The sequence below is a fragment of the Cygnus olor genome, chromosome 11 (assembly GCF_009769625.2).
Source record: "Cygnus olor isolate bCygOlo1 chromosome 11, bCygOlo1.pri.v2, whole genome shotgun sequence".
Lineage (NCBI taxonomy): Eukaryota > Metazoa > Chordata > Aves > Anseriformes > Anatidae > Cygnus > Cygnus olor.
The window spans coordinates 1,753,179-1,897,357 of NC_049179.1; the positions used below are offsets into that span (position 1 = coordinate 1,753,179).

At 40.7% G+C, this 144,179-nt stretch overlaps 4 protein-coding genes across 12 annotated transcripts; 2 read left to right on the forward strand and 2 right to left on the reverse strand.

Moving 5' to 3' along the window:
- The first annotated feature begins 1,115 nt into the window (after positions 1-1,115).
- On the forward strand, positions 1,116-47,319 carry TNFAIP8L3 (TNF alpha induced protein 8 like 3). Of its 2 annotated transcripts, XM_040570074.1 has the most exons (3): positions 1,473-1,555; positions 37,451-37,506; positions 44,242-47,319. In XM_040570074.1, the coding sequence occupies exon 3, from the start codon at positions 44,304-44,306 to the stop codon at positions 44,802-44,804; it is 501 nt and encodes a 166-aa protein (XP_040426008.1). In that variant the 5' UTR covers positions 1,473-1,555; positions 37,451-37,506; positions 44,242-44,303; the 3' UTR covers positions 44,805-47,319. The 2 variants fall into 2 exon arrangements, with proteins under 2 accessions (XP_040426007.1, XP_040426008.1); XM_040570073.1 differs by lacking the exon at positions 37,451-37,506 and having other exon boundaries at positions 1,116-1,555.
- Positions 47,320-53,290: 5,971 nt separating this feature from the next.
- On the reverse strand, positions 53,291-76,641 carry AP4E1 (adaptor related protein complex 4 subunit epsilon 1). 6 transcript variants are annotated; one of them, XM_040570015.1, is made up of 22 exons: positions 76,049-76,066; positions 75,086-75,209; positions 74,053-74,306; positions 73,613-73,645; positions 72,815-72,891; positions 71,379-71,500; positions 70,674-70,833; positions 69,986-70,152; positions 69,295-69,368; positions 66,513-66,635; positions 66,318-66,427; positions 65,886-66,025; positions 64,657-64,769; positions 64,400-64,518; positions 63,012-63,314; positions 62,174-62,288; positions 60,933-61,068; positions 59,558-59,813; positions 58,220-58,795; positions 56,635-56,819; positions 55,750-55,907; positions 53,291-55,307 (listed from the first exon to the last, which is right to left on the reverse strand). In XM_040570015.1, the coding sequence occupies exons 6-22, from the start codon at positions 71,465-71,467 to the stop codon at positions 55,147-55,149; spliced, it is 2,985 nt and encodes a 994-aa protein (XP_040425949.1). In that variant the 5' UTR covers positions 71,468-71,500; positions 72,815-72,891; positions 73,613-73,645; positions 74,053-74,306; positions 75,086-75,209; positions 76,049-76,066; the 3' UTR covers positions 53,291-55,146. The 6 variants fall into 6 exon arrangements, with proteins under 6 accessions (XP_040425949.1, XP_040425948.1, XP_040425945.1 ...); XM_040570014.1 differs by having other exon boundaries at positions 74,018-74,306; XM_040570011.1 differs by lacking the exons at positions 73,613-73,645; positions 74,053-74,306 and adding an exon at positions 76,447-76,641 and having other exon boundaries at positions 72,815-72,888; positions 76,049-76,119.
- Positions 76,642-81,642: 5,001 nt separating this feature from the next.
- SCG3 (secretogranin III) lies at positions 81,643-110,891 on the forward strand. Of its 3 annotated transcripts, none has more exons than XM_040569575.1 (12): positions 81,643-81,877; positions 82,576-82,628; positions 83,250-83,295; positions 83,407-83,622; positions 84,682-84,824; positions 85,965-86,126; positions 86,444-86,621; positions 88,497-88,613; positions 103,173-103,256; positions 103,908-104,036; positions 105,997-106,077; positions 110,337-110,891. In XM_040569575.1, the coding sequence occupies exons 1-12, from the start codon at positions 81,793-81,795 to the stop codon at positions 110,453-110,455; spliced, it is 1,413 nt and encodes a 470-aa protein (XP_040425509.1). In that variant the 5' UTR covers positions 81,643-81,792; the 3' UTR covers positions 110,456-110,891. The 3 variants fall into 3 exon arrangements, with proteins under 3 accessions (XP_040425509.1, XP_040425510.1, XP_040425513.1); XM_040569576.1 differs by having other exon boundaries at positions 81,648-81,877; positions 105,997-106,065; XM_040569579.1 differs by lacking the exon at positions 110,337-110,891 and adding an exon at positions 106,772-109,557 and having other exon boundaries at positions 81,648-81,877.
- Positions 110,892-116,156: 5,265 nt separating this feature from the next.
- On the reverse strand, positions 116,157-125,908 carry LYSMD2 (LysM domain containing 2). Its single transcript, XM_040569580.1, has 3 exons — positions 125,650-125,908; positions 121,563-121,900; positions 116,157-116,933 (listed from the first exon to the last, which is right to left on the reverse strand). Exons 1-3 carry the CDS (start codon positions 125,845-125,847, stop codon positions 116,882-116,884), a joined length of 588 nt encoding a protein of 195 aa, XP_040425514.1. The 5' UTR covers positions 125,848-125,908; the 3' UTR covers positions 116,157-116,881.
- Positions 125,909-144,179: the final 18,271 nt, after the last annotated feature.

Sequence of the window (144,179 nt, forward strand, 5' to 3'; positions counted from 1 at the left end):
TGAAGATTTTTGTCAAAATTTGCTAAATAAAAAAATAAGCAAATGGAAACTAAGCCTTTTATACCAAGTTAAATCTTGCAAACTGTCTAAATTCAAGATACCAGGGTGTATGCTAGAGCCATTCTAACCGTTTTAGAGTTATTCTAGAACTTTCGACGTCCCAGTGTCGACAGTTGCGGGTGTGTTTTGTTGTTGCTTTTTTGTTTGTTTGTTTTTGTCACAGTACACACTAACAGAGAAAGTCTTTACATTTATTAAGAATGTTAGGCATAGTCTGATGACAATAGATAACTTCATATATGCAGCTTCAAAGCAATGTTCGGGTATTACTGCCTCCAGCAACACGAAGATCTGCATGTTTTCTGGTGAGAGGAGTTACAGAGTAAAGAAAGAAAGCAGGATCTGTGGTCTACAACTACAGGAATAAGCCTCTGGTCTGGAGACTGGGGTAGTCTACAGACAGGTCACTGACTAGCTCTCATGACATGACATACCTGAGGCTCAGATAAATCTATGAAGGCCTGTTTTAGGGTGACATTTAGTTCCCAGATAGAAAAGTTGTCTTGCTACTTTCCTGGGACTTTTGCATTAGAATTAAGGTAGAAAACAAAGAAGTAGAAAGAAAAGTAAGAAGTAGAAAGAAGAGCAGCCAGGGACAGAGACCTACCCAAGTTTGTCAGAACTGACCAAGCGGCCTTAACCACCTGAATTAGGAGATGGCTCAGGGCTGTAGTAGCCTGTGGGACATGTGCAAAGTGTGTCAGGTCTAAACTATAAAGTTTTCAGACTCAGAGTTCAAAACAATCTTCCAACATAGCCTTTATTTACCAAACATTGCCAGCAAGCAACAGCATACTGGCAGCTCCAAAATTCACTTCAATATTCCCCTGGGCACATGCCGAGTGCTATGTATCTGCTGGTCTCCACCGCTCTAATGACAGATTGTAAAGAAAACAGAGAGATTAAGGGGAGGGAGCCGTGAAGAGAGAAAGCAATGACTGAAGGTCAGGGCTATGCCCACAGGGAAAGACAGCCCATGTGAAGGACTGTCACTTCAGTCTTTCTCACACCCCTTAGCTCTGCCTCTGGAGCCGACCCCGAGCCCACAAAGGGAGGCCACAGCCGCCGGGGTGCCTCCGGGCAGCCCCACTCCATGTCCCTGAGGCGGCAGCGGGCCCGAGGCCGCGGCCACAGCGTCGAGGCCAGGGAACCACGGGCGGCTCCAAACTTGTGTAACAGGCTGTGAGAGGAACCCGGCTCTCCGCCGCGCCCCCGCTGCCTCCTCCCCTCGCCGGAGCCCGCCCGTCTCCGCTCCCCCTTGGCAGCCAATGGCACTGAGCGAGGTGGCTGCATGTGGTGGCGCCGACCCAGCGCCCGGGCTGGGAGGAGAGGAGGAGGCAGCAGGCGCTGCTGGTCGCTCGCTCCCGTTCCCCCGCTCTGGGCTCTCCTGACAGCGGCGGCCAGCCGCCCCCTCGGTCCCTCCGCCCCGCCGGTATCCGCAGCATGGACTCGGACTCCGGGGAGCTCAGCGAAGGCGAGCTGGTCTCACCAGCAGGTAAGTGGGGAGATGCTGCCTGCGGGACCGCTGCCGGCCAGCCCCCGGTGAGGCTGGGGCTGACTGAAGGAAGGGGTCTCCCGCCCCGCCGCCGCCGCCTCGGAGCACTTCGCACGGCAGCTGCCGCGCCGGGCTGAGGGGCTGCGCGCGGGGGAGACTACGCCGCCGTCCCGCTGTGGTGAGCGGGCGGCTGCCGCCGGCACCAGCCCCGCCAGCCGCCCGGCCTCTCGGGAAGGCAGGGACCGGGTAGAGGCGAGCAGCCTCCCGCTGCCCCTCAGCCCCACTTAGGAGGGGTCCGGCCCGGCTCCTCTTTGCCCCCGGCAGCTTCCTGCCCCGGGTAGGGGAGAGAGCTGCCCTGCAGTTCATGCAGTTCAGGCATGTCGTGCCAGGCGGTTGAATTAACAGCGTTGGCATCAATCTGATCCATTGTGCCTTATGTCCAGAGGCTGCAAATTTCTCTGGGTTTGGCTAGTTTCTTGCTGCCGCTGCGGGACTCCAGCAGTTAGCCTGTTTGCAGGAGGGGGGACTGCTCCTCAGAGACCAGGCATGCCGGGCCCCCAGGCCGCTCAGCTTCTGGTTTCAAGAGTCCTAACTTGTCACCAAAAAACCATAAAAATGCTACTGTTCAGCTGCAGCCTGCATAGTTCTTAGATGAGACAGAAGGAGAAAATAAAAAACAAACATCTCTCTGCCATTTCCAAATCTCCACATTCCTAAGTCCTACGCAAAACAGCAGCAAACCGTTGCTGATGTGCTGTAATCAAAGGGTGTCCTGCGTAAGCAGTAAATGGGGCCAAACTTGCCTCAAGCCCTGTATGTATAGAAGTAAATTTGTGCTACCAGCACAGCTGGCCCACTGGCAACCAGCTCAGGGCCACCCTCTACCCCTTCACGCATACCTTCAGTCGGCGGCGTTACCACCGTCGGGATGCGGGCTGCGGCGGTGTCACACGCAGCTGGTACACGACAGGCATTGGGCGAGGATGGGAGCAAGGTGCGGGAGGGACATGCGTGACCCCAGCTTCCCACAGGGGAAGTCACAGGTACCTTCTCTGAAGGCGTTTAACTGGTAGGAGACAAGCAAGCGCAACTGGAATAATGTCAGGAGCTGTCCTAGAGATCATTGTAAACACAGATAGAAAGTTACTGTGCTACACCATGAGATCATCTTTGAGAAAAATCTAAGCTAGACAGATCATGGTGAAAATGTCATTTTATCCCAGCTGTCATCTCCTCCTCCTCTTCCTCATCCCCTTCCAAAAAAAGGTTTCTACACCAAACATTCAAACATTTTAACCAGTAAAAAAAAAAAAAGTGCCAAATATTCTGTGAAATCTTTTAACTGTCCTATTAACACAGGAGTGGTAAACAATTGAAGGAAATCGTGTAGGGAACCTGCTTTTAGCAAGGGGGGTGGACTCGATCTCCAGAGGGCCCTTCCAACCCCTACGATTCTGTGATAAAATAAATAGGTGTCATCTCGTCTAGCCTAACATAGGCTTCAGACCAATTCAGTTTTAACTACTAAAGGTGTTTATTCTTGACATTATTTTTTTTCTTACTCAAAATCTAAAGAAATAAGACTTTTAAGAGGTTGTACAACTCCTTATGTTCGTAGGGCTCAGTTATGCTGAAGGTACTAACAAAGACCACCAACAGTTGCACTTTTCGTCCAAATATACAAAGCAGTGCACGGAGTGTAAATTACAAGCATTACATTTATAGAGAAATTAATGTGATATAGCTCTTGCCAACAACTTGCTCCTGTTGCAAATAGATTTTTCTTTTAAATAAATTAAAAATAACTATAGATTGCCATGCTTTTTATGTCATCCCTTGCTAGCTGCCAAGAGCTGATGTTCATCGTTCTTCTCTACACCTTTTCCTTCCTTGTACTAAGAGAAGAAAAATTTGGTATTTTGACCATACATGGCACGTGCCAAAGCAGTAGAATAAAACTGGAACGGAGTGAGAACTTAGTGGTTTTGTCTTAATGGGTTGCCATCAGTCTTTCCTACACTAAAGAATTATTACATGCTGTTTGTATCCCCCATCATCCTCTTCTGATTTTTTTTTGGGGGGGGTTTCATTTGGTCCCTTTTCTGTACTCTGCCATATGTGCAGTGCTGTATCTCTCTGGCCGTGGGTGTTCAGGCCTCCTGCTGTCAGTCACTGCTGCAGTCACAGAAACAGAGGGGCTGCAGCGTGGGTTTCAGTCACCACCTTGCTCAGGGAACTGTCATACCCCACAGACCCAGTGACCGGAGGCATTCTGCCTGCAGATTAATAGGGCAAGCAGAGAGCTTTGGATAAATATTCAGGATGAAGTCCTAGTAATGGTCCGATTGTGGCCAGTGATTTTAGAACAGCTAGGGTTTTGTACTGAAAGTGACACATCAACTTGAACGTCTAGCTTATTCTCCTTTACCAGCCTCCACACTTAAAGTACATAAAGCAATGACTTCACCTTGCACAGCTATAAGCCTCTTATGGCCACTGCCCACTTTTCAAGTTGTCCAACTGTTCAAACCCAGCACGATAATTTCTCTCTAGGGCTTCACGATGCTAATGCAATACAGACATTTAAAAGCACATCCCACTTAAGGGCTTGTGTTCCTCCTACAGTACGTATTGAGCCTTCTGCTCTGTCCTGCTGGAACAGCCCCTCTACCATTGCTGGGACTCGGGCAGTGTGAACAGGACAGGACAGCAAGGTTCCTTGCACACCCCCACCATCTGCCACACGTGCTTAGCTTCCAAGAGCCAGCTGGAGTCTTGCTCTGAGATCCCAGCAGCCTCATTTCCTTTAATAGCCCACTTAAAGCTGAGTCTCCAAGGAAGCAGAAGTATTTTTTCCTGTCTTCTGAATCTGTTGTCATGATAGCATCTTTATATTTCTTTGGTGCAAGCAAAAAGCTCCTTATATGTGAGTATCTTAAGATACTAGCTGTACTTAAAAACAACACAAAACCAAAAACCCCACACCTCAGCACACAAGAGCATCCAGCTCCACAACCTTGGCGTCCATCAGACCAGACTCCTCACACCCATCCATTACTGCTTTGTATTGAGTTGGCTGCATAGTCAAAGATTACATTTTTTGCCCCCTCAAAAAATTATTCATGAGATAGACCCCTACTAAAAAAAAAAAAAAGAGCAAAATAAGAAAAAAAGTATATGCTTACTAGCACTACCTTTGGTGAAGTTTCTCAAATTTTATTCTGTGACAGTAGTGTTTCTTGTCCTAAAGATAAGCTTTCAGAATATGAATGAGTAATCCTAGAACAGAACATTGTTCACATTTTATGTCCACCTATTCAGAGGTGTGGGATTTCTTTTTTTCTTTTTTTTTTTTTTTTAAAAAAAAAAGTTCTTCAAAAGAGCAATGGATTTTTTTTCTAGTTCTTTCACAGGCACCCTACCACATGAAAGTATGATTCTCTGTGCCATCTTTTAGACTAGCATTTCACAAAAATCCAGGTCATCTCCAGCAGCAATCATTTAGCAGTGGCTTTGAGGATTCTGCATGCAAGAGAAAGGCAACAAACCTTCATTTGATGTGCATTGTCCTAGGTTCCTCAGCTAAAACAGGCAGGAATTCTGCCATATAGTTCTAATGCAATATTGCTTTAAGCATTTCTACAAGCTACTAGGTCAGAACATAGGTTTCCATGCTTATTTAATGAACTATTATGCTACACTAGGATATGATATCTAGATGCTTAAGTGCCTGTATTGTCTCTGAAACAATATTGTTTATTTTTAATAAGTTTACCATATCCCAGAGAATAAACTGTTGCCGGGGCCTTCCTTCCCACTGAAGTCAAGAGAAATTTGGCCTAGGAAAGAGAGCAACTTGTGCTCCAAGTAGAACTCTAAATTGGTGATAGGATTTTTTTTGGAACATTAACACTGTGGAGCCTACAGGTTTGTGTGATGCCAGGGAGAACAAGATGAAAACAGCCTTATCACCAGCCTGGCATCCATGAAGACAGTGGGAGTTTTATATTCTTCAGCAGGGCCAAGATCTTCCCCTGTGACTCCCGGCACAAAAAGATTAACACATTTTAAATTTGATAAATTATCTGAACTCTACCCTGAGGAATAAATATGCTCGTAGTAAAAACAACAACAGATTTAAATATTATTTAATGCTGTAAAACAGCCACGACAGATGTGAATAATGTTTTTGGACCTGTAATATTATTTGATTCACAATGCTTAGCAAATAATGCTTTCTGGAAATTATTTATCATGCTATATAAACTGTCTGTACATTTGTGATACTAATCTTTTGAGCCTTTTGCATATTTTAACAGCATTTTACACAGCTAAATGCCATTGAAGTGCTAACATATTCTTGTAAATAGAAGATAAATTAGAAAGATATAAGGTATCCATAAGGTATGTGGCACTATGCAAAAACTGTTGAAGACATTGCGTAAGTGCAAGTAGGCATTTTGTAATTCTCTTCACAGTATCTTGCTGGTCTTTTTTTTTTTTTTAAATCATGACAAAGTATACTTTGCCCGAGGGAATGCCTGTGTCTTTGAATAGGGAGAACTTTAAGAAAATGTTTCACTTTTTATGTAAAAGGTCCAAGTCACATATGCAAAAAAAATTAACTGGACTTTAGACAAGCAGGCAGAAGTGGTAGATAACAGCATGTTGTAAGTTTTGAAGCTAGAAAAAAAAAAAACAATACTATTTTTAGTAGAAGCTACAGACTCTACTGAATGTTTCTGAATTAAGTGCTTTCTACCAGCTAACAAAGGATTCTCCCTTCCCTTCTGCTGAAAAAGAAAAAAAGCTAGTTGAAAAGAGATGGACGGACTAGAACTAGCATGTCTGAGGGTCCCATATCCTAAACCCTCTTAAAGAGCTTGGATCAAACTGCCAACTAAGGCAAGCGTAGCAGAGACACTCAGATACAAGACAGAGCAGGCAAGAGACACCTCAGGATCATAAGGCAATTCCTGCGAAAGAGCAGCGGCCAGGGCAGGCGCGTGGCCTGAGAGACTGACTGGGTAAGTTTTCTCGGACCATTCTACTCTTCCCTCCAGGAAAGACATGGGCTTTCTGGGATTTACATACAGACCCCTCCTTAGCAAAATGACTGTCAGACTGGGAGCCTTATCCAAATGAAAAAAAAACAAAAAAACAAAAACAAAAAAAACCTTCAAAAGGCAAGACTCCACTCGTGCTGTGTTGGTAGTACAGACCATAAATAATCCTATTTTTGTTAAGCTGAACAGACAATTTGGTTGAGTAGGTCAACCTCTTCAGGCTTCTGTTTTTTAAAATCAAGTGGAAATACGATCTTCATGAAGCACTTCACTGAAACCAAAGGTCACCTGCTTGAGCATCTGTGGACCAGACTGCTAAGCAGCAGCAGACAGCATATGAAATAATACCCTTTTTCAGTAGCTTTGATGTGCTCCAGTAGGGAATTTGTACCTTAAGAAAAACTCAACCTTCCTGCACTTATCAAAAATGAAAAACAAAGATCAAGATTTTCCTCCTACATTTGACAGGATGGCATATCGAACCATGTGGTCTCAGAAGGACCAGTCATCATGAAGGAGACTGACTCTCGGGCAGTGAGAACAGGCACATGAAGGATCTCATGTTATCTTACTGAATAAATATTTGAGATTCTTAATCAGATTTACTCACTTTCAGGGCAGAGCATGCTAGTGCCAAACACAAACAAATGGCAGACAAAAGCCAGCCACGACTTCACCAAATCAGAGAGCTCCTGTTTCTCAGGCACAGAGATAGACTTTACACTTAGATGAATATATGAAGGGCCCTAAACTGAGGTGTTCACACCTAAACATATGTTTCTAGCAGTCTGAACAGGAAGTCTCTACTTTGAAAAATAAAATAAGATTAGTGGATATGGACAAACCTTGGAGCAAATATTTGACGCTAGTTCATAGATGGGAATATGAAGCTTTACCCTGTCACAGCAGTCAGTGATTATTCCTGTCTGCCCTGCCAAAAGCCTGGAATGACAGTGAGTTCCATTTCATAGGACATTTTGGCAATAGCATATGTGCTGTATAATGCTATATATATGTCTCCTCAAAAATAACTCATACTTTGAAGAGATGTGTCTTTCATCTTTCTTTGCATCTACACCAAAGACTAAAAAGTCATGGCAGGAAGAGTAGGTCACTTTTTTTTTTTTTTTGTAAAGAAAGAAAAAAGAACAAAGCTATAAGCCCTAGGTAAAAAGGAAGATGGTAGGCCAGGTGGATTCACAAGTACATCAGCCTAGGTGGGAGGGAGTTCTAAAGACCTGGCCTTCCTGAGAAGCCATTTTGCTGTTTGCATTTTACTCGGTATCACTTGGGGTGACAGGCCCTGCCAGGTCCCAGGAAAGCAGGTGAACCCTCTAACTTCCTAAAAGCACTTATTGTCTTCTCTAATAAGCTAAGCGAGGCCTGGCTGTGGGCCCAAGCAGCGGTACACTAAACTGTTCATCTATTAATATATATTTTGTCACTGTTCCAGCCCATGCCAGATAGACTCCCACAAAATGTCCTGGCATGAGATGGAAGATAACAGTGGCCAGTATGAATTAAACAACATTTGCAGTGTGGGAAAGAACTCAGCTTGCATCCAGATGGCAGTACTCTGGTGTGTACAACAGGTTCTGTCCCAGTTTTCTTACAGATGTAGACCCAGTGGTCAGAGCAGGCTGCAGCCTTTGCCATGACAGTGACTTCTGGTGCACCACTCGCAGGTGTCCAGGCTGGCGGGTTGCTTGTGGGTCTCTCTCAGAGCAACTGCCTTGGGTTAAGACCAGGGTTTGGAGCCTTGCCAAGTCAGAGTTGAGTTATTTGCCATTTCCCTGCAGAAATCTCTTTGCCAGTTAGCTTTTGGGAAGGCATCTTATAAGCTGACAGAGGTTTAGTTCAAGGAGACCTGTGGAAAGCTGGGACAAAATTGCTGCGGTAATTATGATTTGGGTCTCTGGTATAAAACTTCCTCTTGAGAAGCCAAACTGAGTTCAGGCCCTGCCTGGTAGCCAATGATTTTCTACTCTAGATTTTCTACTCTGTTTCCCTACCCTAGGTTTGATTAACATCTATCAACATAATAACAGATGGAAGATTATTTCAACCAATGATATGAAATAATCATTTTGCCATGAAGACATTCCTTTGGTCTTCTTACTGGTGCTGTTTAATATGAAATGTAATCTTCTGAAACACAAATAGTATAAATTAGCAGAACACCTCATTACCACCAAAAAACATTTTATTTCTGGCATTAATTTTGTTTATCCAAGCAGCTTGTGTTACAAGGAAAAAAAAAAAAAACCACACAAGTTTTCCTCTCTTTGAAGACATATATTAACACTATTACTTCGTCACTGTTTCCTCTCCAAATAGTTTTCCGTTTGTTTCTACAGCATTTAATTTATGTGGTGAAATCACCGACAGATGCAGGTCAAAGAATTGCACATTTCTTGGACTTTTGAAAGTGAGGTTCTTGGGGAGGTTATTTATTTTAAAGACAACCATCTTTCAGATGATGTTTCCAATAAAAACTTTGTACCACAGTGTTATGTCAGACAAATGTCAATGCTTTTTGTTTGCTTGTGTTTAATTTTAAACTGTGTGTATTTGTGCACTATTTCTCCCTCACTCTTAAAACAGAGGGAAGTAGGCAAGAGGTATCAGGAATGACCTTTGTGGTCACTTCAAAGCAAGTTATAGGTGGTGTCGCACTATTTTGATACTCATTACTATTTTGATGCATCTTTTCTTTAAAAGCTTCTCCTAACAGTGGAGACTATTAACCATAGATGCAAAAATAACCAGTACAGTCATGACGTGCAGCTACTGGATTTCTTAGAAAATAAAGAATCAGTGAGGGGAAAATATTAGCTTGCATTACAGATTTAGGAATGGAATAAAAAGTTCACAAGCCTAAATATATGTGAAGACTACTTCCATGAACTCTGTGGAGTGCCAGTATGCCCTTTCTTACCAACTTGGACTAATTGGTGCCCTTTAAATATACCAGGCACTATAACAGTAAAGAAGGAAGTGTTTGTTCACCGATTGTATCCGGTCTCTATCAGAAGCCAGCTTCTACGGTGTAAATCTAGCCAGAGAGAACTCCTAGCCAGGCTCAGGCTTTTTCCTCATCTGTATTTGTTTGTGAAAGTGTATTTCCATGTCAGTTCTTAAAGGTTGATGTCAGGTATCACCCTGCATAAGAAGGAATGACATAGCACTTTGTATCCTCGGAGCAGATACATCTGAGATTTCACTCTTACCAGCCCCCTGCTTTCCCCAAGAAGAGACCAATATGTTCATCCAAAACAGTCACCGCTGGTATGTCTCCACAGAGTACTTCCTTTACAGAAATCATACAGAATTGAAGGAAAGCCAAGAACAAATCATCTTTTTTAAGGACATGAATACCAGTGTTCACCATAATTCCATGATTCAAACGTTAAATTTTGGACTGAATCAGATTCCTAAGGGCTTAGAGCAGTCCCAGCACTCAGTTTTTAATCAGCCAGTACCCTCCAGACCAGGGTACCTCTTGCAGCCCAGAGGGCTATTTCCAAATTGTGAACTAGGTTTCTTTTTAATGGGTTTTTATCTAGCCCAACAAGCTTAAAAGAAAGTTTTGCTGATTTTTGTCAGTGCTAAGTGTTTAAAAAAGTATTAAAGAAAAGCTAGAAAGTAGCTACTTTCAATGTTAAAGTTGCTACTTGCAATAGCTTGTACCAGTAAAAGGGGATGTTTTGACTACACTAACTACAGTGAATGGAACTGCTCCCTGGGAGGATATACAGGGCTTGAAATAAAGCTCAGTGCATGCAGCCTGCTGTGGCACACAGAAGGGAAGGAAGGTCAAAAGCCCCCTTACACCCTCCCTTTCACTGCCACATGCTACTGAAGAGGTTAAGTCCTTTGTACAAATGGAAAAACAACCTTTTGGATATTTTCTCCAACTTCTAACCTCTGGAATCTTTTTTGCTTTTCTTTTTGCACATCCTTGCCTCTTGAGCTAAGATTGTGTTCCTTCTCCAAATACCCACAACTTTCTAGCCTTACTGATCTCATTTCCCCTGTGCATCAGCCAATACACTACTTTCACAAACCTCAATTCCTCCAATCTCAATCCGATTCCTCATGCTTAACTCATTTCTTTTCAAACATTCTTGGATTTATGAGTTCTGCCACTATGAAATAGGACAAACACTGTTCCCTCCATGAAAGGGAAAACTGATGGGAGTAGGATATCGTCTTGTCTTAATTACAGGTATTAGAAACAGATCTGCCGTGCCAGAACTAACCTGCCTCCTCTGGAAAACAAACAACCCAGACAGTGGGCTTGCAAATGACATAGGCATCATCCTGATTAACAAGGCACGTCAAGTAAAGGAAAGTTTGATCTTGAAATATTGGAGCAGATAAATAAGATATTTGCTAGAAAATGAGAATACAATAATACCTCCACAGGAAACAGCAGCTTCTCTCTTACTTCCAGAATGCATTCCTGAACACCTACTTGGAGAAACAGCACACTCCTACCGCATAAGATCAGATCACTGGGCTTGAACAGCAGGTCCAGGGGCAGAATTACATTTTTCTGCAGACAGCAGCCTGTGGCTGTCACTGATCAAATGAGGTCAAAGGAGGACACTGCTTTCTAGTGACATAGCTTAATTACAAGGAATAAAGGAAAGCAGAGCAAAACCCCTCCCATGTTTACCAACATATTCTTAAGTGTTTTAATGAAAAAGTTTGAATAAATAGATACTGTGAGAGGATTCAGAAGTTGCCTCCAGGAAGCAAGCAGAAACTTTCAGCAGCTGCTAAGAAGCAGTGAAGGTGAGAGATGCTTGTGGAAGCAAAATTATTCTGCCATCGAGATGAGGAGAGTAAAGACAGACACAAGGGATGTATTAAGGAAAGGTGGTGTAGCGGGGAAGTTGCCAAGGCGGAGCAGGTTCACCAGAACACCAGAATAGTAGCTGCATCCACTTTTCCTCTCTACCACTGACCTGGCTGAGCTGAACCAAACTAGCATCAGCTGAATCTGCCCCTTGAAGGGCCAGCAGCCACCCTGACACCTAGTCTTTGCCTCCAGCAGAGAGGAGTCCCTCACTCTTACTTTGGAGACTGCCTTATCTTTGTGGTTTTCCTTTGCCTGAGACTGAGTTTGGAGTAGACGTGACTCCTGACAGGTTAGCAAAGTTTAGCACGCATGTACAGCACTGTCAAGCACAGAGACCAAGGAAGCTACTCTCTGTCTCCCACTCTTCCAACACAAGGGTGATTGGAAACAGGGTCCTTATCTTGCACCGGGGTATCTCTCTGGATCACATACCTCAAATGCCAGACCCACCCTCATTTTTCCTCAGTCAGGAGCATCTTGCAAGTGACCTGCCAGCACAGAGGAGGATACCTGGTCCCACCCAGCAGGCAGGGAGAGCACAGCTCTGCCCTGGGGCAGCCCCACACAGCATCTCTTCCCTGTTTACATGTCCCAGCACAACAGAAAGGTTGCGAAATCATATCATGTATTCATATCTTCAGATCTGTGCAGCTTCGAAACTCCCTCAAGAACCATGTCCACACTTTCCCATCCATACACAGAAGACAAGTAACAGTTGCTCTGCCTTGCTTAGAGCTCTGTGTAATCACCTTTTGGATCTTCTCTCGGAAAATATTGCCTTAGCAACAGCTGAGCAGTACTAAGAGAGCGATGTGCAGGAAGGGAGTTTAGGGTGATTGGGAAACCACTGTTCTATGAAAATGTGAAAAATATTGAATAGACTAATTTCCTTGAAGTTACTGTAGTCAGTGACAAGGAAGTAAAAAGCTACACATGAAATACCTCTGGCTGTGCACCATGAAGTTTGACTAGACATACCAAATAACCAATGCAGGCAGCCATGACTGTAGGAGGGTTTTTTGATTATATACTCATCACTGAAACAGCTTTTCTACATTTATAGAGTTCCTTTTTCCTCATAGCCACATTTGAAGGAAATTCTGATAGCATATGTGCTGTTATACTAAACACTAGTTGTGGAATGTTTCATTTCTTCCCTCACTTCTACAGAAGCTAAAGCAGTAGTTATGTTTCCTAATAGGGTTTATAATTTAGGGACAGCTGACACCTCTTAGTTTATCAGTGACCAAAAGACAATTCTGTTTGCTCATGTGTTATTAAAGAGGTTGAAAATGAATCCTTAAATAAGTACTTAGCTTGCTTTTAAAGCAATACCACTTCTTTACCATGAAAGTCATAAAAATACACATGACATCACAGAACTTAAAGATTCACAACTTCGGTTGTTGAAAGCTTTACAGCTATCTGCTTCGATTCATTTGGTTTGAAACTTGGCTTGGTCTAAAATTTTTTGAGGCTAAAAACATTTTTTTATGGACAGCATGCGACACAGTATAGCTAGGCCTTTTTTTTTTTTGCCTCCCTTAGAGTAAGCAAAAGTGATTTTCTTCAACTACTGAAATGCTATATGTAGAAGAAAAACTAAATAATTCCAAGTCACGGGCTTCAATAGTTCTTTATTTTGCTTTTTACAATAAAGTCTAGAGAGGAACGCAGTAAACAATATAAAAGCAATCTCCTTCATAAAAATGCATACAGCATCAGAAGCAGCTTAGTAGTTAAAGAGAACAGTGATCTGCAAAATGGAAGCCATTCTTCTGTTGGTTCACATTTTTTCACTCTAATAATGATCATACCCTGGGAGATGCACATCAGTAAATCAGATGTTTAAGACAAGGTTTAAGTACTTTTTAACAAGTCATTAGACCTAAATAAGGGGTAGGTTCTTCATCTCTCAAGAGGTACAGTTGGAATAACAGCTCTGGGGAAGAAGAGAATGTTACAGACCATTTTTGTGCCATCAAAATTGTACCCTGCTGGTGGGGATTAATCTCTGCCTCCCCACTCTTGCCTCTGAGGAGCCTTATGGCTGGGAAGCTGCCTTCCTGGGCAGCTTCCAGGAACACACAACTCTGCTGCTATGCCACAGAAGTCCTGCACCTTGACACTTTGCAACTATTTCTCAGGCCTTGAGAGACTGAATTCTGCCAGGAGTTAAAGTAGATTCTCATGGTGAGTTGGGTGTTTTGTTTTGTTTTCTTTTTTGGTGGCATTGTTTTGTTTTTAGCAGATAAGTATTTATACACATGCAAACATATAATATAGGTATTTGAAATACCAAAGAAGTGGCCAGTTCCGCAATACCACAGTCAGCCACATACAGAGACATCACAGATGAAGCATTAGATGGCTATAGGTAAAGGGTGTAGGTGAGATACTCTCAGGATACACACAGATGTCAGATCTCAACAGTTGGGATGCTGATTTGCAGTTTGCATAATTTAGAGTTGTTCTAGCAGAGTACACATTGATACACATGTGCAGAGTAACAGGAAAAAAAGACAATATTTAAGAAACTCCACTGTCTTTCATATGGAAAGAGAAGAAAATATTTATGGCCAAGATTTCCTTTTTTGTTTTTTCATCATTAGAATTGTGGCAGGATTCCTTTCTTCATGTAACATCCCAGTAGGAGTGTGTACTAATGATACTATACTCACATTAAGCCTGGACTTTAAAAATATATTAACTGTTTGGCTACCAATTTTATGCATTGGTGGAGATAACTGTCATCTGTATAACTTCTAAAACAAGATTTGCTGCTTTAGTTTTCTAAGTAACACTTTCCTGAATTTCAAAGTGAAAGGGATTTGAAATTTAAAGACATGTATTAACATACTGTAAAGATATCAGTATACTTTCCCTTTGAAAGGATATCATATGGGAGGTTGTGCATACGGATGATAAATTACTGGACTGACAGCAGGGTCTTAATCACACCCTTAGGGAAGTATTTCAGTTGCATCTTTCTCCTCCTATTTCTGGTCTGCTTCATCCATTTACCTTTATCCTTTTTAGGTCATAAATATTTTTTGTTATGAGTCTGTGCAGTAAGGATCCCAATGGTTTATTAAGAGCTAGTAAAAACTAATACCAATGCAGTTCATGGTCACTGCAAGTACATTTACAGGTATCTAATGAGAAAGCTTCAGTCCCTAAGAACACCTCTGAAGTTGACAACTTGAATATGAAAAATACATATGCATTCGACACTGTCTTCTAGAAGTGTTTTATAAGAGGCTGCAGTTTGAGAATTAATTTCTTAACCACACTTGACTTTGTTATGTTAAGCAGATGACTGCAATTTTACTTTTTTTTTTTTTCCAAACTAATGCTATGGCATGTCATGAGACAGTAAAGGAATGTTACAAACCAAAGTAGAAAAATCTTACTACATTTTTAGCAATTTAGCTAGAGAGAAAACACTCATGTTCTTCCTCAGCTTTCCATTGCTTCCTATTTAGACCATCTAGCTCTCTGGCAGTGAAAGCATGTGTAGAATAAAAATAGCTCCAAATTGTGGGTTCCGTTGAGGAGTAGTGTTTCTCCTCCCCCTCCTAATACACGAGCCTCTTACTGAAATGAAGAAAGCCTTTCACCCAAAGAGAATTTACCAGAACAAAAGAAATCTGCCAAAATTAATGTGCTCATGACTGCTGGCATAATTTCCAGTATAGTTCTTTCAAAATACAGGGTGGGATCAAGCACAAAAAAGAGATCACAATCAGCAGTGGTAGGATGTAGGCTTTCTTCCATGACTGCGATGCACACACCATGGTCTAAGTCCGTAGTTCCCCCGAGAAACCCACTCTAAGTCAGAGCAAGAACTGTTTCCCAGAGCACCTAGATTCATTCTATTTTCATAACCTGAGCTCCTCACAAACAGTGTTCTACCACAGTTTGAGTGGACTTCTCATATTAAACCCAAAGTCCACCTACAGCATAATAAAAGATGAAAGAAACTTCTCTGGCCTGCTGGTCTTGTCTCAGAGAAAGGAATGCATTATATGATTGATAACTTCTTTCAAGCTCACATTTCTCTGTAAAATAGATACTGAAAAAATGCACAGTGATTCAAAGCCTAGTTCAGCAAGGGAAACAAAGATTTTCTACACCAAACCAAATTGTTATCCTCACTTTACTTTTTATATGAGCAGACAATAACTTTTACCAAAGATGTCCTAAACACCTCATTTTCAAAACTAGCAGCCTGTTAGAGACAAGCTCCAATCTTTCTGAAAAAAGCTCACTACTCCAGTTAGTATCTATGCAGATAGCCCACCAGTCCTGACAATGGCCAAGCAACCCTTGCTGGCTTTAACTTCAGAGCTTCTGAACCTTGTTGATTGATCAGTTGCCTGAATCACCAAATTGCAGGTGATTTTAACACAAACATTGATTTCCAAAACATAAATACAGACAGGTTATGTGCATAGGCTCATCAAGACACAGCTGAAAAGAGATTGAGGAAAACCACTTGATTCTTCTTTTCCCCTAAACCAACCCAGAGATTTCTCTCCTCCTCTGCAGCTAGCTTGAAAACTATAGACTGTGTTAAACTATGAAATCAAGTGTGCATCCCTTGTATCTTATGCTATCAGGCCACATTCATATGAGTTTTTAAATACATAATCCATTCTGACCTCACTAGATTCAATTGAGATTGTTCCCCCTTCTCACTCCGAACACCACCTCAGGTATTACTGGTTCTTAGCTGATACAGAAGGCATCGCCCTATAGACTGCCTTCACCTGTCCAGAAGCTAATGTTCCTTCAGAAAGCCAGGTGCAGCCACCTTCTGTGCCAGCTGGCTTTGTAAGCAGAAAAAGAGCTCATCTAAGTCATCAGCAAACTATACCTGGAGGTCTGTCGATAATATCTTCTATTTGCATATTATGTAGCCTTGAGCATAAGAGCCATTATTGACAGCTAGATGAACACGCACACAGTTTTAAATGAGAGAAGCCTATCTTTCTATAGGTAGTTGTAAATGAAAGTTGCCCAGTGCCTAGAGGCACTTTGTGGGTGTAAATTACACCTTTAAAAAGAGGAATGTGTTTTTCTGCTCAATTAGAAGTACACCATCTATTCCAAGCCTAGAGACTGATTACATGTTGTTTTACAGCATAACACTACAGTGAGGCCAACAGGCAAATTAATACTGAGTGCAGTTGCTGAGGAGCAGATACACTTTCTGGCAAACCTGAGTGTGTCATTTTATACATTAAACATCTGTTTTGTCTTTTTTTTATGATTATTATTTTCATCTTGTTACAACAAAACCATATATGGTAGGAAAAAGTCTTACAAAACAGAGCTGTTCCTGAAGTGACTCAAGCTGGATGGTCTGTTTAGTCTATCTCAGAAATCTGATTTTCAACAAAAAAAAGGAATGTTAGAACTTATGAATTATACGTAGTCTTACTCTTTTGTGACAGTGCTAGAAGTCTCCCCTAGAAAGGAGTCCTGTTGTGAATGCCAGCCTCATCCTGACCCATATGGGAAACACTTGGAACTCTTCAGCCCTCCTACCACAGACTTTAGTTTCCATGCAAGTAAGGGAGGTGAGGTCTTGCAGGTGGTTGCTCAGCTGAACACTCCAGGGATCAGGCCTTGAGGTGTTCTGCTGAGTCTGTAACCAGGAATACCAAACCTTTAATTCAGTTTTTATGAAGTCAAAATTTGGCAAGGCCAAGAAGGCAGCCTCTCGTAAACTCTAGACTACAGAAGGAGAAAGACACAGGCTGTCCTAGGGAGAGAGGACGCCAAACCAAGTAGTCTTGCCTTCCTTTTACCTGCAAGCCACTCAATAGGTGCAAAAGATTTGGAACTTCTGAACACAAAGATTCTTAACCTTTATCATATGAGGGGACAAGGAGGAACATATTTATCCTCTCAAAGTCAGCAGGCTACAAAGTCAACGTGGCTACATAAGAAGAGTACCGTAATTGAAATACAATGCATGAACAAGACTACTACAGAAGGCAATTGGCATGATGTTCAGCTATTCAGCTGCCAGAAATAAACTAATCAAGCCTTGATGATACTCATTTGAATACTAGGGGGGTTAGACATTCATCTGCCTCTTAAATCAAAATAAAATACCTCAACAGAAAGCAATTAAGATATTACATGACAGTACTTCAGGGAGCATTTTAGCTTACAGTACCAGGGAACATTCTTTCAGTGAACACCACTCAAGCATGAAGCATGTACTTGTTTCTACTGGTTAGCAGAGCAGCTTCCTCTCTCTTATCTCTGCTTCCCCCACCACTGCTAAAGAGAACCTTCAGTTGAAAAAAAAATTAAAGTTAAAAAAAAAAAAATCCTTCAAATACGTAATCAAAAAGTTTAGTGGATGTGTTACCACACATAATGTCTCCAGAGGTCACTCCTTGGTTCACGCAGGACTTTGCAGAATGCCCTTCTGGATGCTGCTATCAGTTTGTAACTAAAGAATTACAGCTTGAGGTTTTTGTATGTTTAGGTTGGCTTCTTTCAGCAAAAGCAACAGCTTACATAGTCAATCGGAGCCATTTGCAGTTCCATGAGATAATGAAACAGAGCTATACTGGCCACCCAAACACTAGCTCCACCTGTACCACTTGGCTTCTTCTTTTGACCCAAAAGCCAGAACAACATAGCCAGACCACAGAAATCCTATACACACGCACTGCTTCCCATAGTGCTGCAAAGTCACTCTGTCACAAACATTTTCAGGGCAGGCCCCAGTAGCCATTCTGGGCTGCACAGAACACACACCAAGTCAGATCAGGGCCCCCTCCGGCCCAGCACCAAACACGAGGACAGAAACAGCCCCAAGAACATCATGCTTCCTGCACAGAAACACTCACACAGCCTCCAACAACTAAGAGACCCAAAACCTCCCAGCTTAGACACCACACCAGTAGCACTGAGGACTAAGCACTAAGCACACACCCACCTCACAAGTTGTGTATCCCAAGTGCAAGTCTTCCACAGCCACCTTCTCCTCCCCACTCCCACCCATCTCTTCTATTTCAAGCACCAAGTGCAGCTGTTCAGTGATGCCCTTGTTGTGCTGATGGGCAGCACCTTGTACTATGGTCGGCAGCAATCCCCTTTGGCCCAGACATCAACCTTGGATGGCCCCACTGCAGAAAGAAAGCCCTATGGAAGATAAATGCCCACACTGCATACTGGCCTCACTGTTCTTCCCTCTTTCTGTGGCAGAAACTCTGTGAAATTGGAGTGCCAGCTGTCAGACTGTTTTTTGAATTCTGTTAATGTTTTTGAAAACTAGTCACACCATCGTTTGTCTTGCAGTGTAAAATTACTTAATATATAAAATAAGTATCTTCAGAATACAGTAAAACAATTTAAGTGCTCAAAATACTTTATTAACATCATGAGGAAAGACATAGTTACTAATTTTGCTATTAATAATTATTTTTTTCTTGTGTGGTACTGGAACAGGGCCTGACCTTGCAGTTTTACTTTGGTAAAACTCACATCAAGTGAGCAGTTAGTGATAGACAAGTCATTATCTGAGAAGAAAGCAGAAAAATATTTTTCTAATGAAATTTTACAAGTTTTCTGGAGTGACAAGTAGCTAGCAGATATTATCATCTCAGTGGAAATTAAATTCTTAAGTGCTATCTCGGACCGTACAAATCACACTGTTGGAGCCTGCAAGGGACATAGCAGTGGAGCAGGAAAATGGAAGTCTTAAATTAATTGACTACCACATTAGCAGGTAATCTAGGTGGAAGTTTTCAATGTGGAAATGATGCTGTTTGGGTCTCTCTTGCACATCTTTCACCATATCTTTGCTGGTTGCTAAGAAACAGCAGCGTGCCGGCACAGCAATCAGTCCTCCTCCATTCTCAGTGGTGGTTAATTGGCCTCTGTGCAAAGCTGGCTTCTGAGCATGAGAGAAAAACTTTGTGTTTACATACAGAAAACAACTGAAGAACAGAAGGTTTGTGCTAAGTAAAATGTTCAAATGGCGTAAAGCTTTGGAAAGTTCACGTTTACCGGAATATTTTATAATACTTGTGTCTAACAAAGGAATCGTGATTAGCTGTGTCCCAAAACCTGTCCTTTTGCAAACCTTAATGAAAATTCTCAGCTTGAGTGTGAAATCCAGTGGCTACAAAGACAAAGATTATGTGACTGGTTAAATTAAAAAATAATGGGGGGTGTTCTCTGAGATGGATAGCAGATATAGCATAAAGAGGTTTACAGCTTAAGAGAAGTAAAAGATGTTGCTGGTATTTTTTAAAGAAAATTTGAAGGTATAGTTTTTGTATGGAAATAAATAAAGAATCTGGTACAAATTATGTGGGGATACAAATGTTTAGGTTACATAAATATACCTGTTTATCCTTGTCATCTGCATTTCTGATTTGTTTGAATAAATGTAAACATCATGGTATTGAACAGGTCTTAGCTTTTTCATTTGCTAGGAAATTTTCCGCTAGTGCTTTTGTTGTACATAGTTGTAATCAAAGGATTTTATCATTTGATTTCCAAGCATGAGGGATAACTTTGTATTTCGTTATGAAAGAAGAATGAACAAGTGCCTGCTATTTTAAAGCTCAGGACAGATTTCTCATCTTTCTAAAAAACTTGTGGCAGCAGCAGTACTACTTTTATACTAAGTCAAGTAAGGGAATTTTAAATACCTCAGAAACCAGTTGCCTTTAAAGATAACCATTAAGAAGACATATACAGTGAATCAGACTTTAGGGTCTATAACTGTAATACTGCAAAAAAATACTGAAACTTGTCTAATGAGATCCTGCTAGATCCTGCGAAGTGAATAGCTGCTTGTGGGCCAGATGGATTTCTGCCTGCAGCACCCACAATGGACTTCCTCGGTGTCTCTAATGGCATCTAAAAAGAGGGATAAAGAGTGTCAGACTGCTACTGTCCAGGGAGATTACAAAATGAGAAAAGTTAGGTGTTGTACATGAATGCTTGTAAAGATAGATAACTTACTTTCTAAAGTGACTGTGGGGGAAGTCCAAAATACAGGTCGGAATCACTTCATCTTGGATGTTATCTAAGGACAATCCTATAGGAAATGTTTTAATTAGGACATCACCTTTCCAATGTTTGAAAAATTGGAATGTAGAAGAGGCAGGTAGCTCTGATTCCAGCTATGATATCAAACAAGAAATCCTGCTGTGCACGATTTTGTATGATTTTCATAACTTCTGCTTGGGGGAGGAGGGAGGTCACTTGTTTATGTTTCATTTTTCTTTTCCTAATGGGGCTATTATGGAATGACATTTCTAACACAAATGCAGTGGACTTCTCAGTTCTCACTGAGCAGAGATTCAGATTATCTAGGTGCTAAGTGTTAACATTAATAGCTGGCTAGGTCTCCACTCTGTTAGATAGCCTTCATTTTAGTGGCTATCTACTAAAGCTAACATGCTGTGTGGTGACAGCTTTTTAAGCAGGATGCATTCTGGAACCAGAAATAAAAGCTATCTGTGGTCAGTATGCTTTGAGAGCTTTCAAATTATAAAAATGTAGAAAATGTTTTAAATCCTTATTCAAAAGTTATCATTCGTTGTCAGTCAAGCCTCTGTTTTCTTTCCTCTCCATAAAGGTACAAAGATTGATACATCTTGTAAGAAATCAATGATTATTTCATTTTACTACTGATCGGGATGTCAAAGGGCTTTTCGGATGTATTGTAAATAAACAGTTTGACAGAGGCCGCATTGGCAGTGACCCAAAAAGAAGCCATGATAATTTTTGGAGCTGCTGAGTGCTATTTTGGAAGTGAGCTGAAAAACTAGCTGTTGTCAAAGCAGCAGAGGAAGGTAAAACCATACAATCAGTGGGATGGCTGCAGCCCTGATGTAGCAGAGAAAGATATGTTGCACAGGCCCAGCACGTAATGAAATGAGTGAATTGAGCAGAACTGGGGTGAGAGGGGGATAAGGCTTTCCCTTCTCCCACTCCATCCTCTATCTTGTCCCAGCTGTGACCACGAAATTCATAGGGGTAAAAAAGGTTCTCTGTTAGACATGCTTCAGTAAGGACCTAAGGTCCATATGCTAGTAAGGGCTTAAGTTGGCCTTAAGCAATTTGAAGTTTTGCAGGGATTCTCTACATGTTACTGCCATTACTGCCAGATAATACAGTATTAAAAATAAAAATTGAAAAAAAAAAAAAAAACAACAACCTTCAATTCTATCTATAAATGACTATTTGTGGTTGATCTTGGTTGGTAAGAGTGTTATGGAAACTTGCTGGCTTGTGAGACCGCAGTTTGAAAAAGTACAGTGGATGTTCCACAAAAATCCTTTTAAGGGCATGTGTTTAAAGTACATAGAGATGTATTTTAATTTCATTGCCCTGTGAATGTCATTGTGGAGATGTAGTGAGGTGTGGTGCAATTCAATGGAATGGTGAGTTTTGCTGCTGATCCTCAAACCTGTGCATCACTTGATTGTAAGGAATGTTATCTGAGGGACTGACAGCCCTAACCGAGCCTAATGTAGTGGCTTTAATGTATCTTTTGTGAGATTGATCTGTGAGCAAAACTAACTATGAGTCAGAGTAGCTCAGCTGCAATAATTACAGTCTCATCCACTGACTTAGTGCTAATTGGTGATACCTGACAGACCGCCTGTCTTCTGGCTTGCTCCTAAGCTCTTTTAGAGTAAGAACTACATTTGTGGGGAACAGCCACAGTTCTTGCTATCCACATGCAATATAACGGAAAAGTAGAGATGCTCTGCACATGATCAGGATCTATGCCCTTGCTCAGGGTGCGTCCTTCACGACCATAATTCCATCAGTCTCTGCAAGGCCTACCAACTTACAATCTCCACACAGAAACAGTTGCATTTTTATGAAAGCGTCAGTTCAGGTGGTAGTTCTGTGCCCAGAAAACTTGAGGTTCTGAAACCAACCTAAAAAGCACATGCTGAAAACAGTAGATTGTTCAGTGAGTGCCAACCCCGTAATATATGGTCCCACAGAACAGCATGAGGGGATAATTCCAGTCAGTAGGAACTGCAGTTTGGGTAAACCTGTGCGCTGCCTGCACATCCAAGTACTGTTGAACATTGTTTCAGGGAAGTTCTCATAAAGGCTGGTGGAGATGTGGATGCATGACAAATGGATTTGGCTTCCTGAATCCACTGGCTAAAACTCCTACGTATGGTGCAAGCAACGATAGCCGCTGTTACAGCACATGAATTGTCGTAGCAGAAAGGGAGGAGCTGGCAGGACATACATACACTAGGCAAGGACTGCATTCCTGCATTCCCAGTGGCATTTTTTGGCAGGTCTCTGTGGTCCAGTGTTTCAGCTTTCAAAAGGAGCTTTTGGAAAAAAGGCTATGGAATAGCCACTCGGTTTCCAGACAGAAAGCAGCAGTTCAGACCCACCAACTGCAGATTCTTTTTAGAGAACAACCCCAGAAATGAGTCAGTGAAAAGCAAAGCACAAAATAAGCTGCTGTTTCAATATGGACAACTGAGAAATACACTTGTGGTGGGTTATTTCTGTCATTCTTGTACAAGAATTGTTTCCATCATTTTAAATCATTTTTCCAAGTAACACAATCTGGTTTCATTTTCCAGCTAAATGGAGGAGAAACCTTTAAGTCTTGAAAACAGTTGTCAGTAAATAGATGCAGCTAAGTAAACGTGCCAGGTACCCACGTAAGCCTGCTATCTACTCCAAAGTGCTGGAAAAGGGAAATAGTTATTTGAGGGGCAAACTTAAAATAGGCAAACCCAGCAATAAAGACAGGCCTTATGTACTCCAGAGGAGACAAACTCCTTCAGCTAGAACAAAGATCCCTGTAGCAGCAATGACTATAGCCAGCTATGGGAAGACTGATCTGCCAAGGAGTAAACACTCACATCCCAGTTCTCTACTGCAGTGATTTTCAATGTTTTGTTTCATTTTTGCAGATTACTTAACCCTTCTTCAGCTGAGAGCATTTACATAGTAAAATTAAGCCAATAATTGGCTACGATTTCTTAGTTACCTTTTTCACTGAGACCTTGGAAAAGGTTCATGAGCTGCTCTGGTCTGGGTCTACTCAGGTCTACAGTCTAGGATTACCTAGATAAGTAACTTTCTATAATAGTCTTTACTGAGAAAATAAACCTAAACCTCTGTGGAGGGTTATGATTTTTTTATTTTTATTTTTTTACTCTGTAGAGAGCTGGTACAAGTGCTATATAGCACATGAGCTGTGGTGCATAGGTGATGTAAAACCTCTCTGTAAGCATCTGAACTTCATCCAATACAAGTGGGAATGGAAGTGCTTTGTGGTTTAATGGATTTCTTTTTTTAATGTTTAGCACTTTTGTTTTTAATTAATTTGTCTTTATTCCCCTGCCAATAAATTAGGTCATGGAGTTACACCTATTTCCTTCCATAACTTAAGCAGCGTAGGTGCTACCACAGAGGTCAGTGTTTTCTGCACTGCTCTGTTTTCTGCAGTTTTTTGAACACAGTCATTATCAAGGGCTGAACAATGCAGATATAAATGAGCCATCAGAAGTTATAAGCTTTGAAGCTCTGTATAACTGGTCCTAACTAAAAGCAAGAACTTAAGCATTACCAGCAGCAGTTACATGGACAAGAAAGAAACCTTTTATGTAGAGAGCACCTACAGAGAGACTCCTACTGATCACCACTGCATGAAAGAATACCAAAGAGGAGATGTGTGAGACTTCTGTTGTACAAGGTTAATACATTGTCTACTTGAATCATGAACAACAGAAGAACGAACACAGAACACTGAGAAGTTAATAAGGAAAAGTCAGTCCGATTTAATTGGAAAGCATCATTTGGCTAGTTTCTTTAGTAATTGTTGGAAGCCATCCCAACTCTTTATATATTTAGAAGTGATGTAATTCAACTCATAAATAATTTCTTAATAAGCAACAGTTCTTCCAAAGTATGTGATTTAATCCTGCAGTACTTGAGAAATAGGACTTATATTTAGTGCTTCTGCCATTTAGAACATTTTATGACAACAATAATTTATCCATTGTTTATTTTAGAAGTAGGGTAACCCAATAAATGCATTTGGTATCCTATGAGGTGACAAAGGCTTTGGACAGTGGATAATAAATGCCGAAGCAATTACTACTGTCAGTCCTGTGATGGCACAGAGATGAAGTTATAATATGATTATGGAAATCTACAGAAGTGTTTGCAAGATTAGACACAGTTAAAAAGCGAAGTCTTTACACTGCTGAAAAACTAGCAAAATCTAATAGTACTATGTTCTGATTAAGAATGAAAAGTTTCCTGAGAAAATTTAAAATACACATGTGTATGTATATGTATGTACACATGCACAGCTTTGTGTGTGTGCCAAAAGGGCACTGAGTCCTCAAACCAAGGTCAATATCAGCTCTGTTAGTCTGAAGAGGAGCAAAGAGCTGGATTCCCAATTGCACGACATGAACTCACTTTTTCAGCCAAAATCTATGCAGCAAAGCTAATGCAAACAATAGGCACAGGAAGAAAGGGCTGTCTGACAGCCTGGGAGAATGACAAGAAATCCTATGGAATTCTGTCCAAAAGACATACATTTCCAACAATATGTCAACCCTTCCACATTTTCAAAGTAGTTTAATAAGAAAGTTCCCTGCTTATATTAAAGCTAGAGATAGCCTGTAATTTATGAATTTCCCTCTGCTCAATTGAATAAGTAGTTACAGCCATAATGTATGTCCGGTTTCAAGTCCTTTTAGGTCCGGAGTAATTACCATTCTTCAGTGAATCTATTAAAAGTCTGATGAGGGCAGCGCTCCCTCCCTTGCTATACAACTGTAGTGGTTTATCAGCAGAGATGCAAGCATGCCAGTTTACACCAGAGGACTTGGCTTCATATTTTAGGAAGAGCAAACAACAGTTTCAGAGGCTGGAACTGCACCTTGGGGCAGGAGAAAAAGGAAAAACTGCAAACGCATTTTGATTCAGGAGTTATGTTTTCCTACAACTTCAGTGCAAATTTCAGCAATGCTCTGACTCATCTTTGGGATATTAGTCAATATGACAATTAAACATTAGCTTGCATGAACAGAGTTACCTTTGTGCAGGCAAAAATTTAAGATGCATTTGGAAGATACGGGGGAAAAAAAAAACTTTTTTTTTAATTCTATTTTACACTAAATTCTACTCATTTCACTCGGAGTAACCTATAAATGACAAAGCTATTTACATGAGTAAGTTTAAGCAGGGCTTGGCTGTGAAGTCTCTTGCTGTTAAAGCAGTATGTTTTGATTAGTTTCAACTTTCGGTTTAAAAAAGAAAACAAATAGTACTGAAAATCAGCGAGGTCAACCCGGAGTCCCCTGAGCCGCCAGTCTTTCCAGTCAGGGCACCGCTGCAGAGCAGGGTTTTAAGAGCTGTTCCCTGGCGCTGGATAAAGAAATGGCTTTTCATTCATTTTCTTCCCACTTCGGGGGGGTTAGTCAGGACTAATGGAGTACAGTACGTTCATTATTGTACCTGTTTGGAGGAGAAGGATTTTATATTTCCACATGCAGGTAGCTTTGCTGGTGTTACTAACCTCTTGCAGTTAGTCAGGGCTGCAAAAACATCGCTCCTTGGTTTGCCCCGCTCACGCTCAGCTCATTCCATTCAGTTCTGCACATCTCAGTTAGGGAAAGCACACCAAACTGCTTTACTCTGCAGAACTTGGTCATTAACAGCATGCTGCTGCCGCCGAATGTTGCAAACTCTGCAATGAATCAGAGGATTTTTTTTCCACTGAGCGTTTTAAAGGCTCCACGCAGACATATCTTGACATAAGATTGAGTTGAGCATTGTCACTTCCCCAAGTAAACATCAAGTCTGAAACATTCAGGCAGCGGTGGCCATCTTAAGCTGTAACTCCAAAAATACAGCAAAAGTCAGCGACTAGAGGTAATAGACACTTTGGGAATTGTTATAATTACAAACGCTTTTGAGGGGAAAACCACACACTCTGTGTTGCATGAGAAAGAAAGATGAAGCTGTTAGAGGAAAGTGATGACCCTTCTGAATTCAGAGCTGTACTTCCTTGTTAACCCGAGGATGGAAGTTGCATCTATAAATCTGCTGTTTCCCATGCCAACATTTCCGTACAGGTTCCTTACCAGTAAAACAAAGCATTTCCCTACTGTGTCAGTGATCAAGGTACAAAAGTGTACCGAGAGCCCCATTTGTTAAATTCTGTGCAGTCTTCCTATCTTATCTGAAGCAGCCAATGTATTAGTGCTTAAATGGCATAAGGAGGTCCTCATGAAAGATACCTTATTGACAAACCTCAAACTGCCCTGTATTTAGCTGCCAATTACCGAAAGGAGTCCCTGGCCACTTGAATTGACCTTGGCCCCTGGAGCAGTAGCACAGCCCACTCCTGTGGCCAGAAGAGCAGCAGCTGTGGTGTCAGAGTTGTAAGTCCACCTTGGAACTGTGTCCACCTCTGCACTACTGCTGCTCAGGTATCGAGTATCGCGGGATGAATCAAAGCTGAAGCAGGGGATTATGTGTATACTGAATAATTAATATTAAACAAGCAATCCAAAAGAACATTATTTTGTAGAAAGCCTGTGGGAAGAAGAAATCAATTTAGCTTGCATCTTTGCAGCTAAAGAAAATAAAGCAGGTATGTTTTGCAAAGGGGATGAGTAAAACAAGAAATGCTTCTATTAATGCAATACAAAACATCTATTCAACAAAGAGCAAGCTAATGCACTATGTGTTGTTCAGTACAGTCTAATCTTTCCTCATCCAAATAGGGATGGTTTTCGGTTTGTTTGCTTTTATGATTTTCCTGGTCAAACAAATATCTGTGTGGTCCTACAATCAAGTAGGAAAATAAAAAAAATCACATTGAACTCCCTACAAGATACTGAATTTCATAGAAATACACCCTTATTATTTGGATCATGCAAGACATTGTAAGAGGTCTCAACTAGCTTTGGCACTTTTTTTTTGGTAAAAAAGTCCATTTTTTTCTACAACAAAGAAAGAGGGGAGAAGATTACACAAGTAGGACTTTTAGAACAGTGTGATTACAGTCACTCATATTTAACCAAGACACATTAACTAGCATATGGGATAAGAATGACAGCCAAGAAATTACATAGAACTAAGAGTTCCAGAGATCTTATAAATCACGAGAGCTTGGTGGAATTACCTTATATTATTTCAAAACGTTGTTATTATGGTGTTGGGGTTGTTTTTTGGTTTGGTTTGGTTTGGTTTTAAATCATCCACTGCAGACATTTCATCATTCCTATCTCTCAGGCAGTTTTCTCATTTGCTGCTGTTTTGGTGACCCGTGCCTTCTGTCCCTTCGCCTTTAAAACTAAAGGAAGGACAACAACATTGAAAGTCACTCTTAATCCAGCTACTGATACAAGTAATTTATAGTCCTGTATTCCAGATTAATTGCATTATAATCTTATGAAAACAAGAAGGAAGAATGAGGCAAGAACAAGCACAGTAAAATTTAAGATTGTTCTGTTTGAGAAGTTGTCATAGTAAAAAGTAAACATAACTAAAGGAAACCAGAAAGTCCTTCTCTGTGTTTACTGATCCAGTCTCCAGTCTGGAGGATCAGAACCCAAAGATGCCAAAGACAAGCTTTTGGAATTCAGGACATTAATTCAGGCAGAAGCGACTGTGCAATGCATGGTTACCCTCTGGTAGCTGTGGGAAATTAGAATGATAACACCAAATATCTTGTACAGAGATGATATAGTCTAAGAAATATGGTGCAGTGAATCACAAACATAAACCACACACTGGTTGAAATGCCTCACCTTTAAATAGCAAGTTCCCTCTAAAAAAATTAGGGAAAAGCCCCTGCTGGGTATTAAATCAGTCATGGATGAAAAGTGGTTGGAGTCAAGCCTGAGCACACCATGGAAAATAGGGAAGCATCCTTGGAAAAATAATCTCCCTATTATCATATATAATATCAGAATTTTACATAGCCACCTTAGGCTATTACCATTGACATGAGCAAGCACTATTTCATGAAAGACTGAATACAGCAAAACAATTCTGGTCTATGCAAAAGGAGGTGGAATGATGTTCTAAATCTCCTTGTTAGTTTGCAGCTGTAGAATCTACAGGTATTTCAGAAGCAGATCCTCAGAAGCATTTCATCCAGCAAGTGCTGCATGATATACAAAGAACCTTTGTAAAGAAAATAAGAACAAATATTATCTTTAAGCATTTTGTTTTCTGTAGTTTATCTGAGCAGATATCTAGATAACTGTCTTATCACATCTTAGCCATTTATTTCCATTTTCCTAAAATTATCTTTATAAAGAAAATGAAGGAGAGCTACCTCCAGATGCATATAGTTTCATTGATTCTTATGTCAATAAATAGGACTACATAATGCTTGGGGAGCTGAGTTTTTGTTTTTAAATAAAGGTCCTTTACATGTAAATGCAAATAGGGTAACTTAATAACACAAGAATGCATTATAGGCCTATCTAAACATTCAGGTGTATATTTTTCCAGTATTGAAATTTGCTGAATTATTTTATGGCTTTGGTCTGTATTTTTGGTTTGTTTTAGTCTGTGTTAAAGCAGGCAGCCGTAGAATTGCCAAGCAGCTCTGGAAGTTTCTGGACCATACTCATCACAATGTTAGTGAGATTTATCAGCCTGCATTTGTCCAGTGTACAAAGCAATGCAATTAATGCAGCTGTCCAGATTAAGAAAATCAGTGCTGCCCCAATTAAATTCTTGGAGTATCACATTTATAGATTTGCTATAAACAGCATTGATATTTACAGTTAACCAAAAGTCACTGGGTACATCCCAAGACAGTAACTGAAGGGCGATTTGTATCTTTTGTGCAAATTCCAGGGAAAAAAAAAAAGCATCAGCCAACTCTGAACACAAACATGGGCCAATACTTAAGCAAAGACAACTGACTTGGTTCTTTTTAACCCTCACCCCAAGTGACGCCGTTTGTCAGAAATCTCAAAAGCTCTAACGTGCTGCTTGGATTTCACTGTGTAAGTCTCTCACCATGTAAGAGAGCACATTCTGTCATTGAGCTTTATTTCTTTGATAAAAACTTGCCACAAGTTTTTTGCCACACGTATATTAAAGTCAAGTAAGTGTCAACTGATGCAACATTATGCCAGCACCACTGGGCTGTGCTTAATGAGAGTTCACATAGTGGGAGGGTAGTCTGAGAGGCTCATGGGGGTGCCCATTTGCTGTAAGAAAATGCGCACTTTAACATTTATCATCACATTAGGGCAGGCTGTTACAGGTAAAGCAGTGTGGAGAGCTTTGCATGCATTTTCTGTGTAAGATGGACCATTTAACATCTGGGGAAAGGACGTTGAAAAGCAGGTAATGGTAAATCGATTGCAGGCTTTTGGCTTGAGGAAAGGCCAGACAGCCCCCCCAGGGGATGGGGGAGCACCATCATGGCAGCAGCACCCCAACCAGCTGTGAGACACCTGTAGCTAGGGAAGGCATGATGTTTCCAGCAGTCAAAATGCAGGTGAAACGAGCTCACCCCAAAGGCAGAGATCCTCAGCAGCTCCACCAGGCTTGGAGAAAGAGAACAGACTGCTACAAAAAGAGATCATCTGGGTAGATTTGGAAGGTGACTTGGAAGGTTGGGGGGGATAAAAATAAAGCATACTAGCTCTTGAGTTTAGCAGCAAATATAGCCGGCCTCACCTTAGTGGAGCTGAGATATACTTCTGCTCAGCGCTTTGCCATGGGAAGCCTCAAGTCTATTGCAGGGTGGGGAACAATAACATCATGCTAGCAGCGCAAATTAGCAATAATTAAAATGATGAAAAAACAAAAGGGCTTCTATTACACACCAACATTAAACCTGTAATGTTGAATATATAGTGTGCTATATCTGTATGAGCAGGGCAGCAAACTTCTTTTTTGGCCTGTCATCCTAGAAAGTTTCTTTAACTTTCCTAGCAATTGTCATTCATTTAAATGATGCGCTATATTTCAGAATATCAGTCAACCTGATTACTCAATAGAGTTTATTTAAATGTTACTGCTAACATTTTATTCCCTATGAGCAATACAGAAATATTTATATAAGTGGAGCACAAGAGCTGGATTATTCTTTTCCAGGATTTGTGGTACAAACAGGAAACTCTTGAGATTTTTGGTATGAGAATTCATAGTGATGAATGACGCCTATGTGGCCATTCCTTCTTAATGTTCCATTCACCATTTAAAAGCATACAAATATATCATTTGATTGAAGGCTCCTCAGGCAGTGATTGCTTTCTGCTCCTTGTTTATGTAATTAGATTTGCATGGCCTTGGATCACACTATGACAACCGCAGGAACTACAAAGATGCTGTTTCAGGAAAAGCTGAAACCTACAAAAGCACATGAACATGGTAGTCTTCTTTCTCTAGACAGGCAAATCATATGGATCCCTAGACCCTCCTGCTAAAAAGCATCAGGCCTTTTGTCAGAATTAGGGCCCACATGGTCTGGCCTATTCTTACCTGACAGGAGTCCCCCTAGGCAGGGTGCCTGTACTCAGCAGTACAGAGCAGAACCATGAAATCCCCTCTTCAAGAAAGGCAGCAGTATTTTTCTTCATTGTAGAGAAAGTTGATTGTGAAACATGAAATTGGTCAGAATCCAGTTTGTTTCTACCAGCTGGGTGAGAGCTAAGAAGCAGGGCTTGCCCCACTTCTTCTGGAAGAATGAGCCCTGGAGGCAGCAGATTCTCAAGAGAACTGAGAAATGCCAGCTTAGGTCTCTAGGAAAGAAGGACTCGCCAAGTCCCAAAAGCAGAAGAAACCAAGTAGTATTTCCCTCAGATGACTTCTGGAATGTCTAAGGAAGCCCCACACTGGGTGGCCACTCTGAATGCCATACCTAATCCAGCAGAGACAAGGCAGGTCAAACATACTCAGCAGCTTTCTAGGCCAGCCTCAAGGAGGTGCCTACACTTAAGAATCACCCAGGAGGAAAAGCAGCTTGTCCTTGGCTCTTTAGTTTGTTTAGAAAGCCTTGGTTTCTATAGCATGCACTAGAGAATCTAAAAATTTTGGAGATTAGAAACAGCAAAATACAAAAAATACCTTCAGAGGTAGCAGTTGTTTTGCTGGAATTAATTATTTGAGTAAGCACAAACACTTTAGCAGGACTGAGGAATTGTTATTCTACTTCTTAACCAGATACAAAGGCAGCAGCTCTGCTGGCATATGAAACAGCAAGATGAGAACAGCACAGGGGCTGTGCTACATTTTTCTCCTAATATTAAGCTGGGCCTGATTCAGGATATGTAGTCTCTCTAGAGACTGTTGTGACTGCTGTATTCGGAGGTAACATTCCTGCATGATACTGGGTATTCAGCAGGATGGTTTTAGTACACGTGTAGTTATCAGCACAAATAATCTCAGTACATGTGTACTCAGGCTCCACAGAACTGAAGTCTCATGAGGGACGGCATTCTGCATAGCTGTGTTTGTTAGAGGCTTGTCTGAGGATTTTCTTTGGGCAACATAATCAGTGGATTTTTCCCTCTGCAAATTCAACCCCAATTCCATATAGGTGCATTAACATATGAGAATACATAGAAAGCATCACTGCTAATCATATTCCTCATCAGAATGAGACAGACCTCCTAAGAGCTGTCTTGACCATTTCAATACTTCTCTAGCATCTTTTCCCTTTCTGCTTTCCTGAAATAAAGGGTTGCACTTACAGTGAACCTCTCCACCATGGGTGGTTACAGCTACTGCTGTTAAACTGTTATTAGAGTCTCCTTGATGACAGAGGAAGTGTCCCTGTTATCAGGATGTTCCTCCTGGCATGATGTTTTACAACATATAGACAATGAACAAATTAAAAGCATGAAAACAGATTACCACCATTGGCATTTATCCTCTAAACGAGCTCTGACTGTAAGATACTATTTATGTTACTTGGGTCAGTTACATAGCTGTGAAAGTATCAATGCCATGCTTATCACTTCAGTTTAAAGCTGTAACAAGAAAACCATTATCTGTAGTCTAGTTTCTCCTCCCACTTTTTCCAGTACAGCCTCAGGATTTTTCCTTCATTAGAATAAGACAAGACACTAGCTTTTGGTAGATATTATTCATGCAGATTTTGAACCAAGGAGGAACAGAATCAACATATAAATCCACCTTTTTGAGCATTGTATCCTTCCACAGAAAATAATCTTTTGCTCTTCTTATTGTTAGATTTGGCTTTATTTTCATTTGGGTATACTAAGGTTTTCATGGTGTAACAATTCATATCCTTTACATTAAAGGAAAGGCTGGGTAAAACTGGTCTTTCTTTATAACAGGATTTCAGAGAACAATTAGGAGAATTTAGCAGGTGGTCTAGTTCATGTGGATAGATACGTAACAGTATACGTTTCTACACGCACACCCCACAAGCCATCTCCTATTCCATTTCAGTGCTTTGTGCATCTTGACTGGGCACTTGACCCATGCTGTGGGTGAGCAGCACAGAGCAGATCACCCAGAGGACACATCGAAGTCCAGATCAGACTTCATCTAAAAGGAGAACAGGATTATAAATCACATCTGAGGCACGCAGCATTGTGGGCTTTCTTCCTACCAGTAAGTCCCCAGACATTTGGGCAAAGACTTGTAAGAGATGGAGAGTGTGATGAATCCCAGCTGCATTGCATTGACCAGTATTAATTTTTCCTTCAGGCAGAAGTTTTCCATTCAGAATCTGGGTTGGCCATCTCCCCAGCAGCTAGTCTTCTCTAGAGACAGTTTAAAAAGAAAAAAAAGTAAAGGATTCCACAAAGCCTAATATTCTGTAACAGTAAAAATACTTTTAAATAAAAAGAAAAAAATGACCAGGCAAACAGTGGAGTATTGTTTTAAGCACTAAGTAAATGGAGAAACTTCTAGATCTGTGGTCCTTTTGGGAAAGAGAGTAAACAGTCATAGCAGCTTCTCTTTAAGCATTCATGTCTTTTGACTTTTCAATGTCAGCTCTTCTGTTGTTAAGAAATACTTTTCTAAAAGTTTCAGTCTAAAAACAAGACATTGATTTATCCCTGAGCTGACAGTATTGAAAGATTCAGTTTAGATCTTACTTTTAAAGGTATGCATAGTGCCGTGTGTGGGCAGCTATTTCAGTATAACGTGCTTAATCTGGTCTCAGCTGAAGGAAAAAAAATGAACTAAAAGGAAAAGGAATTTACTCTTAGGCTTCTCAGCCAGGATAAGCAGAGGACTTTTTTTTAAATTGCAACACTATTGGCTCATTTGTCACTATACCACTGAACTGTCTCATTAAAGATGAACTTTATGCTATCAAGCCTGAGTAATGTAATGATGCAGCAAGCAGGTTTTGTTTCAGCACAGGGTAGAATTCTAAGTGAATCTTCAAACTTTCAGTACAGGGGAAAAAACACTTAAAATGAGTTAAAAGAAAGCAGACCAGCCACCAGTCAAGCACTGATATTATCAGTTCTTACTCAGAGAGGGAGGGTGCCCTCAGGTCTCATGGACTTGCAAAAGCAACATTCCCATCTGGCATTGCACCTTTGTTATAAAGCTACAGCACAGAACATCAGCTAATTGCTGCTGAGCAAAATAAAGCTTTCTGCTTCAAATAGCAATGAAATTTCTCCGTGCAGTTTACGAGGGCAGAGCATGGGCTGATGTCTTGTAGCCTATTATGGTAAAGGTAGTACAAGGGTTTAAAGCATAGGTTAGAGTAACCAAGGCAAAGCATCCCATCCTGCAGGCACCGTGAGTGGTAAACTGGGCAAAAACCAAGAGAGGTTCTGCAACCAGGAGGGTCACTACAACAGTGAGCAGCCAGTTAGCTCGGAGCACTTGTTCACCCTGAAAAAAAAAAAATCACATAGTTACAATAAAAAAAGCTGGAGAAGTTAAAGTCCTTTTCTCTCCCTGAATATTCCCAGACTAGGAATTAAGATTTTTGACTGCACTTATTAATACATTAAGTATCTTTGCAAACCTAGGCCTTCACATTCTTGGAAGGAAAAGCTTTTATAAATACACAGACATAGGCAGCACCCACATACCTTGTAAGTGATGATGCTGAGACATACAAAATACTATCACTAAGCATGACTCAAGGTGTAGGTTCAAAAGAATATTTCTTTCTTAATTGACTTACACACCTGCTGAGTCTCTTCTAACAAAGCTATTTATTTTTTTAAATAAAAAGCCACAGGAAAAACTTAACTTCAAGCTCCTTCATACCCCTAGCAAGCCTTAACACTTGCAGCAGGTTTAGCATCCTTTGTTTTCTTTAATGATAGGTCTCATCATAAGATGTCTGTTCCAGCTGTATGACTCAGCAGTTCTAAATACATTATGATCAGCCTGGAGTGTCCGCTCCTATCTTGGGAAAGTTGCCTGCTATCTTCCCCTCATTTGACTTTCTTTATTTTAAGCAGAGTTTGGAAGCATGGCTGGAGCGAATTGTGAAAAAATCAACAGTTTCTTTGGTGTTTTATTTAGAGAGCCACAGTATTTTCTCCCCAGATATACCACATCTACGCCATTATTTAATTTCCCTCTTGTCCGTCACCTTCCTAATTCAAAACCTAGTTATCAAGCAGTTGTGAAGGAAGTAAAACAACAGCATATGGTGTTCACAAAAATGTCTTCCTCATTCTCCAGATACGCTGATGCCATTCACTCAAACCAACCCCAAGCTGAAGCAGCCTTTCCCCTGCTGCTTCCCTTGGCCTCTTCCCATTTATGCATGCACCAATGTTCAGTGTTCCTCCTGCCCATCTGGGGTTTGCACTGTGTCAGTGTCCTCAAAACATTTCAAGCAAACAGGACTGCCCAAATATCTTCAGTTTAAAAATAGTGAATTACCTTTTGCCTCCAATTGCTCCCCTTACGTGGGACAAGGTGGGCTATTTTGGATGCCTCTGAGCAGCATGATGGAGGACGGTGACAAGAACCATATGCTGTGCAGAGCTGCTGCTTCAGTTCCGCAGGGACATGGTGCCATCAACGCACCCTCGCCTCTCCCTGGGGAGCCTGCTTGGTCAGCAGCTGCTTGGCACCTTCTGCAGTCACAGCCTATTGGGTTTTAATCAGTTATTCACTTTGACCTTGTTCAGACATACTTTTTCCCCCATTTTCTTGCAGCCTCATACCACACTACAGAGCAATGCCATCTTTGAGTTTCGCAGCATCCTTGGACCAGCCGTCCTTGGGGTCCTGATTGCTTGCTTTCTCACGGAATTTTGTACATCCCTAGAGCGTAGATGTAGTTATTTTTCATGCCATTCTTAATATATCAGAGTCAAAAATAGAATTACTCCATGTAAAAGGCAAGGGGGTTGTATCTCTGGAGAAGGAGCAGTTACTGCAACAAGAAACAGCTTCAAGCACAAAAATAAACCCTCAGTTTTCTTCCTGAGCACATGAGAAATGGGGGAAAAGAAAAATCAGTGAACCAGAACCCAATAGCCTGTTTAATCACACATACTGCACAGAGGCCTCGTTTAATATTTAGAGATGATATTGCCAAGCCTTGCTCTCCTAACATATTACTATATTCCTACTGAGAATCAGTGGCTCCCGTATGATAAAGAGACTGCTGGGGAAGGAATAAAAAGCATCTGAGCTACAGATGCTCTGCAAAGCCTACACCTCCTGTTAGCCAGGAGTTATGAGTGTGGTAATTACTGAATGCAAACACCACAAGATCCTAAATAACTCCATAGCCCTCATCTTCGCTCGCACTACCAGTGGAGAATATTAAAGAACACGCAGGAAAGAACCTAAAGTCATTCATGAAATCGGACTGAGCTCCCTTAAGAGCCATTACAAGCACCACAGCATTCAGACATCAGAGCAGGGTGTAGCTGCTCCCAGGCTCCAAATCCTCGCCTACACCAGGAAAGCAGCCAGAGATTGAATCAGGAGGTTTGCTTCTGGGCCTCTGCAAGCAACTGCTCAAAGCAGAGACCCAAAAGGCATAAAGCACCTGCCACACTGCTCAACGCTCTCAGTCCTGGCTCCATTTCTTCTTTCCTCCTCTTGGAGGGGCAGGCTGTTTGTTTTGAAGAGACGAGTTGTCCCTGCACTCCAGCAGCAAGAATGACTGTGTATTGAACACAGAAAGCCTCGACAGCTTTAGGTGAAGTGATTCTGGCTCCTGCATCTCCCATGCTTGGATGATGCAGGCAGGTTTTCTATTTTTCAGTGCTTGCAATTTTAATTTTCCCCAAGTTTTTGCACAAAATGGAATCTGCCAGCCTGGAAACTGATCATGAAGTAGCACTGCAAGCAAGTTCTGCCAGTCATCTACAAGGAGTTGCCACAATAGTTGCATCTATGTAAAAAAAAGGGTAGTTACAGATATTGAAAGCTTTATCATGGATTATAAGAGTCTCAGTGGCAAATAGTACCTTCGCAAGAAGATCTTTTCTAGGTAATCATTACATGTGTGGAAGAATACGTTGGTCATATCCTTCTAAACAAGTCTGGCACGTTTTTTTCCCCTTAACAAGAGAATTGTCTTACTGTTCCTTATATGTAAGATGTTCTCCCAAAGAACATGTCCTGTCTAAGCAGGAAGCAGTTTCTTAGCACATAAGAAGGAACTTATTACTGTCCTGTTATGAAAGTCACATGTCCTGACATTAAAACAAACTTAATTTTCTATAGCAATAATTACTTGTGTAATTAGACTTTTAAAAAATAAGGTAATTTCGTGATTAACAAAAAGTACATCATCTTTAAAAAGAAGAGGGCGTAGGAATCACAGGAAATGTGATGAATTGTGGGGAAGATGCAATTAAGCACAAAATATTTCAGAGACTGTAGTAAAATGCTGAGTTGATGCCCAGGATTTGCAGGATAGCATATATTTAAAAAAAAAAAAATCGCAGTTTGAAGGTGAAAAAAATCCCCACTAATTCTAGATGTCCTCTACTGCCTGCACAGAGCTCTCTGCTGGTTTCCAAGCTCTCCATATCTACTGAGGAACCTGCTCTTGCGTTGTGAGTACATCAGCATGTTTCTCTTTTCTAAAAGGTTTTTGGTTAAAGTTACCATTTAAAGAAAAACATTGCCATTATAACCATAAATTATTTCCATCTCAAAATATAGGAATAGGATCAATGATAATTGATGATTGCCACTCCTCCTGCACAGCCAGACCTGAGCTACTCATATGCAGGGCTGGGGTTTCCCATTAAGAGCAGTTTCCCCCTACAGTCCCATTCCCTAAAGCTCAGCCCCAGCAAAGTCTTGGTTTGTTATGGCTCCATCTGCTGCAAATACCCCCCTTATCGAAGCTTGCTGTCAGTGTGCAAGTGTTTTGTCTTGCAGCATCAGCCAGAGTTAAACTTTGTTGAGTATGGATGTTCAGTCTCTTTGATGTATTTTGCACTTGCTATCAATGTGAGTAACATTGAAAGACTTTAAACCTGTTTATAAAATAGTGATTAGTTTATCAAAAACTTTCAGTTGTATAGCAAAGCTTAAACACCACTATTTTATTAGCACTCGTGGCAGTGAGACTTACTCATCTCTGCAATACCTGAGCATTTCCAGATAAGAAAAAGCTTGTCCATAGTCTGTGTGCAGCACCCTGAGGCTCACGCAAGACCTCTGCATTGCTTACACTTGCCAGAAGTCAGCCAGACATTCGCTGCCTTGGCACAGCTTCCCTGTGTGTCACCAAACAGGAGGTGCAAAGCTTAAACCGAGTGTTTGAAAATCAGTCCTCAAAGATACCAACACTGCAATTAGACATTAGCAGCCTGCTTTAGATCTTGGTTCTGATATATGTTATCAGATTAGCAAAATTAAGGGTTTGGCAGCCATTCTCAGAGGTGTGACTTGGCTGCCCACATGTCTTGCTTGTCCTCTGCAATCTGCCCCCAGAGACACCCCTGCAGCAGCATGGTCACTGCAGCATCCCTCCACTTGGGACACAGCACATGAGGATGGTCCTCACTGAGCCTTTTTGTCAGGGGTTGGCTCCTGCCTCACAAGCTATCAGGACATGACTGGGGAAAACACCTCATTTGTCTGGAGACACAGCAGCTGTGCGGTCACAGCACCGCACCAGCTGCCACATAGCCAGGGCAGCTCCTGAAGGTTGCCACACAAAGGCCCAGTTCCAGCCATAGGACAACACTGTTATCCAGACTCCCCTTGCCAGCTCCTGCCTTTAGACACAGCAGCACAGACTGATTCACATCCAGCTTCTGGGGGGCAGCAGGAAAAGCACTTGGCCAGCCCCAGCGGATCAGGTGGAAGCAACAACTGAGCTGCTCCTCCCTGGCTGCAGCCAGGAGGCCAGGCAGAGGCACTGGCAGCAGCTCGGCTGCTCCATCTGCATGGCTCTTCACTGCTGAAAGAGCTCCTCAGCTCCTCTGCCAGGCACTGAAAGGCTCACTCCATTATGCAGCAACATTATATTAGTAAAGTATTTCAGCAGCTGGCTTGTGTTTTGAAAATAAGACTATCACTAGGCATCTCCAGTTCTGAGGTCCCCAGAAAGTGCTTTTTTTTGTGGAGTGATTGCTGCTTGCACAAAGCATAGTGTTCTCCCCCCCCCCCCCCCCCCCTTCCATTCAGTGACATTCCCTCTGTACAGGACTGTTGCTGCCATTTCAGCCTGACTTCAGAAGTTTGGATACTGGTATTTGGCCCCAGGGCTGTGTAATTATCACTCCTGAACCTCCCGTTCCCCTGCAGAAGTGAGCAGCCCTCTTATGCTTGTGGTAACCATTTAGAAGTGCTAAAAGTTTGAGTGCGTTGGGCCCCCTGTGCTTACACATGTTTAAATTGGTCCTCCCTGAAGGCTGATATATTCCATCTGGTCTATTGGATTTCTTGGCTTAAAGTTACTGGAAACACTGAATGTTTCTTCTGCAGTGATCCCGTAGCTGTCCAAGAGCAATACACACACTTACAGCCAGAGAGCTGTACTAAAACACTGTGGGAGAAGTACTTCTACACTTTTTTCCCCTGCCTGGTCTTAGAGCTAGTTTGAAATCCCAAGTTCCACCATTTGCTTTTTCTAACCTATCTTACAGTGCTAGTGATACATGAAGGATAAGTACAATGCGCAAGTTTGCTGCTTCCTACTTCTAAATGTTTTATCTGATGGTTGCACACTGAGCAATAAGAGGTTTCTGTTATTTATTTTACATATTCTTCTTTCTAAAATAGCACTAGCTTGTTCTTGTGTTAATTGTGTTCTTGTGTTAACAGGTTAATAAAACAGGTTAATAAAACTTCCTGCTCTTATTTTCCACAAGTTTTATTTATGCTCTGTAAACTATTTATGTCAAGAAAGAGACATTACAGGCAACCAGGCTATACTTAAACAAGCTGTCAGCAACAGCAGCAACATTTGATCAGCCATGTAGTTATCCACTGCTCATTTAACTCCCTGTAGGAGTGGTATAGAATCATCTAGGTTGGGAAAGCCTTTAAGATCATCATGTCCAGCCATCACCCTGGCCTACCAAGTCCCATCATTAAACCACACCCCTCAGTGCCACAACTCATGATACAGCCTGCACAGTGCCATGGCTTACAATACCACTGCCTCGTTCATTCTCATCAGCACCTGCACTCCCCAGGCTCTGGGGCAGGTGTAGCACTATCTTAAGACACACAGATGCATTCAAACTGGGTCACATGAATCACTGAGGTCATGAACACAGCACATCCCTTTTGTGTACCACTCCCACAGCAATTTCCACAACACAGACCTCTCTTACAGCAGCAGACTCAGAGGGTATATCTGTCCTTTGGCTTAGTCCATCTCCGCCAGGCCCGAGCACTGCTAGCAGCTGAATGGATGCCCACATTTCCAGCAGCTTTGCTGACTCCTTGAAGCCTGCTTCTTGCTGCAGATGCTGCATTGCATTTGAAAATTGAGGATTCAGGAATATTAAAAATAATTCAGCCTCTTCATCATCTTTGTTTTCTTATGTACTTCCCTCTTGTTCAGTTCAAGGCACAGCTCTTTGCTAACTTAGAGGACAGCTGCAGCACAGAGGCAGGGACCTTTCCTGACCCTCTTCTCCCCCCAGCCCCTCAATGCCCTCAGCCCCCTCCTGCAGCTTATGGCAGCCCCACTCACCTCTGTGGGACACACGCAGGCACACCAGGTGCCCCACAAACATGCACTTCAACACAGACCCAAAAGCACAGCACACCACCCACTGCCAGAGGCTAGTAGTGTAACTCAGCATGGTTTATACTCCCAGTTTCAATGGGCAATAACACACACAGCTGTCATTGGCTTTAGCTGAGGTGGAGTCAGCGGCCGAGCTGATTGATGAACTGGCACAAGCTGCAGCAGGCACCGTAGTAACGACTCCCAATGTCACACAAGCAAACTTAACTCCACAGGTGGGACAAAACCAGATAAATTGCTTCATATCCCCTTATCTTCAAAGCAAGCCTGTTAATACACTTAGCAGAAAATCTGCAGTTGGCAAACTCTACCAAATCTGAAGATCAGCTCCTTCCCCGCAGATTTTTACCTGTGAACAAGCCCTCCCTCCAGAGCTCACAGCAATACATCTTTCAGCCTCTTGCCAGGGAGAAAATAGCCTGGCTGCAAGACTTTTTTAAGGCTTTGGCTAAGGGAGCTAAGTGAGAGTGAAATGGATTCATCTGCTCAGGGTAGTTGTTTCCACGTCCACGTCATTGCTTCCAGAAAGTCAGCCACACTCTCTCCCATGCTTGTATTGTCTCTGCTGTCGTGTATATACTGGGTGAATGGCTATTTACATGAAAATACAGTCGCTGAGCATTTAGTTCTAACCATTTGTACTTGGCACAGCCATCATTTTGAGAATATTACAGATGCTCTTGCCTTTTAATCTCAAAAACTCTGAAAATACTTATAAAACTCAGATAGCCCCTCTATAGAGTCACTGAACTCTTTCCACACTTCTGCTATTAGGCAATCCTGTTATTAGGCAAGCCTGTTATTAAGTTTAGTGGATGGAAGGCATCCTTGTCCCGCTCTGCATTGCGTGCAGGAGCTGGTCCCGGCCAGTTGAGTTGAGCACGGTGCTGACTGCGTGCCGCCAGGCCCTGCCATGCCGGCTGTGGGGAGCCCTCCGGTCACCCCAGCTGCCCCGGCCTGGCGCCAGCCAGGGTTTGGTATCGCCGCTGTGGAAATACGGGTCTGGGGAGCTGCGTTTTCTGAAGGGTGGGAGATTGCTGTGGGATCGATCCCTTCGCATGGACTTCTGGAATAGCTTTTATCATATACGTCTCTTCAAATGGTTTAGAGATGAGTGCAAATCTGAAGGCAAAACCCATCCCTGCTTTAGTGAAAACTCAGGTGCCAGGATTTCTGTAACAGAGGCTAACCACTACCCAGCGAAGTGGCATGCTCAGGGGCTGCATTTTCTTCTTCAGGTTTGGTGTAATGTTCCTGAAAGCTAATGGCATCTATAACGCTGTTGCTGATCTGTTTTGCTACAAAACAGAAAACAGAAGTGCTGTCTGTGGGAGGCAAAGACATTCAAAGGGAAATGTGCTGCAGGAAGAAAAGTCTTCCAATGTAAACCTGTAGTCCACACAGAAGCTAGACCTTAATGGTGTGGCTAACCGCCTGTGGGCTTTGAGAGCCCACTGGTGGCCAGGCCACTGCTGGCCCCCCCCATGGACGCCCTGGTGTCCGTGTGTGGGGCTGGGTGTGTGTGTGGGGCCTGGCCAGGCCCCCAGGCCCCGCTTCACCTCACGCCACAGCCCAGCAGCATGCCAGCACAGCTTTCATGCTGCGAGGGCCAAGCACGGAGGGACCCAGCCGGGCTGGCGGCTGGGGAATACAGCGGCTGAATTGGCATGAATACCAGTCAAATTAATATTCTAAAAGCTTACTGCAGTTATTTGCAGGTTCTGATCAAAACAGATACTGAACAACTGCATCCACTTGATTAATAGCAAACACTTGCTACAGAAACAGACACTAATACTAATCTTCCATTTTACTATGTTTAATGCACATAATTATTCATCACAGATACTATTTATATACCCCTGTACTGCAAAGTGAAAGAAAGCTTTTGTCTTGTTTTTTATCATTTTGAGATTAAATCCAAGTTTTTCTATTTCCTCCAGTCAGCAGATCAGGCCCACAATTTTCTCTCCAAATGACAGGCAATTCTTTTAAGCGTGTTGAATTATTTTTTCCAGGTGGTGGTTCAGCTGAAATTAAATGATACTCTTTTCTGTTGCTCAGCGGTACAGCTGTAGCACACAGGGAAAGATGACAACTGTAACGTGACATTCTAGCGAACATGGAAAACAGTTTTTAAACAGAGAACTTCAAATTCTTGGTGCTACTTACTGCTGCCTCATGCGACAATGTAGGAAGCACTGAGAGGGAAGGGAGGCTGGGGTGAGAGCACAGTAGCATGAGCAAAGGCCATATAGAATACTGTGATACAAGCACACGTGTAGAGTGCAATACCCCAGGCTCTACCACAACGACTGACAAATCCCTGCTGCACACCTGAACTGCAGCACAGCTGCTGCAGGCACGTGTTCATGCCCTGATGGCTGGAAGTAGCCTCATGAGCTCAGCCAAAAACCCACTCAGGCTCCAAAATCAAATCAGCACAGGAAGGTTTGATTTTATTCTTTTTAATCTCTTAGTGGTCCAGTTCCCCAGCAAAAGTGGGGCACAATTGTGGCAAAGGGCACAGTTTCTCCATTCCCCTCACATCAGACTGAGCTCCCCCAGCTACACACACACTTGTCACTATTTTGGTACAATGACAAAGTGCCCTTGGCTCCTACAGGGACTCCACTGCTGCAGTACTAAACTGGGTGATTATTTCATATGAAACGTTTCTGTTTCCTTTAGTTTGGCCACATAGGGTCGGTTAAAAAACATTAAGGTGAAAAGCAGAGGAAGGTCAAATTAAGCTCTACCAGTATTTATAGAGCTTCGTTGGATAAAGTTCATTAACAGTAGCCACATGCTCCAAAGGAACTATGTGGTCAGGTTCTATCCTGAGTGGAACCTGCAAAGATAGGTAAAAGGGAGAAAAATCCAAGATATTTACGTTTATTTGACAACTGTCCAGCAAATAGCTGAGGTATTTTCATCTGGCAGGAACTGCATGCACTGAAGCACCAACGTTTTGCAAAAATCACAGCCTAGAGTTTTGTAAAGTGGTAACAAACTGGACCTGTGGAGATGAAAGCAAAAGAAATGCTCAGCTCCGATTTACTAGCCTTTATATGCCGCTGCCGTCTGACCACGGAGCAACAGTGTCTCCTAGTGGCCAAAAGAATAATGCTTTCAGGTTCACGTGTGTGTTTGCCGGTACTGTGCTTTGCTTCTCCGTGATAGCTTATTTACCTTCATAAGCACCTCTCAATGGATCTCTCTGCCAAGAAAGCTTTAACATTGAACTACGGAATAGAAAAGGCTTTGCTATTGAACCGGTGACTAGAAAAGAGGTGGCATAGGTATCCCCCACCACAACACCCTATTCATCACTTGGAAGCAAAAATCCTCAGTGACAAGACCTGCAACATGGATGTCTGAAAGCCTGTGGATATACTTGGGAATTCAGTGTTGCAAATGTTCCTGTTACTGCAAATCATGACCATATGTAACAATCAATTAAATAAGCAACACCTCAGTTAAACATGAGTACTACTTTTCTTACCTGTTTGTGAAAATGATTCACCAAATAAAATTAACGTTTTCTCTTTTCTCTGCTATCCCGAAACAGGTCCTGATTGTTTCAGTTCCAAGAATCTTGCACTGCAAGCCCAGAAAAAGATCCTGAGCAAAATGGCCACTAAAACCATGGCTAACATGCTAATCGATGACACAAGCAGTGAAATCTTTGATGAGCTGTACAAGGTAACAAAGGAACACACCAGAAACAAAAAGGAAGCCCACAAAATTATGAAAGACCTGATTAAAGTGGCAATAAAAATCGGGATCCTCTATCGAAATAATCAGTTCAACCAAGAAGAAATGGAAATTGTAGACAAGTTCAGGAAGAAGCTGAACCAAACTGCCATGACAATTGTCAGTTTCTACGAGGTAGAATACACTTTTGATAGGAATGTTCTTGCAGAACTTCTGAACGAGTGTAAAGACCTTGTGCATGAACTAGTAGATCGACACCTGACACCAAGATCCCATGGGCGTATCAACCACGTCTTCAATCATTTTGCAGATGTGGAATTTCTAACTGCCCTGTACAGTCTTGATGGGGATTGTCGGCCATACCTCAAAAAGATCTGCGATGGCATCAACAAACTACTCGATGAGAAGATCCTCTGAAACTATGCTCAGAAACAAGAAATCAAACAAAAACTTCTGTGTAGAACTGGCCACCCTTCATAAGCTGTGGTGAGCACGTGAGCTTCCTTTCTACCGTTCTTGCTACAGTCTCCAGCAGGAGCCTGAAGGTGCTCACTTGGCTCATAATGAAGTGGAACACCTAAATCAGAAAGCTATCAATGTTAATGTTTTGTTCACAGATAATTGAGTCTTCTCCAAGGAGTGGCGTGAACAAGGCTGCTGACGTATGTTGTTCAGAAATAGATTGCTATACATCATGATCTTACTAGCTTTGTGGTCAAGGCTGAGCATAGGAAAGAAAGTAAGCTCCAATGCATGGCTATGTAAAAATAGGTGATGGAAAAAGAGCAATGCATGGAATTTACCCCCCAGGCTGCCCTTGGTGTGTATGTTTTAATTATTCCCACACTAATTGAAAAGGCTTAGACAGAAGGTAGGGCTCTCATGGATTAAGCTCTCCTTTCAAAAGGATCAGGAATCAATATGAGAATGCATCTCTGATTTCACATGGTATTTAAGTCTACTGGGGATAACAAATAATACAAATTGAGTAGAAGTGGTAGAAAATTTAAAGAGCTGTTCCATGAAGCAATGTTCTCATTAGAGATTTTTGGTTTATACCTTCTAACAAGAGAAGATTTCATTTTAATTTTGAAAAGCAGCTCAGTGTTTCAAGCTCAAAGGTAATTAGAAAATTAGACAAAGTAGTACAACATTGATTCTCCCTCTCTCAGATTTTGGGTATTTGGTAACATAGCTGAGTTTAGGCTGAAGGTTATGCTGCTCTTTGTGCTCTTACTGTTTTGCCTGGCAGAGCAAAACACTCTCTGCAAAGATTTTGAAATTGCACTTGTGAAGAAATCAGTGGCTCTATAAAGCAATGTTAACATCTCATATCTCAAAAGATAACATTCAGCCTAGGTAAAATGGTTTACCATATCCATGATGTGAGTTTGTGCCTATAGTAAAACAGAGTTGTGACGAAAAAAGGACCTCCATCTGCTATGCTTGCAGTGCCATCTTAGTGCAGAATATCCACAGCCCTCTTAAATCCAGTGACTCTGGTGAGCTTCATAAACAAGCTATTTGTTTTGTTTTTAAATGAAATATACAGATGTCTTGAAACCAAAAACATTTTGAAAAGAGATACTGGTTTCTTGAAAGTTTTGTTGGGATAAAGGGAGAACCAGAGCAGAGCAGATACTCCAGCTTGCTGCTTGCAGGATCTCACAGCTCAGATGATGGTGCTGCCTGTCCCTAAGTAGGGGAGCATGGGCAGAAATCTCTCCTCTCCTTGCTTTCTGCATCTTATCCCGCAGACTCACCTCAGTCTGCTGAGGCTTCAATGTCACATAGCATCTCCTTTACTATGACACAGAGAGCAGACAATCCCATTACCTAGAGATAACACCTTTCATCTTTCATATATTATAATACAGAGACTTACGTACTTTAAAATTGACATAATGCAAGAAGCCATTCCTCTCTACGGAAAACTTCCAAGGGTTATCACCCATTACTTCAAGATAACAAAAATTTATATTTTCCCATTAAACTCTTAAATAATGTGGTGGTAGAGAAAACTTTTCAAAATTTTATTTTCATTCTTCTGTCTTTCCTCATCACAGAATAACTGTAGCTCACCTCTTGCAAAAACAACTTTAACCATTCTACTGACTTTCATACAGGTAAGAATACACATACCTAGATCACGTATTCACTACGGTTTGGACAAGAAGCGTTTTTATCTGTTCCCAGGAGAATGCATTTTGGAGCACAGGAGGAACACTAAAAATGGCAGCACGAGACATTACCAGAGCAGTTTGTAATGATGTAATTTTCCCTCATGTTTCCTTCAACCATAAAAGTATATTTAGTAGCAATTAAGGTAAACTGTTCTTTTGCAGCACAGCACAGTAATAGTGAATGAACTTTTGGGATGGAAAGTCTATTAAGATTTGCCTTACAAGGTTGCAAGTTGAGACATTTGCAGAGCCATATTTACATGCACCATTAGCTGCATTCTTTCTCAGAGCACGTACTTGTCAACTGATGCTTTTGAATAGTAGTTATTGTATCCAACACTCCTGTCCCAGTGCACGTCAGATTCTGCGTGTTTGTTTCTCTTGTGGCAAACAAATATAAGATGTTGTTTTTTAAAGCCAGACAAAAAGATTATTCAACATCAAAGATATCCAAAAAGAAATGGATATCCTATATATGTGACTTCCTTTTTGTGCATTGCAAGTATCAATATTCAAAATCTGATATTTTAGACAGGCCAGCTGAACATCTGTCATTTACAAATCTGAGTAGCCTTAATGAAATAAAATGTTTTTGAGCATTTCTCATACTTGCCTATCTGGTATATTCATTGTTTACTTTTGTACTAGTAGTTTGGTATGTAACGACATTGCTAATGGGCAATGTCCAGGTCACTTTAAGTATATGATGTATTATCATATTTGTGGATTAAAGATGTGTGATTACTGTCCTTTTTCCTTTTGATTTTTTTTTCTACCATCCAATGTGAACTCAAATTAAACAATAAGATGAAGGAATGGATGTAATCTAACTTTTGCTACCTTCAACTATTCAACCTAAAAGGTCTGCCTCCACCAAGAAAGATAGAAGGGTAATCATCGTAGGCGACTCCCTTCTCAGGGGAACAGAGGGCCCGATTTGTCGGCCTGACCCTACCCGTAGGGAAGTCTGCTGCCTCCCTGGGGCCAGGGTCAGGGATGTTGCCAGAAAGCTTCCCAAGCTGGTTCGCCCCTCTGATTACTATCCTCTTTTGATAGTCCAAGCTGGCAGTGATAATATTGAAGAGAGAAGCCTGCAGGCTATCAAACAGGACTTTAGGGGACTGGAATGGTTAGTGGATGGAGCGGGAGTACAGGTGGTGTTTTCGTCCATCCCTACAGTGGCAGGGAGGGGTACAGAGAGGACACGGAAAGCCCACCTGATAAACACGTGGCTCAGAGGCTGGTGCCAACACAGAAATTTTGTTTCTTTTGACCATGGGGCGCTTTACTCGGCACCCAGCCTGATGGCTGCAGACGGGTCCCACCTATCTCTAAGGGGAAAACGGATCCTAGCCCAGGAGCTGGCAGGGCTCATTGAGAGGGCTTTAAGCTAAGTAAGAAGGGAGATGGGGCTGAAATAAGACTTGTTAGAGGTGTGCCGGGGGAACAATGGTATGGCCGGGGTAGAAGGCAATGGCCCAACTGAAGTGCATCTACACTAATGCACGCAGCATGGGTAACAAACAAGAGGAGCTGGAAGCCATCGTGCAGCAGGCAGGCTATGACTTGGTTGCCATCACGGAAACGTGGTGGGACCACTCTCATGGCTGGAGTGCTGCAATATCTGGCTATAGGCTCTTCAGAAGGGACAGGCAGCACAGAAGGGGTGGTGGTGTGGCTCTCTATATTAGAGAGTGTTTTGATGTTGTGGAACTTGAGGCTGGGAATGATAAGGTTGAGTCCCTATGGGTTAGGATCAGCGGGAAGGCCAACAAGGGAAGCATCCTGGTGGGGGTCTGTTATAGACCGCCAAACCAGGATGAGGAGACGGATGAGGAGTTCTACAGGCAGCTGGCAGAAGTTGCGAAATCGTCAGCGCTTGTTCTCGTGGGGGACTTCAACTTCCCAGACATATCCCGGAAGCACAACACAGCCCAGAGAAAGCAGTCTAGGCGGTTTCTGGAGAGCATGGAAGATAGTTTCCTGACGCAGCTGGTTAGTGAGCCTACCAGGGGAGGTGCCCCGCTAGACCTTCTGTTCACAAACAGAGAAGGACTGGTGGGAGATGTGGTGGTTGGGAGCTGTCTTGGGCAGAGTGACCACAAAATGGTAGAGTTCTCTATTCTTGATGAAGTCAGGAAGGGGACCAGAAAAACTGCTGTCTTGGACTTCTGGAGGGCTGACTTTGAGCTGTTCAGACACTGGTTGGCAGAGTCCCTTGGGAGGTGGTTCTGAAGGGCAGAGGAGTCCAGGAAGGCTGGGCACTCTTCAAGAAGGAAATCTTAATGGCTCAGGAGCGGTCTGTCCCCACGTGCCCAAAGACAAGCCAGCGCGGAAGAAGACCGGCCTGGCTGACCAGCGAGTTGTGGCTTGAGCTTAGGAGAAAAAAGAGGGTTTATAATCTTTGGAAAAGAGGGCGGGCCACTCAGGAGGACTATAAGGATGTTGCAAGGCTGTGCAGGGACAAAATTAGAAGGGCCACAGCTCATCTGGAGCTCAATCTGGCTACTGTGGTTAAAGATAACAAAAAGTGTTTTTATAAATACATCAACACAAAAAGGAGGACTAAGGAGAATCTCCATCCTTTACTGGATGCGGGGGGAAACTTAGTTACAAGAGATGAGGAAAAGGCTGAGATGCTTAATGCCTTCTTTGCTTCAGTCTTTAGTGGCAAAACCAGTTGTTCTCTGGATACCCAGTACCCTGAGCTGGTGGAAGGGGATGGGGAGCAGGATGTGGCCCTCACTATCCACAAGGAAATGGTTGGCGATCTGCTACAGCACTTGGATGTACGCAAGTTGATGGGGCCGGATGGGATCCACCCGAGGGTACTGAGGGAACTGGCGGAGGAGCTGGCCAAGCCGCTTTCCATCATTTATCGGCAGTCCTGGCTATCAGGGGAGGTCCCAGTCGACTGGCAGCTAGCAAACGTGATGCCCATCTACAAGAAGGGCCAGAGGGTAGACCCGGGGAACTATAGGCCTGTTAGTTTGACCTCAGTGCCAGGGAAGCTCATGGAGCAGATTATCTTGAGTGTCATCACACGGCACTTACAGGGCAACCAGGCAATCAGGCCCACTCAGCATGGGTTTATGAAAGGCAGGTCCTGCTTGACGAACCTGATCTCCTTCTATGACAAAGTGACACGCTTGGTGGATGAGGGAAAGGCTGTGGATGTGGTTTACCTTGACCTCAGTAAGGCTTTTGACACCGTTCCCCACAACATTCTCCTCAAGAAACTGGCTGCTCTTGGCTTGGACTGGCGTACGCTTCGTTGGGCTAGAAACTGGCTGGAGAGCCGGGCCCAAAGAGTTGTGGTGAATGGAGTCAAATCCAGTTGGAGGCCGCTCACTAGTGGGGTCCCCCAGGGCTCAGTACTGGGGCCAGTCCTCTTTAATATCTTTATCGATGATCTGGATGAGGGGATCGAGTGCACCCTCAGTAAGTTTGCAGATGACACCAAGTTAGGTGCGTGTGTCGATCTGCTCGAGGGTAGGAAGGCTCTGCAGGAGGATCTGGATAGGCTGGACCGATGGGCTGAGGCCAACTGTATGAAGTTCAACAAGGCCTAGTACCGGGTCCTGCACCTGGGGCACAACAACCCCAAGCAGAGCTACAGGCTGGGAGATGAGTGGTTGGAAAGCTGCCTGGCAGAGAAGGACCTGGGAGTGTTGGTTGATAGTCGGCTGAATATGAGCCAGCAGTGTGCTCAGGTGGCCAAGAAGGCCAACAGCATCCTGGCTTGTATAAGAAGCAGTGTGGCCAGCAGGTCTAGGGAAGTGATTGTCCCCCTGTACTCGGCTCTGGTGAGGCCGCACCTCCAGCACTGTGTTCGGTTTTGGGCCCCTCACTACAAGAAGAACATGGAGGTGCTCAAGAGAGTCCAGAGAAGGGCAACGAAGCTGGTGAGGGGTCTGGAGAACAAGTCTTACGAGGAACAGCTGAGGGAGCTGGGATTGTTCAGCCTGGAGAAGAGGAGGCTCAGGGGTGACCTTATCGCACTCTACAGGTACCTTAAAGGAGGCTGTAGCGAGGTGGGGGTTGGTCTATTCTCCCATGTGCCTGGTGACAGGACGAGGGGGAATGGGCTAAAGTTGTGCCAGGGATGGTTTAGGTTGGACATTAGGAAGAACTTCTTTATGGAAAGGGTTGTTAGGCATTGGAATGGGCTGCCCAGGGAAGTGGTTGAGTCACCATCCCTGGAGGTCTTTGAAAGACATTTAGATGTAGAGCTTAGTGATATGGTTTAGTGAAGGACTTGTTAGTGTTAAGTCAGAGGTTGGACTAAGTGATCTTGGAGGTCTCTTCCAACCTAGACGATTCTGTGATTCTGTCTTTGAAGGACAGGTTTTGTGAAAGTAAGAGGTAGGTATGCAGACAATTTACGTGTTTAAAAGAAAACTGTAAACTCCCGTTTCTGTTGCACCACATGCACACAACACAAAACACGCATCAGCAACAAAGGAGAGTTCTGTTTTCCACCAAGTTCTTGAGCAGTTGACCGGAGGGCCAATGCTGGCTGTATGTGTTCTGCACCATGGTCAAGGGTTTTGGGTTCAGAACCCCCCGCACAAACCCCATGGAGGAAAGTGCACAAGCTTCTGCCTTCAGGGCCCTGGCTGTCCCCAGGCACAGCCTGAGCGGTGCCAAGATACTCTCACAGTCTGTGTCAAGGTCAGAGCAGTTGTAACACACCCTGATCTAGCTCTCTACCAAGCACCTTCTTGCAAGTTTTCCATTATTTATTTAGTTCCTGTTCAGCTGTGACTTCAGTTAGAAGACACATCCCTGACACCTTTCAAATCCCTACCCTAAACAAGGTAGATACTGGAACTTACCAGAATGTTTTAACAACAGCGATCATATATTCCTCTGTCCTTATTCCCAGAAAAGGCAAACAGTTTTGGCTGAAAGAGCTGATTTGCAAACAACTCACAGGGCAATTAGACCAGAAGCAATTAAAGAGTAGCACAAATAGAACTGCAAACTACCTTAAAAGGCAAGTTTAAGGCGACCTTAGTAAGTGGTACTTCAAGTACCACTGCTGGTAAAAACATTGCTCTCAGGTTAATTTTATTAATCATACCATGGCAGGACACAATATTCTCTGCTTCATCACTGTCAACTTTATTACAGAGAAAAACATGAAAATTCAAGAAACTCTCAAGAGTAACCACTTCTGGCATCCTAACGAAATTCTACACATACCACAGAGCAGTACATTGCACTGAACATGTAAACTCATTTGAGTTAGAAAGACATTCTCATAGGAAGGCATACAAAGTACTGATCCTGAAAAGAACCAAAATGTAAAACACCATTACCTCTTACCACAGCAACAGGATTGCAGAAGCAAGTCTTAACTGGATGACTTCAACAGATCTATTTTTACCTGCTATGATACAAGCAACACCAGAGAAAGACAACACAGATTCTTACCACACAGAAAAGATAACACAGCTTTTTATGCTGGAGAAAAAAAAAAAATAGTACAAGATAACCATCTTCCCAATATTTAGAATCATCAGTCAGTGTCATTTCTGAGCTACTCACAAGTACAGAAGAACCTCTAGACAGTGCTATGCATTACGTAAGTTTATCCTCTTAGCTCCTTACATGATGAGAAGGGGTTTGGAATACCCAACAGAAAGTACTATGGAAGTGGGAGATTAGATATACGTTTAAGGAAAAACACTGCATCATACTGCCCTGCTGCACTTCCACCAATTTTCAGACCAAAATGTTTCATTAAAAATATTTGAAAATACTTTGGGAAAAGGAAGAAATCGATAAAAACAGGTAAAATACTGATCCCATATGATAATTTATCTGTTGACTCCAAAACGGTCTGAATTCCAAGATGCCCATGGCACACAGCAGTAAAACAGTGGAGTCTCCTGCTACCTAGGGTTTTTATGCAAAACACCGTTCAACTGCCATTTCAGAAAGGTCAGTAGGCTCTGAACAGCTTCTAGATCCTTCTTGAAAGAGATATCCTTCATGCTAACAGGATTATGTGCTCTGTTCTTTCTAGCCTACTTCTACACATTTTATTTCATTTTCCCAGAAAATGTGTTAATCCTTCAAGACCTAATAAGCCACAAAAGAAAGAAACCAACACACATATTTCCTCTTAAAGTTTAAACAAACTCCCTGCCTATTTCACATCTCCCAACCCAAGAAATTCTAGACAAGTAGATTGCAACACTGCTTTACCAAGACATGCACAGGGGATGAAGGTCAAGGCCAAAGCCCACTACTTAGTAAAATTGCAAACAAGATTCCACATGGCATTTTTGCCAGGAACTACTCTTAGACATTGTCTGAACCTATACATTCAGGTGTTAATACAGCTGTTAATTTAGGTGCTTGCTCCCTTACCAGTTTGCCCCTTCAGCCTTCCCTATAATAGATAAGTTACTCACTCTAGAAATCTTAGTCCTGTGTAGGAAAAACATTTGATTTTTCTTAAGTCTGAGGAATATAACTGTAAGGCAAAGTATGCAGAAAAAGGCATAGAAGGACAGATTGCAAGCGTTGAAACCTTAGCCAGGAACTTCAAAAAATGTTTAATGACTATCAAGCTTTTTTGTGTGTGTGTGGTTTTTGTTTGTTTTATTAAACTGAATTTTATTAAACTACAAGAAATGTAAAGATGGTAATAGATTAAGAAAATTATGTGCTGGGCACTCTAGAAATAAAGACTAGCACAGGTACAAATCCTGCAAAACCCTTTATGTGATGTAAGCACAACATTTAGAACTGAATATTTACAGCTTAATGTACAGTATTCATACAGTGAAAAAGGTCATAGGATTTACATGAGTTACAGAAGGTTGTTTTTTTTCACTTTTTAAACAGTAGGACATTGAACAACTCCGTGCTGAAATGGTTTAAATGCATAAGGCCAGAAACAGATGCTTCCATTACAGTTCATATAATTACAAAAGTCTAATTGCATAACACAGGTCTGATTTACCAGCAGAGAAACAGTTTGCTGGAAGTTATTCCACTATAAATCAGTTTTCATTTATATAAACTGTCTCAAAGTAACAAGTAAACATTAAAGTATGCAGAACATTAAGTATATTTACAGGTTCAGTGCACTTCAGATTTCTCAACAAGGAGGTACTGAAACAGCAATAAAAAGTAGCTTTGATTATAATACTACAAGTGGCTTGACTTAAACAAAAAAGAAACCATCAGCGCACATTAACATTCTTATGGTGATTTCATGAACGTTTACCAAAACACTAGCAAACAATACTTTATTTTCCTTTACCACCAGTGCTTATTGGGTGAGAATCAATAAAACTGAAAGATAACAAAAGAATTTCCTTGTTAGCATTCAATTTCATGTTAGTATACATGAAGGAGACAATTCTATTGTAGAATCCATTTACACCACGTCTGTACTGTCTGTACAATCTTTCATGTTTTAAAATAAAAACATAAGCAATTATAAATCTTTTAAAGTACTAAAGATCTCATTTAACGTCTAAATAAAGATTGCTGGATTTTCAAGACTGAAATTATTTCAGGAAGAAAAGGAGACAATCCAAACATTTATCATGATTGCTGGACTGATTTAGATCTCGTATGCCTTACTGCAGCTAGTAGACACACACACACACCACATCTGTCATTCTCAGTCATACTCAAGCTATTAATAATTAGAAAATAAAAATGAGAGTTCCCTCCACATAAATTTTCATGGATGGAGATACAAGCCAGATTAAATACACATGATTAAGACTGACAGGCAGTGAACATACCCACAAGCCAACTACCCCACCTCACTGCTCTCAGACTTGATCTACACAATACATCTCTGGACATACTCAAGATTCAGTGACTGCTGCAGAGCCCTGGAGAAACAGAGTGTGACTGAAACATGACGCAGGAAGAACTGCAGACAGGAAGTCACCTGAAGAGCCTCAGATCATACCCGAGGTGCTTCCATACAATTTCACATGCCTGCCTCCTACCAAGACCCTACTTAGATGTCAACACTTAAATGGGAAGCAAAGGTCATGAGGTGTTACTCAAATCTTATTTTTAAAGCATGATTTTGTTGCTATGTAAGTTACTTGTGTCTTGTTAGGTGTCTTGTTGCCAGCAATGTTTAAAAACAATTTTAGACAAGTTCTCAAAACAATCAGGTGATCCTGGTAAGTGTTCAAGTCTGAGAACATAATAGATTTATTTTCTTTAAAGTTATATTTAAGTAGTTGGTATGAGAAATTAGAGTTGACATCTACAAAAGCTGCGTAATGAAAATAATTATTTTCAGTCATTTACAGTAAAATTAAGAAATGTACATTACACTCAAACAGGTAACAATACTTTAATGGATTACTCCTTAGTCACTGTACAGTCCTGAGCATGTTTTTGCAGGCATATGTTAGGCCATCATTCTTCCCCCACAAGTCCATATGACATATGCCATTTGGAAGAAAGTTTAATACTTCTGAAAAGCAGTATCTTAACTTAGCTTTGGTAATTATCAGTGCAACTATAGAAAGCTTTCATTTGCTTTTCACAAACCAATTAAGTTAAGGCAGGCACTGTTGTTATTAGGATTCTTCCATCACCTTTTGACACTGATAGAGCAGACCATCTGGAAGAGCTGAACAAGGCGATCTGAACCACAAAGCCAGCATCCCTGAGTATGTACGACAGTGCAGCAGACAGGGCACGGATGGAAGCAGCTGGCATGCCAATATTCCCTCATTACCTTAAAACAACAGAGGTCACAGAAAAAAATGAAGGAACAATTAGATATAGCTATAGTATAATTCACAAAAACTATTTTTCTCGCAAACTTCTGTTCTCTTCTACTCTCATCCCCGTTCTTCATCACCAAAAATGTATGCCTCCTGCATGTAATTCCAGATTCATTTGTCGAATTGTTTCATTCCCACATTTTTGTCCTATCCAAAACTCTTCAGTGGAATAGTTTGCTCCCTTGTAAAATCTGTTGTTTGCTGTACACTTGTACCTTGCTATCAACCTTGACAAAGGTCTGAGTAAGGCCAATGAAGTCCTTAGGAGAGCATCCCTGCATTTACCATACACTCAGATGTTCACTGCCTTGAACTCTAAGGTACCTGCTTCCATATATTCATTTTCCTAGGAAAAATGGTTGTAAGCAACCTTACAGGTGTATTTTCACTCACCTATAATATCTACTATGTGGAGTTTCAGCTTCTGTTGCAGCATACTCAGAGCTGCTGAGAGGGAATCTTGAGAAGGCAACATTTTTATATTCTGTTTCACATCATTGGAAAGGGACAACCACAGCTTCCCGAAGTCTTCTGTAGTCATTTCCATTGGCCTAAAGTTCAGCACAAATCATAGTAAAATAAAAAATTCTTCAGAATAAATTTGGTCTCCTAAAAATAAATTCCATATCCAAAAGCAACTGAACAGAGCAAGCAACAAACAAATGCAGATTAGTTTAAGGAAACCGCTGCTCTTCCCAGCTTATTGTTAAAAAGTTTCTATTTTTTTTTTAATTTAGAAATATAGAATAATCTATTCCTTGCTTTAGATAAGTAAAAGACCAAAGTGAATGACCTTGAGATACCTGCCCAATGAAAAAGTTCATCTAGCAAATAGCCTACTGAAAATAAGACTTCTCCCCCCCATGCAAGAGTTGTCTACTTTCTCACGTAATGTATGGGACTCTGCAACTGAAATAGGTGATTTGAGTAGACACATTTATATTTTGTGGTATTTTAAAACAGCATGCCCTTCTTACCTTCCTGTTCATTTAGTTCTCAAAACCACATTCCATGTTTCAAGACTATTCCAAACTGCAGCTACAGTCAGCATTCTTTCTGGGTTTGTACTTCTTCCTGGACCACCACCACCCCCCTTTTTCTTTCTTTAAAGTATGAAAATAACAAATTACTATTATTATTAGCAGTAATTTCTGTTGGATTAAAATTAGCTGCTCAAGATGAAGCCTTGTATTTTCATAGTCAATACCCAAACCATCCTGCACTTGTCTAATACTTATTTGAATAGACACATTTTTTTAAAAACTGCAGCTTATTTACCTGATGAAATCCAACAATGATAAAGTTACTGAAAATTCAAGGCAAGATTCCATCTCTGACTGGTAACTAATGGAGCCAGGAAGAATTCCCTGTGTACAGATTTTGTCCATCCAAACACATTTCTGGCAATGTTCCACACTCTGAGCTTCAATTACAGAGAACTGGTGGGCAGGACTCTCCAAAATCTGCATTTTCAAAAGGAACATAGAATATTTCAGTACTGCTTGTCAAGTTGTGGAAAGGGCTAAGGTACAGCTATAAAACTGTGTAAGTGCTTTTTATTTCAATTGATTTTTCTTGGACTACGGTGGCCAGCAAACAGAGCTACCATTCCTCAGTTCTCATCAAGGATAATCATTAGCATCTACAAAAGCATTATGAGAATAAAAACTGAGGAAATTGATCTCTTCTTGCTATTTGCCCCCCCCCCTTTTTTTTTTTTTTTCTGAGTGATTGCTCTGAGGGGCAGAACCTGAATTCTGCAGTTCAGTCCCAAACTAAACTAATATAGAAGAGCAAGAAGCATTGCAACATACCCAAAGCAGCTTCAATTATGTAACAAAAGCAGAATGTTGAGAAATCATCCCCAATAACAAGGATAACTTCAAGGCTGCTCAACAGTCCTTGGCCTCTCCAAACAAACTAGCAACACAGACCACAACCACAGATACGTAGGATATTAAACAAATTACTAGGAAAAAAAACAAACACTAGATGTTCGTTTCCTATCAGTGCTATGGCAGACTTGATGTAAGCTAGAAATCAGAAGGAAAAAGGCTTCCTAACTGAGGAACTGCTAATTGGTTAACTCGATTATAAACCGAACATTTGACTTAATTCATGTCCTGTTATCACTTGCTGAGTGTCTACAAAAGGTTTTATAATTCTGTCCTTCTTCCAGTAAAATTCATGGAGTCATGCCAATATATGTTTCTTAAACAGCTATTAAAAAGTTTCGTTTAAGGCAATCACATGCTTTTACCAGCTGTATTTAAATCCCAGATGTAGCTGATCTCAAAAATAAACTGACTCCTCTCCAACATCAACCACATGCGTAAGAACAAGAATAAAATATAACCGAGGTCTTTGAAAAGAAAACCAAAACTTCACAATTTTATGATGCAGTTTCTTCCTTCACGTCTGCCTACCAGATAAATACAAATAATGACCACACGAGCCCAATAGCCACAGCAATAGTTAGTGATTTTTCTGGCAACTCAGGTCATACCATTCTGAGTGTTCCTGGTTAGACTTGCATTCAGTTTCAAACTGAAGGAAGAAGCTGAATTCAGAACTGAAGAATCATACACATTTGTTATAGAGAAGCAAACAGTAGGAAATGAAATCAAAGTGAATAAGAAAACCGAGATGCTAAATCAAACGACATTTTAAGTTTAGTACTGAGACTTCTTTCATTACCCTTTAGGAGGTAAGTAATAGCCATAACACAGGTTTTAAGGCCACGTTTAGGGAAAAAGGCACATCTATTATATTAAACTAAATATGACATGAAAATATGACTGAAATGCAAACAAAAGCAAAAAATTCCACGTAAATTTGAAATAATGGAAACTAAGTTTCTTACCTGAAAGTGTTCTGCTTTTTCAAACACTAAGTTCACAGCATTAAGCGCAGAACCCTTTTTATTTGAAGCAAACACAGCGAGCAACAAAGAGTCATCTTTCCACACCTTACATAAATACAGAGCTAAGGCATCACTCTGACAAAGTTCCACTACTTCGGAGTGAGGGAGCTCTTCTAGTTCTTTTGGTAAGGAAGGGACCGACAATGTTTTGTTGGCACTTTCACACAAAGCACTTGGAGAAGGCTGAAAAATTTCAATATTAGTATCAGCAAACAAAGACAATGGTGACAGCCTACTATCTGAAAGTCTGTCATCCAGCCCAGGCTTTTTAAGAGACTGAGGTGTTTCAAATGCTAAGTTATCTTCCACGGTATCTGAAGAACAGAGGGAAGGTTTTCTTAATCTTGTGTGTTTATTTCCCTCACAGTCTTCCTTGTTAACAGGCACTGTATCAAGTAAGGGACCAAAAGTTGAAGCATCACTGTTTTGGATGTCTGATGCCTCCTCACTGTTTTGGGTTTCATTTATCTTTGATTTTCTTTTGAACTTCTGAGTAGCCACGTCCATTTTCCCCATCTGAAAAAGAAAAAAAATGGAGATGGAGGGAGCTTCCAGCAATACGTTGTGTAACTTAACAATGAAACAGAAGCAGCAAAGGCAAATAATGACCAACATATCAGTTCAGATGACAAATACAAACAGATTGCAAACATGTTAATGGATCTAGTAACAGGCTTTTGTTAAATTTCTTAAGGGGTGTTGGATTAGCCTATAATGCAAGAATGATGCTAGGTTCTCCACAACAAATTGACGGTTCTTATTAAAAGCAGCTATAGGTAAACATTTTCTGGTTAAAACAATAAATAAATGCCAAAACGTGAGTGAAATAATTTGGTATTGCTAGTCTTATAAAGATTACTTAATGGTGAATTCTTCAATCTTTCACATTATTATCATACATAAATAAATAAGGCGTTGAAATAGGATGCCAATCTAGCTTTACAGCCAAATGACTGCCAGCAGCTCTGCACAACTGGGGTCAAAGAACAGTTGTTAGTGAAAATTGAAAACAAAACCTGAAGGTAAACAGAAGGAAGTTCTAGTCACTGAATGAAATCTACTTCAGAGGTTGTTTGGTCAAGTAGTATCCAACCAGTTTCATGTTCATAACAAGTTATCAGATTACAAAGGTCATTTCATATAGTTTTTCAATGACATGGATCATTCACCTAGCTTTCCAAAATGCTGATTTGATCTCTATTTGCATAAAAGTATTTTTAATTGTAAATAATGTTAAATACAAACTTCAGGCTGGTAAGTCACAGAAGAATCACTTACCAGACTGACACCAGCATTTGATCCCAGCCCAACAAACAATGTCGATGCTAACTGCTGCTTTTCTTTTTCTTCCTCAGAAAGGCTGGAAACTTGATCAGACTGAGATGCAGGAGGATCAATCACCCGTCCTGCTAGTAAGTTGCCACAAGAAGCAGCCTGTGGCTCGTCTGGTTTCCCAGCTTTGCTTTCTTTCTTTGGAAGATAGCCTTCTTTGCCCCACAACTTCCTTATTCCCTCAAGTTTCAGAGTATTTGTCCTAAAAAAAAAAAAAAGCAAACGAAACAGGACTGTGTGAACATCATTTTCATAAAAGCATGCCAGCACTCTGCTCTAAACACCATCTGCAGGCTTGATACTATGATATACACAGGGAGTAGTGGAACACAAATGCTTTTCTATCTGCATAAAGTTCTATGTTAGTAATGTCATTCATCACTTAAAGCATCCTGCAAATGCAAATACAAACTACGTAATAAAGTAAGCACAGATACCTTCAGACAGTAGTAGACTGCATTTGTCAACTCAGAGTTTCAGATTACTTTTATAACATGCTCAAATAATATTTTCGGAGTGAATACAAGCAACACATTATCTGTATTTCTCTCCAGGAGAAAAACTGTGGGAATCTCTAAGTATATCTTTAAATAGTTCCACTGCTGATTCTTTAAAAACAACGTAAGTTAATGTTAATATAAGAGGCTGAAAGTTATGAGACTTAGAAAGTATTTCTTGTAAGATGTGTTCAAGTTCTTGTACAACCTAAACTCCAATAGAGGTAAATTCAGACACAGGCTAAGTGCTGCAACTCTTTCACCTAAAAGCCTCACTCTTTTTTTTTTACACGAGCTGATTGAAAAACTCAAGAAAGGTTCCACAGTTTTCTGTATGCCCATCTACCACGGTATAAATGATGTAACTATTTTTTATGGAACTACAAAGATAGAATTTATTTGTACTGTTCTAAAACTTAAGAGTATCTTACACGGCAAATCTTAGCCTTATTTTGATCTAAGAAGGTTTCCTTAAAAGGCACATTACTTTAAGCCCATAAAAAGCAAACGTGGCCTATAAAAAACTGAAAGAATCCAGAAAAAACACTTAATTTAATCATCAGTTAATCCTGTCTCAATTTTACTGCATTATCATTTAAGCTGTTGCTCATGAAGAACATGAAAAAACAGTTTAACTGTGTTAGCCTATTTTCTAGTTATTTCAGTGAAGATGCTATCCTACATTTCTTCTTACATGATAGAAGTTTCCAAGTTAAATTGTATTCTTTAGTTCCATTTAATGAAGCAAAGAGGCAGCAAAGGCATATGATAATGACAAGGACATAAGTTTAAATGTACTTCATTTAAAATGAAAAGTAACTCACTCTTTATGCCCAGTCTCAGCACTGTTACCCGACGCATCAGACCCAAAAGATAAACCAGTGGGGGACTGTCTACCAGTGATGCCAGATGAGGACACACTTGAAGCAAATGATAATCCATAAGGTTCAAAATTCAGAGCTGCAAGACAGACAATATTTTAGAGTTATAGTAAGGCACAAAAAGGTAAGAAAAATTATTTTTTTTTTCTGAAAATTGATATGCTGTACATGTCTCAAGCTTCCCAGTCAGGATCCTATCCTCATTAAGAACAGATGTGTCCACTCTGAAGTAACTTCCATTTAGACACAAAAGGATGTATCTAAAAACACGCATTGATTTGGTAGCACTTAATTTTAAATTTTACCATTTTAATTACTACAATTATACAGAACAAGCGACTTTATGGAGTATCACTAAAACAACTGCCAATCCTTTCTATTTGTAGAGTGAAACACTGCACCAGATCTAAATAAATAAGCTTTTCTACTTGTTCATGCACCTACGTAACACATCTTTGAGTCCACAGCAGCATGTCCATATATCACCATCTGTTTTGCAAACATTCTTGACACCTTGGGTGATAACTTGCTTTCAATAAGACTGGAAAATCAGGATGCAAGACCACCCATCTTACCCATGCTTTACCAATCAAAATGTAGTCTGAATACCTTCTAAAAATTGTTTTGGACTATAACAATGACTGTTTATGTTAAGTTATGTAAGAAGCAGAGCACAGACTCTTTACTACAGCCCTGAAACTACTAATGGGTGCACAGTCCCTTTCTCTCATCTCCACTCGGCCCTACACTTTCTTCTTCCCAAATAAAGAAACAAGGCAGAACTGCTGCGCATCTGGGATGAGAGAGGTCTGCTGACAAAGGAGGAGACAATACTAAGTACTAAGGAAGTGTCCCGTTCCATAAAAAAGCAAGAAGTAATGGATATGAGGGGCTTTGTGATAATCAGCAGCCGTATTCAGATTCAAACGCTACCAACCTGTAAAAATTGGTTACCTATAAAGAACATCAAAATAAACTTAGCAAAGTCACCTTCCAGAATATTTATGAGCATTCTTCCTAACCTCTATCTTACCTCCAAGATTTCTAAACCAGTGGAAGATGCTAATCAACACTTGTGATTACTGAGAAAAAACAGCAATCCAATCTAATTCTTACAATGCTTTCACTGTAAAAAGTAAGAACATTGAAAACACTGGACTGTAAAATGGAAGTTCTGCAGTCACCTTTTTCCTGAGAAAGCTTCTCCTCTTGTCTCTGGTGATGAGGCTTATATGGCGCTGCACCATGGCTAAGTCCCTCAACCACAAACCCATCCAGAAAAGATAAGGAAGCATCTACCTACGCAGAATTAAGAAAAATGAGAAAGCGATGAATATATTTCCTATACACAAGCCTGACGTTACCAGAAGAAAACTGTCTTATCAGCAAGATTAGGATCTTCTGTCTTACTTCCCATAACTACTAGTAAAGCTGCTGTATTCCTCAGGCCTATGAAAATGTTTTATGTACAGAAATTATTAAGCAACTCTGTTGAAAAAGATTTGTAACTTAAATTAGCTCTTCCAATATTGACTTTTTGTCTAAAAAAGAAAAAAGCACAGAGGGGAGTTTTATCAAAATGGCTGACCCACCATTATATGAAAATATTGAAGTCAAAAAAAAAAAAAGAGACCTACTCTAAAACACCAGCAATATCAATACTATTTTCCATCATTCCAGTGCAAATATTACTAGTTTCTAAATGGGAAGCAAAGCCTTTTAATCAGAAAGCTGTACCATATCACTAAAACAGGTCTACCTATAAAAAAAATCAATGTATGCAGTTGTAATTTTGTTAAAGCTACTTCAGCTTACTGAATACCATGTTCTGTACTGAATGACAGAGCCAAAGATTCATCACATCTGAAAAAGTATATTTCTCAAAACCCACTTTAAGGGGACTAAACACTGACACTAGTCAGAACTGTCAAATAATTCATTTTGAAAACACCTTCTGCCAAATACTTAACCCCCTAGAACTACAAATTAGTTCAGGAACAACACACACTGCAGCTATCTTACCGCCACATCATTGCAACTAGCATCAAACGGAAGCAAGTTTTTCATCAATACTTTGTCTTCACACAGATGCTTCAATTCAAAGGCATGTTGTCTCATGCAAGTATCTAGAGAGCTGCTGAATTCTTTGATTAGTTTGTCAATTGTTTTAGAGCAGGAGGTGCGTGATGCTATCTTGGTGACTGCAGCCATAATCCATGCTTTAGTGTCAGAGGTAACAAAAGTCTTCTTCAGCAAGCTGTGTAGCCTTGTCAAAATAATTTCTGGATCAACATCTGTAGCAAGGCTGGAATATTCTCCCAAAACCTATGCACAATGAACAGAGAAAATACACGCTTAAGACACAGCAGTGCATTCAGTTTTTAAGTTAGTATGTAGGAACAAATAGTAACACAAAATCCACCTCACATTCGAAAAAGTATCACAAATACTGAAATAACTAGTATCTCAGAACTTCCTATTCAAATAAAATGAAAGCAAGAGATCCCGTGTAAGGGGATACCTCTCTACCAGATTTGGACTCCTAGCATTTATTTATTTTTTAACATCTTTTTCACTTTAAAGCTGCCTACATTAAGTACCTGACACATAACAGTACAGCAGTCAGTACCACCATGCTGGCTCCAACTGCTCCAATCTGCTACTGGTTTAATCACTGGTATAGGAAGGTCGTAACTGCTTTCAGTAGCATCAGAAAAGCAATCTGAACATCCAACTGCATATCACGAAGGCATTCCAGTCCTACTGCGGAAAAACAGCTCTATCAAGCCTACACAATTGACTAAACTGTCTCCAAACTGCTTGAATGACACAAGGTCTTAAACATGTTCTAAATGATTTCTCTATCATGGCAAATGCTTGAGACGATCTTTGTGTTTATCTCTGTAGTTTCGAACTCTGAGTTTCTTGAAGATCAAATAACTGTTCAAAAAGAAAGCTAAACAGTGATTAGGCCCTTACAAAAAATGGTTTGTTCATACTGCAGCCTCTTCCTTGGACGGTAGCTGAATATTAAACAAGTGCCAAAGAATACTATCACAGGACTCAGACAGTTAACTACAAGGCTAAAACTGCTTTTCATAACCACATCTGGCCTAACTCTGATAAAGACAGAAAGGCTCTCAGCATGCAGGCAGATTAGGATGGCTGCTAAGCCATTCCAATAGTAAACTGCCTTGAAAGGGAGCACATCAGCTTTTTGATAAACTAGGACAAGCTAAATAGTTCTCATGGACCAGAAGAGGTCATTATATTTCAGTGTATTATCTCGACTTCAAGTAAAAATACAATAAGCATTACTAAAACAGTTAAAAACATTTATTAAAAACATCACCACCTTTGTCAGTTTGTTCACATCTGTGTACTCAATTTTCACCATGCGTCTACCTTACCCAAATCATTACTTGTAGGAATTTCTGTGGATAGAATGTATTTTCCTCTTCAAGTAATGTTAAATAAGACCGTACTGCATACGTCCGTAGCTGTTCATCTTCTTTTCTATCATCAAATCCTAGAGAGGAAAACAATGCATATTTTGCTTGAAATGCAAATGCCACCTGCATCAACTACTATGTCAAAGTGTATTTTAAGAGAGCAAGCCAGACAATTAAGTAACAGATATAATTCTTCAGAGCACTCGGTGAGTTACCTTCAGCCAAAAGCCTCAGAAAGTTGTTTGGGATGTCAGGATGCAAAGCATCACCTCCAACTGAAAACACTGCATTCATTGTTTGGATGAACCACCCATTGTCAGGGGCATACCTGTCCAGATGTTAAGGAATGAAGTGCTGAGGCATAACTTTTTTTTTCCTTTTTAGTTTGCTAATAAATACATCTTAAGTTGTGAATGAATAAATAAACAACAGAGTGAAAAAGAATGGTTTAAGCAGACTTCACACAGTAGGGAGACATTCACACAAGGACTTAGTTCTGAAAACCTGCTCTATTTTATTTCAAGCTCACATTTGTCCCATGCTAGCTTTCTAGAACCTTTTTTTTTTTTTTTTTTTTTGAGTTTATCAAGTATTATTTGATCAATGACAGATGGGCTCTTCTTTTCAGCAGCATTTTGCTGTTGTTTTGCTGAAGAAAAATAAACATTTAGAAGTACTCCATAGAAAGCAATGTTGCTTTTTATATATTTAAAATTTGAACAGCCTTTGCTAACTCCGGAGGTTAAGAAACATTATTTTTGCCTAACCTCAAACAAATCCTGAAAATGCACACCACTGAATGGAAATTTTCAACAGTACAGAAAAATGAGTACAGCTTGTTTGTTTGCTGGCTGTTTTGTTTTTGTACTACTGTCTGTGCCATACAAATGGAACGGTAAGGTACTTCCCCACTATAAACAGCTTAATACTCAAATATCAGACAAGAATACACACAGAGAATCAAGCAATGGCAAGTCTCACAGCAATACCCACCATATACCGAATGCCTAACCATCACTTATCTTTCATGCACAGTTGATCAATCTTTATTTCCATGAAAATGTTATCTTCAAATCTATAAACCAATGAAGAGTTATCTAGCAGGGAGATCATTCTCGCAATTACAGAACAGCACTCAATATAGCAATGAGGCATGTCTCTATACAGTAGCACAGGACTTCCAAGTTTTAAATTACAAATACAACGTTTAAATACTAAACCCCAAAGCCAAAATGAAGAATTTTGAGTGCTATTACTCCCAGAGAAATACAACACTCCAGTCATTTTTATACAAATTTTCTTTTGCTTATCTTTTTGCATTTGAAAGAGTGGAAACCGCAGATATAACAACTTGATTAAAAAGATCACGAAAGATGCTTTGAAAGGTACAAATGTAATGATTGGCTGAGCTCCGACTCAAGGCTTCTAAAAAATAAAAGGATATTTCTCAGCAAGTTCTGCTACTTTGCCAGCTAAGGTGATGATAGCATATTCTTCCTTGCTTTCTCTTAAGTAGTCAAGCATCTTCTGAACTATGACAGTAACATTCTGTCCATTTGTAATTCTATAAAGAATCTCTAAAGTCTGAAAGAGAAAGCAAAAGATAGATTTCATTGATTCTGATTACTCAAAACAGTAATCAGGCAAAACAAAAACACCTTAGCACAATGCCAAATTGAGCAACCGTCTTTACTTGGCAAGTTTTAAATGAAGCATGCTTCTTACCTGCACAGTTTGTCTCAAGTACTGATAGAGCGAGCAGTTATAAACAATATCAATGTGACACAATATGCTTCTTACACTGTTCGTTTTAGAAAACTTACCACCCATCTTATACAGTAACTTCATTGGTTGTTTTTTGAAAAAATTCACTGACCTCCTTTTTAATAATAGGATCTGGGTGGTCCAGACATTCAATTATTGTCATCTGGTGCTGAAGTGCCAGATTAGGATCCTGCTGAATAACACAGGTCAGAGCCTTTAAACCTAGAATATAAGGAATTGAAAATTATATACAAGAATATGCACCATTATGGCAAAACTGAAAACTTGTTAATGAAATCATCCTTACCTAAGTATTTCAAATTAATTTTGGGTGACAAAACAAATTTTCCCATACACTTGGCAGCCTTTTCGAGTAGTTCAGATTTGGGGTGAATTGTATAAATTGTTTGGACACATTCAAACAAGATGGCTAGGGAAAAAGAAGCAAATAATATGTATTAAATAATTCTATTATGTAAAACTTAACAAGCAAACAAACATACACGCTAGTATGATAAAATTACAAGACTGAATGCAGTCCACTTAATATTTTAAAGCAGTCTTGTACCTTACTCAAGTGTCTACTTCCAAAGAGCTGAGTAACCCATAATTTCAGCTTTTAAGCAGATACTTTGTACACAAATACATTTCTTTTTTGCAAACAAATGATATTCTCACTGTACATACTCTGTTCAACTTAGAAATACACAGCTAACACTATAGTACAGATTTAATTACATATCCTAACAGCAGACATATTCCTTTTCTCATAATCCACTAACATAAAAGAGCAAATCATGGTTATTCTGGTTTAGGTGGCTGAAATATTGCCACACACATGCAGTGAAGCAAGAAGAGTTTGGCACACAATTTGTCATTACTCAAAAAAAAAGAATGAACTGAGAACAAAGTAGAATATAAAATGGCATGGGGACCAGTTCAGGTGTATGTTGAATCAAAATTTTTTGCATAAAAGCAACACGCACCTCAACTTTTACTGGGTGTCTGAAGCCCACAGAAGAGATTAAATTCTTACAGAATCAAAAAAGAAAACAAAACTAATACAACATTTTAGTTACAGTGTACAAAAGCATTTGAATAATTTAATTGATTACATATTTCCATCACTTTGCATTTGGATCTGCTTTAGCTCATTGACTGTAACAAGGAACTGCAGTGCTGAACTAAACTGCAGAGTACCTGCTTATGTAATAACAGGATGAAAGACCATCTCCTTTTATATATATATATTTTAATATATTTTAAAATATTTTAATTTAATACCTAAATATTACTATAATGATTGTTATATCTATTAATATTTCTTCAATCTTGTATTATAATATAATGAAATTAATTAATATTGTTAAATTAATATTATTTGTGCTATGTATATGTATACACACATATACATATGCACAGACACTGATTAATTTGATTAGTCTTTGCCACTCCATGTACAACTTTGTCTTTAAAAGTTCTTCCAACCTTGAAGTCTCCTATAGTAGCTCAAGTGAGCAGACTGTGACAGTCTTTAGATTACGGATTTGAGGCAAAATATTTTTCAATAATTCATGATTTCTTAGTTACAGCAGTAAACCTAAATCATCACAAGAAGAGAAATGCTGTTCCTGAGTTTAAAAACTTTGCATAGCTGAGAAAAAGGTAGAAGTGAACTGAACGATGCACAAAAAAAATAATTAATCCAAGCTAACTGCCTACAACAAGCAAGAAACATACAACTAAGGACTTTGTGTAAAAAAGAATAATCAGTTATAATCTTCTTTGATCTGGTATCACTGAGTAATGTTTTATAAAGCGTTGATTGCACATGAACAAGAGTTAAATATCTAAATTCTGTCACTGAATAAATCATGATAAACTGCTCACTTTGGCACCTTAAGCACTTAGCACAAGTCTACAGTTTAACTTACTAACTCCAAGTGCAAACTGTCTGTATATAAGGAAACATTCTTCCCAGTATCTCGTATGTTCTTGTCTCATAGAAGCAATAAACTGAATATACAGAACATATGACAGGTACTTTCTCACATATTATTTACTACAAGACAATACTTTCCTCCCTACCCTCCTTTTTGGTGGAGCTTACATAATGTTCAGAAAATAGGTACAAAGCAGGCATTACACTAGATCTAGAGCTCTGGTCCACATTCCCCTTTTAAAGTCAGTTATAAAACATCTCAATTTCCTCTCCATCCCATCAGCACAGGTACTTTGGCATCACCTATGGAGCTTTACTTTAACAATAAAATAACGGGATGGAGCTTTTTTGGTCCTAATATACTGTGAAGCAGCTCTCAGGTGTAGGGCTCTAGAACATCGGATCTGGGTGCTTAGATGCACTAAGGTCTTGCAGAAGGGAAGGCAAAGAAAAATCCAAATAAATTACTCTGCTTCTTATTAGAAAACCTTAACAATGCAATTATTCCTTTTGATTTTGTTCTAGCAAAAAATACAGCTTTCCCTACAGAAAGGATAACGAAATGAACATAGTTTTAAAAAATTCTAAACTGAGATGTGTGCCAAAAACATCTTTTCACAGGCACTGCTATCACTGAATAAAAACAACACTTCCAGAATTAACTGTTGCTAGAGAAAAAGCCATACACAGCTGTAAAGAGCTGATGCTGTCACTTGCACACATACTGCCTTTCTTAGAGCAGAGAAAATATCAATGGTTGAAGATCTAAGCATTTCTAATAAACAGGACTGTGTCACTAGGATTTTTCTTTCACTATTTATTTCAACTTGGACAATGTTGAGAGCTTTCATGAAGAAGCTAATTTCCTGTAGTTAAGGGCAAGGGCAACGCAAACATAAGATAAAGGCTTTTCAATCAAGATGAATTCCCTCTAAATAAGTATGTTTTACTTCAGTAATAAGAAACTTTGCTGTTCAGAAATATATCACTTGTTCTACAATTTACTAGTCAAACACCTAAGAATACATTTGTTGTACATTAAGAACAATTAGATTTTTCAGAAGCGCTGCATATGTATTTAGCGCAATCAAGTACTCATTTTCAACCTTTCCAAATACTGGTAATTATATAAAAGACCCTCACCCACCATATGTAATATTATGATTTATTTCTGCTCTTCTTAAAGATTCATCCAGAACATCATACATCAATTCGCTTGTCCTGTTTAACAAGAAATATTTAAAATTCTTATTTGCAGCATGTGGTCTTAATTTCCAAACAGCCCAAACACCAATATTAAAATCTGCAATGCAAATTATTTGTATCCACAGATTCAGTTTAAGATGTTAGAACTCTATAAGCTATCTCTAAATGACATACAACGTTTGCAGCTTTCAAAAGAAACATTTACCATATAACAAGAAAAACGCTTCCGTTTTACCATATCACAAGAAAAACAAAAGTGTTTGGGTAAAAAAAAAAAAAAAAACACACAGGAAAAAAGACCACAGATAACTAGGCAATCCCGAAATTATACCATTTTTTAAATTATCTTTACTGTGGAACTTTACCCAGTTGTCTCATAACCTAGTAACATAATTTTCAGAAAATATATTTCAATAATATTCCTTAATTAATTGCATAGCCAATCCAGAAGCTGAGAAACTAATTTCTCTATTTAAAAAGTATCTTCTCAGTGGTTAATAATGAATTAATGCATAAAAAGTACAACTCTGAAATCCTTTTACAAAAAGACAGAAAGGTTGTCTATGAGATAGTGTTCGTAACTATATTCTTTGTGCATTCAGAGTATTAATTACAGAGAAAGACCTGGTTACCTTGGATCATCTTTTCCTAACAGCCCTAATATTCTTAAAAGCTGAATTTGTAACCATGGCGCTGGCACACTGTGATAGTTGAAGTCAATAGGAAGCTTGCCTCCCACTACCTGCTTCAGGATCATTACAAAACTCTCTGTCAAGTCCTTATATCCAGATGAGTTTTCCTACATAAGAAAGAAATACAATTCAAATACTTTAATATAGCAACTCAAAGTACAATATATAAATTGAATACAATCAAAGTGGCCAATATTTTATTTCTTTAAATCAAACTTCTACTCTCATCCCTGAACATCTACAAGCTCCTCATTTTAAAGCATTTGTTTCTTGCACTTTTGCAAAAAAAAAAAAAAAAGTGAATTTAACTTCAAGGCAATGGAAAAAAAAATTACAGTCAAATTTCAGTGAATCCTTTAACATACTGCGGAAGTTAATCTTGGTCTCTAGCTAAGGATGCAAATGACACTGAGCATTTGGATTATGCAAGAAGTCAAGCTGTCAAACTAGACTGAGAGCTAGTGTGAACAAATACAACATATCCATGATCACGTAAGTTAACTTGTCTAACAAGTATATTTTTGTAGTAAGATTTTGCTAAAAAGCTTCTGTACAGTTTAGTGTGCTTCAAATAAAGAAACATATGAATAGCTGCTGGGTTCAGATGTGCTTCTAATTCTTTGCCTACCTTAATCATTTCAAGATAAATATGCAAAGAAGCAGCCATGACTCCAACATCCCTGTCACATAAGGCTTTCCGGAACTTATCATGAATATGCTGGACTTGGTTAGGAGCAATGAGATAGAATTTATATAAAGCTTGAACAGCCTTTCTTCGGATAATTTCCCTGAAGAGAAATGAGATTTACACAAAACAAAATCAAGATGTTGTGTCCTTTAAGTACTTTACTTAGCAAAACAACTTGCACTTCTTATTTCTACAGTAAACTTACTCATAGTATGTTATCCGCTAGGTATGAGATTTTATAAATAATCAAATTAAGGTTATGCATATCTGCAAATATACTTTAACCAATAAGGTTATAGAAAGAACTTTATAAAAAGAACAAGCAAGCAATGACAGGATCCCAGTCTGATTCTCCACTTACTCTACAAACACCTACATATATTTGTTAAAAGGACTCCAGCAGATAAGGTAAATTACATTTACCTATCAAAAGTGGTTATTAAAAAAAATAATACCTGTTCAGTGCTCAGTCAAGGGTGCAAATAAATGAGACAAGAATAAAAGAGAAACTAAGAGGAACAATTTCTGAAAGTAATGACAAGAAAGATCAAATCAGAGAAAAAACATCAGTTTACTAAAACCACCTACAAGCTTAAGCCATTCAACCTTACAAGGCCACTTGCAGTTGTGTAAATGAATACGTACTTCGAATGTTGGAGCTTGTCTTCTATTAAGGGAAGAACAGCTGGAATCATCTCCCGTGGAAAGATCTGGCTGACAACAGTTAATGCCATGCACACCTCTACAAGATTAGTGCTCTGTAAGTCCTATTACAAACATTGAAATAAGACAGTCATTCTTCATTTAGACTTCAATTTTGTACAGACATAGCCCAAACTTTTTGCAAGAAGGCTGGATCCAGCTCACCTACAGCAAGCATCCTGCTGCCAGCCATGATATCGTCTACTTGAAGTGTTATCTCTCACTGAGCTAACCAGGCTCTTTCCTACTTTTATACAGTAACAAGCAACTTCTCACACTCACATTATAGAACTACATTCTTACTCTAAATTTATGTGAGATCAACAGAGAGCTACAATCAGCATTTGCTTACTGAAAGAGTTTGATGATCATAAAACTAAACTGAGTCCCCAGTTGGAGAAGTACATGAGTCACTTTACACTGAAGTTAACAGTATTCTCCTCTCTAGTGCCTTCGATCTAGCCCAAACAATTTATAAAGAAAAGATGAGCAAGCTCAGTCATAGTACCAATTACATATTTTTACACTAAATTAAGACATTATCTATGCCCTAAAAAGAGAATGCAAATTACACATGACATTCTACAAATGAGGAAGAATTTAAAAATTCCCTATCTGTCCCAAATACAATTAAAAATAGTAGATGCAGCTCATTGTAACCTTACATCAAAGGAAGCAAGGATGGATTCATGAAATAGGATTAGAATTATTTTTCAAAACAAATTAAACATGTTTAAGATTTCCAGCTCACATCAGTATTTACTCCAGCCATTTGCCACGGTGAGGTTTTAGTGCTCGTTTTGGTTTAGCTCTTTGAGGACTCTTATTTCTCACTTCTTTCCATACCCCTACCAGTTTCAAAACGGATTTTTAAAGATTATAAAAAGTTTCCATCACAACAGCAAAACAAGTACCATTTTCAGTCTATAAGTTTCCGTGACTTCTACCTACTATAACATCAAAGTAATCGCTACATATAAGGGATGTAAGTTACAATTGTTCCATGTACTAACACAGAAGATGACACCCATGAAATATTACTAGGTAATGGATTTTCAGTGTCACTCCAAAGCATATTTTCAGTTTCTCTCTACCAAAATTATCAAAATAACGCAAAGAAGCCAACGGATACTTTATGTCAACTAAAAGCAATTCATTCCAATATGTATGCATGGCTCCTTCTGGAGTTTAAAACTATAAGCAAAGTTTGATGGTATTTCTCCTGGGTAAAATTTAAGAAAATATGGATTCAATAAAAGGAATGCCGAGATTAAACAAAAAAGAGATATAACTAGTGAGTAGACAGCTGAGATGCGTGGCTTAAAATGGAAGAATTGGTCCGAGATTAGTTAACCTCCAAACCTTCAAAAGCACTGTACCTTCACAACTGTGTTGACAAGTAGAAGCAGCAGTTCATGATTTTCATGGAGAAATAAAGAAACAGCCAAATAACCTATAAAAGAAAGCAGCCTCCATTACTACTTACAATCGATAAGCAAATTCAAGATAGAAAACCTAAGCATGTCTGTAATACAAGAGTTAACTCAAAAAAAAAAGTAGTTAAAAAGCCACTGATGGATGGCAGTAGCTCTTGTTTTAAGTATCAAGACTTCCTTTTCTTTCCAAGCAAACCTACTGTATTTAAGTTGCAGTAAAGCTCAATAAATAATGGCTAAGAAACCACTTGCTGTGAGAAGTAAGATACTGTTAGGAGCTAGAGAGCAGTAAAGAACATCATGAGAAATCACTTTCTGCATAGTGAATGTCTCCTCTGCTGACAAAAGTATATTCCTAATCAAATGCACTTCCTTATATTTGTTTCTCTTTCTTCAAAAGATAAAGTTCAAATATAATTCTGCACTCCAAGTTGAACATAACATTATTTCACCACCCTATGCCAAAGCCTCCCTGGTTATTTATTAACAAAGAAGAAACAATTCCAAAAGCCCAGAAGAGAAGCCTACCAGAAACCTTTTTCTTCAGAGAAAGAAAATCCTCTTCCTTTCAAACTAAGGGAGTTAAAGCAGGGACTGGGAGAGTGTGTCACCACTCAGACATATACTGTAATTATTTGTATTAGGCGTGGATCTTAGTCAGGAAAGGCTTGGCTCTTTTAAGACGTAGAGATCAAAATGAACAACTTAAATTTTAGCGTCTGGACTATCAAACACTTGAACCTTGTGGAACTACACTTCATCAGTTTAGCAAACCTGTAAAAATGTAGTTCACTTTCATTCATCGAGGCTAATACTGGGTAAGAGAATAACTTAATATCTTAATTGAATCAACTGACAACGGTTCCTTAAAGACCTTGGTATATGGCACCAAGAACAGACAAGGTCAACCTTATGTATCACACATAGCCGCAAAGCAAAATAAACAAACAAACCACATACACTCTTGATAACATCCTTTTGTCAGATCAAAGCTTAAGGGCTCTTCGTGTCTGGGGAACTTTAAGTTCCTTCATTTAAAAAAAAAAGTTGCTTCACCAAAACCTACTTAAAAGGAACCCTAGCATGGAAAGGTCTCAAACTGATTAAACTGATTAATAACAAGACACACTGGTTCTTGACACTTACAGAGGTCATATAAAGTTTTCTTCAAAACAGCTTACCACCTGCCCTCCCAGGTTTGGTGAAGATTGAAAATCTTAGTCACTACCAGAGCATCTGTGCACTGGCTTTCATTATTCGGGGAAAAAACAACTTTAAATCATCACTTGTAACGCATTTTCTCAGAAACTCCAATACTTGAGTGGATGATCCAGATGAAATTCAAACAAAGGATATCAAACAAGCATATCCCGCAAGACACTGCCTTCCTTCTGTGTATGCAGACATAGTATTGCTTGGAGTTAAACCATTTTCTCTGCAAACAAGAAGAAACGTCTTCACTAGGCAGTTGAACCAGCAACTGCAAGAAATTCTCCAGACGAGACAGGCTCACAGCTACTTCAAACAAAATGTAGTCGAAAATGTTTTATAGCCACGCGGGCAGGCAAGGAAATCAGCTCCATGAAAATTCAAAGAAATCTGAAATAGCCTTTCATACTTCCTCAAGAACTTCTACACCTATGCTCTAAGGATCTCGCCATTTGACTCATTTCTTACAACTGTTTCTAAACTAAAGCATATTACAATCACCAAAACAGATAAAAATATTTCATTTATTGCTGTTAGCAAAGTGGCCTTAAGCTCATTACAAAAATTCTAAAGAAATATCTGCAAGTTAAATGCTGGGAAACCAGTACTGTGCTTGCGGTAATTGTCTGACATCAACAGTTTGTTCTAACTTTGTACTCTAATGCTCAAAACAAAGTCTCATCCTGACAGAAACTCGTATTCAGCTTGGATTTAGTTTTTAGCTGTGTTTCTTGGAAATTGTTACTTGTTTATTAGTGCTGCATTTCAAAACACTGAAAGAACAACCAACAACCAATGACTTAAAATATTTTCCCTTACCTTCCGTTCTAAAAGTTCACAAACTAGGGATTTAGTTATTTTCAGAAAAAGGAAAGACTACAAAATGAAACCATGAAAGTAGAAGAACACTTTGAATAAGCTGTATTTTTACATGAGTTATAAGTTCTACGAAACTTTAAGAACACTGTTTGAAAATACCACAGGGCTACAACCACATACACGTACCAACTCTTTTCTCCAAAAGATTTCCTTGCTGTGCAAGCTTGATTGCATGGATATATCCAAAGGAAGATTCATATCCCAGCATTTCACAATAGATGAGTCTCACCATACATTCTTTCATCAGTCGCTGAAATACCAAAAATAAATTATTGAAGGTTTCCAGTCAGCCTTGTTTCACGTTCTTCTTCACTGCTCTAATGGAGTGGAGGAGTTTGATGGCAATATATGCAGGTTCATAGATGTTTCCTATATATACATACACAAAACCAGGGTGTTTCTAATTTTTTTGTTGTTGTTATGAACATTCTTTTGTGAATCAATAATGATTTTTGACCACAACAGCAGAACTCTCCATATAGGTCCCTCAAAGTTGTTATCTAATTTTGATTACCATGCATATAATCAACACCAAATTATAACTTAAAAAATATTATGAAGTTATCTGAAGTGTTAGATATCACACTGTTAATGCAATCTTTAACCAGTCACTACACTGGCCTAGGATGGGTTACCACTATATATGAGGTAAGACTTTTATTTTTCCCTTCAAACCTGCACTAATTAACCCAAACCAGACATATACATCAAATTCTAGAACTCAGACATGAGCAACAGCACATATGACAAAGCAGAGCTTCTTACATTGCAGAAGCTACTTATAAGAACAATGTCAGACTGCAGAGAACATTGATAGAAATACTTCATCACACGACTTTTTTCCTACATTATTTGAGAGCACAATATGACCGGACTCTGAATGTGATATTGTCCCAATTTGTTAATAAAGAACAGAATGACAGTACCCTCACTATTTTAACCAGGCTCCAAATACATTGACATCTGTACTTTTTAATGGTGATGATTATGTGTCTATGCTGTAGATAATGTGTTCACTAGGCAAAAAGAGAGGGGTGCACTGTTTCCTTCACTTTGTGTCTGCTGCTCCTGCAGACTAACAGGACTTACAAGTGTAGTGGTGGGGGCAGAAACCATTGCTTTCAAACTGGCTATCTCCTGCTGGATTAGCTTTCTTCTTCCTAGAAAAAGAAATTAATCCTACTTTAAACCTTGCATAATTTTGGAGGCGAGACGTGAAGTAAATAATGGTTATTCGTTTACGAGGATCTCACAGACTGCTCAGCACCAGCGCACCCTCACCACCGAGGGCAGAGCCATGCTCCCTGCTGCAGGCACGGAGCACCGCTGCTGACACCCACCCATGTTCCACGTCCCGCCCCGCAGCCCCCCACGATGTGGGGGCACATCCACCGCCGGGCTCGGAGCCCACCCAGCCGCAGCCCCGGGGACCCGGAGCCTCTGTGGGGCGAGAGGGAAGGAGGAGGGAGGAAGGCCCCGGCGCGTACATGCTTGGAGGTGAGCGCCGTGATGCTCCTGATGAGGCTGCCGAGCCGCGAGGTGGCCGGCAGGCGGCCGGGGCCGGCGGCGGGGTGCTGCGGGCCCAGCAGGGCGGGCAGCGCGCTCAGCGTGCGCTCCACCACGTCGCTCATGGCGCCGCCCGCCGCGCCGCCCGGAAGTCAGGGGCCCGGCCCGCGACGAGGCCGCGCCCACCTCGGCGCCCGCTTCCGGGGCCGCCCCGCGGCGGGACACGGCACTGGGCCGCCAGGGGGCGCTGCGCCGTGAGACGGGGTGGGAGGGGCTCGGTGGGCGGGGCTAGATTCTGGGCGGGGTGGCGGTGGGCGGGGCTCGCGGCCCCGGGGCCGTGAAGGGAGGCCCCGCCCCTTTTCCGTGGAAGGGGCTCGCCGTAACGAAATTCACCCTCGTTTTTGAAAAAACTTCTTTGAAAAACTTCTCGTTTTTGTCTCAGCCCAAAAGAGCTTTGGTGGGGGCGGTGGTTGGGTGGATTTTTCTTCTAGCAGTGGTGGGGGAGAAGCTGAGGTGGTCAAATTGCAAAGAAAAAATCTCTGGAGAAAAAAAAAATGGAGAAAAAAGATTCTCCGTCCCCAAGACACGGCTGGTAAAGAAACCGTGAAGGTAGTGGGAGCCAGGGGCTGGCTTCCAGTCAGAAAAACAGCCGAACAGGGGCAGGCTAAGGGCAGAAGCTTTAAAAGTGTTAAATTTGGCATTTCCAGGACGCCGAGTTAGAAGATTTATACTGGTAGTTTTTAAAGGTTTTCTTTGTTTTAAGAAATGCATTGGCTAAGAATATCTCAACTAAGAGTCACTCATGCAAAGACAGAATACTATCTCACAGAAGCTGAAAAACCTTCTAAGCCTTGAGGACCAAACCTGTAAGCGCAGCAAGTTGGGAGAATCACAGAATCGTCTAGGTTGGAAGAGACCTCCAAGATCACCTAGTCCAACCTCTGACCCAACACTAACAAGTCCTTCACTAAACCATATCACTAAGCTCTACATCTAAACGTCTTTTAAAGACCTCCAGGGATGGTGACTCAACCACTTCCCTGGGCAGCCCATTCCAATGCCTAACAACCCTTTCAGTAAAGAAGTTCTTCCTAATGTCCAACCTAAACCTCCCCTGGCACAACTTTAGCCCATTCCCCCTCGTCCTGTCACCAGGCACGTGGGAGAATAGACCAACCCCCACCTCGCCACAGCCTCTTTTAAGGTACCTGTAGAGTGCGATAAGGTCACCCCTGAGCCTCCTCTTCTCCAGGCTGAACAATCCCAGCTCCCTCAGCCGCTCCTCGTAAGACTTGTTCTCCAGACCCCTCACCAGCTTCGTTGCCCTTCTCTGGACATGCTCGATTTGGGCCATTGCCTTCTACCCCGGCCATACCATTGTTCCCCCTGGCACACCTCTAACAAGTCTTATTTCAGCCCCATCCCCCTTCTTACCTAGTTTAAAGCCCTCTCAATGAGCCCTGCCAGCTCCTGGGCTAGGATCCGTTTTCCCCTTAGAGATAGGTGGGACCCGTCTGCAGCCATCAGGCCGGGTGCCGAGTAAAGTGCCCCATGGTCAAATAAAACAAAATTTCTGTGTTGGCACCAGCCTCTGAGCCATGTGTTTATCAGGTAGGCTTTCCGTGTCCTCTCTGTACCCCTCTCTGCCACTGTAGGGATGGACGAAAACACCACCTGTACTCCCGCTCCATCCACTAACCATTCCAGTCCCCTAAAGTCCTGTTTGATAGCCTGCAGGCTTCTCTCTTCAATATTATCACTGCCAGCTTGGACTATCAAAAGAGGATAGTAATCAGAGGGGCGAACCAGCTTGGGAAGCTTTCTGGCAACATCCCTGACCCTGGCCCCAGGGAGGCAGCAGACTTCCCTACGGGTAGGGTCAGGCCGACAAATCGGGCCCTCTGTTCCCCTGAGAAGGGAGTCACCTACAACAATTACCCTTCTGTCTTTCTTGGTGGAGGCAGTCTTGAGGCGTGGAGTCGATTTCCTCACCCTAGTCATCCTCCTGGGTAGACTTTCTACCTCCTCCTCACCCACCGGTCTCTCAAGCTCCAGGGCCTCAATTCTGTTGTGTAAGGGCACCTGGGAAGGTGAGGCCGGTAGGCCGGGGTGTTGCCTGCGAGGCTGAGCAGGGACCTGTCTCCATTCCTCCTCAACTCCTAGGTCCCCTCCCTCTGCCCGACAGCGACAGAACAGGGGGTCCACCCCTATTTGGGGTGTCTCACCCCAGTACCTCTCCTTCAGGCCTTGCAGGGATTTGCTCCACCAGTCTATCTCCCGCTCACACTCCCTGATGGCCCTCAACCTCTCCACCTCCTCCTTGAGCTCTGCCACCAGGCGGACCAGGTCATCCACCTGCTCGCACCTCACACACACAGTATCTCTGCCTCCCTCAGATGACAGCAACAGGCTCAGACACTCCCTGCATCCAGAGACCTGAACTGCCACATTTTTGAGCGGGCAGACAGTCTGGGTGGTTACAGACTTTCTAGAGAGAGCTCTCTGTCTGGTGTAGACCATTGTGGCCTAGCTAGTGGTAGACAGCCGTCAGATGAGTTGTTCTTATGGGCGGGACACCCATATGATGGGCCGCCCTTCTGATGCGCCACGCCCTGTTCACCGCGCACCTGGTCACTCACGCTCCCTAGGGGCTGCTTTTGAATGTCAGGGTAGAGGGGCATTGCTGGCTCCGCCTACACCTCGTCAGCCTCCCTCGCGAGGGCTGCCGGGTCCTGGCGGCTCCCTCGGCTGCCTCGAGTGGCCTCGATGCTGGAAAAAAAGCCCTGCCCGCCTCTATCCCCCGCTCCGCTGCAGAACGCGTCTGCCCCGGAGCCGATCACCTTGGAGAAGCTGCAGGTAAAGGTGCTGGAGCTTGAACCAGTACTGTGATGTCCCCAGCTTGGCACTTAGCACCGCTTTAAGGCCTGGAGTCCTAATCACCTGAGATGGGATACAAATAAACACTTTCTGTAGGATGACTTTTAGCATACAAGCCCTCAGGCTTCTGCATCATTAATTTCTCGTAGTGTTGATGATGGCATTGAAATGAAGAGGAATATTCATAGTGCACACATGTGCAAAATACGTGACTTACTGTCAGATGGTTAGAGATATTTCTAATGCCTTGCATAAAGATTCCCCAGTACTTCTTTACTTCTTTTCCAACATTTTTTGTTTCCTTTTAGGCTACAGAATCTTTAGCTTATCATTTAGCATAATATGAGCTGAAGTAAAGAAAGCAAATTCACTGAAGTATGAGAATTTTACCATCTAGGCATCAACTTGGCAAGGTGAGGTTTTGTTGTTGTTACGTTTTCTTCTGCTTTCATCTCCTTTCTGTTTTCATCAGCTAGATGAAAAACCTTGAAGTGTGGTTATAAAACAACTGTAAAAATAGCATTGAGAGCATTTCAGTTATTTTTCTAGGCTCTCTATCAACAGCCTTCACCACAGTAAAAAAGCACTCTAATTGCCATTCCTGTAAGTTCTCCTTGGCATCTGATAGGCAAGTGGTATTCTTCCTGGCTCATGAATCATTACTGGAAATACATAGTTCTAGAATAGAAAATGGGTTGATTGTGCAGGAGCCAAAATAGACTCCAAAATAGAAGAACTTATGCTCTTCTCTGGATTGTCTCTGCACTGTGAAGAGGAGTGTGTAACAGTATATGATGTAAATGATGCCAAATGAAAACAGAGATGTAGTGAGAAACAAAGGCAGCACTTTCCCCCAGTCATTTTCTATGATGATTAAACATATTTTCTTGCAATTAGCAGAGATGATATGCTGTCACATGTCATACAAGCTCCCCAGGGCACTAGTAAGGAGCACTGAGTCAAATGCACAAAAGCAGACCACGGCACTGCAGGTGCGCTCGGTGCCTGCCCGCTGCAGGCACGCCTGTGAGTGCCTTGTCCCTGTGTACGGTCTTTGTTGCCTGACTGAACATGGAGCTGATTTGTGCCTGAAAATTTAGGCTCGGCTTTCCTGGCATGCTTTCTCACCTACAGTTTCAAGAAGTAGAGTGGCTACTGAAGTCTTACTCTTTTTCAGTAAGGGCAGGTTTTGAATTCCTTTCTCTCCCCCATCACTCCCAGCTCCTACAGAGTCCTCCATCAGTTCTTGTTAGAGAGGCTTGGCAAAGCTGGAAGTGATTTAGCTCCAGGGAAACAACAACCCGTATGGAATTAGGAAATAATATAGGAAAGATTTCACATTAATAGAAGCATTTATCATAGAAACATAGTTGTATGTAAAATGTTTTTACATACAACTTTTTTTACGTACAACTTTTTTTACATACAACCATGCTTGAAAAGTTTTTGTCTAAAATATCCCTGGTACAGGCTCCAAGAATAGGAGCTATGCAATAGGTGAGGATTTGGGGGTTATCAGTGTATTACTGAAAGGTCTTTTCTCTGGATCTGTGGATCACTGGCAGATTAATTTTAAAAAGCAAGTCTGAAATAACCTAGAGCTTCCGATGTTATCATTATTTAATGTAAATGATATGAAAAGCGTAAGTATTAAGTATAGTGGTTGCTAACATGGGAAAATAAAGGAATTGCAGTATTTTCTGGTGCTTATGGTACAACTAATTATCATTCTCCTGGTTTATGTTTTTTCCCAGCTTATTATTATAATAATTTTATATACTAGTAAGAAACTGAACAGTTAAGCTGTATTCTTGGTTTTCAGTTGTAAATGCACGGATCCTCTTAGTGCCTTCAAAGAGAGCTTTTGGCCAATATTTTAGCAGCCTCAACACCAAGTATTGTGGCGCTCTGAGATTTCTTGAGGTAGAATGTTTTCAGCTGACCCCTGCATGTCTGCAGTTATGGCTACAAGATGAAAAGGCCTTTTTTTGAAGAAAACTGCCGTTGTTTAGCTCCCACTCAGGAAGCAGACCCTACAGTCCTGAAAAGCGATCCCCCAGCCCTTCGGGAACTCCCTCACGCCTCAGGGGGGCCCGGCCCGGCCGCGGGGCATACCCCGGTGCCCCGAGGCGGTGGGCGCGGGGCGGGACGCGCATGCGCGGCCGGCCGCGGGCCGCCCCCGGCCCCTCCCTGTCTCCCGGGGCGGCTCCGGCCGGCAGCTGCCGCTTCAGCACCGCGCCGCTGGACAGCGCCCGGGGGCGGGGCGGGGGGCGGGGCCTGGCGGCGAGGGGCGGGGCCTGGCGGGGCGGGCAGCGGAGCCCCCGGCAGCGGCCCCGGCCCCGAGCCGCGCTCGCCCCCCGCGGGCGCCGGGCAGCAGCAGCAGCACCAGCATCGACTGCAGCAGCGGCAGCAGCAGCAATAGCAGGAGCGGCAGCAGCGGCAGCAGCAGGATGTTCCTCAAGCTGGCCGTCGTGGTGCAGGTGCTGTCGCTGATGGCGAGCCGGGGGCACGGCTTCCCGAAGCCCGGGGGCAAAGGTAAGCCGCTCCGCTCTGCCGTCGTCCCCGAGCTGGGGGGAGTGTTTTGCAGGGGACGGGGAGAGGAAAGCCAAAACTTTCCTTCTGCTTGGCTACAGGCAGGTGGATCCTATAGACATGATATTCCTGGCGCGAGGCGGTGGGTGGCTGAAGTTGCGATCTGATACCGGCTTCGGTGTCTGGTACTCGGCTGCAAGTGAGGAGAGCGGTGCCGGCACTGGGAGAGGCTCCGAGTTTGGCGTTCTGTTCCAAGCTATGTTCCACCACTCTGCAGCAGCCTTCAGGCCTCTCGCTCTCTGTCTCCCCTGGTATTCTGGGTGTCACGGATTCTTAATCTCTGGGCTGTGCCAATCCGATTATTGCTATTTCAGTCAATCTCTTACAGCGTTTTCCACCCAATTCATCTATGAGTTTTCTCATCAGAAAGGGGTTACTGAGCATCTGTATTTCTGTCTTTTACAGAACCTCTCCCTCTGCCCCAAATAATCGTGCTTTGTTTAAATATTTGACATTTAAAATCCCCATTCTCCTAGGAAAACTGATTTTATTTTTTTTTTATAAGAACTCTCAGTTAGCATCATATTTAAGACACCATGTTTTATGTGACAAAACTACCAATTAAGAAAAAATGTGTTGCCTCTTTGGAGTCACTTGCATCATGTAACTGAATATATGTGTGTGTATATTTTTAATTCTAGATAAAGCTATACACAACAGACAATTAAGTGTAGAAAGACCTTTGGAGGAACAGGTAGGTAAAATAAAAAAATATTTTAGATTTTTTTTGTTTGTATTTTCATAATATTTTCAGCATTCAAATGCAAGATACATGAATATCCTGATGGCTTAACAAATGACATAAAAAGAGATTCATCACTAAAGCAAATACTGATGTTCTTTAGGTACAAAATAAAGTTTCAATAATTTTAAATAAATTCTTTATAGGGTTTTACTGTCCAAGATCCCCAAAGCAGGTCATCAGCTCTGGCAGCTGACATGCGTGGAACCCCTTTGTGTTGAGATCCTAAGGGAGGGAGTACAGTGAGAGCTTAAGCTGAAGAAGGGAAACATCACTGGTATTTGTCCTTAAATGAAAAGTCTATTACAGCTTCTTGTAATGTCTGATTCTGATCAGAGAATGTGGTGGTAATGATGAAAAGTGCCAAGAGTTTAAACATGTTCCAATTATTAAGGCAAACTTCATGCTAAGAACAAAGATCAGGGATTAAGGCTTTTGCTGGTAATAATAAAGTAAGAGATAATGCATTTTAGTGTTTTATTAAGTAAGAGATAATGCATTTTAGTGCATTTATTCTTTCTGCCTCTGTTTGTTGTTGATGTTGTTTTAATTTATTTTATTTTCATATATCAGATTGCTGAAGCTGAGGCAGACAAGAATAGGAAAATAGTTCCCACAGGTAAAACACCTCTTTCCTGGTTTTATAGTGTGTTGGTTTTTGTTTTTTGTTTTTTTTCATAATGGCATTCAAAGAGGTAAAAAATTTTATATCATGTGATATATTTTCCAGAAAATAAGCCAGAGTTCAGGAATTATTCCTTTGCTGATGACTTGAATCTGCTAAAGTCAGTAGCAGAAAGAGAGAGGAATGAAAAAGAAAGGGAATCAATTAGAAGCTCTTTGTATGAACAGCAATTGGCCATTGATGATGCGGACTCCACCAAGAACCGCAGGGTTGTGGATGACTATGACTCTACTAAAAGTGGACTGGATTATAAATTCCAAGGTATTCTATAATCACCTTTAAGTAACACTTAGGTTAGACTTCTCTTGCAAACTGATTGTAATAATGGGTATTGCATTCATCACTAAACATGAGCTGTATTTGTTCCTACAGTGCAATTTCATTTTTTTCCAGTTGTAGAAGCCTGTCATATTGCAATTAGGTTTTGAAACATAATGCAAAAGAATTGCTACTGTTGATTATTACACTCATCTTCCGTAGAAGGAAAATCCTACTGTAATTTGCATCATGTTTTTTAGAGCTTTAGATTTGATGGAAGAAAATGGGACATATTTTTAAATGAAAATGTGATTTATTCTGGTTTGAAAGGGAGAAGTACTTTTATAGAGAGATAAATCACATACATTTATTTCAATTGTTATGTCTGTTAGATAATTCTCCTTATCACATAGCTAAAAGAAAAGAAGTTACTGAAAGACAAAGAATACTTGCCTTTACTATAGGAGTTGTTAATTGACTTGTAGTTTGAGTCCTCTGAGAGCTGAAAGAAGAATTTAGCTCAGGATATTTTTAATTATATGAGAGTGTACTGATCACAGATCAAAGCTTACTCATCGTATTCACATTCTCAGTGGTCACAATGATATTATTTAACAAGAGTAATGATTACATAATTAAAACTTAATTTGATGAAATCCAAACAAGAATATAATATGCTGTTTGTTATGACATGTTTTATTCTAAGTAGCCATACAATGAAAGCAAATACCAGGAAGAGGTACATAAACAGATATGTGAACAATATTCTCTCACTCTTACAAATTTTTCTACGAGCAATAGAGTATGTTCCTGACATTTGTATCTGCTCTTACAAAAGAGCCTGTTATAAAGACATTTTTCATCTGTAGAAAATGGACACGAAGAATGTTTCATTGGGACTGATGCATGCAAAATGCGTATCAAAGTATGTTCCTAATGTGTATTTAAAAATACAGCTTTGTTTTGAAGAGAAAAAGATACAGGCAAACATTTTTTTTTCCAAGATGTCTAATCCAAACGAGTTAGGACAGTTAGCACACAGTTAAACTGTAATCCTTTTAGATGATCCAGATGGCCTTCATCAATTAGATGGCACTCCTTTGACTGCTGAAGACATAGTTCAAAAAATTGCTACGAGAATCTATGAGGAAAATGATAGAGGAGTGTTTGACAAGATCGTTTCAAAACTTCTAAGTCTGGGGCTAGTAAGTATCTTGTTAATACTTCATTCAGCTGTGTTGTGGGTTGGTTTAATGCTCTTTTAGACAGTTTGGATGAACACTATAACCTGTGAATAATGCTGACTTCAAAGAAAATTAATGAGATTCAGGCTCTAGGCAAGCTTCTTGACTCCTTTCTGCACATTAGTTTAGGTCTGCAACAACATTGCTGCTATTGTGATAGCTTTGCAACAAAACATGCCAAACTGTAGAGTGTTCCTGATGTGGAGAAAGCATTTGTGGATTGTGCTCCTCCATATAAGCCCTAATTTTTTCCTTTTAATTTCTCTTCTGATTCTCAAGTAGGTCTGTACTATTATCAATTAATTTTGGACATTTATGGAGAAAGGTCTGAGCTCATTCCTGGTCCACCTGCTAATTATAATAATCAGAGGACATATAATGATGCTGATTAGCTGAGGATACATTTCTCATTGTTGCTGAATTGTAACAAGATTGGGTTTTACTCTGTTCTCTGGATATCTCAATGGTTTTAGCTATTGCGATACGGAATCCTTATATTTTAGTATACTAGTCTTATCTTTTCTGCACTAGAATTTGCAATCAGCTATTGCATGCTGAATCCCACTGATTACAAAGGGAGGTGTGTGGGGACAGCTGCATAGTACACTTGTCATTCAAGTGACAGCTGTTACGAAGCAAAGAAAAAACATTTTGAAGATGCTGCAGAAAGCTATTGGCGTTTTTCCTCCCTATATTACTGTATTCTGTTGTAGTAGCTCATAGATATGTATGTTGTTGCAGAAAATGTGTGTGTATATATATATACGCAGTTACACTGCACTTGCGGTTCCATCTTTCAAGCTGGACCCCGTTGTGTTAAGCCCTACAGGATTATATTTTCCTTTTGGCTACATTGGAGCTGGGGCGGGGGGGTTATGCACACATATTTGATGTGTGTTTGTATGTGTTTTTTATGTGTCCATCTCTCTCAATGTATACACACACACAAAACAGTGAATGTATTACACCCAATCTGTCTATGCTCTGCTTTGAAGCAAACAGGTTTGAAGCAAACTGTTTAAAAAGCTCAGGTTTCATATTGGCATTCATTCTAAGAAAACCACAATATTCTATAAGTACTCTGCACAAATATTTTAACAGATCACAGAGAGCCAGGCCTATACCCTAGAAGATGAAGTGGCAGAGGTTTTACAACAGCTAATTGCAAATGAAGCAAAGGATCGTGAGAAGGAGTCTGAAGATTTTGATTACCCTCCAAGCACAGCAGACAGTGATACAAAGGAAAAGCAACAGGAAAAAATGGTAATTTCTTAGCTAATAATTTTGACTCATTCAGTAAACAGTACAAGTAGACTGCTTCGCTTTAGGGAATAATTAGTTCAATCTGGAAAGTAAAGATGTTCTAAAAGTAATTCCATAAGACAGAAGAATGAATAGTGTATTATGTTGAATTTTAAGCTAGATTCCAAACTGAAATAACTTTGAAAAAACAGTCTAGTTTTCACTTGGTAGATAGGAAAATGTTGGTGTAAGATGATAATACTATTTATTGCTCAATTATCTCTATCGCCAAACGCAATGTGCTCATCGATTTATCTATTTTTATGTCTTTTGTGGAGACATCAAGCAAAACTGATCAGGATAGTTTCACTAATGGGGAAATTGATGATACACTGGATAACACATGGTCATCATCCAATATCTTGGAAAGAAGAAATGAGCTGCCTTCTGAAGATAATTTTGAAGACCTGCAATACTTTCCAAACTTCTATGCACTATTAAAAAGTCTAAATTCAGGTGAGCTTATCATGGGTGTACAGGAACATTTAGGGAAAAAGTAGAAAATTATACTCTTTGTTTGTTTTCTCCAACTCTTTTCCCCTCCATTCTCCACAGCTCCCGTAATTGCTTTAAAAATGTTCTCTAAGATGCATAGCATAAACTCATTTTATTTGTGAATATGACAAAACGTTGGGAAGAATGTCACTCAGAACTGCAAACAGTGTGACCTCTGTTGCCCATCCAATCTTGGGCCACACAATTTAGGAATCCTGAATTCTTTGCATTGTTGATGGGCATGATGAAAAACTGGAAAATTGTTTTCTCCAGAGGCCTTTCCTGTAACGTCCTTTTCTTCTAAGCCAACAGAGATACGAGCAAGCCACAGTAGCATCCTCACAGTGATGCTACCAGTAAATGAGTCAGAGCCTCTCAGCCTTTTCACAAACCACAGGTTTGCTGTTTATTGCAGTGAAAGCTCTGCACGTCTCTTCCTATTCCGGTGCTAGACATTACTGCCTTCCAATTAGTGAAAGCAAGATCATGGCATCTCGCCACAGCCCCTTTGTCAGCATGCTCTGCCACACACCCACTCTTACTCTCTGCAGCCAGCATGTCTTCGGCACAGTCAGCAATAATTTATTCTGTGGATTCCTTGTCCTGCAGGAGCCTTAATCTGTCCTCAAACTGTCCCCATAAGTACTTGAGTGGAGAACCAGAACGAAAAACCTGAGGGCATGTTTTGCTGAAATCCAGTCTAGAAACCTCATATTATTCTTGTTCTTTTAATTTTCCCTTGGTAGTTTTGAATGCTATTCCTTCTCCTTTTTCTATTCACAAAGCAGAACAGCATATGGGGTTTAACAGGTAATCAAGCAAACAGAATCAGGTCCCACAAGGCACATCTCTGCCTTGTCTCCTGCTTTATCCTGTTCACCTGCCAACTTTTATCACAGTGGAGGAGAGGAGATTCAATTGCATTCTACAGATGTGTGTTAAATTGCAGAGAGCAATTTTAAAACCTGTTCAGTAGCTCTCCAAAGGGGCTGGCCCTCTGCCAAGGCTGGGAGTATGTTTTTGACCATCCCTGTCTGCAAGTGCACCTGGCTCTGTTGGGTCCTGTGACAACCAGGGATGCAGGAAGAGCCTGTGTAACTCTGTGGTGGGAGAGTTTCATGCTGCTAATGCAGAAATAGCAGTAATAGTGCTCAGCAGATAAATGCAGTGGAAAAAGAAAGCTAAGAATCATTGCTCACGAAGATATTCAGCGATACATATGGACAAGAAACGTGGATTTTTATCATTAAAATCATTGTTTATGTCCTATTCTGGAGTCATGATCCTCCCAACCATGTAATATTATATTTTTTCCCAGTTCCTCAGTCATGGTCTTGTGCACTATAACAATCTCATTTGAGACACTTGCCAGTAAATCCAAAGGGTCTCTGAGCCATCTTCATGTTAAAGAGCCAGATCAATCCACTGAGTAGTTCACTGACAAATAAAAGAAAAAGATTGTAGAAGACTGTGCCTATATCTGCTCACTGCTTTTTGAACTTTGTCAAGTCACGTATCTCAGTGTGCTTAACTTTCCTATCCACAAAATGAAATTAGTACAATTTTATTTCTATAACATAGAACTTCAAGACAAAAAGCTGTAAAGAAGAGACAAACCCCAAAGTTTTAAAGTATGTTCAGATGTACTCTGCAGGAGCAGTTTAAAGGGGAACATAAATAGGATTTCTGTTTGGTAATCCAGCACAGCCTTCCTTTTAGTGTTTTTCTTTTGTTTTGTTTTTTTTAATGCATGAAGTTTCTGCAAACAGTTTGCAGAACTGAGTTTTCTGAATTGGCTGAAGTCTTTGACTACCTTTGCTTTATCCCCTCACACAGAGACAGAGATGAAAGAGAAAGAGACCTTAATAACCATAATGAAAACCCTGATTGATTTTGTGAAGATGATGGTTAAATATGGAACAATCACACCAGAAGAAGGAGTTTCCTATCTGGGTGAGAGTACATACTTTTTGCAACAATATTGTTTATTAATGCTATGTTCTTACTATACCAACAGTAATAATTATATCATCATCTCCTTTGCTCTTATGAGTCTTGTTTCAGACTTCTTCATTCAAAATGTTAAAGCTGTACTTCTAAATCATTATAGCAATGTCATTCATTATAGCAATGTTGAAATCCATACTGCTTTAATATTTCCATGTAATGATGGAAAGGTTATTTATCAGATATGTATTTAGAGGTTTATTCCACTTTCACACTTGTGAAACGCAATTGATTTTAATTGGTGTTATGTCAGAGGAAGGTTAGCATTTCACTCAGTTATATTCAGGTGGATCAGGTGCCTGAATTTTCCAAAAGGAATCCAATACTTCAGCACCTCTAATGTGTAATCTGTAAATAGCTAGAATAGACAGGACCTAGTGCTATGGACCAAGTTTTACCAAGTAAAACTCTCTCCATCTATGGAAAGCATTACATGTGGGCACAGGAGTAGCTTTTGAAGCTGTCTTTCCTGGATCCATTTTAGAATCTGTAAAATTTAAAAATTTGTATGTTTTTTGTAATTTTTGTTTATGTAATTAGACTTTGTGAAATTGTTACAATTTCCTGAAGAGGGATTTTGGAACAGCTGGGCTTGGTTTGTCTTTGTTTTGTTTTCTCACCAACCTCTCTTTCTGTCTTTTGCAAAATTTTATAATAAATGTTGATAGCCTTTCTACTTAAACAAGCAGAGCTACAGAAGAAGGGTACATCTGCATAAGCGCTCTACAACTCTTTTATTTTTCTAAAGTATTTCTGTTCTAGGCTAGCCTGATAATTTTTTGTTTACATCAGGGCAATTTATCAGCTTAATAAATCAGCCTGTCGCAGAGTTAGGACTGGCAATGATCTTTCATGACTTCTGTAGATTTGTTTGATATGAATGGTTGAAGGTACGTGATTGATGCTACTGTAACTGTATAGATTGATTACCAGTTACTTGGCTGCAAAAAATCCAGTGACTCATGATTCACATTCAGTGCATGATTGTACCTCCCCTCTAAAGAATTCAATATATCTCTGACCAATATTGTCCCTTCATTTTCATTGAGAAGTCCTTGAGTTTTGGAAGATTTGGACATTTGATGCGATACCTGCCTTCCTGTGTGTTTAAGGAAAGATTCACATAATTACACGGTTGATTACAAATGCTGTGATTTCAGTGTCATTCTACAAATTAAGGTAACATGACTTGCGTAGATATTGTCCTCACTGATAGTGTTATGCCAAAACTTAATAGGTTAAATTCATCCCTGACGTAACGTTGCTCAGATAATGGAGTTACACTAGGGATGCATTTTTGCCTGCTAAAATTCAGGGCATTTATTCACATTGGCTTTACTTTGAATAAATAAATACCGTTACTGTGGAAACAAATTGCTATGATGACACAGTACAGAAGGCAGGGATTAGGTTAAGAATTTGAGAGGTCTGATTTAGTCCAGACCAAAAGTAAGGGTACCAATGTAGCCAGACTCTGCCTTGCAAATTAGTGATTTATGGAGAGGTAGATTTTGTACTCCATCAAAGCAACTTACTGTAGTGGAAAAAGCTTTCTTATAGGTCTCACATTGCTTCTGTGGTATTCTTTTTTTAGACTTGCTGTTGAGAAATGACTGTAAAACTGACCTTCATTTATTGAGTTAATATTCTCAAATATTCAAGATCAGCAAACAAAGGAGAAACTTAGCTTCTTGCAGCATCCATAACCATAGCAGCAGTTTTATTGCCACCTTTATTCAACTAAAAGTTACAATATAATATACCTAGTACTACGTGAATAGGTACAGTGTTGCTCAATGCAGTCTAGGCTACGGGAATGATGCACTGCTGTGTTCATTTGCAGCAGATGAAGGAATTAGAATAAATTTCTGTCAGAGAGAAGAAATAATTCAAAAAAAAAAAAAAAAAAAGGCAGCTTTTAATTGTTCCTTCAGTCCAGAATTAGTGAGCAGATCCCATGCTACTTGGCAGAAATTACCTGCTGGGTCTGGGCAAATGGAAGTATACCCTTATTCTGTTTTATTACAGTAGGAAACTACACAAATTACTTTTCATCACTCTGTGGGTGAAGCCATGCGTAAGCTATGTCCCTGAATTATATATTCAAAATAATAAATCATTTACTGAATCAATTCACAAGCTTTTGTGCCTCTCACACAGAGACAGTAAATTTGAATTCATATACCAGTAACAGCTGGCTTGGGATTTGGAAACCACAGCATTATGTCATCATCATTGTATCCTACTCCAGGGGAAAATATCTTGCTGCTGCAGTGAATGATGTTGTTAGGTTTAGCTTTAAGTTACAAAAGATCTAGCTGCAGTGTGGTGCAAGAAAAGCACACAAGCATCCACATACAAATGCAAGGGAAAGGAAGTTCATGTTTTAATACACATATTCAGTATTATGTAAGACATATTTAGAAGCTTTTCATATGCTAAATAAAATCTGTAGCACAAAACACAGAAAGCAAAAAAGCAATTTATCCAGTAAAAGTACTGCCTGTCTTTTTACAGTATGCGTTCAGAAGGTACAGCTCTGGAAGCATTAAAGAGAGGCTGTAACAAACCGATATAAGATGTGCGTTCAGTCAAAAAGCATCATATTTGATAATTGCCCTGCTGATGGAGGACTGCTGCTATCTTCTATCACTTTCTTAGCTATGGATGATGTATTTTGATGTACTGGGAGCAAATTCTTCAGTGGAATAAAAGCCCCATGATACATTTCTAGACTGTTCAGAGGCTTTCAGAAATCCTTCTAGAAAGCCTTTCTGCCCTCTAAAGACTGAAAGCTGCTTTAAAATCTCTTTTTGCAATGAAAAGAATGGACAAACGGTGGTACAGAAGTCATAAGGTAATCAGTCATAGGACATGGGACCACAGCTACACAAGTGGCTTGTGAATTAGATCCAACTGTGCTATCAATTTATTCACCTATGGGCTGCTTCTCAGGATCCAGAAAATGCTACCCAAATAGCTGAGCTCTTCTTGCTTTCCCCAGCCTGCTAGATGAGCAGGCTGTTATCACTGCACAGGTTGAGCATTGGGAGGGAATTAGGACAGTTATTGAAACAATGATTGCTGTTGGCAAGGGTGCAGTGACAGAGTGGACTGAAAGAGCTGGAATCTCTCCACATAATGACCAGAAAGCAGCAAGAAGCTTTCAAAGAAGTTGTGACCGATTCAGCATAAATTATTTCATTATTCATGGCAGTCATACTGTTTCTGTTGCATAAATAGCTGGTGCTGAATTTCCCATGCAGAACTGAAAAGGACTATATCCTTCATGGTGCTGAGTGCCTTGAGGGAACAGTAAATGCTGTTCGAGCCATAGTAAAACTCACTTTGATATCAGCAGAGCAGAATAAGGAATGCATTGCAAACATCCTTACGCTGTTTGAATATTACTTTGTGATTAATATTGCACTTGTCTTCATTTTCCTTTTCTGTCTGATGAGTAGTGTCATGGTGAAGCTTCACTCTTACAGCTTCTCTGTCAGAACCATCAATCATAGGGCAGATAAGTGTTAAGGAAACACTTCATCTACACTGCATAGCAAAGAGGATTTTTTTGTGTGCTGAGTGAGTTTTCCTGCACGTCAGTCTGTTTTCTAGCTAATTTTAAAATGAAAGCGTATCAGTCCACTACCATCCTAGTAAAAGCTCTGTTTATAGTAAATGCATAAAGAAAAATAATTTTGTAATACGCTGATGTTAATAATATTGTTGTCAGCTTAGAAGCAGAAACAAATGGTTTCTGCCAGTTTGTTCAGATATATTTGTAAATCATCTCCCACTAATAAGACCAAAATAACAAGTGATTTTTAGAACTATTCAAGGAAATATTTGTAATTAGACACTAGTGGACCAAAACAAAAACAGAGCTTTCAGAAATGACAAACAAATTCTTAAGAGGCACCAATGGGTATGTCTGAATTCTCTTACACAGCACAGTGATTATATTCTGCTACTGTACTCTGCTTACAAGAGTAGGTTTGTAGCAAAGTTATCCATTGCCACCCCAAGCAAATGAAAGTTGTATTATCCAATGAACTGTTACCCTAGAAACGCAAATCAGTTATGTGAACATTGTATTCTTGTGTGTTCTCATTTATTGACTAGTGCACGTAGCACCAAATTTTACCATCAGTACTTCTTTATCTCACATCTATGTATAAGTTTCACCTTGATACTGTATATAATGCATATTTTATTACATCTTATGATTGAGGTTGGTGGGGTTTTTTTCAGTTTCTAAATCAGAGCTTCTATGTCTTCCACAACTGAACGATATTGTTAAAGAGAAAGGCAAAGAAGTGGGAAGAAAATTGAGTTTAAGCATTCTGGAGATTTGTTCTCTCTGAGGGGGATCCCACTTTCACCTCCTTGTAGGAGAGCATTTAGCTTAGTGTAGCCAGTGTACAACACACGGCCCTCAGCAGAGTGGTTTGGGAGCAAAGCCCCCTTAAATTAGGAGGGAAAATAGAGATTGCTCCAGCTCATCAGTATGCAGTGTTTGAGTCACAGCCGCCTCCTTCCCTAGACCAAACCAAAGCCACCTCTCATCCGCCTCCCTTTGGCTCTGACTCACTGTCAGAATCCACTCTCTCCCCCGCGGCTGAGTAGGAGATTGTGTTGGTTAGAAATGGACACGAACAGATGTCTCTATTTACCTCTTCTCCCCCCTTGTCATTTGTTTCCATGGGCAATTCAAAAGGAGACTACAAACTGCAGGACGCACTAGCGCTAGGGAGATGGTCCCTTGGTGAGCTATCGCCTAGGTATACACACAGTCATTACTTTGGTCCTTTTTTAAATGTTACTGTTGGGGCATTGTTTTACTTTCGTATTCTCTTTGAGCCAGACTGAGGCTGCATGACAAAATTCTAGGGGAAGCAGAACAGGCGCTAAGTCCCCTGTGCTGCTTTTACCATGCCCCTCTCTGCTAAGGAATATGGACTAGCTGTTCAGTCTCACGTTCATACTTGGTACCCTTCACAGCTCCACCTCTGATGAAGGCAGAGCGCTGCAATTTCTCCGGCGTAGGCCAGTGCATACTAGACACAATCTGGCCTTTTCCTAGGAGACAGGAGGATTCATTCGAATACTGTGACTAATCCCTGAAGTTCTCATCAGCACAGATGCTCCAGGCCAAAGGTCTGATCCTGATATTTGTTTAGCTACGCAAGAACAGGCACTGAGTCAAGAGTATGAGGCAAAGAGCAGATCACAGCACCGACTGGCATCATCTCTCCCCTACTCACTGTCTCCAAAAGCAAATGCTGCCTGATACAGACTGTGTGATTTCAAAAGGGGTCAGGGAAGGTGTGGCTAATCCAGTGCCAGGGGCTGCAAGTGGTATATAGACAGCACCATGAGGAATTTTTGTTCTTTCCTTCATTTTGAGCTGAAAGGTGAAGTGCACTGACTATTTCATACAGGAAACCATTCAGGCATACTTTCTTTTTCTTTTTTTTAAATGTCCTTTTTCTCAAAGACCTCTTTGTTTATACCATAGGTTTTCTTCATCAGCATTAAAATCTTTAATCAATTCTAATCAAATTCTTTAATCAAATCTATCTGAATTTCCCTTTGGTGATTTTCCTTCTCCAGTATTACTTTATCATATGACTGATGCACACAGCTACCGGTGGGAGTTATTTAATTTTAGGCAGCTCTATTTTTTCTGAGATTTGCTTTGTATCTGATGAACTAAGGTGACACAGATGGCAGTACACTGCTTTAAGAAACTACACTGTTCTTAAGAAAATCAAGGACTCTCATACATCTGAACAGTAGAAATCAGGAGCATCTCAGATTAGGGCAGTGGGCCAAATACTGAGGAGCAGCAGTGATGATGTGAGGTGTATGTGAACAGTTAAATACAAGATGAATTTGTGTGGCAGTGAGATGAAAGAATGTGGAAAGAGTGTGCCAAGGTCTAGCAAGTCTAGCAAGTGTGCTGACCACAGACCCTGTTTCAGCTTTAAAGCTTTTCTTTCAGTAGCTTCATCCCATGCCTCATCCATTTCTGTCACATGGTACTCTGCACAAACACATGAATGTTTTTCTGCCCTCACCATTTTGATCATCTTCTATTTTCCCCCATTCGTACTCTCACTGCGTAGATAAAAAAATGGATAGCGATGATATCAAAAGTCTACTAACCTCAGAGTAATTGAAAAGCAGAACCACCACTCACTACGGCGAGTCATTATGGGCATCACTTAAGGGTGACAACTTATGTGAGAGCATAGTATTTCCAGTATCCATAGGATCTAATTTTTTTCAGCTACCTTTCTGAGGGAGATTCAGTAGTTTTAGTATTATTGTTTGTTTCTCCCACCACATTACATGGCTATCAAATCACGTGTAGAGGTCTGTAAACTAAAAAGAATATATTACAGTTAATTCCTTTGCTTAATTGCTATCTAACCTTTAAATTTGCAGCTAGTTCTTGCAAATATTTTGCCTCTTCTTCCATTTCCCTTCACTGCCTCCTCTATGCTTTCCAACTGGATAGTTTGTGAGAAATCTCTGTTTCCTGGTGGTGTCTCTGTTGACAAATAAGGATATTGCCCAAATCCTGAAAATCTAGGTTTTGCATCCTACCAAATGGTTTGTGCTTCTAAAGAAAAGAGGGCAACACTTTCCTTTTTTTTTCTCACTGTATTTAATATCTACATTTATAAAAATACTTTCCTAATTTAGTACATCTCTGATGACAGCTGAGCACTTAGATCATAAGCTATGATTTGAGATGATGGTGTGGGTGTCAGGTGAAGGGGGTGTCACTGAACTTTCAAAACTAAACTCCATCCCACTCCTGCAGTAGAGGCGTCTGCATGCTGCTTTAATCCCAAACCTTTTTATGCTTATAAAATGCATTTTATCAAAATACTAAAAATGTGTGCATAGGCTTTGTGGCAACCTCAGAATGAGAAAGGTATTAGGAAAAGATGGTACCACACAGCTCTAGGAGACCCGGAGTAATACAAAGGAAATGCCTCTAGAATATTGAAAGGATAAATCCAAGAAACAGACTGTGAGGCAGGGAATTAAATAAAGACAATTAAGGAGATTTGGCCAGAGCTTTGCTCACCTCAAAACATACCTATCTAATTTTGTTTTACTTTTTCAATTGCCTTTCATCTGATTGCCAAGTGATGCTGCTGCTGTTTTATTTCAAATCACTCCGACCATCTTCCTGTAACCCATTTACAAGTGATGCCACTACCTGGGGTTTGTCACCTGACACATCGTTTCTCATGGCAGCATTAGGCTTCAGACACACCATCATGACAAATCAGTCGAAAGGGGAGATTCAAAATGAAAATGCCATATCTTGACAGGTAAGGCAGTAAGTTGGAAAGGAACAGGAGATTTGCAGGGCAAATTTGTAAGGTTCAATGTACAAACATTTTTACCCTTTCTGTGTTTCTTAGCAATTCTTTAAGGAGCCATCATGGTATTTTATTTACGTGCTTTTTCTAGCATTTTACATGACTTACGGGTATAGTTTAAAAGGATTATTTAAGCTGACAAAGATCATAATTAATAAAGGAATATCCAGGACAAGTGAGTTCAGACTACATTGTAGAAAGCACCCATTTATGATTTGGTTGGGTTTCCTTTCAAAAGAATTGTGATTTTTGTTCCCATTTGCTGTAAATTCATTTGGAGGGGGGTCATCTGAGAGTCTACTTCTCTGATGCTTAGAAACCTCATTCTAATTAAATTTAGTCGGGGCCATTTGGTGCCATTTGCTTTTGTGTCAACATTATCATCCACATTCAACACCTCATTTCCCACTTCGATGTTTACCCCTTTCCATGTTTATGGAAGGCAATTTTATCTTCTACCAGCCTTCATTTTGTCAGGCTAACAAGGCAAGCTTTGCTCTTTTCTGATAAATACACTCCTCATTTCTCTTATCATTCTGACAGATTTCCTTCGGTTTAATAATTTTTTCTTAATTAGGGGTCATCACATTCAAAATGTGACATCAGTATTTGGTACACTAGCATTAAGATTTCCGTGATTCTACCAGAAATACCTCACTGACACCTGCTAGGATTATATATTCTCTATAGCTACCTCTCACTCATACCTCACTGTCATCTTTGATAACTGAAATGCTGTATCTGGAGCTTTTTCCTCATTTGATTCTCCTAGATTGTAAGTTACAGCAGAGCCGTTTTCTTAGATTCACTATTATTATGTGACCTGAATGTCCTTTGAAACATCCATCGCTGGTCACAGCTGAAGAAAATATACTGATCAGATGAACCACGGGCCTCACCCAGAACAGCAGCTTCTCATATTTCTGACTAGCAATGAGAAAGATTGAGATAGGAGGTAACTAACGGTCGAAGTCTGCTTTTCTCTACATTGGCGAAAATCAACAGGATATTGACAGTTCTCATTCCCTCATGTAAGCTAAAAAGACAATTTGCCCAAAGAATTAGGCAGGTGTGCTACTCCTGACAGAACAGTCACAAATGAACACTGATATGTCCTGGATTTTGTCACAGATGAAAAAAGGCCTTGCAAATTCTCTAGGGTCACCTACTGCAGGAGACAGAAGAACCCTGGGAGAATTACTAGCAGTCATCAGCAAAAAGCTATCCATCTGAAGCTGCTGTAGTGCGTGAACTCATTAAGTAAACTCATTTTTTAGCTATGCTTAAGACTGATTTTGGCTACCATGATGGTCCTTTTTCCTCCCTTAATAAACAGCCTTTCTAGCAGGCCTTTGTGCAGAAGTTTAATGACGTGAAATCTCAGCGTCAGTCAATTTGACAAGGATAGAATGTGAAACTGCCTCCTGGGCACAATACAATTATGCAGATAAAAAAGTCTTTGCAGGACAATTTCCAAAAGTCCAGAAAACACCATGAATCTATCTATGGAGAAGGGTCCTTGTCAGGGTTCCATTACCAATTCCATTAAATACTCAAATGGTAATACTCAGAAACTAGTACATTAGTTTCTGCCTCTATAATAAGAACAAAGTCATTTAATTTGTAATATTTTTTTCACATAATATCTTTTTCCATGGATTTAAAGTGTGTAACCACAGTACATTCTCACAGAGTAAGATAAGCATTCTGCTTTTATGTGCTTCAGATTTTCGGATACCCAACTTGAAAAACTTCAGTTTCATAAGTGCTGAGAATTTGCATTTTCAGATGCAGTCAACAGGATCTATCGTTGTGCAGTGCCTGTAGAAATTGGGCCCAGGGCCTCTGAATGCCTACCCAAAATAGGAGCCCTCTTGAAAAATGAATGCTTCAGTGAGTCATTTGAGATCAAAGAGGAAGTTAGAAAGTGAGGCAAGGCAGAAACCAGATCTTCTGACTCCTGGTGTCTGGTTCTAATGATTAGATTATACTGCTCCTCAGAAAGCCAGCCGCCATAGGAGTGACCTATTTTACCAACATAGGTCACTTCCATTAGCTTGGTAGTTATTATTCTGTTGTTTTACTTAGTGCCATTTCAAATAAGTGGTCAGCTCCGTGGAAAGGTCATTGCCTTTCTGAACTTTTACTCTGTAAAAATTATGTTTCTAGGGAAACGATACCAGAAAAGTAATCAATTCTTGTTAGACCTCCCAATCCTACATTCAGCTGCTTAGCTGCTGGCCGGGCACATCTCAGTTCAGGAGATGACTCACTCCATTAGTGTAACTCAGAGCAAACATTGCTCAGCCATGGCCTAACCACATTTGACAAGTACAAACATGTTTTGAAACAATACCAGCTGTTAAAGGCATTAATTCTGAAGGGGGGAAGATAAAAAGGTATAAATCCTCTTCAAGAAGAGTTGGGATTCTCTTGTAAAATTCTCTTTATTATATACGTAGGTGCACCAGATGATCCCATAAACATGAACAAACTTACACTGCTAACACTTCTCTGTCACACTGAAAATACATCTGCTTATGAAATCTTGAGATTCACGTCGATGTACCATCCAGCCATCAGGATAGCTTCAGTACTTCTCCTGTAAAATGTTGTCCTTATTAAAAGACCTTTCATATAAACTTGTCCATATCTTTACTGTTGAAATAAGACTTTGAAAATAGAGTATAGTTGTTATTATACTCAGTTTGAATTTGGCAACAAAGCTTGGACCATTAGTGGCCAATATTGCTATACTATTATACTTCATATGCAGATGTAGCTGTTCAATTTATGTGGCTGGAGAACAACGCATACTGCCATGTTACTGCGCTTGACAAAGTAGTAATCTATATTAGTACTCGTATACTGAACTAAACCAACATTGTTAGCCAAATCAAAAGACTCAGAAACTGTAGAATTTCTAATTTGTAGAAGTAACCAAATAACAGAGGAGCACAAATCCTATTGCCTTCAGTAGTACCTGCTGGGTGTGGGTATATCAACTCTTAAACTCTTTTGGGACAGAGCATGAAAGGCAACTTAAGAATCAATGTGCTTACATATGTGTGGCATTTTAAGCATTTGAATACTCCTATGTATTTTAACATACTATTTTACACTTAAAATTAAGCCTGATTTAATAGATTTTGCTGGGATAAAGCCTAACATCAGTGACATTTTTGCATTTGCATGAATTAGTGAGGGAGAATGTATTCACTTGAATTTACAAAGGGTTTTTAAGTGAATATATTTAAATGGTTAACACCAGATTAACACTCTGTTTTCATTAAGATGTTTTTAATGAAGCACAGAGTTCTTAGCTGTGTAATCTTATCCAAAAAACTGTGCCTCTTGCAACAGAGAAATCCTTATATTCCTGCCAGAGTGCTAGTATGGTACTGATTCAGAATAAATAACAGAATCTTAAGCTCGGCTGAAAGGAATGTTTACAGTCTTTTCAATAAGCTCTGGATCAAGTGATAAGTGAGGCATCAATACCACCACTATAATACTAGCTCGTTTCTTCTCTTCATCAGTGTGTCTGATCCAGTTCATAACCCAGCCCAGACCTGCTTAGGGCATAGGGCAAGGTCAAGATTCAAATTAAAATGATATGTACCAAACGAAAATAGTTCTACACTGACCCTCCCCCCCCCCCCCAAAAAAAAAAAAGAAAAAAAAAAGAAAAAAAAATATGTGATGGAGAATTGACAGATTGCAGTCAGGCAGGTTACCGATAAAAACTGCTTACATTTCAGTTTTATGTAAATAAGAAAATATAGATGATCCAGGCAGACAGGATTATGTCGTTTCTCATCAGATAGCAGGCGGAATTGCTTATGGTGATCTGCCATGAAGAGAAGTGTGCTTGCTGAAAAACTAATCTTTAGGTTTCAGTGCTGAGCATCTTTCTGTTTGAAAAATTTGCTTTCTAGCTGATAGATAAAATGTTGGCCTAACATGTAAGACATTATCTAAAATATTTACTACCCTTACATTATCTATTTGAAGGCATTGGCGTCCATCAGTGCTGGTCAATCTTTAAGCACTGCCTCCTAAAAGCACAAGATCAGGCGATTCCAAAATATCGGAAGTCAGGCAGGTGGGGCAGAAGGCCGGCCTAGCTGACCAGGGATCTTGTACTGGAGCTTAGGCGAAAAAAGAAAGTGTATGGCTGCTGGAAGGAGGGTCAGACAAGGAAGGAATACAGGGATGCTGTTCATGTTTGTAGGGAGAAAATTCATGTGGCCAAAGCCCAACTAGAGTTGAAGCTGGCCATGTCTGTGAGAGACAATAAAAAAGTTTTTTTTAGATATGTTAACAGAAGAAGAACCAAAGAAAACATAGGTCCACTACTAGATGGGGAAGGTCTCCTCACAGACAATGACACAGGCAAAGCAGAGACGTTTAATGCCTTCTTCGCCTCTGTCTTCAACACTGATGATGGGCTTCGGGACCCAGGGTGCCCTGAGCTGGAGGACCATGACGGTGGGAATGACAAACTCCCAACCGACCCTGAACGTGTGCGGGATCTGCTGCTCCACCTGGATCCATACAAGTCAATGGGTGCGGATGGGATCCATCCTAGGGTGCTTAAAGAGCTGGCTGACATCATCGCGGGACCTCTCTCAATTATTTTTCAACGATCTTGGGAATCTGGAGAGGTCCCATTGGACTGGAAGCTGGCAAATGTTGTCCCAATTTTCAAGAAGGGCAAGAAAGAAGACCCTAGCAATTACAGGCCTCAGTCTCACGTCAGTGCATGGTAAAATTATGGAGAAGATGATCCTTGAAGTTATTGAGGCGCACCTGGGGGACAATGCCATCATTGGTCCCAGCCAACATGGGTTCATGAGGGGTAGATCCTGCCTAACAAATTTGATTTCCTCTTATGATAAGATCACCCATCTAGTTGACCAAGGGAAACCAGCTGATGTGATCTTTTTGGACTTCAGCAAGGCTTTTGACACGGTTTCCCATAGGATCCTACTGGACAAAATGTCCAGCATACAGCTAAACAAAAACATCATACAGTGGGTGAGCAATTGGCTGACGGGCAGGGCTCAAAGGGTTGTGGTAAATGGGGCCACATCTGGCTGGCAGATGGTCACTAGTGGGGTCCCTCAAGGCTCCATTTTAGGGCCAGTCCTCTTCAATGTTTTTATAAATGATTTGGATGTAGGACTAGAAGGTGTTTTGAGCAAACTTGCCGACGACACCAAACTTGGAGGAGTTGTGGACTTGGATGAGGGTGGAAAGGCCTTGCAGAGAGATCTGGACAGATTGGAGAGCTGGGTGATCACCAACCACATGAAGTTGAACAAAAGCAAGTGCCGGGTCCTGCACCTGGGACAGGGCAACCCTGGCTATACTTACAGACTGGGCGATGAGATGCTGGAGAGCAGCCCTGCAGAGAGGGATCTGGGGGCTGTGGTTGACAGCAAGTTGAATATGAGCCAGCAGTGTGCCCTGGCAGCCAGGAGGGCCAACCGTATCCAGGGACGCATCAAGCACGGCATCACTAGTTGGTCGAGGGAAGTGATTGTCCCGCTCTACTCTGCGCTGGTGCGGCCTCACCTCGAGTACTGTGTGCAGTTCTGGGCACCACAGTACAAGAAGGACATTAAACTGTTGGAGAGTGTCCAGAAGAGGGCGACGAAGATGGTGAAGGGCCTAGAGGGGAAGACATATGAGGAGCGGCTGAGGGCACTGGGCCTGTTCAGCCTGGAGAAGAGGAGGATGAGGGGGGACCTCATCACGGTCTACAACTTCCTCGCGAGGGGGAGTGGAGGAGCAGGGGACCTATTCTCGGTTATCACCAGTGATAGGACCCGCAGTAATGGTGTTAAGCTGAGGCAGGGGAAGTTTAGGCTGGACATCAGGAAGAGGTTCTTCACAGAGAGGGTGGTCGCACACTGGAACAGGCTCCCCACTGAAGTAGTCACTGCACCAAGCCTGCCTGAATTTAAGAAGCGATTGGGCTGTGCACTTAGTCACATGGTCTAAGATTTTGGGTAGACCTGTGTGGTGCCAGGAGTTGGACTTGATGATCCTTATGGGTCCCTTTTGACTCGGGATATTCTATGATTCTATGATTCTATTCTGCCACAGTTATCACATTTGATACTGAGTATTTCAGCTGTTTATATAAAGGGACCATTGACAATTCAAAACCATGTCTTGCAAAAATATACAACCAACTAGTTGACATCTATCAAATTTTGGATCCATGTTTAACCAAACCTTGCAATAAAAAACAATAAAACAGAAGAAAATTCTGCACCATATCCATAACATGACTAAGAAAATTGTACGATGTATTTGTGGATATCTATTAAGCGTTGTAGCAAAGGAAGGGTTTTTTTCCCACATAGGGATACAATTATTGTATCTGAAAAATCCATCTTGATGAAAAGGTTGCTTTTAGTTTTAAATGAGATAAGAGTTCAACCCTAAAATTTGCATAGAAAATCATTTGCTAGACTTGTAGAGCTGTATACATTGCCACCGCTATCTACTGCATTTTCAGATAGATGCTTGACCTCAGCAAATTAAAAAATATTTGTTTTAATTAATTCAGTTTAAGTATATATTTAATCTAAATATCATTTAATACTTTTTTTTTTGCATTTATTTTCTACTGAAACTGTACAAAATACGGACAGATAAGCAGTTTGGGAGAATATTGTCCTACCAGGATGAAGTGCATATTTCATAGTCTTGTTGTTAAACCCTTCCATTGTTTTCACCAGAGTAAATTGCTACAGATACTGTTATCTATATTTTGTGACTTATACGATTTAAATAATTAGAACCTATATCCACGCTCTATCCACATTCTCTACTTTTACTCTATCTGTGCTTATTGGCCCTATTTGGTACTGCTATTACCATGACTTAGTATTTTTTTCTCACTTAAGATTGATCGAGATTTAGTGTTGATTCTGCATTAATTCTTCAGAGACGAGGATGAAGACAGTTCTTTTAGAATTCCACTCACTGCTCAAACTGGTGTTGTGGAGAATATAGTATAGATTCTGTATCATATCTGTTGAAGAATAACTAGAATTTGGTTTTGTTTTGCCTCGATTTCTAGAAAACCTAGATACAATGATAGCTGTGCAGACAAAGAAGAAGCTTGAGAATCCTTCCACTGAAACCAAAACAAAGCTACCAGCAGGTACTTATTCTATATTTATCTCACCTGGAAATCCATATTTAATAATAATAATTTTTAACCTATCCAGTTAAAGCAGGTCAATTGTATTAGAATTGTATTAGAAATGTATTAGAAGAGGGACTGCTAGCTAAAGATATTGGTCCCTCAAGGACCTGTAGCCAAAGCTTGCATGTCTAAATGTACAAGAAGAGATGAGTTTTTACTTAATTGGCCAGTATTTGAGAAGTATATTCACTTGACTGTCCTTTTCAGAGCAGTGCAAATGTTACTCATATACAACAGCAAGCCATTTGAATGCTTTTTAAGGCTTAGGTTAAAAAATCACCTTGTCAACTTTGGATCTGGTGAATGGCAAATTTCCTATCCCCACCCCCGCTTTTTTTTTTCTGCACAAACGTACACATAAACTACATATTACTGTATTTTAATTACCTGTATTCAGCTACTGTTTGTAAGAGCAGAAACAGACATTCCTATTTCCAGGGGTCTGGGGTAGAGATGACCTTTAGAAACCAATTTGATACAGTCTCCAATGAGTTTCTTCCTCAGTCATCAGTCAAAATGTTTTACTTCTTAGAGATCATACTGACATAATTTAGAAGTGCTTTTGGAACACAGGATACGAAATTGCTCTTATTATTATTTCCTTAGACAAGAGTAGTGAAGAAGCAGACAGTACGAAGGAAGAAGCAGCTAAAATGGAAAAGGAATATGAAATCTCAAAGGACTCCACAAAAAATGAAGAACAAAATGCAGCAGGAAACAGTGAAGAGCCCAGAGGTACAAAATAGCCATTGCTTTTGCTACACACGAATGCCTTGAGTGATTAGAATCCTTTACTATGTTTGGTCTTATTTTTCCATTGTGCTAGCATAAATATATTCATTTTATATAGTTACTAGGAGTCAACACACAATAGTTTGATTCAGAAGCATATTTAATTATTTGCTTACTTTTAAACATATAGAAACCATAGCCCATGCTGAATAAGGCCATAACCCTTCACAGAGTTCATAGCCCCTTTTGAGAGCAATATGAAAAGCATTGTAGTACAGTAGTGCAGAGAGATTTTGTTTCTTTGCATTTGTAGCTTTTCAGTAAAATCAGATCATCAAGTTATCAATGGTTACAGTACAGAGCTCCAGGCTCAGGCATATATTTTGACAGAGTTAGTTCCATAGTCTAGATGTACCTCCAGAGTAAGTTCTTGCTCCTGTACTCAAAAACCTTCATCATCATTAATTTATTGACCAGACTTGGTGAACTTCCTCAGGAAGAGATGTATAGAGAGAATATTTGTCAGGTAATTAATTCTAAACTTGCAAAGTAGTATGCATGTTAGGGCAGAAACCTTTCAGTGGGTTCTTATTGCTAAATATCCAGCATAAACATCTATGTTTTGTAGTTATTTGTTAAAAAAAAAAAGGCATACAATCTGCTTTGCACTGATGCTGTTTTAATCTAATCCGTTTTTGTATGCACGTTTTCACTGCAAGATGTTCAATAATGAATTGCAGTGATCAAGGCTACAGATTGTAGTTCATTGGTCAGCTGGTTCAGTCCTGTGGCCAGTACATTACAAACTATTAGCCAGTCACAGATAGGAGAAAATATTTTTTCCAACAGAGATTTTTTAAGTACAGAAGATAAAAAATAGCTCAGGAGGGTTGTCCAATTTCACAGTAAAGAAAAATTGTCTCAGTACCCATAGGATGTAATAAATAACATTTCCCTTGTCTGTTGAAGATCTGAAGATCTGAAGTCTGTTCAACTTGGTTCAGGTTATTTTACTTTAACTTCCAAAAAAAATGTTCAGCCTTTTTAGACATTTAAATTAGATCAGTATTTAGTTGTCTCATTATAAAATACTCATTGCTCTTTCACAGAATAGCTTACTATAAAGCTAGCTTTGCAGTCTCAGCTCAAAATTTACAGTATATCTGATACTGTATCCACTTACTAAAGTATTAGCCTTCTACAAGAAAATCACACTAGTTGTTTTTTGTTGTTGTTGTTTTTTCTTTCCTGACAAATATAAGAACATTACAACAATAAAGCTCTAGACAAGTTAAGAATTCAGAATCCATTACCTGGAATATTTCCCTAGGGGCTTTATTAGGTAATCCTGGAACTAATTCTGTCCTGTGTGCTTTCTGGTCCAAAAATAGCCATCACTTTAAAATTTCAGCTATAAAAAGGACATATAATGGTATTTTTAATGCTTTTAATGCTTTCTTTTTCTCAGTAAGTATAAGTAGCTATATTTCAGCTCGTCTTTTCAAAATATTCACAATCTTCTATCTGCTGTATGCTGTTAGTACTGATGAATAAGCATTTCTGATATTTTGTACACGAGCAGATAGTCAATGCTTTCAGTGTTAGTTAAGTCATTTCCTGCCATCTGAACAGCTTCATCTGTGCTGAACAGTTCTTATGATCAAAAAGCTACAGGTTGGCTTCAATTCACATACACAGTATCTGTGGATGCCACCAAAAGTTATGCACACAGATCCAAAAAATAATAATAAAATCCATGATTCTAACTTTGTGGATGACTAATCTTGTACAGATAAAACCTGCTAGCCATCTGTGGGAATTTTGACTGACTAAGGTTGACAAGACTCGGCTTTTAAACAGAAACTAAGAATAGTTTTAATCTTCCTTTGCAGTAACCACCTTTGCTCATTTAAACAAGCTGCATCAATCATTGATGTATGTGCTCTCTCATCCTTTCCTCTAGGGAAAACTGAGGCATATTTGGAAGCAATCAGGAAGAACATAGAATGGCTAAAAAAAAACAACAAACAAGGTAACAAAGAAGGTATGAAGTAAACAGCCTGGACATTGGGATGGGTACCATATACATTACAAAGCATGTAATTTATATTCCATAACTTAACATTATGTTACAGGCTAAATAATAATAATATGAAACTGTGCTTGTCTGTATTATAGTGATAATGGGTGATGTTAGAGTTAAATAATACAGGCCATGTAAAAGTTAAATCAATGTATGAAAATAGCAAACTAAGACAAAGTCATATAAACTGTCTCAAACAGCCATTGGCCATAAAACGCACGGTGACTAACCAGTTAGAAGTTAGTCATGTGCTGTCCAGATAGTCATGGTGGTCTGCCTGTCACCAGGTAATAGTAAGTCAATTTTGTCAAGTGCTTCATTTGTTAGTTCAACATACCTTTTAATTATGATTTTACACACAAGGTAAACATCTTTTTAGATGCCTGGATTTGTCTACCGATGTCACTAGCACTGTAATATATTGGATTACAGCCCAAACTACTCTAATGAGTTGTATCTCTCACATGTAAAGCTGTGTAGAAGGAGAGCAGTGACAGAAGGAGCTACACAGGGTATGCTCACCATCTGCTCCACTATTTGACTCTTCCTTGGAGGCAGGACTACGTGAGAGCTGGAGGGAGGAATCTAACAGCAGCAGGATTTCTAGCTTATTTTTCACAGATCTTTATTTATCCATGTCATGTTTTCCTTCAAGATCTTATATAAAACCAGCTTCCTATCCCTTCTCTCTGCTATTGCCGGGGCTTCTGCTGTCAGCTGCTCTTTAAATGAAGGTTCCTAGCCAAGGGATCCATCCCTGGGGTATGAGCGGAGCCTGGCGAGAAGAGTCCTTCATGCACCAGCCAAGCAGAAGGGGATCTGAGATAAGATTAGCCCTGGGTAATCTAACCACCCTCTCTGTGAGTTGAAGCATATATGAATTACATTTCAGAGACAAGTGCATGTCTGCAGCCCAACACATTAATTTTCCTATACAGAAACTCTGCAATGGGAAGGACTTTTTTTTTTTCAAGCCTACAGTTATTTTTCCGATCTGAAAACTGTTTCCTCTCAATGGCAACAACTGAAGTTAGCAGCAGGCATACACATTTGCTCAAGAGTTTTCCTGACACTTCTAATAAACATTTCTATTTATTGCTGTACTCATTATAATAACTATATCTCAGTCACATGTGATTATTTCTCTGTATCACACATACTGACAGGGCAGCCCCTCACTCCTCTTCATAGAAACATTTCTTCTTGCACTACTGCAGCCTGCAAATGGCTGTGACTACAGATCAATAGCATTTTATCTGCCTGGGAATGCATTAAGATGTACTGATGTTAATACTTCCAGAAAATGGATCCACTGTGTTACTGCTGAATGCATGTCTTTCTGTGTAGATGGATTTTCATTTACACTAAAATATCTGTCCTCTGGCCTTAAAGTCAGTGTAAGTTATAACAAAATTAGAATACAGTTCTTACTCTTCCCATACATTATTGTTATTGTACCTTTTCCTTACTTTTTATTTTTATAAAATGCTAATTCAGTTCTCCTGGGATGATGATAAAGGAAGTACGGTCAGAGTAAGGCTATCTAGCAGTGAATGCATTGTGTTGTGCTTCTTCAGTACAAGATTAGGTGTCATTTATGTGCTTATCAATTATTTCTCTACTTCCAGCTAGTACCTGGGAGTTAGCAGAAAAATGATTCACAAAGTAATTCATGTATTAAAATGACCAGTCTTCTCTACCCTTATTCATGGATTGTTTATTCACAGGATATACATGAAGAGGTTTAGGTTTGCTTCAGGAAATGTTTGTAGATCTTTAACTTCGGATGAATTTCACTGGAAGTTAGTATTCATTGAATGACTAATGACCTTGGAAATGTTCATTTGCAGTTTCACAGTTTAAAAATATAAATTGCCTTTTTAGGAGGCAAGTAATCTTCAGTGGTCTGGATGATTTAGAGAGAAACATGTAAAGGCCTAGATTTTGGCCTGACTGGCTTTTGTGTCCAGAATTTGTTTTGCATTTACAGGAAGAACAGAAGTCTGTTCCTCTGACTGGCTTGATCTCCCAGACCTGGCTTCATCTCTGAAACCAATGCTAGTTTAAGACAAGCTCCTCTCCTGTGTAAATAAACATCTCTCCCACTGCTAGGTGTAGGCTGCTGTGTATTCTATTACTTTTTAGTGTCCACAGAACACAACTGTGAGTCATTTAACTAATACATGCAAATAGCACGTTTGAATTTTTCACAGAATACTTAGGCAGTTTATAGTTTCATGATGCTAACGGTAGCCAATAAGGAACAAAAGTAAATTCTGTGATTAATTGTAGGATGCAATGGCAAATGGCAAGATTGAATATGCAAACAAGATCTCACTTCATTTACTATAGCCATTTCACAGCTTAGTGTAATGCTGCAGCTGTTGTGGTGAATATAAATTGAAGCTGATTTTTCTAATTCCTTGCGCAAATTAATAGGTTGTAAATAAGCATTAGAAATTAACAGACCGTTACCAAGTTCTAGGAAAAAAAAAACTGAATTATACTGCCATGAGATATACAAATTAGCCAGAACTGGATAATATCTTAATGGTTATAATTTCATGTAGAATGTATTTGTTTAGAAATTAAACCTTCACATCTCCATGTAATGATCAGAGAGTTGTAAATACTATTCTATTTTAAAAAATAAACCTAGGAATTTGAATGTGGTTAATGTGGATATTATATTAATTTAGTATTTATCGTTCCATCCATTTTCATTCCATGGAATCTTTCACTGGAGACTCTCATTCTATCAACATGAATCAAATCTCACACCCATATTACTAAATGGCTATTTAATTCCCTATTACTGAGATAGGATGAAGAGACAAACTGGTTATATTCTCTTAAGTAATCCCAATAACAGACTGGAAATGAAATCCTGACTTCAGTACAGCAAATGGTAAAATTAACTCAGATATGGACAGGACGTCCCTGCAGCAGTAGAGTGTTTTGAATATTTATTTTCTGTATTAGTCACTTGAGATTACCTTATACTGTTATAGAAAAGATCACAAGCATTAATTTGCTTCTTTAATATCTATCTACTTCTATCTGGTTTTGGTCACTTAGCTGTAAAAAGACAGAAAAATTATTTTCTGTTTTGTTAACAATGTGCAGTTTGAAAGAGTCCTTCCATTTATATATGGTGGTATACATTGGACTACATTACAAAGTTAGTATTAATACCTCTTGAAGGTACTGTCCATGGAATAAGTCACTTCTACTAAAATTTTCAGGATGAATCTGTTTTTATGAGAGCTACTAATTAATTTAACCTAGTATGAAACCTTAAGACATTGATGTTATCCCGACTACTAACTTGTGATTCTAACAAATTAAGCTTTATATTTTATGCAGTAAATTATGTAACTGAAACATTTATGTGTTTATGTGGGAATATACTGGATCTATGCTTGGCAGAGTTAAAACTACACAATAGGTTACCTTTTTAAGTTATTTGAAAGATTGCTCTAAAGCAGAATTCTCTTCATGGGAAATAGTGATGTTTTCTATCATAGGAAAATGCTGTTTAATGCATATACTATGAATCATGCTGCATAGATGCAACCATCTATCAGAAAATGAGAAAGGATCTGTCTGCACTGTATTGCAGATTGACATACAAAGACTGTCAAAGACTACTTTGAGAGTAACACTGTCATAAAGACTACTCTGCAGTATTTTTCAAGTCAGGATACTATGTTCTGTATGAAGGTAAATAATTATATCATGTCCATTTACTTGCAGAAATTTGCTTTTCTGAGTTTTCTAAAAAGTCAATTTTTACTGCAGGTGTCTGTAATAAGTGTAAATTTTACTGGGATTTTTATAGGAAACAGTCAATTTAATACTTTCATTTGAATCCATGACAATTGTGAAAATATTAGGGTTTTTAAAACAGCTTTTCCATGCAGACTAGGACACTGAATCTCTGGACCTGAAAATATTCTTACTTTAGCATTTACCAGCAAGCAATCAAGCACAACAGATGATTACTCTTGAATAGCAAAAGAACCAAGAGATGTAAGAAGACATTGTGTAGGTGTTTTTTTTTTTTCTTTTTTTTTTTTGTTTTTACAAGTTGCGTTTATAGTGAACTCTCTCTTGTTGGATAAAATACATTTATTGGTAAACTTTGCAATGGCATTGCTTCTTAAGTGAAGCAATATAATGGCGATGACTCACTGTGTAAATGAATTCTTATTTTTCAGATTATGATCTTTCAAAGCTGAGAGATTTCATTGATCAGCAAGCTGATGCGTATGTGGACAAGGGCATCCTGGACAAAGAAGAGGCAGATGTAATTAAACGCATATATGGCAGCCTGTAAAAAGCTGATGGCTGCCAAACATGTAGAAAACTAGTATAGCTTCCCCTCCTCCCAGCTCAATGACTTATGATCTGTTATTTTGAGGATATCATTAGAAATGCTCTGTTTACATTGTACTGATAACTTTCTAGACAGAAAAGAGGAGCTGTAGTGCTTCGTGCACAGACTGCATACTGTATTTTCCTACACTCACAAATCAAACCTAAACTCCAAATTCTGACACTGAATTTCTATTTGACAGGGTAAATTATTATGTAATGTTCTCTTTGATTTATTTTTTGTGTTTGGTTTACTTTTGTAGATAAAAAAATCATTTCTGATGGACAGGTCTTTTAATGCTACACCTTTTTGCTCTCACTCCACTAGCTTTCTATAGATGCAACTATGTAAAGGGCATTATTAGAAAATAGTTCATAGTTCTCTAAATAAAATATTTGAAAATAATTTACCTATTAAAGTTTTCATTAATATTATTTTACATCCAGAAATCTTGTTTTAAATCCTAATATCATTTTTTCCTTGACCCTTTTTCTGTTCCTTTATGTAGTATTCTATTACTTGAAGCATAGTGTCATTAGCTAACTGATATATCTTTAACACTACAACTGCCGCCTTTCATATTAAAGAGCTGTATTCTCCCTATAGTGGCTTCATTCAGCATGTATAAATGTTCTTTGGTACACCATTTTATGATTGTATGCATTATTGAATCCCTTATCTGAGTAGCCTGATAATGAGTGTAAATAGCCATTACTTTCTTAGGGGGAAAAAAATAATTAAAGCCATTTTGCAGGGAAAGGAGAGCTTTCAACTGGAGATACTTTTAGGAACATGGGTCCTGTTTTTCAGAAAGACTTAACTTAAAAAACCTATCAGATCTCAGCATCCTTGAATATCAAGGCCATGGTCTGCTTACTGACTTTGCTCTGTGTTGAGCAATATAGTTTTGGAAAACTATTTTTGGCAAATATATGCTATCACTAGCCAATTACTTGGTACACAAAGGGTGAAAAAGGGAAACAAAAATGTCACCCTAATTCTTCTCTCTCACCTTACAGAGCTTATGAAGAATGGTTTAAGAGATCTTTTCATATTTAAGCGGATGGATGATTGTATGCATGAAGAACTCATGAAACAAGAGCAAAAGTAAAGACATTTTTTAAAAAGTAAATTCTAGACACAGTTCCTGAGATGCAGATCCCGAGACTTATCCCATGCAGCAGTCATTTGTCTAAATGAACTCCAGGAAAGTTCTCTTCTCTTTACTTACTGGTTCTTCATTGATCATTGAGGCTATCCCTCCTATGATTTAAAAAAAAAAAAAAAAGGAAAGAAAGAAAGAAAAACGATACTTCCAAGATTGCTACAGTCAAAAAGTGTTAGCTGATGCAGAGATCAGTAGCCACCTACCAGTGAAGGGAGACTTAAAGAGTACTGCTTGCATAGCACAAAGTTCTCTACGTGTTAAATGGTCAGATCATTTCCTTTCTTACTTCCTCAGCACATTTGGACACAAAGGTGGATGAGGAGATTTGAACAATATCTCTCAACCAACGGAAATAAACGTTGGCATCCCTGCAAAACATAAGTTATCAACTGAACATTATCAACAGAACATTATTGGTAACAAATATTAAATAAATGTGATAGCAAAGAGGTGTAACAACATATCTCTTTGAAAACTGATGATACATAAGCCAACGAATGCATCCAAAAATTACATCTTGATGTGGATCATTGAATTGCAATATCAATCTCTAACGGTGATATTTTTTGCTAAGGTCAAAAATAATACTCAGAAATTTAGTCAATGTAAACTTTTCTTTGAAAAATAGTCCCTTAGAAAAGCAAGAGAAAATAATTAGCAAAAAATAATTCATGTTATTTTGAATCATTGTATTTGTTTTCTTCTAAACCCTCTATTTTTTTATTATTATTATCATTTGCTAATGTTCCCAAAGAACAGAATGTCTTCTTGTTCCTTTAGATCTCATTTTTTGTCTGAAACAGCTTGTGACTTACTTTCTTCTGTGACTATCACAATGAAAAAGTGGACTGTTTCCCAAATCTGGATTTACAAACAACATCAGGAGAAGAATAACTATCGACCTTCACAGTTGGGGAAGTGATAGTGATTTGAGATCTGCAATTTAAAAAAAAAAAAAAAAAAAAAGACAAGGTTTCCTTCCCCAATGGCTACTTTGTAAAAAGCAAACTTTCTTCTCCTGTCAATATAATGAGTAGTATAATAATATTTTAAATTTTTGTTAGAAATTAGGTTCTCCCTTTGGCCTCTCAGGCATCTAAGCAGGAGCCTGGTACTAACGGAAATATATCATCAACCAGCAACCTGTGATTATAACAGTTTGTGTCCACAAAAAGATTGGTGCAATATTTTTTAATCTCTCCTTTTGCCAAATCATGTAACTTCAACAAAACATAGATGACATCATTTAGCAAAAATGTCCAATTCAGAGCATGCACATTCTTGGTCCTGTTCCATGCTTACCCTGCTCCTCTTTATCATCTATGGTACATATGTAGACATATTAGACCTACGTGATGTCTAGCTGACAACTGAGCAAGCCTTTTGATGGCTAGATAAGCAGTCTCAGCCATGGTTCTTCAATCAGGATTCACTTCCCATCCTGTCCAAACCCATTTAACATGTTATTTGAATTTTTCAAATCCTGGTTTGATTGCTGGTACCTCAAATGAATGTCTATCATTTACATCACCTTTCAGAACTAGACAGTAAAAACACAGCCAGCCAGATAAATCACACTGTATTTGTGAAAGGTTTTGACTTATGCTAAATAAAATCCAGCTTAGTGACTTGAGTTTCAACCTGCAATACAGACCAGTCCTTATTTTGAAGGAACACTTGGAGCACATCGACACCAGACATCTGATGCCAGTGTATTTAGTACGTAATTTGTAAATCTTATCCTGTCAGTACTTTTATTTTTCTTGTGAGAAAGGTATTTTCAACACCTGCACAACTCTGGTTCTAAGACTACAAAAACCAGTTTCTATGTTGTTTGTATGTCTGCTGGATCTTTCAGAAAGCCTTCACTCTCAAAATTATCACTGAAAATGTAACAAGTACGATATATATGGTATTCACATTTTGGACTTCTCTATTAGACTATTGTTTCTGACACTATATTAAACACTTTACTACAAGCTATGATAGTACAAGGCTGCTTTTGTGTGTTAAGGAGAATGCATCTTTTCTTCCCGATGCCCGGCCTTTTGAGGAAGGCCTCAGCACGGAGCAATAGGAGTTCATCGCTGATGTCTGCAGGAAGGGGGAGGCCCCTCTCTGAAAACGTTAAGAGGAACTATAGCACCCAATAGCTGCAGGTTTGTCCACCACAGAATAGCTGTAAAACAAGGAATATAATCTCTACTGCGTGCTTTACTTCTGCCTAAAATTTCCTCATTGGTAAAAATGCGAAGAATAAAGTTGAAGTATGGGAAGAATAAAGGTGGAGTGAAAAAACAAATCTACAGGAAATATACAGGATGATGTATAAATAAAATATATAGGAAACTGTCATTTTATTAAGTAATAATGTGATGGTGGGGATTAAGATATTAAGACATTAGTTATCTTGGAGTCTTAGGAACCTGTTGCTTATGGAGTAGAGAAACTCCATCTTGAATTACTCTTTCTGTATTACAGAAATACTATTTCCAGGCATCATTTTCTCTCAGATTTTTTTTTTCTTTTTTTTTTTTTTCTGTGGGATCAGCACTCAGCCAGAAGCCAGACAACTCGCCACCGCTGCTGAGAAGAGCCTGAGGGCTCGTCTGGGCCCAGCTGCGTGCTGGGCTCTGCAGGTCCCATGGCCTGCTGGGAGGCCCTGAGGACACAAAGAGAACTGCCTTGGGTGGTGTGGGAGTGCAAATAGAGGTTGAGGTCTTGTTTGGGTTTAGTTTAGCGCTGGGGGCTGAGCAGTGTGCCTTCAGGGTGCTCCAGGTGGGAAGAGAGCTCTGAAGAAGTGTCTTCATGGCTGCAAGACCTGTCCCTGTTGTGTGGCAGGCAAGGAGAGGAGCAGAGGAGGCCTGTCCCGGGCTGTGGCTGGCAAGGTAGGGCCTCCTGCAGGCAGCCTTTGTTGTGGTTAATGGTGGTGCTGAAATCCTCCCTGTGAGAATGTGCTTGTTTGGAACAGGGGAGATTAGGTAGGTGGCTCTGCTGAGCTACGTCCGTGGTCTTGCAATGGGTGCTGCTTGAGTGCTGGTGCAGTTGGGCTTCCTGTGAGGAGAGGCCCTGTGGGTCCATCCTGAGGACTGCTGGCCTGAGCTGTGGGTCTCGATTGAAACCTGCCTGCGTGGCTGCTCCTGTCTGAGGAGAAAGGTGTGTGGCAGTGGGTTTCTGCCCGTCTCCTGTTCCTTCTGGCTGGCAGAGGAGCTGCTTCTAATACCCTTCTGTGTGGCTTTCCCAGTCAGGAAGACTACACATGAATGGTGTCACTGATACCCTGTTGCCTTTTTCATGGAGGTCTTTCAGCCTGTGAGCATGGTAGTGCTCCTGGGAAGTGTGAGGTGAAGTACAGTTGTCGGTAGCTTGACTGGCCTCATATGGCTGCTAGAAACTGCTTGTGGTGCAAGGAAAGCTGTATTTCTGACCTGTTTAACGAAATATGCTAGTCCTTGGGGGCTGGATAAGTGGTATTAAAATTATAAATCTTCAGCAGGAAAAGCTTGATTTTTTTTTTTTTTTTTTTTTTTTTCTAAAAGGTTACAAAAACACATCTGGGCCTTAAGCTGGAATCTCTTTCAGAAAAGTTTCTTCTGGCTCTGGTAATGCCCTACTAGAATTAACTGAAAACAGTAGAAATTAGTATCTAAGCAATAGACGTAAATCCCCATTTTAAAAATACAGAAAGAGCTAAAACTAACTCAGCAGTCTCCACAAGAATGAATGCTTTCTTTATTCTCAACTTTCCCTGCTTCTTGGGAATTTGTGTACCACTACACTGGATCAGAGCTGGAGACATCCTGAATGAGTCTCCTGGATTGAAATTCCTGCAAGCTCTAGGGACATACTAATTCCTGCCTAGATTTGAACTTGTATTTCCAGGGCTTTTAGAGGCTTATTTCTAGTGTTAAATTTTGAAGCAATATTGACAGCTAGTTACTGTGTTGCAGGAAGTTTTCTCTTCATTTGTGCAAGCAATAAACTATACAGGTGAACTGATGAACAGGTAACATCTGTCACAGCAGGGATGCAGCAATTCTTTACTGAAGAGTTTTGTGAAGCTTATTAAATAATTGAGGAAAAAAAAAATCCAGGATGATTAACAAGAAGTTGCTCACATATTAACTACAGGGTAAAGAACGAATGCAGTTTGCATTCAGCATTCCTGAGCTTCAGGTGAAATCAATTTGCAGACCTGAATGCTGACATCTTAGAATAGTGAAGGCTTACCAGTGTTTTTCATGAACTTTAATGAAAGGTTTTGGTTGACTGCACAAGTAGATCAATTAGTTTTTAGGAGTCTCACTAGTAGTAAATATTTCTCAAACAGTAAACTCTTGGGTTAAGAAATGACTTCATGTGTTTAAGGGAAGAGGCAAGGGTGGAGCTTTGTATATAGTAAAGGAGCACATTTGCCTTAAAATTAACATCTAATAGTTCATGTAATTAGATAAATCATTCTTCACAAAAAAGTCTAGAACCAAGCTGACTTCATAATGAACAAACATTGAAATTTATTTATTAAATTAAAACCACACAATGTAACTGCACACAAGAACACACATCTGATATTTCAATGCTTTATCTTACAAAAGAAAAATCTCTTGCTGTAACGCTTCCCTTTTACTAGCCAATGTTTGTAGACAGTTCTTTAATAGTAAAGGCTTTAAGTAACGAAAACAAGCCAGACTCCCCTTCCTAGAAATAAAGGATGTTCTTATAACCACACAGCCACGTACAGTTCAGAGGCAAGTTCTGCAGCCCTGAAGTAGACACAACTTCCACAGCAAGCTTGCCTGTGTCTGCAGAATAAGTAAACTTCCACTTATGGTTTTGTCATTTACAAGCAAACTTACTTAACATCTTAAATACTTAAAACAAATTTCACTTAAACAAGTATTTACAAAATCTTTACTAAAGATCAACATCCTGCGTAAAGGGTGACCTCAAGGATATATTTTGCTACCATGCTACAGTTTGCACAGAAGGGGTATAAAGGCCATTGCTAGTTTTGGAAGGCTTCAACCCTTTGTTCATATAGCATAAGGACATTAACCTATGGAAGGCAGAAGAGGTCATAATTTCAGTGCAATTACCCATTCATGACTTGTATAAAGTACATCATGATGATGAGTCCAAAAGACTTTTTTGAGTTATTGACCATTTAGTTCTGTAAGAACTGATTTCATGGAAAGTTTTCAGGCCATCGCATCTGTCTTCTAGTGGTGATATGAAGAAGTTGCATAGGGACCTTCCTCATTCTCCTCCTCTCTAGAAAGGAAATGATCATAATCATCAGATCAGGGACAGATATCATGCCTCAACAGTACAAACTTATTAAAATGTGAACAACCACTTTTCCTAACTGATCAAAATAGTTAAGAGTAATTTCCTAAGAAGAACACTGTTGTATACTACTGTTCATTATACATGCCTGGAATTCTCATTATTTTCAAGAACAGAAGGCTAAAAGTAAGTAAAGCTGTAAAGGTTCCACAACATCAGGATGTTTAGAGCTTACCTATTTGTGGTATTATTGATTTGGCACTATTATAAAGGATAAGTAAGTAGAGAGCATGCTGGAGTTCGATTGTTCTATCTATATCTATTCTATTCTCCCATTTCTCTTCAAAAATAGTATTTCAATTCTACATTTGCTTAAAGCCTTTTGAGTGGCAGAGGATGCAGATGGGCAAATGAGGCAATAAGGGGAGTGATCCATCAGTTGTATCTGTATCTGTCTTGATGCTGCAAGGATTTTCCATGAGTAGATCTGTTAATATATACTCCCTGTGCATCACTCAATATTGAGACTGATCACTTGTATTTTCTTAGTGGGAAATAGGTGCCTACAAGCTCTAGTGTGATGACTGGATAAACCACAGTAGTATTGCTATTAAAAATCCTCAGGAAACATTGTCAAGTAAACAGTAAGCAAACTGATACCGCCCTTTTAAATAAGTGTTCATATATAAAATGCAGTGCAGCAACTGGTACTAATATGAACATGTTAAGTACTACAAAGACTATCATTTTCTAGTAGTATGTCTTTAAGGATAGGTTCAGTAGCATAACTTGGAAGCTGCTGTCAATTCTAGCGTGTTGGTGAGGACTGAAAGACTTCAGTTGTTGTACTGTGAGCTTCAAAGGATTTATTATTCTTAATGCTGTACATGCCTGCATACAAAGGTACTGTTACTCAAATAACCTAATAATGGTACAGGGTATACTATGCATTTCAGTCATGTTCCAAATGCCATCATGCTGACTTCTTCCTGCTAACTTCTAAACACCATTAACTACTGCTTAAATTTTGTATACCCCCCTAGAATACAAACGGGGGAAAGCATGGAGTAACCAAGCAGCTGAGTAACTTGTTCTCATTTTCACAATCTTCCTCTTTTCCTGAGTAGTCCAGAAAAAAAAAATCTTAATCCAAAGATATTTCTTGAATTGAAACAACTTGTCAAAAAATTAAACCTCCCAGAAAATAAAGTTTTGAGTTAAACTTGCAGTTATTGCAGGGATATGTGTGACAGCAGTACTAGAAAATTAGCCTATCAAAGTAGCAGAACAACTACAATCTAAGCTGTTCATACCTACTTCTCCTGTGAAATATGTACTTAAACTATGGGCTCACATGGCAGTCTTCAATACAGGGCAGAAGACTGGCATTTGGGTCACAGCCAACTTTTAGGGGTTTCTGTATGTGGTGGGATGTAAGAATTATGTAGTGGGTGACTGTGCTTGAAGCTAAGCAAAGCTGTGACTTGCTGTAATGTGCACAATAAACTTCTAACCAAGGCTCAGGAATGCTGCAGTTGGCAAGACAGCTTCTAGCATTCTGTCCCAGGCTGCAGCGCTTTGCTAAGCGAAGAGGTTGACAACATGTTACTCCAAACCAAGGTAATGGTCAGGAAGTACTACTACTGTAGATCTTCAGAGTTGTACATAGCAAGTACAGCTTATTCCATACAGTCTAAAACCAAGCCAAGCTTTATATGAAGTAAGATTACATAGTAGCTTTGGTCCATTGTCCACAAGCAGCAAAATAGCAGTGTGTATATGTTTAACGACTGAATCTACCTTTACTTTTAAGATGCTTAAAATAGTGAAGTGGTAAGTCACTGTAACGTTCCCCTTGAGGCAGAGGGAAAGGAACAGCAAAGCATTACAGTGTTTTATAGTTCTGTCTCTTCCTGAATGCTGCTGCCACTTGGCCCAGCAGGATGCAAGCATAGAAAAATGCCTACTGCAAGCTATTGTATGCATCAGGCCACAATAACAAATGCTAATAACCGCCTTCATAAGACTGAGCACACTTGTGACTGAACAAGGAAATTTCAATCCAATCCTTAGATGCTTCTAGTACCCAAACTTAAACAAGGCAGCAATATGAGCTCAGCTTCTGGAAATGTGGGTCTCCACAGGTACTGTCCTTTATTGAGGTATCTCTTTTGTGAGCTGATGGCTAATGATGGTGAACAATTATTGGACAAATTAACTGAACTTGTTGAAGCATTTAAAACTTGTAACACCATATTCTTTCCTAGGCTCAGTTCTAGGCAACAAAGCTGGTGACAACATAAGGTTCTGTTCCAGTGCTGCATGCCATTTAGTTATATTGCCTCATATAAGCACTGATGATTAGAGAGGCTCTATTCAATTACAAGGTTTTCAAAATCAGTCACTGAAAAATGCAATTGCAGAAAGGTGTGATCTGTTCCAGACGCATACATTTGGCCTTAAGTGTTCTAGCCTATCATGCTCTGAAATTCTAAGTACCCTACAAAGAGCTTGCATTAGATCTCTGGTGTTCTGTCTGGTATAATAAGCATCACTAAACTCAATTTCAGTTTCAGCATCCTAAAACATACCTAATAGCATTTTGGGCAAGATGAAGCACTAGCATTTTCTCAAGCTACTAACTTGTGTGCCATGTGTGGAATAAAACTAGTATCTTCCATAATATGCAAATATTAGAGTTCTCTAAATATGCTACAAACAACTTGTGCATTTTTTGGCCTATTATAAAAATACTGTCCGAAACAAAAACAGGGCTTCCTGTCTCAGGCTGCTCACCTAGGGCTGTATCTTGAATAAATCTGCTTGCTGCAGGGATTCATTAGACAATGACTTCTTGGTCAGTGAAACTCCAGTAAAAGTAGTAGTATGTGTAGGTCTAGATGTATTTTTCCATAAACTATCTAAGAGCAAAAGGCAGTTAGCACAAACTGAGTAGATCACATTCTACAATCTCTAGCACTTGTCTGCTTGCATGGCTATTGAAGCTTAACTTATCTAAATCTATACCTGTGTGCTCCTCACTCTTTTTACCTAACAGCGAGAGGCTTTTGTTGGGATGAAGTTAACTTCAGAAGTTAATATACTACATTCCCTTGAGAGCACTGAAAGGAGTAACTTCAAGAGTTATAATTAAAGAACAATTCACCATAAGCAGCCTTTGTAGCACAGGACTGTTGCTGACTCTGAAATAGATGCCTGTACCTAAGACAGATACCAGGTAAATGTGATCAGAATTGGTGCATGTATGTGCATGCATTCTTGGTGACTTTAAGGCAGACCAAAGTAAAGAGCCATTTGAGATGTCATAACATCTGTCAAATCAGGCTGACAGGTATGGTGAGATGTTATGACTTCAAGTTTTGGAGCTGATTTAAAAAAACTGCAAGCAGAAGCAGATGTTCTTGGTAATGTAACTTGTCCTACTGCATTCCTTGTTCCTGGGAAGGAAACTTTGTAGTGGACCCTCGCTTCCTAAACTGTAGGTTAAGTAGTACAGGAAGTGGGTAGTAGTAGTGGTGTGCTGCCTGTGCAGTGTCATTTTCACCATATAGACTTTGCCACAGCATGAGCAGCGCCAAAGTGAATTTTCTTCTGCAAACTTTGTTGAAGGGATGTTAAAAACAATTGCCTTCCTCTGACAGGGACCGCAGTTCAATTTCACTCACCTTAACTTCTGGGTCAACACCTACTCTAATGAATGGTAGATACGCATCTAATGATCTGAGTCTTGTCAGCAGCGCATATTTTGATAGGAATGCTCTCCATGGTTTCAAATATAATAATGTAAATGAAAGAGTTTGAAGGAAGAGGGATTTGAGGTACAACAGCATTTTTCTTTCATGTGATCCAGGCAAAACAAAGTAAGTGTGCTAGCAAGATGTAACACTAAAAGCTGTCCAGCCTTCCCTGAGAGAGCAGCTCCAAATTGCTGCTGTTCTAGCAATGGGGAGCTGTATATGGAGTACAATAGATCATTCAGTTGTCTTACAGGATATTTTTCCCAAATGAGGCTTATCCAACTGCTAAATCTGGTTTACTGTTTCCCTTCAAGTTTTTGTCTGTTGAACTTAGTTCAAGTTGATGAAATGACCCCTTTACCTTTTTGAAAAAAAGGGACTATGCTCAACAGATTTGGTCCTGGAAGGTATCGGTATTTGAAGTGAACTGAGATGATGGAAGAAGCTTTGTATCAAACAACTTTCTGAAAGCAAAGTATGTATCTGCTGGCACAACCTCTTTCCAGCTCTCCGTGTGAAGAGAAGAGATGCGAGGTCCCTGCAGTCATACCAAACAGGGTTTGCTTAAATAGTGCTCACTTACATAGCGAGACGCTTTGGAGAATACTGGCCTTCTAGCTTTCATAGGATGCTATTGCAATTCTATGAACAACATACACTGAAGCAGCCTTTAACTGCCATGTCAGGGCACCTGCTAGTGGTGTACTGTAATTATATCTTGTGCATGATGATTGCATAGACTTGCTCTTGACAAAACTACAGCTGCTATCTGAGATATTCCACAGAGAGGGTCCAGCTTAGACTAAAAAGCCTTCAGGATGAAATTAAGATGCTTAATACTAAAAGTTGCATTTACCTGACACTGTCATCTTTTAGTTTTCTGGCTGCTTGTTTGGATAACTTAATCTGCAAGTCCAATCTCTGTAGAAAATCTTTGGCAGACAGTTCTTCTGGTGCAGTGGGCTGATTGTCAGGTTCTTGAGGACTGGGAGAAGAACTACTTTCTTCCTGAACTGTCACTGGGCCTTCTTCACAAGAAGGGGAGCTGTCAACAGTTTCATTCTCAGGAGACTCCAGTGAATTAAGTCCATTGAACAGTAATGGTTTCTCTGATATAACAGGAATATTCAGGGTTTTCCTCAGAAATATACAGTCATTAGTGAACAGTTTATTTGCCCTCTTTATTTGTTCCATCTGAAAAAGATAGGAAAAATGTAAATTATTAGGTTTTGGCAAAGTATAAAATGCCACCTTCCTGAAGTACTACAGTAACCTTTAGTTAGAATAAGACTATACTTTTGCAATGATTTCATTAAAGGATTTTTTTTGCATTCAGAGACTTCAGAGCGGATAGTAAATCTTAGCCTTGTTAACTCAGCGTTCTAGCTTCTTCCTTGCATATAGACTTGATTTCATTGTATTGGTCTTCCCAGAAGTCTTGTACTAGCTGAAGATGCATTTCTTGAATAGTCTTCCAATCTCTGTACAAGCTTACATGAATAACTTATGAAAAAAAAATGTATATGGCAAAAGCACTGCTGGTTTGGTTTTCATTAGAGTAAGGCTCAGAACTGCTAGCAGCTGCTATAGCTAAACTACTTTAAAAAGCATGGATAAACAAGGGGTGATGGTTACCTTGAGCATCCTAGGACTTGCTGGTTTTGAATAGTGAGTACCACAAATGTTGAAAGAGCTGTATACGCTTCATCCATACTGCTCTCCTCTATCCACAGCTGATGTAATACACTCAGATTCAGCTGAAGTCCTGACTTTCAGTGGGGAGTCAGGCAGTGAAAGGGATGGGAGATTCTGAACAATTTCTGACACAGTTACATAGACCACATGCTGCATGTGTCCAGTAAGCTGATTCTACAGCATGATTAACAAGCTCTTGTGTGTCATAATGCATGTTAACAGCTGCTGCATAACTTAAATACTACTTAGGCAACTTTTACCCACAATACTCCATAGCCTACTCATCAGCAAATGCTACCTCAGGACAGAAGCAAGAATTCATTAGATGTATCTCTCTCAGTACTAACGTATGAAGACCTGATTGTTCTGTACTTAATGCTATTTTTAATAGCATCTCAGGTTGTTCTACAAAGAAAAAGCCCCAGCTGCAGTTCATACTGCTTTCCTACTAAGAATATTAAGTTCTTACTCATCAAATTTTCTTCCAAGTCAGTAAGTTAATGGCATGGTTGGATTTAATAGCTGAGTAACATCGAGTGTCAGAAACTCTTCAAGTAAGAAAAGCTCATTACTGTCCCAGCTCCTGAAGACTGGAGACTATTTTTGGTGAACCTTACGTAGTTTAGAGCCTGTTTAAGTCTCCTCCCAAGCAGAGTACCATCTGAAGGCCAATAAGAAAGCTATGTGACTTAGTAACAAAATCAATAATGGCCATCAGGTGCAAGTTTAAATGTCTATTTTCAAAATTTCTGAAAGTTAATGCCTTTCTTGATAGTTATCAAAATAATTTAAAATGCCAGCTGGAGCTCTTCTCAATTAAAAATACAATATAAGATGAAAAAATAGCTATTTCAACTCCAGTTCTCTTTATCAATGGGACTAGGAAGCTGATGCTTCAGTAGCTGATAAATAATGCACTGTACTGCTCTTCTCTATCCTACTGCACTGTAATTCTACCTCTGGTTAATTCTTCCTGGAATATCTTTTAAGTAAGCTGGTGGCATTCTGCACTAAGTAACAATGAAACAGGAAATATGTCCCTAAAGAATGTCCTTTGCAGTCCTGAACATGTTACTTCATAGTGTGCACTATATTCTACTCTTTCTACAGCTCTTACTCATACATTCATAGGTGTATTGCCTAAGTAGCAGGCAGTTTACTTAGCGCTAGGAAAACTCAACTGATTTGTTAGCTGCAGACCTATAATAACAAATATTGCTCTTAATACTGTAACTGAAAATGCACTAATGCATAAACTGGTGCGGAATTCATCCAAACCACTTCCACCGACAGTGAAACAAGTAGTCCTCATCCTTCTCCCCCACTAGAAGGGATACCTTTGTATGATGGATACAGTACTCTAAGTGAACCATAAATGATACTAAACATGTGAGCTATTAATTCCAGAGTTAATTTACCCAAGCGTTCAAAGAAGATCTAGTAAACATCATACAAGATCAATGATATTTGGGGGGAGAAGGGCAGCAGAAGCTGAGGCCAAACAAAGCACAGTGAACTCCCTCTGTCCAACGAGGTATTTTCATGCATCTTAAATTGCCTATACATATGTCAACTCAGGCACTGGACAAGGATGTCTTTTGCTACACAGTAATCCCCTCTGAGGAAAAGCACATGGGGGAGCTTCTAAAACTAGTAATGCTGGAAGTAATGGCAGCCTAAGATAATTCTGATGTTCCACAGTGCAGCAACTCTCACTTTCAAATCAGTATACAGGACGCAGGAAGCAAGTGTAATGGCTCCTTAGAGGAAGCCAGTCCTTGTCATTGTGTGAATGTGTAAGATTCTTCATTTTGTTTAAAGCAAACATGTCTGTATGCATTCATACCCTGGGCTGAAACCATCAAGGCATTAACAAATGACTAACTTGGTAGTACCCATAGGATAAACTGACATGGAATCTCCCTTTCTCAGTTTCAGTCTAGTGATGCAGCTCCCGTTCCTAAGCAGAATACTGGCAACACAGAATCAAACAACAAATGAGATCTTCAAAGCCAGCATTCATATTTTAAATGCATCAATAGCACAGCAAAAGTTTATTAATTTTGTTCACATGATGGGTTTATGGTTTGTAAGTTAAACACTTAAGACTGGTTAAGTTTATCTACAACTTTAATTTAGCTGAGATTGTAGAGTGTTTAGAAATGCCTTTTTTGAAACTATTTTGTAATTCGTGTATGTATTTTTCACTTGCTGCACAGTGCAAATACTTATGTTTTGTTCTTCTCTCAGAAGTGTAAATATTTAGGCCAGAGACTATCCATCATGGAAAGTGTTACCAAAATGTAGTAGTAATTTAAAAAAAAGCAGCAAGGGTCACTTTGCTCTGCCTCAGTACTAAGAAAACCTTTATTTTAATGTAGACCACTGTAAATTCAAAATGCCACTAACTCTGTCAACAACATTTGGTTAAGCTACTTTCTATTTCTTCCCTTAAATATTCCTTTCACAATGAAGGCTGAATGCTGTTGAAGTTTGTTGAATCTGGAAGGCCTTAGTAGATCCTTCTGAGCCAGAGAAGGAAATGAAACCCGTTCCAGGCAGAACCTCCTAGTTCAGGACTGCAATGTACCTCTTTCTCTGGAATGAGCCCAACTGGGAGGTGCTCTTTGCAGGGAGCGTGAAAGTGACATTCACTGTGTTACCAGTGCCATGCTGCTGACTACGATCAATTGTTTGGCCCCCAGCGGTTCTGTATGTTGGGACTACTGAAGCTGCATTTAGACAGCTCAGCTGGTAGCTCGGTGAGCCCCAGATGAACTGGGATGACAATGTGAGGAGCGGTGTCAGAGCCTGCTGATAGGCCAAGCGGCCTGTGCATGGAATGGGCTGGCCTGAGCCTCCCCGTGCTTTCACAGGAGTAAAGCCTCCTCTGCGTAGGGAGCAAAGCAGCACCGCTTCTTTAAGTCACCCCTGGCTGGCGGTGGTTGGCCGATGGGAGGATTGAGCCCTGAAGCTGCTGATAGATACTCTCCGGGTCACAGCTATGTGTCAATCTCGACACACGGTGTCTTCTCCAGATAACCGTAATGGCCCCGTTCTTCACAGTCTGCAGCGAGCGTAGCGGTGGCTTGCCGTGTGAGCAAGGGCTGGCCGCCGCGCTGAGGTACGCAGCCCGCGGGGTGCGGGTGCTGCGGACACCGAAAGCAGCAGCAGCAGCACGGCGCGGCTTCACGGCGGCCTCGGGGCCCAGCTCCCCCGGCTGCCGCCCCGTCCCGCCGCGGCCTTACCGTGACGCCGTACTTGAGGGCGATGCCCTGCAGCGTGTCCCCGGCGCTGAGGCGGTGCTCCACGTAGCGCTCGGCCAGCGGCGCCGCCACGCTCGCCGTGCTGCCGTACGAGCGGGCCTTGGTGCGGGCCAGCCGCTGCGACAGCTCGGCCTCCGACTCCGGCCCGCCCGGCGGCTCCTCCCGCAGCGACTCGGCCATGCTCCCGCCGCCCCCTCAGCGCCCTGCGCCCCGCCGCCCCCCGGCCATGGCGCGGGGCCCGCGCCCCCCTCGGCCGCCGCCCGCCGGCCCGGTAACGGCGGCAGCGGCACGGGGCGGGCTGGCGGCCGGCCCGCCCTGAACTGCGCCGCGAGCCGCACGGCGCCTGCGCGGGGGCGGCTGAGGCGGGGCGGGAGGCGTGAGGGGAGCGGGGCGCCTGAGGGGAGGTGGGAGGGCGGCGGGGGGACCCGCGGGGGGCTGCGGGCTTCTGCCTGGTGTGAAGGGTCCCGGGGGGTTCCGGGTTTTCTGTCAGGGCTCGTTACCTAGAAATCTGCACACAGAGCTTCTTTGGAAGCTGAGCCCTTATTAAGTAATAAGCTTCATAACAAATGGTATGGTCTGTGTATATGGTGCTCATGTGCATGCATGCAGGGTACCAAAATACTAGGGCCACACATACACATGTGCAGGGTACCCAAATACCAGGACATGCCCTATGCAGCCCTCTCAGGGTGGCTGGACGAGAGCAGGGCTTCTGGACCAGCTGCCCTCCAGGCCTCAAGCCAGGGTGATGCTGGGAAGTGGTGGGTAGCAAACACAGTGGTGCGTTTCTCTTCTGGAAGCTCCTAGAAAGACAGACCTGGCAAAACAAAAGATAGGTAAGAGCTTAATTGGTTTATGTGATAACATCAGCATTCCTTAGTGCAGTGTGTATCCACATAGTTACTTATGGGTATTTATGTCAGCTGACAATATCTAGTTGTGGCTTTTAAATGGGTTGTGTTCACTGACTGTATCGTAGTCCCTTGAAGGAATAAATACAGAAATGAACAGAAATGAATGATCTGACAGAGGCTGCTGTTTAATCTGGCCACCGGTTTCCATGCATGTGTCAAAGCTGCCCTGCGAGATGCACTGGTAAGAACTGACACAGCAGCACCTCACCGTCACATGAGAGAAGCCAGTGTGACAGTCCCAGAGTGTCTAAACAAACAACTGCAGGCAACACATGGATAGAGCAGAAATTGATTGCAAAAGTGCTTAGCTTTAATTTTTCTGCAGCTATAAAGCATGTTTGGGAAGTTGTAGGAGTTGTAGGCTACCTTGGGATATCCAATTGAGACTATACCGGCTCTGTAAAGAGCGCCAGATTAATTCTGAACTCTGTGCTTTCAATTGCTTCGGAAACTAGTCAGCCTGCTGACCTGCATCAGCTTTCAGCTGCGGCCCACCTAGCGGGAGAGCTGAAGAACTGCAGGGCAGCCTTATTAAAAAAAACTCTGCTCTGTGCAGCCATGGCTCAGTCTCAGCCCCTGACAGCCGATCAGCGGAAGCTACGAACATCTGGATGCCTGCCCGGAGCTGGAATTACTCTGACCAGTTACTTCAGCTAAACAGCGTTTAGCACAGGGGAGCTGCAATTCAATAAAATGAAAATGCCATGTGGTGTTTCTGATACAGTGAGTTGAATGTGTAATATCAGTTTGAAAATGCATTGTATGAGTGTAGTAATATTAGCTATAATGTTATCTTAAACTCTATGTGGAGTGTGTGCAATACACTTTAAATCACTGTCACACCTGAGAGCAGCAGCAGCCCTTGCATTAATATATGGATACTATAGTTATTTTAATGCTGAAAGCTTTATTGTAGTAATAAAGCTTTTGAAGGATGGGTATGAGTGATTTTTTTTTTTCCTGGAGTTGCCAAACTGTGTTCTTTACATCAGCAATTCATAGAGATGTTTGTTTCTTACCCCTCAAATCCACAGTATAGCTGGGAGAACACTTGGATTCGAGATGTTGCCAAGATACTTGATTTGACTAGCTGTCTGCCTCTTCTCTAAATAAAGTGAATACCCTTGGAAGCAACAAGAAAAAGTTAAATATTTGAGCCAGAGCTTAAATTAGGAAGTCCATTTTTACCTGCAAGCATTTCTTATATGCATTGAAAACAAGTTACAGAAGAAACTAGAAGTGCCTTACTGATGACACTTTGTTTTTTAAGGAAGGAAAATGTTAGCAGTGAGAACAGGGTGTCTGTTCTACTGAGGTGTCTTCTTGTCTGTGACCTTCAGAAATTTGAGGGAAATACTAGCTTGCCCAGGGCTTTTTGGTTTGGGGTTGTTAGCTGTCCCGTCTGTGGCTGAAGCTCACCAGCTTCCCAGTGTCATGCCAGCTGGGCCTGGAGTCAGTGCTGTAGTACGATTCTGCATTGTGCCTGTGCTGCCTGTTTGTTGGGTTGCCCTGTCTGACTCCAGACAAGGTAACGAGTTCCTCTGGCAGGCTGCAGGTCTGCATTGATTACCCATCCCTAAAGGTCTGATGTAGGGTTACCAAAATCGACGCACTAGAAAAAACTCCTGCTGTAGCTTTGGGATTCTCATTTCCCATAGTAATGTTCTCTCTACTGACCTCCAGATCAGCAGCTTACAGACATATCCGGGTAATTCCTGATGGATGGGGCTATGAGGCAATTAAAGCTTTAATTGCAGGGTTTAGTGCCTGGTCATGACCTCAGTTCAGCAAGGAAGTTTCTTGGCAGTACTGTCTGCTTCTTTCCTCCCTGTTCTCTTCTGCCCTTCCTGTTTCTGTGGTGCAGCTTCTGCCGCCTGAGCTCCTAGTTTGAAGGAGCTGTACTTGCCCAAACCTGTTTCTTGCACTAATCAGTAATTCTTTAGGTAATGCTTGCACTGAAGTCACATAACTGGGGGTTGGACTTGCTGCTCTAATCAAGTTTATATGGGATGGAGGGGTTCACTCCTGAGTCATTCTGAGCCTGTCTGCAGACATCATTGCCTCTATTACTCATTTCATGTTTGGGAGGTTATTGCTGCAGCTATAGCGGTTGGAAACATAGTTTTTTAAATGAAAGCTTTCACTTTGGACACCTCAACTAAGTACTGTGAAGTGTCTGCCTGACATAAGAGTTTCTTAGAGTTAAATCTGTGGAGAAGTGGAAACCTCTTTTTGCTTTTTCCCTGGGGACGTATTCAGACCTAGATAATGGGCCCTGCATTCTTATATAAAATCAATGTACAGGAATTGCCTATGGACAAAATATGTTTAACTACTGCTTTGTAAGTATTGTAGCATTAGCTCAAAGGTAACTGGTAATGAGTAATGCATTCAATTAGGGACTTCTGTCTCCTCTTGTCTATCTAAATTAGCTCTGAGGATGAATTTTCAGTAGAGCTTCATGATGAAACTTTAAGTAACCAACAGTATTTAAGTGTATGCAGTCCATTAACTGTCAGTTAGCATTGGGTATGTAGCTGCCCTTTTATCTTTGAAAATCATCCATACCTAGGTCGGTAACTGCACAGTGGTTTTGATTTATTTACTGCAGGTTGTTGACCTATATAATGGTTCTAAAGGTTCAGGAACTAAAGGTTCTAAATGGTTCAGGAAGGTTCTAAAATAGAGATCAGTATCAACTGAGTCTAGCTAAGGCAGCCTATACAACTTAATGGCCAAGTAGAGAAGGCAATGCTTTTTAGCTAGGTAATCGTTCTGTTAACGATCAGGTATTCATCAGCTGCTTTGTCAGTAAAGAAACCTTGGGCCAAATCTACATTTTGAAGGGTTAAATGAAATAGAGCATTATCTAACTTCATTTATGAAGCAAGCTCAGACATTACAACTTACAGTATTTGTACTGATGGGGGACAGGGTTGTTTTAACTTCAGGAACAATATACAATCATCTTCATGGGTTAAATGTGTGGGCAGGATCACAGTAACTAGGACAGAATAGATGAAAATAAGGCTGCCCTTGGCAATGGGCTGTGTATCAAGCTGTGCTGCCCACCTCTGCTCATGTTGCAACCTCTGACCAAAAAAAAATGGTGCAGTGTAGGACAAAGATCAGAGACAGTTTCTGCCTTTAAAAATAATAGCCCTGGGTTCTGGAATTAATTGCAACAAGGAGAAAAGGTCCTGGATGAATTTCAAAGGGAAAGTAAGTTTGTCTGAACTGATGCACGTTACTTAAGCTGTTCACATATTCCTCATCAAAATAAGCCCATTATGTTGCAGTAGCAGCTGCGAGCCATTATTAGTATTTAACACCCTTAGCAGGGGTTACTATGGGTTTCTATATTAAGGTTATAAGAGTGTTGCAATATGTGCTGTGAGTTTATGTTCTCAGAGCTTTTTTGCCTTATTGTGTAAAGTGCCGGTGAACTCTCCTTTGTTCCCTTTCCCTACCATTTGCAGCAGCTGAATACCTTTCCCAGCTGCATGCTGGGTGCGTGATTACCCATGGAAGGACCTTGCACTTCTTCATTGCCTCTGGTTTTTCTTGTACACCATCTGCCACTTAGGAATGTGAATGCTGCAAGTCCCATGCTGATGGGAGCAATCTTGCACAGGAAAGCATGTGAGTGGTTTGGGTTGTGCTATTACAGACATGTTCCATTTTCTCAAAGCATGTGGCTTCTGGTATCAGCTGCTGGAGAATGATACCAGCCAGTTTCCTCTTCCTAACCACATCTTATGACTGATTTTTGTTTATGACCTGTGCATGTTGAAAGGGCAGACAGCCCTTGGGTGATTCATAGTTGTTCACACTGAAAATAGGTGGGGTGAACATGTAGGGTGGAATCACTGTTTGGCACACCTGTGAGGAGGCTGTCCATGGCTGTGTTTGACCTTGGGTTGTGGGGCCAGAAGCCAGTACCCAGCAGAGCACTGCAGGCTTAGCAGACGGGGGTTGCTGCTGACATTGCGGGAGGAGTGTGGGACAAGCTATCCGATGACCCTGGAGAGACAGCCACTGGCCCCAAAGCTGTGTTCCTGTCCAGGTCTTTTTTAGCCTTTGTCAACTCTTCCTTTAGGTCATAAAGTCCTTGGAAATCAAGCTGTGTATAGCACTGCCTGGCTAATAAGTTGTCAGGCAGGGAAGTCAACAGCACAGGAGGAGGAAACATTTGGAGCAGCAGCATATGTCCATTAGCATCACAAGTGCTGTTCTCCACTGCACTGACTGTTAGGGAGGCACCCAGGGGCACGAGCTGCTGTCCCTCGATGACGTCCGAGTTAAATGTGCTGTTCGCAGCTAAACCATCAGCCTATAACCTTCTTTAACGCATGCCTTGCTGATTGCTATACATAACTTGCTGCTGCACACACAGATGGATACATGTTGACTAACCTCTTCATACCTCAATAAAACCTCCCCTTCACATTGTGGTGGTTTTACCGTGCTAGGCAGCTGAGCACCACAGCTGCTCTCTCACTCCCCCTCCTTAGAAGAGGAGGGGAAGAAGTAAAGGAAAGAACAACTCACAGGTTGAGATAAGGATAATTTAATTAAAAGGAAAAAAATAATTATTAAGGAAAGATTATTATTAATTAAACAATTTAACTAAAGGGATAAAAGGGAAAGGGGAAAAGGGAGGGGGAAAGGGGGGAAAAAAGTAAAGGCTATGTGGAAATGCAGAGGAAAAAAATTACTCTCTACCTCCCACAAATGAGCGATGCTTGACCACGTCCTTGAAGCAGGGCCTCAACACATGTAGCCAGTGTTCAGGAGGACAGACATTTTTGCAACGAGAGCCCACCCCTCCCCTCTTCCTTTTTCCTCCTTTTATTGCTGAGTGTGACATCATATGGTATGGAATATCCCTTTGGCTGGTTTAGGTTAGCTGCCCTGATGATGTTCCTTTCTCGCTTTTCTGCCCACCCCCTAGGAGAGTCAGAGAGAGTCCTGATGCTGTGCCAGCACTGCTCAGCAGCAGACGCAACACTGGTGTGATACCACTGCTGTTCTAGCTACAAGTGCAGAGCACAGCACTGTATGGGCTGCTGCAGGGAGAGTTAACATCCCAGCCAGACCCAGTACACTCATTTAGTCAGACTATCAGTGACGGGAGATACTAGCAGCAAACCTTTTGCCTCCCAAGGTGGCTCATAGATTCACAGGTAGCAATGCCTTGTGTTGCTTATCTGCAGTGAAGTCGTCATTGAAAACATGGAGGTAGAGCTGTGTGAGGACAACTCTTTGAGCAATTCCTGGATAGCTGTCTATCACTGGACCCCATGACACCATTATTTGATTTCAATTCCCAGAGTGAAACTAATGTCAAAATTATTCTTGTATATAGCATTAGAAAGTTAGTCATTGCAGAGTACTTCAGTGGTTCAAAGCGTTTAACTTGGTTTCCATATGTTTCTATTCATGCTGCCTTGCCTTTCTGTGCTAACTGCTTCTTCCCAGGTGCTTCCTCTGTTCGCGTGCACCTGCACCCAACCAAGCCTTGTATGCAGCATCCTCACCGTCAGCCCACACTGCTGACCCTATTGGTTATTTGTGTGCTGACTTAACATCTTCCTTCCACCACTGAATTCAAATTCAGTACAATTAACCCCTGCTTTTGCATTTTAACTAAAAAAAAGCAGTTAATACGATAAATCTGACTGTCATGTGATAGTGGCACCTCCACTGGTGTGTAAATCCGGCAATAAATGTAAGGAAGACAGCTCTGTGGTGAGGGAAAGCTGTGCAGAATTACCAGCCCTCTGACCATAAGGGAGTCTTTCCTTGCCCCATTGCTTCTCTCTGAGTGGCTTTTTCAATCTGAACATCTTTGGAGAATGTTTTATTGGAAAATCTGCAAACAGATGCCTCACCACAACAAATGTTTTATTTAGACAAAAACAACTTCTTAATATTCATTTGCCAGAGTAGGTGTTTTTTAGTGTCATTCTGCACCTCACTTGCTGAGGTAGCTCCAGTCACAGCTGAGCCAAAGGGAGCTTTCTTAATTAAAGGAAGAAATGCAGAGGAGAGACTTGCTTATTATATATTGCAACTAGTTTTAGGCTTACTTTTTTACAGACAGATTTGTATTTTTTTGGAACTGTATCTCAAACTGATAGTCAGGGATCCAAATAAGTTGTCCAGAAATTCCCTAAGAACATGAATGAAGTTAGTAGACATCCAGAAATCCAGGTCGGCATATCGAGCTTTTCATACCTATATGCTGCGTATTGAACTACGCCTGCTCTGCCTTACGCCTCCTTACTGACCCTATTTCTCTCAAATGTCCATCCTCATCTTACGCTTCCATCATTTTCTTTTTGCTCTGTCATCCTCTTCAAAGAGGATCTGGCTTCAGCTCTGGACTAAACCTAGCGTAGGGCAGAAGCTGAACTACCAGTAGGCTTGGTTCCCTAGACGGAAGCAAACAGGAGTCGGTGACTCAAGTGATCAGGAGTGCAACTCTTCTGAAACTTAAGCTGAATGTTTTCAGCCTCTCCCAGATACCCACTGACTCTTAAGCCTGCAGAAATCCCACCAATGCCCTGCCCAAATGAAAGAAGATCTCGGGCAAGCATACAGATGTCTGCCCTTGCAGTGTGTGCTTGCAGGGTATGTGTCTGGCTTTGGGGTGGGAAGTGCTTATAAAGAACAGCAGTTGAAAATAAGAGGGATTTTTGTTTGCTTTCCTTGAAGGAAGCTATTTGCAAAGCTTAACAATTGCCTTGGAAAGAACAACTCTCATTAAGTTTTTCCTGTGAGTCTCTTCCAAAATTGCCTGCCTTCACTGGCCGCAGATGAGGCCCAAGACTACAGCTCCCAGGCCGAATGGATGTCCCTTGTGGCTGCTCCTCCGGGGCAGCCTGCCCTGCTGCAAAGGGAGGAAGAAGATGACAAAAGCAGTGATGAGGGTGCATTTGAAGCTGGGCAGCAAGTTTCTATTCCAAGAGCTTTTTGCCCTCTGAGCTGTTTACTAGTGCATGTTTTCTTCCTGTGGGAATGCGTTAATTGGGCCTAATCAGCCTGTGGCTCATGTTATCACTTAGTGTCCAAAGCAGGAGTGTGTTTTTGGTGTGTGGCTATTTTTAGCTGGTGTAAATAGGGCACTAAACTAGCAGTGTTCATACTTCTTGTAACAGGCTTCTCATCTGGGGCAGTGAGGAGTCAGTCTTAAAAGTACTGTGGTGGTGTTATGGGAAGTGAGGTGTGATGGCGGGTGAAGTGGATCCTTGTTTTGCATGCTGACAGTTTCTGGGTGCTGCTCCTTAACTTTTAAGGTGACAATTATAACAGCAGTCCTCTGTGATGTGGTAGAGGGGACAGCTGGCAGATCTGAGTGAAAGCTAGCTTGTTGTCTTTGCAGTCAGCTCCTGGCTGGACATGCTGCCCTTGGGAGGAGATGGAGTCCTGAAGGAAACTGGAGGATTCAGGGCGCTGCTTTGACCACAAGCACTCTAAATGTAATCCGTATGAATGCTCCCAGCAGTAACTCATGCTGCTTTGTCTGTACTCATTCCTGCCTTTAACATACACTGCAACTTTGTAGAAGAGTATTTTCTGTGACAGGGTAAAGATCTCTATTTCTCTCCAAGCAATACTTAGTTGTGCTGTCTTCCCACTGCATTTTCTTCTTGTTCTTCAGCATTTTCTTCTTTCTTCTTCTCTGTTAAACTCTGAGCAGGCTCAAGTCAGAAGCCCCTTACAATGACACCTGCTGAGGGAATGTCGTGTAGCCACGTTACTGTGTGAAGGTAGCCACTGAACAACTCCAGAGATCTGAGCTGAAGTCGGAACACAAGATGAAGAGGTAAAGGGATAATGGTGGCTTGCAGGAAAGCAACTCAAGGCATTATTGCGGTTTCATGCCGTGCCTCTCTGACGGAGGTTACCATCTGTACAGCAGTGTTGCTGGAAGCAAAAGGACACTGGCTCCTCCATCAGTAAGTCATAGCTTAGTGCTCCAGATGCTTGTTTTTCTGGGCCACTAGAAGGTGTGTCAGGGTGTGACCTGTTTTGTCTGTAAATTAAAAATCAAAAATAGGAAATGAGGAAGAGTTTAAGTGAAGGGAGTTGTGTCTTTTGGGGAGTACTTTGTTTTGACATTCATGGTCTATTTGAAGAATATTCTGTTTCCACACTTCATTATAGACCAATTGTCCAAAGGGATTATATATATCCCACCTAAATGTTATCCCTGACCTTACTGGAGGAGCTTATGTCCTAATGAGAACGTTCTCAAGTCCTTATGTTTTCCAAAGGACAACAGATTGTGCAACAGGATGGTAGCATGTAACAGTACATCAGAAAAGCACTATGTGCAAACACCTGACTTTCTTTCTGCATTGGCATATCTAATTAGCGATAGACTTGTTTGTTCAAGCATTGGTATGGTTTGTGAAGTCAGATATAAATAATTGAATAAGGTTCTTATAATTAGTTTCTTCCTCCTCTAAGAGTTTCAGCTGCAGAATCCCTTCTAAGGAGTCCTTCAGGACTGATAATTTCAGTGCCTGTGTCTTCCCTACCTCACTTTCCATCTAGGTCTCTTTAAGTGCCAGGTTGACTTTTTTCAGCTGCTTTTTTCCCACTCACTGCCCAGCCCTCATCCTGTAAAGTACTTGCTGCAATGAGCAGCTAACTCTTGCTCACCACCCTTTGAGTGATTAGTCTTTGTAATTGTTGTGTCTGTGTATATGAAATACAGCATATCAGTGTGTGTGAAGGTCTCTGTCTGTGAAATGTCTGTCAGATATTGCCAGGAAAATAATCTTTTTTGATGACTTGGCCCATCTGAAGACTGTCTGTACTGAGAAGATCTCTCAATGATTTACATCTCTATTTCCAGTTGCTGAGAGCTCCTTAATTAAGACTCTGGTACTGGCCATAAAATGTGATTATTTTCCAGATGATCATAATGGCACTTCATGTACTTTTACCTGGCACTCTCTGAAGTCTCATTAAGCCAGAGTAGAGCATGGGAATACTGTCTGGGGCATTTACACCACAGGCAAGAATGCAGGAAGGAAACACCCTGAATATTATGGTAGTATGTCCAATACTGGCTTATGCTCTGAATTCATAAACGTGAGTGTCAAAGTTGCAAGCAGATATTGTGAACATCTAATTCTAGAGTGGAATGTAGTAAGTTGGTGTTTGAAGCAGTGGTTAGCTGTGACATTAAAACAGCGATAGGTCAGATGTTGAATGTCAATGATTAGGCTGCATATATATGGAAGTTTGGGTGATGATAGTTCCTGGAAGCAGTTAATTTTTACTGGATTTGCAACGAGAAATACTGAGCTGGTCATCCAGGGTCAGACACAGGCCAGGGCTGCAATGAGAGGAGCCAGAGCCAAGTGTCCCTGAAATTCTCTGAGGTAGACTGCACCGGTTATATTGGATTTCCCATTTACTTATAATGCACGTGAATGCATTTTGATGCATTTAATTCATTCACATTTACTGTGAATTGTAAACGTGAATGAATTAAATGCACTGATGTAGAAAGCAAACGTGTGATTTTTGTTAAGAAAATCAGTCGTTGTCACTATGCTGAAATGAAAAGCATCGTGCTTGTTTCTATCAGAAGTTGTAATGACATCATGTTACCATGGAACTTCCGGTTTTATCTACTCACAAATGGATTTTTGGTGGGCAGGTAATCTAAATAAGGCCATAATAACATTACACTATAGCAATGTCGGACATAGGCCCAAACACCCATGAATATATTAAGTAGATTTTTACGCTGGAATAATGGGCAAACATAAGCAGTAACTATACAGTGGCAAGGAGTAATAAATAGGAAAAATAGGTTAATATGCTCACTTGGAAAGGAACAGGCAAGCAGTTTCATTGTTAGGATTCATATTTGAATTGCATCCTTCTTGTGAAATAGGAATGAGATTAAAGGAAACGTTTTGCTTGGTGGGTGGGATAAATTGAGGATTTTTGTGAAAGTTTTCTATAGTGTTTTCTATAGAGTTTAGATGCAGCATGGTGGCAGAAGATGTGAGATAGTGAAACCTGAATTGCAATAGAGACCCGCTGATTTCTTTGCTTACATCAAACAATTGTTGCTTCCCTTAAATTTCAAATTTGGTCTTGTCTTTAAACGTTCATTTGAAAGGAAACAAAGGAAATTGGAGAATATTAGCAAAACATGCATGCTCACTCCTTGCGATGCAGAAAATGCTTTTCCAATGCAGAAAAGCTTGTGACTTTTTTGTTCCCTTTCCTGGCTGAAATACTCAATTACTTTTGGCTTTAGTTTCCAAGCTCAGCCCAGCATCCATTTGTTACTGTGCAGTGAAACTGTGTATGATACTAACTAGACATGGCAGCTCTCTTCTAAAATAGACTGTTCCAATCTGTCACTTTATTCTTTGGCACCAGGGATTTTCATTTTCCTGAGATGAACTCTGCTGCTGGCCATGAACCTGATGGTGTGGAAGAACTGCAGAACAAACTGCGGCAATCAGCTAATTCACCTGAGCAGAGCTGCAAGACCTACCTCATCCTGTGAGTGTTCTCATCCTCAGCAGCTGAATAAACATTTCCAAAACAGTGACTGAGCCAATAGGAGGAATTAAGTGAGAGCCCAAACACACTTTGCAAACACCTGTGCTGTTCTCAGTCATACAAATTTGCTGAAACTTGCCTCACATCATCCTTCCTGCTAAACAATTATTTCAAGTTGCTCTGAACCAATTCCCAAACTTCATGTCATCTGAATAGGCGAGTGAGCCTGGAAAGGTATCTTCAGGTTCTCAGGGCCATCATCTGCTTCCTGGTGAGCATCCCTGGTAGGTTTGTTTCATGGAATTCATTAGCATTTAGCATTAGGGTTGACGTTACTTGTAAAATTATACAAACCCATTGAGGTCTACCTGTTAGTTAAGCTGATTACAGTTGCTGGGGTTCTTTTCTACATCAAAAATGCAGCTCGATCACTAATGTGGTGCTGTGAAGAGATGCCTTTGTTTATTATACATGTTGCAGTATTGCTCGGTTTCTTGCTTGTAGAAGAACATGTCTCCTAAAAAAGGCAGAAGGTAAAGGAGAGGGAGCACGGGCCAAAGGAGTCCATCTGCAGAGCAAAGTGATGAGTTGTCTGTACCCTACAAGTACAAAATGCAGAACTCACCTCAGTTCCAGAGCTGGAAACAAAAGCTCAGAGACTCTGGGCATGTGTCAGGACTGGGATTGGCATAGCCTTCTGAAGATGGATGCTTTGTAAAGCCATGTCTCTGCCACTCTGATTTTGTGTAAGAAAAAAAAGTAGTTATTGTCATGATTTGGTCCCAAGTTTGTCTGGATCCTGAGGAGTTAGGAAGGTATTGTGGGATGGATGTTCAGTACCTTGTTGCCTCAGTCCTCTTCTGCAACACAATACAAGGTGATCTCTGCAAAGAGATCCTACTAGATTTTTTTCTTCCCAGTATTAGTCATAAAGATTAAACTCAGTAAGCTGATTGCCAGGATTTAATGCGTGAATTCAGAAACAAGATGTACTGAATATACTAATTTCTTCAGTGTTATAAGTGACCTAGTTGCCATCTGCTTTCATTAATTACCATTTTAATCGCCTTTCGCATGAAGGAGGCTAACTTTCTTTCATTAAAAGTAGGATTTTTTACAATCACTATTTCTACTTACTCGTGACTGATTAGTATGAAATTTAACTTGAGTACAGAATATGCAAGAAAAAACTAAGTAGGGTATCACATATTGTTTTTTATGTTGAGGGAGATGTCCGTTAATGTAATCAATCCAAGGTAGCACTTGGGGAAAAATAGATTAAATCCAAGAAAAAATTAGGAAATATCTGCTAAAATTGTGATTCTCACTGAAAGATATGAGTAGACATCAAGTGGTTCTGAGGGTATAGTTTCTGTGAAGCTGCAGGGTTTTTCATGTATCAAGTGCACTTAGTCATCTCCGTGAGTATTTGTACAAATGGCTCAAACAGCATGAGAACTCCTATAGTAAACAATTATATGCCTCCTAGGGCAAGAATGAGTGCCTTAAAATTAGTAGGCAGAAGGATAATGTTCAGCAGTAGCTCTGAGATGCTGGCTCTGAATTAGATACTAAAATTGGAATCTTACTTCACAGCTCTGAATAGCAAAAAGATGGATTTAAAGAACTATTTTTTTAACTGGCAAAATAACTGCTTGAGTTTGGCAAATAATTCCTACTTGATAGGAAAGGTGTTGTGAATTTCAGCTAGCTCAGTTATACTAAGATTCTTCAGCCTGTACTGTTGTACTGAAGTAACACAAATACAAATGTTTAATTGTCCTGTGAACTGAGATCACTGTTATGTCATAACTGCAGTCATAACTGCAAAGAAAAATAATGGCAATCACTGAGGCTGGGTTGTGCAGTGACCTTTTAAATCCATGGAGTTTGCAGCTATTGGAAGGTATTGGTTGGAAAGCCCTTTCAGTAGTGGACTCAGAAATATGTCCGGTACTGAACTAAATGCTTCTGTCCAGAAGTTAATCAAATTAAAGAAAATGATGCTTTCTCTTATTGGTTTTTGGATTCTTCATATAATGCATGCTGTGAATACAGAGGATGTCCTCTAGTGTTTCAGTAAGTGCTCTGAAACAACAGCTTTCAGCTTTTTCTTGATAAACTTGTGAAATGCTTTTCCTTTTTTTCTTGATTAAGAGGAGTTGATGTTTTGGTTTGGTATTTACATTAAATCTGAAACTGTAAATGAATCCCAGGTTCTTTCACACAGATCTTTCTCCGCAGCAGAGCGGAGTTGTAGTTGAGTTGGCTGTGATGGTGCTGGTCCCCCGCGTGGAATTTCAGTGGGGAAAGCACCGGCCAACAAAGAAAGGGGTCTGTGGAAATAGAAATAATAGAACTGCCATTTTATTTTGAATCTATTTGCAACAGTAGTCACATGTTTGCTATGTATTTGTGCTCTGTATGGCACACTGGGGCCTCCCGTTCAGATGAGGCTGCTAGGCTCTATAAAACATAAATAGCTGTCACCAACGCACATGCAAGCTTTAGAGCTAGTTTTGTAGCTTTTAATTGACCTAAATGATTATCTATCTACAGTGAGAGCACTACCTGAGCTGTTCCAGCACAGGGCTTAGACTCATCATCTTAAAAGCTTCTTTATTAATCATAACTCTGTGTCCTTGAATAATTTAGAATCTAACAGCATTGCAAATCTTAAGATTAACAGACCAAACCTTGTAACGATGGTTGGTTTTGACGCACATCTGAGATAGGTACTATTACTCATCCTCACTTGGACTGTAACCCTAGGTCCACTGTGTAACATTGTGTAGCTCCGTTCCTTCATCACCAGCTCCTCACCTAGCTTTGTGAACAGGGAGGCTTCTGGTGCTGCATGCTAAATCTGGCTCACAAGGAAATCAGTAGAATGTGTATTCAGAGCTCATGTTTCAAAGGTGAAGCCTATGGGGATCAGAGTAGGATACCCATTGAATTTATTTTTCCAGAAGCGATTGCACTAAAACTTGTTTGCAGCGGGTGGTGCCATGCCATATGGGTAAGTTGGTCACTTCTGACTGATCGGCAATTCTCATAACAAATGCTTGTTTGCAAGGATTTCTGCTTGTCGTATGTTGTCAACATACACAAAATCAACTTTTAGTTTCACTGACAGTCCATGAAGTTTCATTTTAAGGTATCAGCTGTTACCTTTAGCATTTCCATGCTGGCCTTGTCTGTGCTCTGTCAGGTTCTCTGGTCCTGCTTAAAAACTCAGATTTTCTAGAGTAGCAGGATTTCCTTAGAGTGACCTCTGTCTCCCTCCATCTTCCCTGCTTGTGGCTTTGTTCTGGGTGGCTGCACCTGGTTTGGGGGTGAGGCAGCTAGTGTTTTGGCTGGGCTATTACATCCAGCAGTGTAATAGTACCTTGCAGCTGAATGGCAGCTACTGTTGACACTGAATTTCAGGGGACTTAATGCTGGTCTGTCACCACAAACTGCGTCAGTGTTTCCTACCTGTTCCTATACCTTGTCTCCTAATAAAACCATGAACTCTGATTAGTCTGGGGTGTGAAATACAACAAATCTCAGGTCTCTCTGAACTGGTTTAAAACAAAAAACGTGGTTCTTCTCCCAGTTCACATATGTAAATGGATGAGATCAAGACAACAAAGCTTGTTCTTTATTACAACTGGACTGGTCATTCTGAAAAATAAACATCTTGTCAGTGTCATCCTGGCAATAATACCTGTAAATAGGTTACTTGCACCTTGTTAACATCAAACCCCACAGTGTCTCAGGTCTGAAGTGAAGGACACGTCTCGTTGAAGAGAACGCTTCATGTTAGTCACATTTTTCATCTGTACCTAGACTGGTTTTTCTCAAACTGGCATTCAAGAGAAGGTGATCTTCTGGGGGAAGAAAGAATGTGTCCCTGCTCCTCCCTGAGCCAAAGTCACTCCTCAGCTCTGCGGTCTGCCCTCCGGGCTCCCTGCTGGGCAGGGCACTCACTGCCCTCAGTGATTGACAGGAGCAAGTTCAGCAGGAGCTCAGCCTTGGCAGAGCATCTTCTGGGAGGCAGAGCACGCTGCACCTGAGTAGTGGGGTAGGGAGGGAAATCCAGGTGCTGATTTACATCCCTCAGCGCTCAGATTTCAAATGGGTAGCTTGGTACAAGCCAGAGCTTTTAGCTAAAGGCTTGGCTGTATCTGGAGGAGTCTTTTCTTTTGTGTTACCTGCATTAAAGGCAATCACCTCAGACTTTTAACCTTGAAGCTGAATTGTGAAGTCTTAAAAGCGACAGAGCTGTGGTTGTATGCCTCACCCTCAGCGACTGCTGGCCACCTGCCCGCACGCTGCGCATCCTTTCTTACTGTGGCCATCCGGCAATCAGGGGAAGATGCTGCTCTCATTCTGCATCCTGTTACATGCCTTAGTATCCATTAGCAGCACCATTTATTGTAATCTATATTTTATGCGTAAGGCAGAGATCAGCTTAAAGGCTGCCTGCTGCACACTACGCTGGTTTGCTCTCAGCTGCCGTGGCGGTGCTGCCCAGGGTGCAGGAGCTGAGTCAGGCTGCTTCTGCTGCTCCTGCTGCCCGCGCCCGTGGGGTGACGCCGGTGCTGCTGTCACCCCCACCCTGGCTGTCAGCGGGGGCTTCAGTGACTCACTGCAGAGGTGTTCCTGATGAGCTGCACTGGGAGACAAATATGTGACTAGTAGATAAATCTTCATGGACAGGGAAATGCATGACGCTTGGCAGGTTAGAGAAATGTGCAAGGATGCATCACCCGAAAATTATTTTTAATTTGTGATGCTCTGTGTATTCCTCAGCTCTGGAAAAATCTTAATGCGTGTACAGCGAGGTTCGCACGCACAGCCCAAATCTCTTCTGCCTCCTTGTGCTGCTTCTCTTCCCTGTTGGTTAACCGTGAGCTGTTTGTCAGCCCGCAGCCTTGTTGTTAAGAGGCAGACCTGCCGTGCTGTCCCTGCAAGGCAGCAGCCGTGCTCACCTTCCTGTGCTGCAGTAATGTGGGGAGCTGCATCGCACGGGGCTCCCTGCTGGGTGCCAGCGCCTGATGCAGAGCTTTCTCTTTCTTGCTGCCTGTAAAGTCTGCTAAGGAAGTGTCATCACTTGCTTCTGCAATAAGTTGATGTTAATTAACAGGTGATTGTGGTGTTTCCAACAGTACACGTGAGTTCCCCCAATAAAACAGTGAACTACTCCCTGTTTGGTGGCAGTGACAGGAAAGGATGAGCAGTCAGTCACTGCCTGCTGAGGCTTTCCTGCATGGTATAGGAACACCCTCCGCACCCTGTGCAGCAGATGCGAGGATTTCCATGTACAGCTCAGCCTAGCAGCGGTGTTTATTTAAGGCTCTTAAAAGGAAGATGCTTACTTTTAGGTCTGCTTCAGCACCGCCAGCATGCGTGCCTGCAGTGCTGGGCACAGCCTGGGTGCCGCCAGGTACAGGTGCTGCTCAGCTGGGGGGCTGTAGGGTTCACCCTGGTTGTGCAGTACCTCCATCCCTCGGAGCCAGGCAGAAGTGTTGCTGTTTGTACCCTTGGTAGTATCTAAATTCTTTGGGGGATTTAATTTCAGAGCAGCTTTGTTCAGAGGAGGAGATCCAAAGGGTCATCCAGAGGGCCGAGCAGCTTGGCGCTGGCTTACATGCTCTGAGATGAATTCACTTGCTGAGGTCTCCTCTGTTAAGCTCCAAGTGAGGCAAATGATTGGGCTCCCTGTGAACGGCTGGAAAACAACCTTGAGCACTGGTGCCAATGCATTTCGATATCTGACAGACCTTGTGTGCCAAGCTGCTCGTGTGTCCAAGGGTAAACCCAATCACCTGCTGATATCCCCCCACCCCCTGCAGAGCTGACAGACCTTGTGCTTTTTACTTCTGCTACAGCAGCTGGGTTTTGCTGTCACCGTGTGGAAATATCTGCATGTATTCTACCTAATTCATTCCTGCCATTGCATCTCTTACTCCCTGGAAGAGCTTCAGTGTCAGCTTTTTTTGTTTTATTCCAAATGATGCAAGTACTTGGTTTGATTAGATTATAGGCTGGGTACTGACATACAAGTTAAGAGCATCAGATACACAAGATGCCAGAGCAGGTGGTGCCGTAGTCCCTGCTACGGAAAAGATGAGACAAAAAAGAATCAGTTTATAAAGAAAAAATGCTGTTTCCAAACAGCAGAAGCTGATTAACTCACAGGGACAGCAGTACCCTGTACCATCAGGGTGGCTGAGCATGCACATGGCCTTTGGAATAGCTTGTCTGACACTGAGTAGCATAACTGGATGCCACAATGACTGTGCACGTTAGTGGGAAAACAATACACTGAGCTCTTTTCACAAGTCTGTTCCTGTTTTCCTTGGCACCCAGAACTCTTCCTTGGATGTTCTTGCAGTGATTCACCCTGACGCCAAGCCAGCAGGACAGCCCAGCGTGTCCTTCGCTTCGCTGGCACAGCAGGTACCTCAGTTGCTGTCTATGGGGACTGCTCCTGTCCTCAGTAGTGGCCTTGCGCAAGTTTGAGTCCTGGCTGTCTTGGAAACAGTGCATCTTCCATTGTACAGACGTTAAATGTAAATCCTTCCGACTTGCTCATTTAACTATGCAGTCAGTTTGAGAGCTTCAGAAGTAAGGGAAAATCATATTTTTAAATTGAATTTTCTCATTAGTACAAACATAGAATAGGAAATAACTAGAAGATATTACGTACAACTATCCCATTTTAATGAAAAATGTATACCAAAATAAGCAAATGCCTTTTTACTAATGTCATCGCATATCTGTTTAAACCTGCAGTCTCATTCTCCTCATAGAAATGATCTCAAACTCTGAATCTCTAACGCTGTGAAAGCAGCGCTTGCTCCTGGCAGGTGGCATCACCGCTTTTGTCCCTGCTGCCTGGTTTGCTGCAGCTGCTGAGTGCTGTTGTCTGGTTGTGGGCCAAAACTGCCATTTCCCTCTGGCAGGCACGGTGCTGCTGTGCTCCACAAATGCATGTGAGACACTGCATAAAAGCCAGTTAAGGAGAGCTGTTTAAATGGGAGGTAACTAGGTCCAGCTTTGTAA

Coding starts and splice junctions, on each gene's coding strand:
- TNFAIP8L3 (XM_040570073.1), top strand. CDS start 1,504: ATGGACTCGGACTCCGGGGAGCTCAGCGAAGGCGAGCTGGTCTCACCA. Junction 1,556..44,241: donor CGAGCTGGTCTCACCAGCAG/GTAAGTGGGGAG, acceptor ATCCCGAAACAG/GTCCTGATTGTTTCAGTTCC.
- SCG3 (XM_040569575.1), top strand. CDS start 81,793: ATGTTCCTCAAGCTGGCCGTCGTGGTGCAGGTGCTGTCGCTGATGGCG. Junction 82,629..83,249: donor AAAGACCTTTGGAGGAACAG/GTAGGTAAAATA, acceptor TTCATATATCAG/ATTGCTGAAGCTGAGGCAGA. Junction 86,127..86,443: donor AAAAGCAACAGGAAAAAATG/GTAATTTCTTAG, acceptor TCTTTTGTGGAG/ACATCAAGCAAAACTGATCA.
- AP4E1 (XM_040570011.1), bottom strand. CDS start 76,075: ATGGTTTCTGCCCCCACCACTACACTT. Junction 56,820..58,219: donor AAAAAGCAGAACACTTTCAG/GTAAGAAACTTA, acceptor TTGAAAATGCAG/ATTTTGGAGAGTCCTGCCCA. Junction 55,308..55,749: donor CCACATAGTAGATATTATAG/GTGAGTGAAAAT, acceptor TGTTGTTTTAAG/GTAATGAGGGAATATTGGCA.
- LYSMD2 (XM_040569580.1), bottom strand. CDS start 125,847: ATGGCCGAGTCGCTGCGGGAGGAGCCGCCGGGCGGGCCGGAGTCGGAG. Junction 121,901..125,649: donor CCCTCAAGTACGGCGTCACG/GTAAGGCCGCGG, acceptor TATCTTTTTCAG/ATGGAACAAATAAAGAGGGC. Junction 116,934..121,562: donor CTAAAAGATGACAGTGTCAG/GTAAATGCAACT, acceptor TTTCCTTTCTAG/AGAGGAGGAGAATGAGGAAG.